The sequence below is a fragment of the Xiphophorus couchianus genome, chromosome 18, assembly GCF_001444195.1.
Source record: "Xiphophorus couchianus chromosome 18, X_couchianus-1.0, whole genome shotgun sequence".
NCBI classification, from domain to species: Eukaryota; Metazoa; Chordata; class Actinopteri; order Cyprinodontiformes; family Poeciliidae; genus Xiphophorus; species Xiphophorus couchianus.
In genome coordinates, this window is record NC_040245.1 from 25,382,532 (window position 1) to 25,489,438 (window position 106,907).

The 106,907-nt window shown below is 39.5% G+C and overlaps 5 protein-coding genes across 8 annotated transcripts; 3 read left to right on the forward strand and 2 right to left on the reverse strand.

The window, feature by feature from the left end:
• The first annotated feature begins 866 nt into the window (after nucleotides 1-866).
• Nucleotides 867-12,241, forward strand: LOC114133337 (X-linked retinitis pigmentosa GTPase regulator-like). Its single transcript, XM_027999157.1, has 16 exons — nucleotides 867-978; nucleotides 1,645-1,770; nucleotides 1,852-1,944; nucleotides 2,022-2,084; nucleotides 2,161-2,319; nucleotides 3,072-3,221; nucleotides 3,286-3,444; nucleotides 4,234-4,392; nucleotides 4,466-4,590; nucleotides 4,676-4,831; nucleotides 4,909-5,134; nucleotides 5,974-6,056; nucleotides 6,137-6,196; nucleotides 10,149-10,232; nucleotides 11,348-11,539; nucleotides 11,610-12,241. Exons 1-16 carry the CDS (start codon nucleotides 948-950, stop codon nucleotides 11,688-11,690), a joined length of 1,947 nt encoding a protein of 648 aa, XP_027854958.1. The 5' UTR covers nucleotides 867-947; the 3' UTR covers nucleotides 11,691-12,241.
• Nucleotides 12,242-16,441: 4,200 nt separating this feature from the next.
• On the forward strand, nucleotides 16,442-82,227 carry esamb (endothelial cell adhesion molecule b). Its single transcript, XM_028044673.1, has 7 exons — nucleotides 16,442-16,868; nucleotides 69,167-69,312; nucleotides 71,234-71,435; nucleotides 71,828-71,983; nucleotides 78,996-79,118; nucleotides 79,226-79,355; nucleotides 79,841-82,227. Exons 1-7 carry the CDS (start codon nucleotides 16,814-16,816, stop codon nucleotides 80,316-80,318), a joined length of 1,290 nt encoding a protein of 429 aa, XP_027900474.1. The 5' UTR covers nucleotides 16,442-16,813; the 3' UTR covers nucleotides 80,319-82,227.
• Nucleotides 82,228-83,200: 973 nt separating this feature from the next.
• On the reverse strand, nucleotides 83,201-89,421 carry acad8 (acyl-CoA dehydrogenase family, member 8). The gene is made up of 11 exons (XM_028044674.1): nucleotides 89,282-89,421; nucleotides 88,677-88,777; nucleotides 88,001-88,170; nucleotides 87,748-87,857; nucleotides 87,534-87,610; nucleotides 86,775-86,912; nucleotides 86,537-86,672; nucleotides 85,443-85,540; nucleotides 85,176-85,328; nucleotides 84,022-84,124; nucleotides 83,201-83,939 (listed from the first exon to the last, which is right to left on the reverse strand). The coding sequence occupies exons 1-11, from the start codon at nucleotides 89,397-89,399 to the stop codon at nucleotides 83,884-83,886; spliced, it is 1,260 nt and encodes a 419-aa protein (XP_027900475.1). The 5' UTR covers nucleotides 89,400-89,421; the 3' UTR covers nucleotides 83,201-83,883.
• Nucleotides 89,422-89,579: 158 nt separating this feature from the next.
• On the forward strand, nucleotides 89,580-97,047 carry thyn1 (thymocyte nuclear protein 1). Of its 4 annotated transcripts, none has more exons than XM_028044680.1 (8): nucleotides 89,580-89,707; nucleotides 91,027-91,146; nucleotides 91,379-91,548; nucleotides 91,653-91,721; nucleotides 91,821-91,913; nucleotides 92,972-93,067; nucleotides 93,154-93,304; nucleotides 93,382-97,047. In XM_028044680.1, the coding sequence occupies exons 2-8, from the start codon at nucleotides 91,098-91,100 to the stop codon at nucleotides 93,426-93,428; spliced, it is 675 nt and encodes a 224-aa protein (XP_027900481.1). In that variant the 5' UTR covers nucleotides 89,580-89,707; nucleotides 91,027-91,097; the 3' UTR covers nucleotides 93,429-97,047. The 4 variants fall into 4 exon arrangements, with proteins under 4 accessions (XP_027900481.1, XP_027900482.1, XP_027900479.1 ...); XM_028044681.1 differs by having other exon boundaries at nucleotides 89,584-89,707; nucleotides 91,030-91,146; XM_028044678.1 differs by lacking the exon at nucleotides 89,580-89,707 and adding an exon at nucleotides 90,289-90,445.
• A 363-nt stretch (nucleotides 97,048-97,410) lies between these two features.
• vps26b (VPS26, retromer complex component B) lies at nucleotides 97,411-106,695 on the reverse strand. Its single transcript, XM_028044676.1, has 6 exons — nucleotides 105,927-106,695; nucleotides 102,899-103,055; nucleotides 102,589-102,753; nucleotides 101,550-101,725; nucleotides 101,330-101,472; nucleotides 97,411-97,743 (listed from the first exon to the last, which is right to left on the reverse strand). The coding sequence occupies exons 1-6, from the start codon at nucleotides 106,147-106,149 to the stop codon at nucleotides 97,606-97,608; spliced, it is 1,002 nt and encodes a 333-aa protein (XP_027900477.1). The 5' UTR covers nucleotides 106,150-106,695; the 3' UTR covers nucleotides 97,411-97,605.
• Between the last annotated feature and the right edge of the window lie 212 nt (nucleotides 106,696-106,907).

A 106,907-nucleotide genomic window follows, 5' to 3' on the forward strand; every position in this document is an offset into this window, starting at 1 on the left:
AGTCCGTTTTGAACCAGATACTAACAATCAAGTGGTAACTAAATCTATGAAATAACAATTGCAACTCAAATCGATAGTTATATTAAATTATAATATCCCAAATAATAAATCCTGAGCAAAACCTGGTTAAACCCAAAACAAATTCTCAACACACCGTTCAAGCCCCGGTTCCGCTTCGACCGTGTGTACCACTGACGGGCAGCCCGGGATGGCATGGCGCTGATCGGCCTGGAGAAGCTCAGGTGTGGCCTGACCTGTTCACCTGCAGCGACCACTGGGGGATGTACTGCACCTTCCCTGCGAGGCACAAATTAAACACTTTTATTTGTTCGTTTTCATTTTTTAAAAAAAAGATAATTTCTTAAAGAAGCTCAGTTTTCTGTGAGTTCAAGAATGTAAATGTTCAACAGGACACGGTTTGATAACTGGAGCCTCCTTTCTCTGTCTATCAGCAGCAGGAGGAGTGAGTGTTCTGTTCATCCAGAGTTTTGTAACTTAAGCTGAGTGGAAGGGAAATTGTGGTAAAAACGGGCGCACAAGCAATAAGTAATGACATCACCAGAATATATTAACGAGACACTTCTATTTCTTATAAACAGCAGAAATCTTCTAAGTGACAGAGTTTCAGTTTTTCAAACACCGCAAGCCAAAATGATCAGAATTGACCAAAATAAATTATTGAAATAGATCTATATTATCTACACGTTTTGCTTTTTAAACCAGATTACTAAAATATATGATCCATTAAATGATGTTGTGATTTACTGACCTGTAGCAGTGGAACAAATTGGGCAGAAATTTTGAACTTTTAAAATGTGCGCTGCTCCTTTAAGAGATCAAAGCCAGCGCCTCGTATCCTAGGAGAAGTTTTGTTTACTTCCGGGTTGTCGCTGCAGAGAACACCAACGCCCTGAACACCGAGCAAAGCGGATTAAAGTCCTGCAGAGATGGCAGAGGAGGCAGAAGACGAAATACCCGGTAAATACATATAAGCATTGTTATATTACGGAGGCTGGAATATTAGCCTAGCATGCTGTTAGCTGGTAACATCCGGGTAATTAGCTGTGTCAAAACCCCACACCAGCTTCTATATTAGCCCATAGGCTAAAGAAGACAGACATTAAAGTTGGTAATTTCTCCGCCAATAACTTTTTCTGCTACGGGTTTTGTTCTTATCGGGTTCATTTACAACTCAGTTTTAAAATATGAAAACTTGGGCTCCTTGGTGATGGTCCTGAGCTAGGAGATCAATTTAAATACAACATACTGTATTGATTCTAAAAGGAAAATGAAATGTCGTTGGAACTCTTAAGAATATTTTTAATTAATGTAAACGCTATTAGTTGAACTCCACCAGTTTGAACCAGTTTAAATGCTGAGAACAAGAGCTGGAAAGTTTTCCTAATGCAAACACTGGAGAGCATCCGTATTTTACTCAAATGTCATCCAGCCATCCGTCCGTCCGTCGAGATGAAGTGTAAAGAGCAAATGAATCTCCTTCCTGGTTGTTTTTCTTCTTTCATTCTTCTTAATTTGATCTGGTTTTCTGTTTTGTTTTGTTTTTGTGTTTTTTGGGGGGGGGGGGGGGGGGGGGTTTGTGGTTTTTGGGGGGGGGGGTTCTCCGTGTTTCTGTGTTTTCTGCAGAGTCTGGGGCAGTTTTCACGTTTGGAAAGAGTAAGTTTGCTGACGACATGCCCAGTGTGTTCTGGCTGAAGAACGACGTTCCTGAGAGGATCGCCTGTGGAGATGAGCACAGTGCCTTGGTCACAGGTAGACGCTTTTCTTTTTGCTTTTCTTGTAGAATTGCTGCTGGTTGATCCTGAGCTGCTGCTGCTGCTGCTTCCTCCTCAGGAAACGGGAAGCTCTTCATGTTCGGCAGCAACAACTGGGGCCAGCTGGGCCTGGGCTCCAAGCAGACGGTACAGAAGCCCACCTGTGTCAAAGGTAAGTGGGGTCTCCAGGTGAAGGCCTCTGACAGGAAGTGAGACAGGAAATGACCTGCTCTCTCCTCATTTTTCCAGCTCTGAAGGGTGAGAAGGTCCGGCTGGTGGCGTGCGGACGGAACCACACTTTGATCAGCACCGGTTGGTTCCTGACCCCAACCACAGCCCTGATCTGGGGTCAGAGTTCAGCTGCTTCACTTTGGGTGTGTGTCTGCAGAGCAGGGACACGTGTTCGCCTGCGGCGGGAACGGCGAAGGCCAGCTGGGACTCGGCGACTGCGAGGAGCGGACCGCCTTCCAGAGGATCGGCTTCTTCCAGGCGCACGGACCGATCAAGATGCTGGCTGCCGGGTCCAACACCTCCGCCGCCCTGACAGGTGAGACAGCATGACAGGTGATGTGTGGGTTTCCCTCAATACCTCACCTTCCATAGTCAGCATTTTACTAATTCTTTAAAGTTTGTTATAAATTTACTCAGCTCACATATTTTCTGATATGTTTTAAATTAGAAAACACCTCATTTAAAAATTATATTTTTAAATTAAACTGAAAAAAATGTTTTAACTGTATGTTGGATTTCTTGTTTTTAATCAAGAGATATTACATATTTAAAAGGTTTAAATTAACTTTAAAACTGAAGCCTGTCCTTTTAAAAAGTTTGACAATACCATAATAATACATTTTAAAGGCTCCATTTCTAAATTTTAACACTTCTTACTTTTAAAAAAAAATAATTTTAGTGATAAAATTTAGAAACAGTAGATTTTAAATTTTTAAAAATATACCTTGAACATTTTTTTTAAAATAAATATTTAAATAATTTTGTTTTATATATTTATGGTATATTTATTTCTTTTAATTATTGAAACACAATATTACCCAAATTAGCATTTTCAAAATTAGTGGGAAAATTTTGAGTTTCTTTTCAACATTCATCTTGTTAATATTTACTTTTTTATCACACTTAGAGTAAATATTTTATAATTAAAAGTGTCTGTTAAGTCCTTATTTTTGAACGATTTCTCTGTAAATTAAGCCAGCCGGTGTTTGCTGCGTGAAGATGGTTGTTCATTGGCTGTCCTGTAGCGACGTCGCCATGGTGACGACATGACCCTGATGTTGTTAACAGAGGGCGGGAAGCTGTTCATGTGGGGCGAGAACTCTGAGGGTCAGATTGGGCTGGGGAAGCGGAGCCAGGCGACCCGGCCGCTGGAGGTCAGCGTGGGCCGGCCGGTCAGCTGGGTGTCCTGCGGGTACTACCACTCCGCTCTGGTGACAGGTGAGACTCACCTGGTGACTCGTCTCACCTGGAGGAGACCGGCTAATGTGTGCGTGTTTGGCAGCGGACGGAGCGCTGTTCACCTTCGGGGAGCGGGACAGCGGGAAGCTGGGGCTGCGGCCGGAGCGGCTGGCCAGACACCGGGTCCCGCAGCGGGTGGAGAGCATCACGGAGCCGGTGCTGCAGGTGGCCTGTGGCGGCAGCCACACGGTGGCGCTAACAGGTTAGCCATCACACACCGACTGGTGAAGAATAAGAGCTTTAGAGACGAACCTGCACGAAAACACAAAGAAAATGAGCAAAAACTAGAAATAATAATTTAATTTCATTTTATAGCATTTCTATTAATTAATGGTTAATAATTTTATATATTTTTTTAGGACAGCTGTCTTGCATTTTGTTTTTATTATTAATAACCTTTAAATTCTATTTATTTAATGTAAAATTTATTCTGCGACAGACTGGCGACCTGTCCAGGGTGAACCCCGCCTCTTGCCCGAAACGTTCGCTGCAGATAGACACCAGCCCCCATCCCGACCCCACTAGGGGTAGAAAATGGATGGATGAATAAAATTTATGTTAAAAATATTTTTTTTAACATAAAAATATTTTTTAAAATAAATTTGCCTTCCATTTTATTATAACTTTTTTTAATTAATGAAAAGCACTAATACTTTACATTTTTTAAAAATTGATTAATTAATAAGAATAATTAAGCTTTACATTTAGTTTTAAATAAAGAAATGTAATCCATAAAATATTTATGTTTTACATTTTATTTTCATGTTATTAATTCTTAACAGATTTTTAATTAAAATATTAAAATACCTATTTATTTATTTTATTATCTGTTAATAAAATATACGTTTTTTTTAGATATTTAATCTTGTTTTATTACAATTTTAATTATTTTTCTTTTCAGTTAAATAATCAGACAATTTTTTTGTCAGAGCTTTGCAGCATGTTTTACTGCTGTGTAATAACCAGCAGAGTGTGTGCCCTTTGACCCCAGACGGCAGCGGCGTCTACTCGTTTGGCCTGGGTCAGTTCGGCCAGCTGGGCCTTGGGACATTTGTGTTCGAGTCGCAGCTGCCACGCCCCGTCCAGCGCTTCCAGGCGGGCCGGCCAACCCGGGTGACCTGCGGGGAGAGCCACACTGCCATTCTCACAGGTGACCTCGGACCTTCGACCTCTGACTGGGTTGGGCTCCCAAACCCACTCTGACCCCGCGGCTCTCTCCCCAGACACGGGGCTGCTGTACTCGTTTGGCGACGGCCGACACGGGAAGCTGGGCCTGGGCGACCAGAACTTCACCAACCATTTCCACCCAGCCGTGGTTCCCCGCTTCCTGCCGCTCGCCGTCCAGGCCGTGAGTCGCTGCCGTCAGGCCATTAGGCTGCTGTCAGACCGCTATCAGGCCGTCAGCCCTGATCCATCTGCTCCTTCCTGTCCAGGCGGCGTGCGGAGGTTGCCACATGGTGGTTCTGGCCCGGCCCAGAGGACCCGGCTGCTCCGCCATCACGCTGGAGGACGCCGCATTCGATTTCCTGGGGGAACCGACCGCCACACTGCAGCGCAGCCTCTCCGCCCGGGTCCGCCGCAGGGAACGGGTCGGTTCTGGTGCTGGGGAAGGTCCAAACCGTTCCAGAACCAGCGTGGGCTGATGGAACCTTCCCATGTCCTGCAGGAGCGATCTCCAGAGCAGTTTGGACCCGCGGCCCACTCGCTGCCCGCCAGAACCTCGGGCGTCCTGCAGATGGCACTTCCTGCCTCGGGCCAACCGGACCAGAACCAACTGAACAAGAACCATGGGCCGGTTCTGCTGGCTCTGTCCGAACTGGACCAGAACCAGCTGAGCCACAGGCCGGTTCTTAACGGGACCCAGCACTTCGGCACAGACGGCGTTCATCAGGGTACCGACTTTAGTCAAGCAATATATTATCATTAATATCATTAATCAATACATTTAGTGATTGGTTTCATGGAATCAGATTTTGTCTTTTTAAAAATCATTTCATCCTTTTTAATTTTAGTTTCATGAACGAACCGACTCACCAACTTTTAAAAAGAGAATTACATTTTTTTTTTTTATCCCTTTTTGGTTTATTTTTGCCTAACTCATTTCAGTGTTTTAACTTTCTTTGCTTTTATTTTAATACATTTTTTAAAAGTAAGAATTTTTCTAAATGTGTTTCACAAAGTTTAAAATAAAATAAATATTAGTATTCTTCAATCAATTGTTTATTTTTTTATTTTTTCTGCTTCTATATTTCTTGTAACTGTACGTGTTATATTCAGTTATTATTTTTAAATTAAACTTAATGTATTTTAAAAAAATGTTGGCATTCACCTAAAATATAAATTTTATTTCTGTTTTTTAATCCCCCGTTTTTCAGTGAAGTATTTTAGCTATTTTGCATATATTTGAATGAATTTAGAAGTTATTGTGAAGTTATTCATTTATTTTTTTTCTCTTAACAGTTATAATTTCTAAACACAAAATTCTAGTGTATCTAAATATTTTAAAATAAGCAATAGTCAATGTTAATAATTATAATCTTATATTTTAGTTTTTCATTTTAATTATTTCAATTAAAACCCTTTTTTTTATTTAGCTATAATTTTAAATATCTGCATGTGGATGCACCATATATCACTGGCTATTTGTACATTTCTTTTATTAATCCAGGCTTGTCTGCAGTAGTGTACATTAAATGAGGCTCATTGTGTTTTATGGTGTGCTGCTCCTCAGGGCAGACAGGGGGCGATGTGGAGAGCCTGACAGACTGCGACAGCGTGAGAGGACTGGGAGAAACCACTGACTTCCTGAACCTGGTGAGAAATCTCTGGGTTCTCCAGATGTGGAGCAACGTCACCTTCATCATCCTCATCCTCGTGTCTGTTCTTACTGTCAGACTCATGTGATGAAGATGGATCCCAGCGACAAAACACTCAGCCTGTCTCCACTGTTGAAGGTAAGCTAGCTGCAGAAAGCAAGTTAGCTTCAGAAGGTGAGATAACTAAAGTACGTTAGCTGCAGACAGTAAGCTAGCTGCTAAAGGTAAGCTAGCTTGACTGGTTTCCATCGTCAGGGTTTCCCTCAGTGTATGATAAGTCTGGCAGACCACCAGGCTTTATTTGTGCCCCCACCAGGCTAAGCATTGCTTATTGTTTAAAATGTTTGCATTTTTTAAGACTTTGTTGTTGGTGTTCAGGTATTCACCTTCCAATCTTTTAATAACACGTAATTCTCAAGTGATATTTTCAAATTTCCTGCCAACTTTAAACATTTTTTAACTCAAAAACATGACGGGCCGCTGGATGAATGATTGTCCTAGCATCTAACCACCGGGCTTAGCAAGTTTCCTGGGGGAAAACCTTGACCATGTTAGCCCAGTTTGGTTCTGTTTTCTGCATGCTCTCCTCTAACGTTCTCCTCTTTCCGTCTTCATGCTGTCTGTGCTGGACAGAGGAAGGGTAAGCATGCTCAGCCAATCAGAGAGCAGAGAAAGGACAGGACGTTCTTGGTTAGCCGGGCGTTACAGGACCAGAGGAGGACCAGTCAGAACCAACAGAACCTCTTGTCATTGGATCAGAGCAGGTCGGCTCATAAGAACAAAGCAGTGAGACAGGCCAGGTCCAAAACCCAGCTGACTGGGACAAAACCAGCTGCAGACTGGAACAAGCATCCAGAAACCAGAAGGAATGGTTCTAAGTCCAGTCCAGCTAGACTAGAGTCTAAAACTGGTTGGCTGACCATAGAGAGCTGTCAGCCAAACGTTTCCCGCTCCAAACAAAACCCAGATTCATCCAAAAGATCCAAAAACGAGCGAAACAGGAAGAAAGCTGCAACCCAGAGGAAGTGCTCAGGTGGGGGTGCGCTGGCCGGCGCTGCCACCCTGGCAGCAGGGGGCGCTGTTGTAGTCCAACAGCTGGCCTCCAAGAGGCGGGGCAGTGATCCAAAACCAGGAAGTGACCCGGAAAAGCCTGAATCTCGGTCTGCTGGGGTCAGCCGCAAGTCGGCCGTCAGCATCAACGTCATTCCTGCATCAGAAAGTCCACAGCAGGAGGAAGACGAGGAGAAGGAGGAAGACGAGGAGGAAAGGTGGAGAACCAGCTCAGAGGAGGAAGAGGAGACTGGATCTGCTGCAACCGGGCAGGAGGAGGAAAAGGTAGCGGAGGAGGAGGAGGAGGAGGACACAGACAGTGAGACTCTTCAACCAGGACATCAGACTGAGGAAGATGAGAGTGCTGCTGAAGAAGAGGAGGAGGAAGAAGAGGAGGAAACCAGTGGAGCCACAGAGAGTGAAAATGAGACAGAAGAAAAAGGAAACAAAGGAGGAAATATGGAGGAGGAGGAAGAGGAAGTGTCGAGTCAGGAGACTCAGAACAAAGGAGCACTGACTGATGAAGAGGAGCAAAGCAGTTTAAAAAGTGAGGAAGAGGAGGATGACAGCGACACTTTGAAGTCATCACAGGAAACAGAGGGGAGTGAGGAAGATGCAAGAAACAAGAGAAATGATGAGGATGAGGAGACAGAGGAGGAGACAGAGACTGAAGAGAATCCTGAAGAAGAAAGTGAAGAAGAGGAAGAAAGTGAGGAAAATGAGGAGGAAGAAGAGGAAGAAAGTGAAGAAAATGAGGAGGAAGAACAGGAAGAAAGTGAAGAAAATGAGGAGGAAGAACAGGAAGAAAGTGAGGAAAATGAGGAAGAAAGTGAGGAGGAGGAGAAAAGTGATGGTGATGAAGACGAGAATGAAAGGGAAGAGGAGGAAGAGGAGGATGTCGTGAAGAAGAGGAAAGCTTCATTGAGGAAGCAGCAAAGCAGCAAATCTGCAGCTGGAGGAAGACGAGGAAGAGGAGTTCTGGGATGAAGTTTTACCTGCAATAACATCAGTCAGAACCTGGTCTCCATGGAAACCGGAGGGCTTGCTCCTCCTCTGGAGCGCCGCGGTGTCAGAACCCGTTTCCTCTCAGGTTCAACCCTGAGTAGGGTATAACAGAGAACTGATAGAGTAGGGGAGTAGAAACAGGCTTTATTTTCCCTTTTAGGGTAAATTCAGGTAGAAACAGCCATAATCTGCTCCCATTAAAACCAGCAAGATTTTAGTTTTTTATTATCTATCTGCTTGTGTTTGAATTTTAGCTCTGGTTGAATGGAAAGTTCTGTTTGCTAAAAGCTTTTGGAAGATTCTTAAAAACATCTTTGGTTTTCGTACGTAGGTCCATAATGTTTGCTCTTAAATTCAGTTCATGGTTTACATCATTACGTACGTATTTCTAGAACTTTATAGTTACTTTCTAGAAGTTACGCATTACACACGTTACTTGGCCAAACTTTAAGAACATTTTGTAAAACCTATTTTATAAAATGTTCAGGATATTTTCTAAAACTTTCCAGGTGTGAGTCACCTGTTTTGGTAACTTGTAAATTCTGAGAAAGTTCAAGGCAGCTTTATTTCAAGTTTTCATCTCGATGGTTTACCAGTTAAAGAAAACTGGATTATTTTTCATAAACATGTCTGTGATTTCTGTGTTTTCGACCTTTAAAGTCACATTTCACAACTCGATGTTTAAGTTGGGATATTTGTTTTGTTTTGTTTTGCTTTTCTTTATATGTGGTTTGTTTGTGACCTTATTTGACTTCCATATGCTCTTGTGTTTTATTGCGTTTTCTGCTTTTTAATAACTTGCTTTGCCTTTACTCGCTGTGCCTTTTGCTTCCATGCTCATGTTTCTCTCATAATGTCGTTCTGTTCAGTTCAACATTTAAGGCATGCTGCTTTGCTCTTTTGCTGTTTTGTTTTTTTTATCTTTCATTATTCCTGTTTTGCTTTTCACTTTTCTTGTATCTGGACTCATGATGTCCGACTTCTTGTTCTTCTCTGTTTTGTTTGGAATAAATTGCTGCGTTCTCATGTTTTTAACATGTTTTAATGATTAATAAATCAAAGATGTAAGCAGGACTGATCAACAGCTCCGTTCATATTCATGATGGTGAAGGCAGGACGGAAAAGCCTCCGTAGCAACCGGTTAGCATGTTTATGGCGGCTAGTGGTTGCCATGGAAATCGGGTGTGCCTACAGCACCACTCTGATTGGATCAGGCGTTCAGCTGACTGAGACGGACAGAAAGTTTTCTAGAGGCTGAACAAAATCAGGATGTGTGTCACGTCATATTTATGCCCCAGGGGAAAAAACTAATCACTTATTACGTAAAGGTTCCTACATCATGTAATATAATAATGTTTTAACAGTATTAGGGACGACTTCTGTTATCATGTTCACTTTGTTTCTGTTTTTAGCTCACAGTAAATTCACTTAGTGATAATATTAGTGGTTCTAAACAGTTTTTCTGTGGTGCTCCATGAAGGCTACAAAATAAAACTTTCTGATGTGTAAAAAGTTTGGGGTTTTGACTGAAAAAGCAAGTGAGCCAGAACGGGATCCTTCTGGTGAACCGAGACTAAAACCAATTAGTTCAAGCTCTGATTAAATCCAAGTTTTAGATAAGTTTATGAAAAGTAAGACTTGTTGTTGTTCTGATGACTTAAAGAGACTCCAGGCTGTCGGATCAACCCAGAAACAAACCAGTTTCACCAGATGTTCTCCTGATTCCAGACTTTTCCGTATCAGAAAGCCATTATTAGTGAGTTGAAGCACCACAGGGAGGTGCTGTAGAGCTCCTAATGTTTTCACTGCCAGAGGAGAGGATTCACAATCAGGTTGGACCACTTTTCTTCCTCCAGCGACCCAGTTTGTGTGCTGGTTGCCCCACCTTTACCCCCAGCTGTGTGTTTCCTCTGCTTGTGTAGCTGTAGGTTGAGTTTGCTAATTCCCTCTGCTAGCAGGGCGCTAGCGATTTCCAGCAGCTCCTTTTAAAAAACTAATTAAATCAAATGTGTAATTTGTGTTTTATGGCCGTCAGGATGCGGTGGAGACCGCTGAGGAAGACGAGGACAGAGCTGGTGATGAAGAGGAGACTGGGACATCTTCGTCAGCAGAGAGTCCAGTAAATATAAGACATAAAATTTTATATTTCTCATTATGTTTCTAGAACATAATGAGATTGGAGTGGTACCCTCAGAAATAGCTAAATAAAGCTTTAATCAGTGTTTAGGGTGCAGCAAATGGGTGAGTGTGTCTGCAGGGAGAGGATGGAAGATGGACAGATGGTTGTGCTCTTTATGTATCTGTATCGTTTCCCAGACTGTAGCGGTTCAAGCAGTTTGGGCCCTGGATGGGTGGGGTCAGTGGCAGTACAACTGGCCTTCCTTTGCCGTCTGCCAGTACATATTAGCTCCAGGTTTGGTAACTCACTCCCAACAATCCACTGGGCAGTTTTCACCACTCTGGCCATTACTTTTGTGTCCTGGACTATGCAGTTGCCACACCACACAGTCATACTGAGGCAGAGGAGGCTTCGATCACGGCTCTGTAGAAGTTCTTGAGCAGCTGAGCAGGGAGTCCAGCCCTTCTTAGTTTCCTGAGGAAGAAGAGTCTTTGTTGGGTCTTCCTCATCAGAATAGAGGTGTTCAGCAACCAGGTCGGGTCCAAAGTGATGTGGACGCCCATGAATTTGATGTTGTCCACACACTCCGTCTCCTCCCCTTGAATTGTAACAGGTGTGTGCACTTTCGTCCTGGGCCTCCTTTAGTCCACTATGACCTCCTTGGTCTTGCTGGTGTTGAGCACCAGGTTGTTCGGTGAACAACCACTGTATCTCCTCTCTGTACAGGGTCTCATCATTGTTTATCAGACCCACTACGGTGGTATCATCTGCAAGCTTTAGAACCCTGTTTGATGAGAGGATGGCTACACAGTCAATGGTGAACAGAACAAAAAGAACTGGACTAAGCACACAGCCCTGCGGTGTGCCTGTATTGAGGATCAGGGTGGATGAAGTTCGCTCCCCTATTCTCACCACCTGAGGTCGGTTGGTGAGAAAGTCTCTGATCCAAAGGCACATTGATGTTCAGAGTCCCAGGCTTCACTATCAGCTTCTCTGGGATGATTGTATTGAATGATGAACTGAAGTATGAACTGAACTAAATATGGCGCTGTGTGTCAGCGTGTGACCAGCGAGCGATTCCGACCTCTAACCCATAGCTTCTCTGGTCCCTGAAGCTGAACGCAGAGCCAGCTTCACACCCAATTGGCAGGGAGCCTGGAGGAGCCACGCCCCCTGAATGCTCTTCACCTGGAGGAGCCGAGGTCAGAGGTCACAGCCCCGCAGCAGAGCAGTCAGGAAGTGAAGCCAAAGCAGCCAATGGGGAAGCGGAGCTCCTCTCCGACAGTCGATCAGGCTCCAGCAGGAAGGTAAGATGGTATGACATCATCACTGTGACCTGCAGAGCGGTGGACAGACTGTCCCTGTGCCTGTCCCCAGCTGGCCGTTTTCAGACAGCTGTCCTCGTCCAGGTCCAGACAGGTGGACTCGACGCGCTCTGGAGCCTGCAGCCTGCTGTAGGGAACCATCAAACATCTGGGCCGGGTCAGCGGCGCCACCGGCAGGACAGGAGCAGAACTGCAGCTCAGCTTGGTGACTTCCTGACACTCCAGAACCATCAGAACCTTGCAGAACCACCAAACCCTTACAGAACATCCAGAACTTTCCAGAACGACCAGAGCCTTACAGAACATCCAGAACCTTCCAGAACCCCCAGAACCTTACAGAACCCCCAGAACCAATGTTCTGACAGTTAGGTCCACACTCTGACAGGGTTCTATTCTGTGGAAGGTTCTGACCCGGTTCTGTTGAACCGGACCTGCTGCTCCTCTCTCTGTAGGAAACATTTCTGCTAATCTCAGGATCATTTCAGCCTCTAATAACTGTTCAGATTAGGATTAAATCGGCCTTCAACTCACTGTTTAAAGGAATGTTCCCCCTAAAACAGAAAAACATCCTGACCAGAATCAAGCGTTATAAAGTTCAAACCAAAACAAGAGACAAGTCCCAAAAACAAATTATAAGGAAATGAAATAAAACATGAAATACTTGCAAATATTGGAGAACATTTATTAAAAATAAAAAAAAATTGACAAAAACAAGTGAAAAATAAAATAACACAAGTACGCAAAAATTAGGGGGGGAGACAAGAATACAACAAAATAATGTGTAATTCTATTATGTCCTGTTAATTTATTAGTACAGAGACGGAGAGACGCGTGGTACCAGGTAATCCCTGGACAGCTTGATTAAATCAGGATGATTTAACAGATCATGACTTGGTGCAAACCGAGTTTAGTTATTAATTACAAATAAAGTCATTATTCATTCAGCATCTCACTAAAACCAAGCAAACCAAACTATAGAACAGACTGTTCATTAAAACACTTCTGTACTCTAATTAATAATGAATTCATTTAACAGCAGCAATATATTTACCAAATATGCAGACATTTTATAACTGGAACTTGTTATTACACAAACTATTCCAGTAATTGGTCGCGCAAAAGAGGAAGCATTTTATTTAAAGCAGTCGTATGGTTAGGGATGCTGCACTCACCTCCAGGGGGCGCCTTTGTGACTCTAGTTTATCTTACAGGCAGAGCAGCATTGTCATGAAGAATTTGATAAACTGAACCAACGTTTGCATAAAATATCTGATTTATTATATTTGGAGAGAATATGACAGTGATATCGTCTAGATGTCATGAATCTCTAATTGATGATCCAACAGGTTTTAAAACTGTTAGCTTGCCTGCGACCAGTGAGTCATACAAGATAAAGAAACATATGTGCCTTAGGTTAGCTAAGCTAAATGTTAAAGACTTTCAAAGCTTCTTGACATGATTTTTAAAGGTTAAAGTTGGACACAAAGTCACACTTAAGGTGGTAATATATTGGTCTTGACCAAGCTTAAAAAATACTGGAAATTCCTGACAGAATTCGTTCAGCTCTTAAAGCTATCCTATTCGAACAACGTCATTCATTCTTCTTGTGAAGCCGTAGCTAAAGCACGCTAGTGCTATCAACATCTATCAACCGGATAAAATATGGAATATTCCTTTAAACCTGGAAATCAGATGGAGCAGCTTTTTGCTTTACTGTTCAACTGAAATGTGTGATGTTTTCCTCTCAGCAGCTGTGTGTGTGATTATTTATTTACCCAATCTTGAAGCACATTTTGCACTTTCTTTGGACCCAGTTTTATATCCTGACATGTTTTAATCTATTTTTTTTTTTATATCAGATGTTTTATTAACAGTAAAAAGTTTTGATATGAAGCTGAATGCGTTTGTTTTTACTCCTCAGAACAACATTAATATTTTCCTGCCTATCTGCTCCATGATGCGTTGGAATATTTCTGGTGCACGCTTCATGCCAAAGGGTTGCCTCGGCCATCTGAACCTCCCAATAGGGGTGTTGAATGTTGACAGGAAAGAGGATTATTCATCCAACTCCATCTGCAGGAAGCCTGACTTTACGTCTAATACAGAGAACGCTTTTGCATTGGGTATAGTGGATACAGCTTTTTCGATTGTGCGCCTTGGGTAATGTTCCCGTTTGATGGCACGGTTCAGGTCACTTGGATCTGTGAGTAATGTTTAAGGTAGACAGGAAATTTGAAAATATCACTTTATAATTACGTGTTATTAAAAGATTGGAAGGTTAAAAATGCAAACATTTTAAAAAGACTTAAATAAATAAGCAATGCTTAGCCTGGTGGGGGCACAAATAAAGCCCGGTGGCCCGCCAGACTTATAATACACTGGGGGAAACAATATGTCTCAATCAGCATCCATCAGTATTCTGGTGGGGGAAACTGAGAGCGCCTCATGCAGTACTTTGTCATACCAGTAGGTGGCTCTAAACAATCAATGTATATAAATTAAAAATCTATAAAAACTATAAATATAATTTTTGGGGGTGAAATTCAGTCATCTTTTTTTAATCGCTGTTAGTTATGCATATTCTGAGTTTGCCTTTGTGACAACAACCATAGAACTCGGTTGGTTGGTTGACTTTAGTAATGTAGCCATCATTTACCATCGCGTTGAGCTTATTCACTAACTTTGTTCTGAGAGCTACTGGTTGTCGGTGCACAGGTTGCACCACTGGTTTTGCTTCACGGTTGATCTTTATTGTATATCTGCCTGCCAGTGTTGCTGTAGTGTGTGCAAGTTCAGGAACGTCTTCCAGACCAGGATGAAACTGGCTTTATTCTGCGATTTGAGTAAGTTCTCAGCACCGTTTTGGAACTTTTTAGCTCCCCCCGCCATGTGGTTCAGTGACTGATAACAGTTTAGAGTCAGAGTATAGTCAGAGTATTGCATTTTGCACTTGCATCAATACTAAACTGCATTTTGTGAGACATGATATAAATGTGCACCAGCCATGCTACAACATAATACATTGCAGATGTGTGATTGTCTTATCGCTAAGGAAAGAAGCGAGTCTTTATCGTCATTTACTCTCGTGTTTCTGTTTACCATGTATCCATGCATCTGTAGCCAGTGTATTAAACTGAATGTAGAAGGTGACCTGATTAGTCATCGTACTGATCCACGAACACTTCTGAACAAGATTAAACTTTGAGGTAGCACTTAGGTTATTTTTAATGCATGAGGGATCACTTTGATGTAAAGCCATCCATCCATTTCCTATACCTGCTTTAACCCTGCTGGTTTGGAGAGGGGTTTGGGGGCGGAGGGTGACTAATGCCCATCTGGAGGTGTAATTTCTCTAGATCCAGGAGACACTGCAGCCCATCACAGTACAACACGGAGACAGAAAATTAGCCACTCCCAACTGAGGACAGCTTGTTAGTAATTAACCCACCATGTCTGATTTTGAGAACATGGGAGAATGTTGTGGTACCTGGTGAGAATCCACACAGAGAGAACATGCAAACGTCACACTGAAATGTCTAATCTGGGATTCAAACCTAGAGCCTTCTTGCTGTGATCCAACAGCTGCCACCACTACAGGAAATAAGCGCCTTAAAAATGAAATGTGGTTTAAATGAAATAAGTTAAGAAGCATATTAATAAAAGTAGAAAGGATCTATGAATTGAGTTAGCAGTGAAGATGAATAAGAAACGAATTGTTTCCAGTCATTTGCTCTTCATGCTAGCATTCGTAAGGCTAACCAAAACAGGAAATAGACTTTATTTTCTCTAAATAATTAGAAATATCACAAACTTTAAAAACAGAAGCCCCTGTGTTGAATGTGGGACTTCACTCTTACACCATTGATTCTACGTCCTCAGCCTGTATTGAACATGGAGAGCCATTTGAACCACCTTATTCCAGGCTAGTAGAGCTCGGGGTACTGTATCAGCTACAAAACATTTTATGGTTTCAATTAAGTAGAAATCTGAGAGGAGTAACAGAAAATAAAGAACAGAGAAAAAATCATACTTTTAAGAGATTTGCACACAGACAAAGAAGACTTTAACTCAAGAAGCAAAACAGAAAACACCTGCCTGCTCAGCATACAGTTAAGGACGTTGCACTGTGTAATTTAGTGGTTGACCATGCAACACGACGGTTTTGAGCTCAAAGTTATAAACAGGTGACCACAGGTGGTAGGAAAATGCCTTCTAACAATTTCTAATGAGTTTGACGCTTATTTTGCTCTAAAATGGTAATATTTAGCTTATTGCCAATTTAGAAAAAATGCACAAAATCCATGTAAACATGTTATCAAAGTATTCCTTTTTATTTTAATATAAGGGTAAACTGTCTAAATCCGGTTCTAGTTTTGAACAAAGTAAAGAATAAAGGAAAAATAAAAATATCTAAAGGTCAGTGTGTGACGATATATGGAGCTTAAATAAAAAGTATCATAGTGGCGATACTGGCCCTGTATTTACTTGGTATCGGATCGATACCATAATATGCAGTATTGCGAACCTCTAATAGACGGAGCAGCTTTGTGTACTCAAAGTAATACCATTACGTAGTTCATTAAATTCAGAAGGAAGAAAGTGGCCTACTTCAGCCTAAACACCATTTTCAGGTGCTTCAGTATGTTTAGGTATCAAACTACAAAGTATTTCCATAGAAAGTTTAAGACGTTTTATGTTATGTTGTTGTGTAAAATGGAAAAAAAATGGTGGCATTTGTAAAGTCCAAGTTGTCCTTGAGAGGTTACTTCTTACAAAACATCAAACAAAAAGGTAAGAAATAAAAGAGCAAAGTAAGTTTTACGACCAACAGGCAGAGATGAAATTTCCCGCTGCCAGGGGGCGACACTGAGCAGCTCAGGTGGGGGGGGTGAATAAGCTCCCACAGTTTACAGTTGGAGCAGGACAAGAAGGAGCCGGGCTCACTCCAGGGACAAAGCACCAGAAGTAAAGCTGTTTCAATCCGAACCGGGAGCGGCGGGGGGAGGACGAGCCAAGTCAAAATACCTTGTTGCGGTTAAAGCGGCGAACGGAGCACTCTGCCATGCCAGCCGCTGTCTGCAGGCGGGATGGCAGGAGGAGCCGGAGCTTGACTTGCAGACGTCGCCCTGCTGGTTCGCTCAGCGGACAGTTAATTGTCACCTGGAGGCAGCTATAAGCGGCAGCTCGGGGCAGCGCGGCGGCTTTCTGGAGTCCGCTTTCAGAGGAGCCGCAGGAGCAGCTGGTGGATGTTGCGCCATGGAGATGAAGAGGAAACTTCGAGCCATGCTGATGCTGATATGGATCTTCCCAGGTAGGCCAATTAATTCATCTGGCTCCCATTAAGCGTGTATTATTATTATTATTAGTTTTTTGAAAGTGAGATGACTTAAGTGAGAAAGTAAAAAAAAAAAAAAAAAAAATCTTCTTGAAGAAGCTTCATAGAAAAAAAACAAAGCTGTTTTTTTTTCCCCTTTTAACTCCTCACAGCAAATACGTTTTAATGTTTAATTGTAAAAAAAGATTAAAGTTAGTTAAGATGCGCCTCCACAACTGGAGCTCCTCGCTTTGGTTTTTCGGCGGATTTAAAGGCGCCATACGGTGATGTGTAATTTTAGCTGACACAGGCATGTTGACAATAACCAACACATTCTCACTCCAATAACACAGCTGAGTGATGCAACGTGGAGCTTAACCGCGAAACGAAAACCACGTTTTTATAGAGGAGAGAGGAAAAGCACATCTTGCCTCCTCTTACGATGATGACATCACAAGAGGCACAAGAACTGGCATGCACCGCATGGGCGACCGGGACTTATGACGGATTTTGGCATCGATTCTAACGCATTGGTGTTGCACATGAGCCGCCAGGGGTTCAGCCTCTGCTTGCCTTCCAGTTAAGAGTCTGACTCTGATGACCTTTAAGCCATGAAGGATACGGAGTGAAGTTTAACCAAGCCGTGACAATGTCAGCGATTGCCTTCGGAGTTTGAAATTTGTTTGTTTGTGTGAAACATTAACACTCTTGTGATCGTTTTGCACGTTTTACGCTTTCTAGACACCTTGTGCTAATTTCGACAATGAAAGCAGACGAACGCGCCGACTTGTGATGTCGAAGCTGTAGATGTAAAAAATTATATTTGGCTTATTTTTCCTTTCGAAGAAGAACTAGTTCAGTGCGATTGGATGGTGGCACGTCTGATTCATCATTTCGACGTCTGTTGCTGTTTTTGTTGGATCACAATTTGTCGTTTATAAAGTGGTAAATCGTTGCCTTTTTTTTCCCCCATCCAAAATTGATGACTTAACCCACTCTGCTGCTCAGCGGAGGTCCTACACATTCCCTTTCTTTTAAAAGCAGACTGCCAAAGCTTTCATCAGCAACTTATGTATCAAAACGTGGAAAAATTGTTGTCATTCACACAGTGTGACGTATAAATAACTCTTAAACTCTTTCCATGTAGATGTTTATCAACTTAAAAGTCTTCCATGCCCAGGTTTAGCGCAGCAGTTTGGAGTATTTTTTCTGCTTAGATTGTAACTTTGTAGCTGATTTTCAGTCAAGTTCTACCCGATTTTTAATGCTTGTGCCAAATTCTTCCAGTCAAATCCTGTCAGGATTTCTGCCTCACCTCTGGTATCTAAATCAAGTTAATCTGCTCACCTCACAGCATTCACACGGCGTTTCTCCGTTTCTCTGCTTCTTTTTAAATGTTTCCATCTGATTAGGGGGGAGTTTGTATCGCCTTACATAGTTATGAGAGAGCAGCTGCTCAGCATGCAGTCTGAACCCGCTTTCCTGTAGCTTACCTTCCCTTTGTGACTATTGAAGAGTGGCATTTTTTTTTTTTTTTTTTGCAGAGCCATATCTAGCTTTGAAGCCATTCCACTGTTGACTTTTAATAACGAAACAAAATTGATTCAGGAATGAATCAATATTTTCCTATGCTCTAAAACAAAGCAATAGAAATTTAATTAGGCCCGAGTAGCGAAAGGTCTATTGTAATTGAAATGTTTATTATAATTCTCTGCCAAACAGAAACGCCCTTTTGAAGGCCTAAACATATGCGAAAGCTCACTGATTTTTACCCAAAATCACCCTCCACATGAAATTGCAGTTTTCTTGGGGGTTTTTTAAACTGAAATTAAAAATGGCCGTGGCTAAACGACTCTACAGCGCCTCCTTACGTGAGATAGGCCAACTGGTAAACTGTACAAAGCTGAAATTTGGTATTTATAACCCTCCAAAACAAACACACAAAAAAACATCTCTTGGAGGTATGCCCTAAACCCAACAGGAAGTAAGCCATTTTAGGTCAAAGGGTAATTTTTGTGGGGGTTGTTGACAAACTATAACAAACTCCTTCAGGGATTTTGAGCCATCAGCTACATACTTGGTCAATATACTCTTAAGACATTGGAGATGAAAAGTTATCAAAAGCTTGCGTTCTCTGCCAAAAAAAGAAAAAAAAATTTGAGTTGAATTACAAACTCCAGGTGCCCAACTCAAAAAAATTAGCCAAAGTTTCCATAAATTCATGCAGCGTTTGTACATCTGAAGTTTTTTTTTTATTTTTGTTGTAATTTAGAGTACATGAGAACAGAAATGAAAGAAGAAGTTGATCACAGCTCTCACCAGATTCATGTGCGTTTGGAAACTTAATTTTCTTAAATTTTTCCTTGATTAAACAATTTAAAACAAGTAACAAAAATATATATAAAAAAACCCCCAGACATTTTCATGTGCTATAATGATTCCAGATGGATCTAAAGTGAGTTTGAATGATTTTACAGAGTGGGCCGGGCGAATAACTTTAGCACTCAATTTAGTGATTCCCAACTGACTTTTATTAGTCGTTTGTTTCCTTTCTCCTGCTCCCTCTAGGAACATATCTGGAGTCAAATGCAGGGAAACGAGCTTCCCAATTCATGAAATAAGGTCTATGTAATTTTTATTGCCATGAATTCCACTGTGGCACAGCCTGCTTGTTTCTGTGTGTGTTTTACCAGAGGTTCCCTTTTAAGCTTGCAGCAGAGTGCTTCATTTTAAGAGGGCATAATGTTGTTGCACGGTTGAATGCTCGAATGAATTTCAAAGAAGTCCAACATTGTTCGCTTTTGTGCTCTCTTTTGAGGGTTAATGTCCCCTGTGAGGGTGAAAAAGAACGTAAAATCTGCAGTGTGGACCTTAAGGAGCAAGAAGTCATTAAAAACGTCTGGATAGGAAGTCCCAGCTGTCAAATTAAGGAGGCTTACTTAATGGTATTGGTCATAAATCCAGCATAAAGCATTGGCTTATGAGTACTGGGGCTTGTGTGCATGAATAGCAATGAGTTTAAAAAATAAAACTAATCTTATGGAATAACCAGACAATAAGAACCACAGGTCCACCCCGCCCCCTCTTTCTCTTTTTTTAAGCTTTCAGAATCATCCAAGCTCTGCTCCTAAAAGCTCCTCTGACTTGGACAGTCTTGTCCCTGTCAACTGCACAGTTTCCGAACAGATGTCGCCTTCCTCTCAGAGCAGAAATCAAACTGTTTTCTTGACTGTTTCAGGAGTTGCTCGGTTCACGGTGCCCGTCCAATCAAAGAGCAGCACCGGAGCACACTTAAAGGAGTAACATTTAAACCATTTTCAGGTCACTTTCATACAACGCCCTGCAAATGGGTTTTTTTTTATACCCATGGATCTTTTTCACGTTTTGTCACCTTACAACCACAAACTCCAACGTATTATATTGATATTTTATGTGACAGACAACAACACAAAGCCGTACGTAATTGTGAAGTAGCTTAAAAATGATCCATAGTACAAGAGATCTTTGGTAAACGGTTCCCACTAACTCCCTCCTTCTGTCTTTTTAATCATACTTCGGAAATTCTATATAATGCAGATACTAAACATTTGCTTGTAATCCTCTTATTTCTGGCCAAGAAATGCATATTACTGAGATGGACAGCACCGCAGGCCCCTACGGTTGATATGTGGATTTCACAAATCTCTGACATTGTTTTAGTTGAAAAGTTGACTCATGATCTTCATCAAAAGTCAGACAAATTCTGGAGGATCTGGGACCCAGTACAATCTTTCTTACAGAGACTGTAATCTTTATTTATCTTATTAAATTACTTGGTTTTTTTTTTATTTCTTTACATTTAATATATCGTTCACTTGGCTGTCTGGGAGTTTTGACTACTTAGAATGTTGCCTGGGAATGTCTGTCTGTACTTTGTGTATGTGGGCTGTATGTATGTTTTTTTTGTTTTTTTTTTCTTTAACTTTTTTCCATGTTGATACTGCTGTGCTCCTTGTTTATTTGGGGTGGGTTGTTTTTGTTTACTTTTGTTGATGTTTACATATAGTAAAAAAACCAATAAACAAATATTAAAAAAAAAAAAAAAAAGATCCATAGTCTCAAAGGAGTGGTTTGCATATGGATTCCGCCGTCCCTACGTTTATGCTGTACAGAAACACTTCCTGTTAATTATAGCTTCATGTCTTGTGAACAGGCACATCTAGAGCCAAAAGCGTTTGACCTTTTCTTTTTTTGCAAAAAGTAGTTCACCGTGTAAAAACTCATTTTCTTCCTGCTGGAAAGTGAAGCCATTTCCAAACCTGCCCTACTATTTAGCTTACTGATGGGAAATTATTGTATTAAAAAATTACGTGGGAAGGTTTTAGGTGTATCAATACTTTTGGAATACTCTGTAACTTCTAAGAAGTTTGAGTTTTTCCTCAGGCTAGAAAAGCCACAGTTGGAGGTTGTGGCTTTATTAATAGCGGGCGTCGGCATTGAACTTGCTGTGGCGTGGCATTACATCTGACTTGCTTTGATTTGTGCTAAGTGGAATGAAATGAATAAACTCAGCTTGCAGCTCAGTGGAGAAACTGTTTCTGATGATCAAATGGCCTTCTTAATTGGGACGATGGATGTTGTTTTTGCCGTGTGCAAGCCTGTCAGAAACATGCCTGTCTGAAAAAGGATCCAACGGAGGAAAGGCAACCCGGCTTGTATCGATGAAACCCGGCAACCTGTTGGCTTTACGTTACATAATTACCAAGTGAAATAAATTTGAGTTGCTCATTAGGACTGCTCATTAACTGCAGAACAGTAAAATTCAGAAGCGTTTGCTGATGCCGAAAGACAGCCGCCCACCTGACGGCTCAGATCGACTTGAGGTCACTGACAAGGTGAAAAGATAACGTTTTTGCTTGGCCCGGCTATTAAAAGTACCGCCCTGTCCTCAGCTGATTGTGCTCACTGAACGCTGGTTTGTGATGAGCCACTTGGCCGTGGCGTAAGCTGATGTTTGCGAGCCAGCTGTATCCTCCCCCACCCCCCTTCCAGAGAGTAACTCTTAGAGCTTATGGTAATTCTGATTCTGATTAGCTAAACAAGAAATTAGTCGGTCATGGTCCAGACGTTGAACAAACAGCGTTCCCTGTAGGCTGCTGCATGAAAATTAACTATCAGTACAAGGCTTTGGCAGGCCTCAGCATCTACCAGAGGACGGAAATCAGAATTTCAGCCCTAAATCTCTTTACTCCCATGGAAATAAACAGTTTCTGGGCTGGTTGACATTGATGTGTGAAAGGATATTTGTGGTTAAACAGTATGAGTTGTTAGCAGAGACTAGATGGTGTACATTTCTCTTTATATTGCTTTGTGTGGATTATTATTATTATTATTTTTTTTGCATAGACAGGAAAAAACTAGTACATTCAATATGCTGTACGTCTCCAGTATGTGGGGAGAAAATATTCATGGACATTGCTGTGTAGTTTTCTGGGCTTGAACTTGCATGCATCTGAAAGTCTCCTACGCTTTACTGAACACAATGATGTCAATTTTGGAGTTTACAAGGCGTAACTGATTTCTATCATGAAATCCCTTCTCCCTTAAATTGCTTTTTATACCAACCACACACCAATTCTAGGAGGAGATAGTCCTTCCTCTCCACTGCCGTGATGAGATTGCAATGTGAAAGCTCAGACAGAGTTCAGAAGACAGTGTTTGTGTGCTTTCTAAATCTTCCTTATTGGCAAGATTTCAGTGGCCTGCCTCTCTAATGAAGGCATGAGAGAGAGAGAGTATTGCTATGATTGTGTTGGGTTTTAACGCTTCATCTCTCCGGCACCTGTTAATTCCTTCAGTTTGCAACCATAAATTCTAGACGAGTTAAAATGCATCACCTACAACTGCTTTTCATGTAGCATTTAGACAGGAACGGGTTATCAGTATCAGGGTTTTAATGTTTCTACCTAAGTTTCAATGAGTTATGAATCCATTCTTCCATCCACCCATTCTAATTGGATCATCGGGTGATATGGCAGCAAGAATGTAGCAGACTGTAAATATCTCCAAAAAGAGATGAAGACTGTGGAGAAGATCATAAAAATGGTATGAATGGTTGATGGTTTGTACTTAAATATCCTGGCCATTGCCTATGCAATTCCACTTGATTCAAATATCACTCCACAGCTCCGTCTGGGCTTTTTCCCATTGAAATTGATTCCTCTGGTAGCGAAATCAGCAAACAAAGAGATAAGATGTCAAGTTTCTGCGCTGTTTTGGAATTGTAGTGTGTCTGTAGTTTTAACAATGGCAGTAGAGGAAGCAAAACAAAGCTGTGCTGGTCATTAACAGCCATTTTGTTTGGCTTGCCACTTGTCTCTTCACAATGGGGGCTGGTTGTTTACAGCGTGGACAATTTTGGGAAGGCTTCATAGCGTCCAGCTTCAGCATTACAAACGGCACGGGCAAACGTCAGCAAATGGGTGAAATTTAAAGCTTCAACAAAGTCCACGCTTCCAGGAAGCGATGGTTTCTCAACAGCCAAGAGTCCAGACCCTCTGGATGAAGCAAATGGCATAAAACAAGGCTAGTACTTGTATAACGCTTTATCAAGTCCAAGGGACACCAAAGTGTTTCACACTACATTCAGTCATTCACCTGTTCACGCACACATTCACCCGCTGACGATGATGAGTTACTGGATTGTAGCCACAACTGCCCTGGGGCAGACTGACAGAAGCAAGGTTGCCTTGCACCGGCACCGCTGGGTCCTCTGAGCACCACCATTAGGCAAGGTGGGTGAAGTTTCTTGGACATAACAACTGATGCGGAAGGGGCGGGGGTTCGAACTGGTGACCCACTGGTTACAGGACGAACTTCTACTATTGTCGCTCAATAAGTACTCTATCGTCCTATCTGCCAAACATCTGCTACCATGGAGATTTTAGGAGAACTGCCTCCATCCTGAATGGCGCCACTCTCCCCCAACAGAGACTCCTCAGACTTCAACCCTCAAACTACAGGTGCAGACATGAAGGATCTCAAAGCTAGAGAACCCTTTTGTTCCCCAAGACCCCAGACTCCTCAGGCGCTTTATATTTGATTTGATAATCATACACTTCTACCTTATGAAACAGTACTCACACATCTGGACTCCTATTTATTTGCATTGCTCATTGGGTAGCCCAATTTGCACTGTGTTTGGACACCTACTTTAATTTATGGAATTCTTAGTATTGCTATTTTTATTTGTCTTAATAGTGTTATATCATTATACAAGTTATCAACTGGTATTCTTGTTGGCAGCAAACAAGAAATGTTGTTATGGAGGGAAACTATAACATAAATACATACATTTTTAATCTTTGAAACGGCTGTCATGAAAGGTTGAGTCAAGTTGTTGTGTTACAGAGCTCCGTAGTTTAACACAATTGTGTCTACTTCTGACTTAATAAAAAAAATTAACTGACACTGAAAAAGCTAGCTTAGTTTGGCACAACTTTCATATTCGGAGTGCTGCTGTTAGCACAACTTGTTACTGCTCAAGTAGGGTGAATTCACTAATCATCTCATGAACTTTATGGACATTATGATGATAAAGGAAAAAGATAAGCTTCAAACTGATTTGTGCCAATAGACAAACCAAATCCATTATCCTAACTTTATTAAAAACACAAACAAATAACAACAAAACCCCCCAAAAAACCTCTTTATCTTCCAATTTAATAGGATTAGGCATACTTGCGGTTCAGATTAGGATTTCCAGATAAGTGGAGAATTGGACAACCGTTTCAGATACAGGGGATATAGTGAGAGTTGGATTTAGGCAACTGCATCCTAATTTTCAAACGCATCATAAGCTGAAAGTCTATTGAAACCAAGACTGAAATTGAAAGAATAATATGTGCGTTTCATAATTCACCTGTTTGTACAGCAAAAAATAATAAGTGCAACCTTCAAGCCTACAGTATAGTAGTGTGCTCTTTGTTGGCATTTTTCTTATTTGTTGTTGTGATACTTTGCTTCTATTCATTTGTGATAGACAAAGTAAGCATTATTCTTTGATATGATATGAAATATTAGATACATATTTGTTCACTTATGGTATCTGGAATATGACAACTTGGGCGCCACCTCTTAAGCCTCCACTCCATGACTTGCGATGGACAAATGTGTAAGAGTGACAGGAGTGTGCTACATGTAGAGCTACTATCTTTCGTATTTGGGTATTTGAAAGTCCCCATAAATAAGAATTTTGAATGTAATGGGTCATAAATGAGATAAAGTGTCTGTTTATGGTAAAAAGACTCTCTTCTGTCAACTCGTATCAGCAACACCACTCTGCCTCAGCAGCGTGCGGGGTGGTAAAATAGGTCTTAACCCCATGGGACTCTTTAAGGTACTTATGTTTAATTGGGGGATAACACAGTGCGCCGTTACCATCCTTAAAGGGAGTTTGAACGATTGCTGTGTTCAGCGATCACCAGATAACTTTTAATGTGAGGTCAGGCTTTTTTTCCCCCAGTGGGATCATTCTCTGACAGAGCTTTTTTTTTAAATTATTATTTAGAAAACACAAAACGTTTTTCTTTTGTTTTACTAACAATTTTAAAATGTTAGGAAAAATTAATGGTGGATATTTCAGCTCATAGTGTTGACTACAGGCTTCTGCTAGTGGAAAATGTATTAAAACAAGAATAAATACTTAATTTCTATACACATACTTTTAGAGATACATCTGTAAAGCTGTAATAAGCTGGTCAAAATATATTTTTTTCTACATTACCTGCATCAAAACTAAGACATTTATTCTTAGCTTATGGGAATATACATTTCAACAAATCTGACAATGCTTTTATTCATAAAATGGGGACAACATTGTAGTTCCTTCATTTTTCATCAACCTGGTACACATTTTTTCCTCTTATGTATTACCTTCCTTTTAAAACAGAATTGTTTTCTGGAATTTTGGAATGAAGGAGGAACATCTTTAAGAAACCGGTGTAACTTTCTGCTGTAATCGCAATGACATCTTCCCATATTGCTCAAAGCTAAAGTAGTCTTGGTATATGTAAATCTATGAATTTGAAAAAAAGTAAGAAAAACATCTGTGAGCAGTTCTGTGGTATTATTCTGGCATATAGCAAACGGAAATATTTGTGTTATCTTAACTGATCTAAAGCAGGAAACATGATTTAATTTTGAGACGGTTGGAAAAAATAAGGTTATGTGTCTCTTTATAAATTATTTTATACATTATTTGGTTTCAACTACCACATTTCTCAGCATTTTCTTTAAACCCGGTTGTTTTCTGTGAAGCAGCATAAACATGTATGGAAAAAAAATACATTCAAATTGCCTGGAAGATATGATGATTTAGTATTTTAGCGCTATGTTTCTTTCAAGAAATGAACTGATTTACTCCGATTTGGGGGAAAAAAGCACTCACTTTACTGATAAATTCATTATTTTAGTTCTGTTTACCTGACAAATTGCTTTGGCTTTCTCCACTCCTGCCGGGAAATAAGCAGAAAACATCCTATTATCACTCTTCCCCTGATGCTGCACCTCTTCCGAATCCCGTCGTTCAGCTGAATTTCTGTACTTCTGTTGCAAACTGTTAAGTCACCACTGGTTTCAGGCATGGTTGCGTATGTGATGCCAACACACACCTCGGTGTGTGTGTTCTGATGGCGGGGCCTAATTGACCGCCGTCTTCTCCGTGTGCCGTGAACTCGGGGAAGACCCCTGCGGAGCTGCGCAGAAAGAGCGGAGCCGGAGCTACGCAAAGAGTTCTGTCATGTATAACTGGGGCAAATTAATTGGCTTATGCTCACAGCAAAGATGACAGTGGAGAACAGACACATGCTCCAGCAGCTGCTGCTTGTTTGAATTCATCCTGACGTGGATGGATCAGAACATGGAGTTATCAGCGAGGACAGCTGCGGCGGAGGAAGCCGACAGGTGTTGATTGGATCTTTGCGTCCCGGCTCGCCGAGCTGACGTGACTTGAGACAGGCGATTGCTGATGGGTGTGGAAATATGTTAGCGCTGACAGATCCTTTAGCATTCTGGTACATAGTCAGCTGCAAGACTGCTCATTTTGAACTTCAGGTCAGAACACGCGAACGCCAAAGCTGAAAACTAGTGAAAACAATTAGATGTTTATTAAAAAACGAAATAGGACAAAAGTAAAAGTCACCAACTTTACTCTATTGTGTTGGGTTAGGTGATGTTACAATAACTACAGCTGTTGTGATAGACATGCGATTAATATCAATAGAAACTACAGTATATCCAATAGGATGTTGATAATTTCACTTTACTTTCATCCAGAACCACACAGCATTCTGGGGTATATAGGCAGAAGAAAGTTAATTAGCTAAACTTACTTGCTCGGGTTGTTGTTGCTAAGCTAACAACTACCTGGTAGCTTAGCAGCTTGTTGAACAGTAGCCCCCAACATACTCAGGCAAACGCCACTCCTCGGTGGTCTGCCCGTACTCCAGGCGGACTCAGTGTACACGTCCTACGGCCCTACACACTTTTACGACCGTGTACGCATACCCAGTGACGTACTGACTCGCACAAGAAACCGCTCGGCTTCCCTGCAATCACATCAAACAGTTTGGTATGCGACGCTAAGCTGAAAATGTGGAGTCAGGGCAACTCACTCTCTGTGCCACGCCAGCAGCTAGCTAGATCATCAAACGTGCTAGCATCCATTCAGATTTGGAAATGAAAGAGTTTGTTACATGAAATGTAGACAGTCGGTGCACTCCACTATGACATTTCAACTGTCCACTGACAGTATTCACAGAGTACACACAGTACGCCTCAGTACATGGAAGTGGTTGACTGCTTGAATATAAAAATACAACAGAGTGAATGAAGGGAGAAAACGAATACAACAACTTAAGAAGAAATTTTGAAATTTCTTCTAAAAGAAGAAATGCCACGGGTTTGGCAGTATTTTCGATATTTAAAACAAAAGAAAATGAATCAACAATTATCTATACATTGACTAATATGACAGGCATATATTATGTATTTCAGCCACATTGTCCAGCCTTACTATTGAGTTCCAGTTATTTATAAAATGAATAACCTTATGTTGTGGCTTGCATCCGCATTCTGCATACCAGCGATATGTTTGGCCTTTCCAGTAGACTTTCACTGTCCTCCATGCCTACAGTTGATGCATATCCTTAGGGACTGTGGTGCTGTCACTCACAAAGAGTAATGTGGAAAATGTGACGAAGGAAAAGAAATAAACGAGTCTGAGAAATGCGGGTTAAATAAAATCAATATTCATGAATTTTAAATGTTTCCCTGAGGTCATGCAGCCCAAATGTGAAGGCAGTCATGACCCTGCTATACAATATGTGCTTTTACCAGCAACATTCAATGTTACCTTGCACATTGTGAAGGTCAGAGGCAGCTTCCCACTATGCATCAGCTGCTTTACAGAATCCAAGAATACCCAGAAAACCTTTCAGATGTAAATTGGATACAATTTGAAGTCTTTTTCCTAAAGTCCAAGGGAATGTGTCTGAACAAGGCCCAACTCCCATCTCACTTCTGTTGCTGCACACTGCCAGTCAGCTGAAAATACAAAGTCAGGTGTTTGAAAAATAATTTAGGTTAATAATGTTTGAATTATGAAAGACTGAGATGGATCAAAAGGTTGCAGTTTCGGAACAGCAACGATTTTCTGTTTATTGAGATACAAGGCAAAGATTCCAGAGAAAACCACCACTAGTGGTGAAGATAGTCCGTTTACTTGTTCCCAGGTGCATTTGCAAAATGCATGGTGCATGTGTATGTTTTGTATATATATGTTAGGCTCACTCTGTAAGATGTTTGTGCACATTTATCTATATTTTGAAATGCTTATTTGTGGAGATTTTTAAATTTAGTCTGTAAATTCAACACTTAAATGCTCCCTACGTCCTTGAGCCAAAACAAAACATAATTTTGCTGTGCACACTGTAAGTGGATGTCTGAATGACAAAAGTCAAAGTCAGTGTAAGCTTCAAGTGGTTGTTCAGCTCTCACAACCAAAGACGGCCAACGAGAAACATCTAAGGCAGCATCTGAAAATGTTTCAGCAAATTGACGCACTTCCGCAAAAACGAGTTTCTGCTGCTTGGAAATGAACACCAAGCGTGTCTGTCTGGTGAATCCGCATAAAGTGTTTTTGTTCAACTTATGCTGTTTAAAAAAAAAAGTAGATTTGTTCAAGTTATAATATCTGAAAATCTCGCAGCAATATTTACTTTTATGACAAAGTGACCCTGCTTCACTTGCTTTGTAGCCCATGTTTTAACTTTTGACCCCTTGTGGGATTGAAATCAACACGCTAGCACTTGAAGTTCAACCATGTTAGTGCAATGCTATGACAGTGGGATAGCCCGGCCAATAGTCCAGCATTGCACATCATACTTATTTTTGTTTTTGCTTTTTTTTTGTGAAGGAATCCTACATACTATAGTTGATACTCCCTGATCACCCATTAAACAAGTAAACAGAATTGACAGTATCTTTCTTCTATTTCTTCTCTGTCATTCCTGTAGAAGCAGGAAGGGTTTATTTTTTAATTAGCTGCTTCTGTATTTCGACTTGGGTATATAAACACTAAATGATATATTGCAGCTTTCCTTTAGCTCAGTTTCCATATTTTTGGGGACCAAGTGAAAACACTTCTGACTTTAAATATAAATGACGCTTCAGGACATTTTGGCACATTAGCTTTTTGATACAGGAGGAAGAGTTTATTCTAAATTTGAATAAAAGAACATGGGAAATAATGCAACAAAGAAGCAAAAAGAGGGCAGACGATAAATAAAGTATAAATAAAGGAATGCAGGATTTTGGTTCGATGTTCGTTCCCCGTGCGCCTTAGTGGGTTTAAGACGATGGTATGAAAACTGTCTATAGTAGAAAAACATAAAAACATTGCTAAAGAAAATATTTCTGGCAGCAAAAACACACCTGGAGGTTAAAGTAGCTGTCCTCTTCATGTTTATGGACTGGAATGAGAATTTAAATAAATTATGTAGATAAAATAATAAGTAACAAATCAATATGTTAAATCATTTTACGAGAAATAGGAATGGATGTTTTTGGAGTCGGAATTAGAGCAGGTTTCTTCTTGCAAATGCTGCTTTCTGCTCATTTTTGAGGACAGATCTGCAAATTCTCACTTTAATTTTTCTCCCCAAGTACTTAACTCATAAGAGAGGAAAAAACATCTGCTGCAGATTCCTTTTATTCCCCCAAATAACAAGGTTATTTCCACTTACCGTTAACAGAACTTTACAGTACATTCCAGTCTTCATTGCTGTATTAATGTGTTAAAAGGTTTTATACATTGTGTAACCTTAGTCTCAATTAATCAGATTTTTATCCAACTCAAAATAGGTCAACAAACAGTATTTAAGCTTAAATAAAATTCATCCGCCTGCCGGATTTGAGTGTAAAGTAAACTTCTGATTTGGCCAAAATGTTCCTTTTGACCCGATGTAATATTTATATTTTAAAGTGACTCAGAGCCTCAAATTGAGTTTGATTGATCATTTTTCCATAGAGCTCCTTACCAAAGACCCTTAAGCGGAGCCAGTTGACACAGAAACAAAGATGGCAGAGCCGTACGAGAGCGAGACAGAGAAATGGTCCAAACGAAGTCCTCATGCAGTTTGTTTAGAAATATAAACACGCAAAATTCAATTTCTCATTCAAAAATGATTGGTGTGCTACAAATAGTGAGGATATGTTGACAGAAAAGCAGAGGAAATGACAGAGAAAAATTGTAACAATGCACAAAGACATGATGGCAATAAGAACGGTTTAATTTGAGTTAACGCACTTTGTGAAGAAAAGTCTAAACGTTCCTTCAAGTTCAACCGCAGACTGTACTTCTGCACCTCTGTCCATGGGGAATTAAGTTTTTCACGCAATTTATTCTTTTCATCTTTTATTGTTTTATTCAGCAACAGAACGGGTTCCGGTTTTGTTATGTCTTATAAAAGTCTAAGTGAGTAAACCACAATTTTCTGTTTATTCAGACAATATTTTGCTGATACAAAGTGTTAAAATGTAATGATTTTTTAAAAACTTCAGCATCTTGTGAAAAAAAAAATGGCCATTTATCTTAGGGAGAAGCGGTCGTCCCTCTTCAGACAAGAGAAAATTCACGTTTTTAAGAAAATGGCCACTCATCAATTGCCTGTCATTCAGTCAACTTCAATCGAAAACTTGCGTCCTTACTAAGAAGATTCAACATAACATTTAAAACGCATTTGTTTAATAACATGTAAATAAAAGACAGCATTTTCTTTTTCTATTTAGACAAATGTGTAAACACGTTTCCTTTTTGTTGTGCGAATCTCATGCTGTCCATTGCCTAATTGTTGATCTCCTCCCTATATATGTCGAAAGATCATTAAGGCATCCACACATCAGTGGTGGAAAAAAAAAAAGAGAGAGATCTTTTCTGCGTGGTTCATTAGGAGACCCTTTGCTTGGCTAGCAATGTCCACACTTTACTTTTACTCAGTGAGTGAATCTCACCTCATTAACTCCCACACCTCACTGCCACGTGTCAATACCAAGCACTCTTTGGGTCCGAGTTTGTTGAAACGTGGGACTGCAAAAAAGAAAACCCGTAGATTTTCAGTGCAGTGAGTCATAAAGAAGCACACAGACTGATGAGCGTGTGGGGAAGCCGAACAGGTGGCGCTTTACCGTCACCTCGGTGTCTGGGGTCGACTAATGATGTTGCCGCTGCTGTACAGTCTGGTTCCTCCATCGGGGGGGACATTTCAAACTCTGGACATAGATTAACAATTACATCTTTACTCCTCCATCTTCCTTTGGACGCGATACCTCTGCAGAATGCACTGCTCTGGTGGGAAAATAAAACCATCCTAACGTGGCAAGCTGTATACGCACAGCGGCAAGCTGTATATGCACAGCGGCAAGCTGTATATGCACAGCGGCAAGCTGTATACGCACAGCGGTCGACGGCGTCCTGCTGATTGCAGCCAATAAATGACTCGTCTCAGAGGAGTGTGTCATTAACGCGCCGGCCGTGGGTGAGGGTCACCGCGGTTTAGAACAGGTGCACTCTAATGAGGTGCATTCTATCTTTTTAAATGGGACCTTTTCCCTCTGGATGGAAAGCAGTTTCTGAACCAGGTGTACAAACACACGCAAATTATCATCCACCAAAACAATTGATTTGCCTCCAGGCTTTCACTGTTCGTGGCGGTTTCAGACAAAAGGAGGCCACTAATGCCGGCGTTCGTGGCTCAAGGAAATCGGAGCTGAGTAACCGGAATTAACTTTCACGCAGTTTCTGCAACGCGTCGAAATTCTTCAAACGGAGAAAACCGTAATTAGATCTTCTCTCTCTCTCTCTCTCGACGACCGCCTACGGTTGTTTCATCAGCGTTTTGAAATGTTTGCTTTTATCCGAAGAGCAAGATTAGTTTTTAGTAGTGAGAAGGCAAAAATGAAAAATACAAAACTGCTCCCCCATGAAAGTGGGGAATAAAATAGTTTTATTCTTGTTTGTGGTGCAGGTGGGAAATTGGTGGCTCGGTGGCAGCAGATGAGTTTTCCCACTAAGACGCTTGAAGATTACAGTTTTGTTGGGGTTTTTTCCCCCCTGTTTTGTTGGATGGGCTTTCTGGATTTGTGATAGGTTGGTTTTCTTAAAAAAAAAAAAAGAAAGTTGAATGACAGCTTTGGAAAACTGGAGGAGCAAAGACGGAAATGATGCATCTAGGAAGCAGGGCGATTGTAGTCCGTGCGGTAGGGAGAGATTAGTATTCATTGAGGAGTCAGAGCCGTCCCTGCTCCTTTCTCCTGATGGCTGAATGTCTCGCCAGATGGAGGGGAGGGTTATTATAGGCAGATTAATGCTGTCATCTGGCTGAGGTGTAACCCTTGCAGGCTTCAGGCGCTGTTGTGTGAGGCTAAAAAGGGGCCTCAGGTCAATCCCGCAGTGAACTGGGAACTTGGACACGAATACCGCAGACATTCAATCTTAGATTAAAACTACATTGTCGCTGCGAGTCGCCGCGTCTCACCTGGTTCAAACGTCGCGCGGACGACATAAAGACGCTTAAGCGACTTTGGCAGCTCGAGGTTTGTGGTTCAGTGTGTCACGACTTACTGGGTCGTCCTAACGGGGCGGATTGAAATTTACCGCACCTTTGAACGAACGTCACTGACTTCGTTTTAGTCCAACAGACTGATTATTCAGTTCCACCGACTTAACTAGAGCCAATAAAATGGGTTTCCGTTAATGCTATCTGACGGACTCTTTGAAGTTTGCATTTGGAAAAAGATTGATGAAAATGCAGAATTTGTAAAAACTAAAGTGATAAATAAAGAAATAAAGCCTATTTATCCATCTGGCTCTATGTTTATTTTTAAGACAGCTGTGCTAATGTGACAACTTTTGTGATTAAAATTTCTTTATCACTATTAATGTGTTTGTTGTAACTGAGTGATCCATGGATTATTCTGATGGTTAATTGAAAATAAGCCTAGTTAAAAACAAATTCAGCTTTTTTAAAAATAAAATAACATTTTATTGTTTACAATGCAATATGATTCAAACATCACTTTTAGTCTCAAGTTTGAAATCTTTTTTTAAAGTGTGACAACAGACGGTAAAAGAAACATTTCACAAAATTTAAAAAGCAAACTTAAATTGAGGCACTAGTGAACAGTGCTTTTTTATATTTCACTTTACTTTGAGTCTCCAGATTGATTTTTGTGAAATAAATATTTCTAATTTAATTTTTTTTTCCCCACTTCATTACTGTTTTTGATTGGCAAGTACATGCGGTGTTGGCTAAAGTGTATTTCTTTGTACACGTACAACATGCCAGATTCTGTACTTTTTTGCAAAGAAAACAGAAACATCAGCTGTTATTAGCCACGAATGAACTCGATGGATGTGGTGGATGTTTCCTAGAGTTTAGATCTGAAGGCCAAAATTCAGAGAAAGAGCATCAAGAATAGATTTGTTGTACGCTGCAGTTCGTCCACGCAGCAACTACATAAACTGTGTTGCTTTTCTTTTGACATGGACTGATTTAGACTTATAACCATAGAACAACTCAGTGAAAAAAACAATTGGCTCGTATCGACTAGCAGGCATCGTTTGGCATTAAAATCGTAGTTGCTGAGAATCTTTTACACAAACATTCCTCCGGTGACGTCCACCGGCTCCTTCCCAGGGATGGAGAGCCGTTTCTAGGCCAGGTGGAGGAAAGTAATCCCTCAAACAAAACCTCGGTTGACCGCAGGGCCTCAGCTGGTCAGGCGGTTTAACCTCTAACGGGTGGCTCCAGGAGACATCCTTATCAGGAGAACACCTGAACCTGAGGAGAGGCAGCGGGGTTTACTCAGAGCCTCTTACCGATTAGTGAACTTTTCACTCTTAAGAGAGGAAGAAGCCGAGCCAGCCTGAAAAAGACAGTAATTTCACCCTTCAGCAACATCTCATGATTGTCTTGGCTGGACTCCAGTTAGAAATGAATTGGCACGACGACTTAAGTTTATTGTTTTAATCTTGTTGCGGCGATTAGCCTTTTAGAGTTAAAAAAGGGGGAAACTGTGTTGTTTTTTTGCTTTTTAGGGCAGTTATATTGTTGATAATTTATTGTGATTTCTAATAAGAATTGTGATTTATTGTTGTCACAATAACTTTCAGTCATTGATAGTAAATAGAAAACCAAAACTGACAATATCAGAAAGGTTATTTTTGCTGTTTTCTCCAGGTTCGTTCCACAAGAGCTTCAATAAATATTAGCAAATTCAAAAATAAGATTAAATGCAGTTGATAGAAATCAGACATTTTTTTCAAAAAATGTAACTGGTGTCCTGAAGAAGAGTGCTTCAAATGGGAATGATTTTCAAGAACACAGTCACGACTAGACAGAACATAATTTTATGTGTCATTGTTTTGGAAAAGGCGACTTTAAACCGACTTGAAATGTTTTGCATAGGACAATCCATACAGACTGGACTCATGCAAACATAAACATTCAGAGAAGACCAATTTAGCTGAGTAGAAACTGTTCTCTTTGCTTTACCCCGTTTTCCTATTGTCTCCATTACAGCAAATCCTCCTGAAACTAGCTTTGCCGTTTCCTTAATCCCTCCGATGTCGGCCTCTTCCTATCCCCACAGGTGTTCACTGCAGCTGTGACATCAACCTAGTCTGCGGATCAAATTTTCATTGGTTCTTCCAGTGCTGCCGAGTCCGTTTCCATTGGAAATAACCCCTTTATATTGGCGAGGCTGAAAATAGAAACAATGCCACGCAGAATAAATTGTTAAGCATGTTGACTGTAATCTCAGCGGGCCGGTGGAGGCTGCAAGGACCGACTCTTTGGAATGACTGAGGCTTGAACTCAGCCAGAATAATTACCTTATTGTCACCTCTGAGGCTGATCACCTGTGCTGTTAGTTTGGAATGAAAAAAAGTCAAGTGTGAAAAATGTACAAAATCAATAAAGTAAGTTTTTAAGCCTTCTTTGAACATTAAAGTGCTTTGTACAACTTTTTTAAAAACAGGATGTGAGAGCCACATATGGATGACGACGTTCCATTCAAGAGCATCACCACTGTGTGATTAATCGCCGACACACTGAGGCCGTCTGCCTTCTCGCCCGCAACCATTGTTTATTGAACTAGGGCTGAAACGATTAATCGGATTAATCGTGATGAATCGATTATTGAAATAAAGTAATTTAGTCATTGATTAATTTGGAACTGAAAAAAGACCAGTTGCTGAAAGAACGAGAATGGAAATTAAGCAAAAACTGTACAAAAGAATATAAACATGTTGACAGTTGAGATGAAAAATCGAATTTGTACATAAATATGATCTGCCCTGAACTCCTCAGGCGGCGTATTTAGCTTCACATGGTTCAAATTCTGTAAAATAAATAAATTAATTTTAAAAAGAAGTATAATTTTAAGCACCGTTTTGCCATCCAATTATTAAACAGTTGATAGAAAAAATGAATCAACATATTCATCCTACGCTGTATGGACGTTAAGTCGAGCAGAACGGGCTGAACTTTTCACATGTTGATGTTATAAGTACGTTTTAGCTGCTGGTCCATCCTTTGCTTCAAATAATCAAACACTAAAATAATGGTATGTTATTGCATGTTAGGTAATAAAATGTTTTCTTATTGAAAAGGGGATTGAGTTGTTTTCATCCTTTAGTCTATTTCTAGTATTAAATAAAATAGACTTAAGTGGTTAAACAAAAAATCAGCAGAATGTGCTATTTTTTTTATCCGATTAATCGCCAGAGTAATCAATTACTAAAATATTTATTAGTTGCAGCCATAAATTATATTATTAATATATTAGTTTGCGCAATGTTCCTATTGCACAAGCTGTTTGTAGTGCAGTAATTGTTTGCTACAATATTCCAATTGTTTTGAACTTTCACTTTGTTCACCGTATTTCCATGTTTAGCCTGTTGGACAGTGTCGACATGGTCCAAAATGCTTAAAGGTTTTGTGCTCTCATAGCTGCTTTGTGCTCACCCTTTCTCCACTGCGAACTACAAACCTGAAGACAAGTGAAAATAAAACCGTGCAGACATAATGAGAGAGACTGTGCTGTTTCCTTATGAGCCTGCATGGCGGCTTAAACTACAGAACAAGTTAAGAGATCACTCTGCAAATGAACAAATTCAGAAAACTGCTATTTGCAGAGCCGTGTGACATTTCTCCCCCCGCCCCTTTACCATTTCCCTCCGAATATACAATATTAATATGCAAATCATATTGTGTCAAATAGCAGTTCAAACAAGATGCATTCAGACTGAATAAAAATAGCTTTTCATCAGATGAATTTTCTCCGGTTTTGCCTCATATGATGAGAAAAGTTCACTCCGACTCTGAAACGTTACTGTGCCTCAATATTTGTTCGCTTGCAGCCGGCGTTGGTGTCTGGATTTATGCTGGTGGAGATGGAGTTCATTCCCCTGGCGACGAATATTTTAAACTGAACCAATTTTTTAAATGTCAGCTTCGCAGAGCGCCACAGGATTAATTTCCAAGTCAGTTATCTTCTGTTGTTCAGTTGAGGATATTAATTATCTTTTAGCCCTGTCTTGGGACAACCATCATTTTTGGCTTATTTACAAATTGTTTCCTGTAAGAAACCATAATGAGAATGCTGCTAGTTTTTTTGTTGTTTTTTTTGTATATCAGCACACATTTCAATCATGTATATGAGCCAGCAGGAACAGTTTTATTTTCAGTAACTGCTTAAGGTTTAATATTAATAGTTTAAACTTTTAAGTTAGGCATAGTTTATGCTTTGCATTAGATATAGCTATGACAGGGATGCAAATTTGAATATAGGCAGAGACGTTTATTCCACTAAAACTCTGCTTTCTCTTTTTGTTTGCATTCAAAAGTTTAAACTTTGCTTTGTCCGCTTTGAAAACGAGCAAATTTCTCCGAATGTTTCACTGCAGAACTTAGTTTTCCTCAGCAGTGTCCATTTCCTGCACACGTTCGCTCAGTGTACAGAAAACTGCAGCACGCCTGACTTTTACTCCCGCTCAATAAAATCGAGACACGACCCATTCTAAACATTAAATGAAGACAGATCAGCAATAAGTCCAATAAATGGATCGAACTAAAAAAAAAGAAATTCTAAGACAGTAATGGCGTAAACACTGGACATACTGGCTGTTGGACCTTTGCTGTGTGTTTTGTGAACCAACACTAAACCTGGCACAATAAATTTTGCTGGGTTCCAGAAGTTGTTGTGATAAACGATAGTATTGTTGTTTTGAGACCATTTTCAAAAACAATAATGCAAGAACACATTCTCAGAGATGAGTAAACTTTAAAACTCCAATTAACATTTATCACTGGAACTGGAAGACATTTTAAATATCCAAAATAAATAAACAAAACAACAAATAAAATCAATTATGAAGTCCCTGTAAACCAAATTGTCCTTCAAAAAGAAGGTCTAGTTGAGACCGAAGCAGCAAACTGAAGACTTTTATCAAATAGTTTTTGGAAGAAAGAGAGAAAACAAGGGACAAATGATAAATCATGCCAATGGAAATTGTTGTTTGTTTTCATTTACCGTCTGATTAATTGATTTATTGCTTATTGTGACTGCGAATGGTCAAATATAGTGGGTTTGAATTCTAAGCTGACACAACCTAAGTTAATTTTAATTTTTTATTTTATTTTATTTCAATAGAATAAAAATTTTGCATTTTGGATGTTTGAAAATGGCTATTTATCTTTAAGATGAAAAAAAACAAAGTCTTCATCTAAGGTCTGTATCCTAAAACTACCTTATTTCTGGATTTTTTAAATTTTTTTAACAAATACATAAAACGGCTTTCCAACTCATGGCTTGAAGAAATTCATACAGAATAACAGTGCTGAAAAACCCTTATACTCACAGTGTGCTGTGTTTTTGATATTACTAAAAGAAATTAAAAAGAACAGAACCTGTTCTGTCCTCACTCTCTCGTATCTCTGACACCAAAGCAGCAAAAGGGATTCAAGCATGAAATTGCATATATTACGACCTATACAACCTCACCTATATGATTTTCTTTTCCCCTCTTTTTATTTTTTTTTTAGGGGGAATTTGCTCGTTCCCATTTCAAGCCCAAGGGCTGGTCGGTCCCTTAAATTGATCTGGTGAGCACAGCAGCTTCTAAGAGACCTGCTCAGACCCGATAAGCTCCGGCACCTTCACCGGCGAGGCTCAGACATCAAATATGCTCCATTTCACACGAGAAGAAGTCACACAACTTCCCTCAGGTAGCAAATCTGACCCCGGAAAAAAAAAAAATGCCGAAATTATTCCGACACGCAGGAGAAAGGATTGAGCCTGGAGGAAGCGCGCTTCACTTTGGACAGAGGCTGCATTGAGACTGTCACCGACATGTTTGGCAACATTTTACTCACATCTAAATTTCTTGACGCGTCGTTCCTTTAGACACGTCTCACGTTATTGTGCTGGATCAAAAGGGAAAACTCCTTCCCTCACAAGCTGCACATCCCGGATCATTTCCCACTTAGATAATTTGACCCAAAACAACAACATCACTTAGAACAACTTGATTTATGCCTGCAAGTGAAAACCTTCAAAAACTAATGGAACATCTTCGGCTTAAATATCTGTTTTCCCCCCGTAAATAGACGTCTGGTTCTCCTCGGAGTGACTCTGTGCCCCCCTGCTGCGTCAACTATTTCTTCAGGTGAAAACATGTGGCGAGCCCACCTCCCCCTGTTGCCTCAGACATTTTGACAGGTTGACATGCTTTCCCAGTTATTTACTTTGGGCAAACAGCGAACAGAGTCATCTGAGTTGACTCACCCGTGTCATCAAAGCAGAAGTCAGAATGTTTCCATGTAAATAAGTAAAGCAGAAAGTAGGAAATGATGCTTCCTTTTCATTTGAAATACAAATAAATAAAAAAATTGTGCGGTTGAGATTTGACAGCAGAGCAGTGGATGAATCTATGTGACCAGTCATGATAAAACCAGGAACAAGTGTCTCTGGGGGCGTTTTGAGTTATTTACGGATTTGGAAACCAAATCAGCAGCAGGAAAAGGTGGAATTGCCCTTTTGCCATCTGCTGAATCTGAATCCTCAATCCGAAGCCGACTTCAGCTCTGTTTGATACTGCATATTTTTGCTTGTCACCAGATTTGATTACAGTAAAAACTGTGCCTGAAGAACACATGACAATGTATTGAATGTATGATACTTATGAATACTGTATGCCAACTGTTTTTCTTTATAGGTTTCCCTTTAAAGAAGAAAATACAAGTCGTAGGGGGACCAGCATAGGCAGAATGTTAACGCTAGGCTATCTGTGCTAATGGCCCACGGAGGAAAAAGGCAGTCGAATTGGCATGCTAGTTGTCAGCCTATCCAAGGCTAAGACTATGATATTCAAGGCTAATGCTAGCCTATTTGTGCTAATAGTCAGCAGAGGAAAAAGGCAATCCAGCTGTTGAGCAGCCCAGGCATGCTAGTCACCAGCCTTTTCCAAAGCTAACGCAAGTGAGTATCCTCCTTCTCATTTATCTCAGTTACTGGTGTCTGCCTGTCATTAATCACATCAGTAGCCCACTTCAGAATGGATACAGCCTCCTGCGACAAGAAAGTAGTCACTGCTAGGTGTGCGATAGTCTTAACCGCACCATAAAACGATGCCTAAATACACAATAGAGAGGTCAGCTGACCCAGGAATGCTTTGGGATTCTGTCGTAATAGGTGGTTATTTGTGTTCATAAAATATGAACCCTTCCTTTTGTTGTATTTATTGGGATACTAAATAAATATAACTCCAAATTACATAGAAAAATAACAGCTGTTGACGTGTGTACAGGGTATTGTAAGCTAGCAAAGCTTTAGAAAGCAAATGATTGGATCTCACTGAGACTCCTAACCATTGTTCAGGGTAAACCAGCAGGACTACAGACCAAATATGCATCAGATACATACCTGTATGAGAATAAAAATATATATCTGATACAAAGTCAAATACAATGCATACAGAAATGTGTGCTACTCTATATAAAAAGTGTAAACATGCTTTAGTTTAAACCAATGTATTAGAACAGCATCCTGCAGGATACACACTCAGGCTAAACAGTTTTGTCTAGAAACAGAGGACTGCAAATTAAGGAATATGAGAAAAATGTTAAATTATAAATTAGATTAAGCATACTTTTGTCTTAAAATGGTAAAAACAACATTGTGTTACTTCTTAAAGCATAGTACTTGTGTCATTTGTTACACATATTTGTGTTTTAATGTCTTGATTTATTTTCAGTTGAAAACGCTGCTTTGTATTTATAGACGACACGGTTTTGTTTTTCTTTTGGTTTATAAAAATTAATTGCTAACTAAAGATAGAAGTATATCCTTTTCTTTGTGTTTTTTTTTACCTACTTCGCTTCCAGCAATTACAAATGTAAACAGCCTTTGCCTCCATTTGGCGTAACAGTGTCGACTTACGACAAAGCGAAAAAATTAACAGCTTGTAACTCTATATGTCACAGCAATTAATGTAATTAATACCAAATAAAGAACAGTGTCGCTAAAACAAATACAGCTTTTCGGAGCTTACAAATACACATTTTGCATTCATAGAGCACTGTGAGGCCTGTTTTATCAATTTTTCCTTCACAAATCTTTTCTAGATTTGTGATATTTTAAGCATTATTTCATGCCTTATATGCTGTAATATAGACTTAAACTAATTACCCAACTGATGAACTTTTTAAAAATAAGTTACTAAGTCAATAGTACCTAAGTTAATAGTTTATTGATTATCAGTTTTACCTGTAATGATGAGGACTCCAGACACTTACAGGTTCAAATGTGAACTTGCGCTCATATTTGTATAAATGTCCCTTTTTCACATAGTGCCAGGTGGGTTTTATGCTTTTTTAAGTCAGTATGTATAATTTTAACTAAATCAGACACAAGGTATTTCACACTACAACAAAACAGAGCATAATGTTGTAGTAAAAGCATATACATCTGTACAAAGTTCAACAAATTTGTTGCAGATAAAGAAGCCAGAGACATTATCCGTTTTACTCATTTGTATCAAGCATCAAGAAGAAAAGCACTGAACGGCACAGCAGTGCTCTTCATGAGACTCGTGGCTGTAAGTCGAGATAAAGCTGTTGTCCAGAATAATTAGATTATTTTTAACCTTACGTTTCAGACAGCTAAAACTTCTTTTTCATATTTCTGTAAGTGTTTTTCTTGTAATTCGTCTGAGCCAAGACACTGCAATTCCCGTCTTATATTTAGTTTCTTTTGATTTTTTTCTTAATATACAGTACAGACCAAAAGTTTGGACACACCTTTCTAATTCAATGGGTTTTCTTTATTTTCATGACTACTTATAAGGCAAGAAATCCCACTTATTAACCTGACAGGGCAGGTTGACCTATGAAGTGAAAACCATTTCAGGTGACGACCTCTTGAAGCTCATCAAGAAAATGCAGAGTGTGTGCAAAGCAGTGATCACAGCAAAAGGTTGCTACTTTGAAGAAACTAGAATATAAGGGGTATTTTCAGTTGTTTTACACTTTTTTGTTTAGTGCATATTTCCACATGTGTTATTCATAGTTTTGATGCCTTCAGTGTGAATCTACAATGTCAATAGTCATGAAAATAAAGGAAACTCATTGAATTAAAAGGTGTGTCCAAACTTTTGGTCTGTATTTTAATCCAAAACCATCTGAACTGATAGATGACTCAAAGTATGAGATATCAACAGAGAAATCTTGCTGGGACGATACGTTTACAATGGCGGTGAGGTCTTTTTCTGCTTCCAAATCCGCAATGACCTGTTGAGTCATAGACGCAGGACTTCTCGCTGCGTGTCCTGCGGCGTTTGGCACACGGACAATGACAATGGACTTTACGGATCATTTGAGTGTTGGGAAGAGGATTGTTCAGCTGTAAACACGGATGCTCGATTGGATTGAGATCTGGCGGGATTTCTACGTCAAGTTGCTGCTATTCTTGCTCCGAGTCTATTTTTACGTCTTTTGTGTCGACTATTCAGAGTTGAGAGTTTTACAGCCATTGTCCAGAACCTAATTGGTTTAGGGTGAGAGTCAGGACAGCCGGTTTTGACCTTGAGAGTTTGTATGAGTCTAAAACCAGAAGCGTTTTCTTGGTATGGTGCAGAAAAAGAAAGTTACGCAGCTATTTTTGTATCTTTTGTGGACATGGACACTGGAACTTGACTATTTCTTTAAAAAAAAAAAAAAAAAAAAAAACTACTTAACATTTTGAGAGAGAGGAAATAAAGCTTTAAAATCGAGATGAAATGATTTCTGATTGCACAAAATCATTATTTCTGATCATTATCGTTATTTATATATATATATATATATATATATATATATATATATATATATATATATATATACAGTACAGACCAAACGTTTGAACACACCTTTTAATTCAATGAGTTTCCTTTATTTCATGACTATTGACATTGTAGATTCACACTGAAGGCATCAAAACTATGAATAACACATGTGGAAATATGCACTAAACAAAAAAGTGTGAAACAACTGAAAATACCCCTTATATTCTAGTTTCTTCAAAGTAGCAACCTTTTGCTGTGATTACTGCTTTGCACACACTCTGCATTTTCTTGATGAGCTTCAAGAGGTCGTCACCTGAAATGGTTTTCACTTCATAGGTCAACCTGCCCTGTCAGGGTAATAAGTGGGATTTCTTGCCTTATAAATAGTCATGAAAATAAAGAAAACCCATTTTAATTAGAAGGTGTGTCCAAACCTTTGGTCTGTACTATATATATATATATATATATATATATATATATATATATATATATATATATATATATATATATATATATATATATATGAAAACTAGGAGTGCACCAATTGTAGTTTTCTGGATGATTGCTGATTCTGATTTTGGCTGATACCAATTTCTTTTGTCTGAAATGTTGCAATAAACAGCAAGAAAGTTGCTGAGTTGGTAAAAGTGTAGTGTCTATTGTAAACGTACAGAAATGACCAGGTGGGCCGGTCTATCAGCCAAACATCTTTCACAGGAGAACAAAAGAGGACAGTTGTTGATTTTTAGACTTTTGCTGAGGTAGATGAGATCGGCTTCTCATGTACGTATCGGCCGATGACCCATTTCAAAAAATTAAGAAAACCGGCGCCGCTAAATAAAATGGCATTTCTCTAGTAAGTCTGAAGCTCAAACTATGCCACTTGGTGAATTTTGACTAAAACAGGCAAATATGTTTTTATCTGGAATTAAATTTATATACATATTTGGTACCGTTTTGATTTAATTACAGATCTGAATGTTTGTTTTCCTCAGAAAAATCTAGTTTTTCCGAGTCTGCATACTCCAGTTATTGATTAATTGATTACTAAATTCATCTACGATTATTTCAAGATTTGATTAACCACAATAGATCCAATTAATCATTTCAACCCTAGCTGCAAGTTATGATCTTTAAAGTTTATAGAAATAAATATACCACTGTATTCAGTCAATTGATATGGTTTCAACATTTATTGACCTTCACCTACATGAAGACTAGATCTCCAAGTTGCCATTTTTTTATGTGTCGTTTTAAGAAACATGAATTTAGTTGTGCTCTGTGTCAAACGTGATAATAATTGATACGTTGGTCCCCCCAGATCGGAACACGTCGGCAGATCGTCTCGGTTCTCAGCGTCCGCTCTGTCTGGCCGCCGTAATGCGATTGTCTCTTGATTCGAATGACAGTGGTCGTATTATGATGTCGTCATAAGCAAGCCGTTTGTCCACCCCTATTCTACCTCCCTGCTAAAGCCAGCCTGGGCTGATAATAGGATTTGGAGCGTGGAGAGGCAGCTTAGCGACCTGGCCTAAGAAACAGTGATCATTTATCTGCAAAGCTGTTGCAGATTGACACGACCGGTTAGGAGGTCCGAGAGCGGAGAGCGGGTGTGAGGCCGCCGGGGTCGGAGGGCAGGAGGAGCCACGCAAAGTCACACTACGAAATGCATCTAAACAAATTAGTTTGTGGATCCAAGAGCTAAAAACTACAACGGGAGTGGGATTAGTTCACCAAAGCCCCGCCACGCAAGCAGTTGCAGCTAAACGACACATAAAAGAAACGGAGCGGGTTCACTTCATGTGAAGACAAATGATTTGTTTACGTCTTCGTCACACCGACTGCAGCTTTCACCTCCATTAGCAGCCTCATTCATCGAAACTAATCAATGCTCTGAGCTGTGGCAGAATTAAAGGCTTAACTCTGCTGCCAAATGTCCACAAAGATCCACAGGAGGTGATTTAATACTCATTGTGAAGCATAAGGCTTTACATTTGTTGTTGTTGTACCAGGATTTTGGTATTACGCTGTCAATCAGGTATTTGGTGAATTGTTGTGATTTTTAAAGGAAAGGAGTCAAGTTCAGGGTTCTGGTGTACATATGTTCTTTTTGTGACCTGTAACCTGTACAAAGGTTTTCAGGAAATCTTAACCATCGACTGCTTTGGACCTTCATTCAGAATTTGGGCTTTTCTAATTTTCTTTCTGGCGACTAAAACACTTGCGAACTCAATCATGTAGAATTTATTTTAATACATTAAACATGATAAATACTGATGATTAAAAAGTGCCTCACTTAATCAAGATACTTGATTAAGTCAGTTTTGAAACCAACATTTCCTCATCTATGCTGGAAAGTTTATTCAGAACCTTTTTATTACTAAACTTGTGGCAAAATGAAAGATATGAACAGAAAATAGTGGCATTTAAAGAACAGAGTTGATCGAGGGGAATTTCCTGGAGTTTCTGATTTTATTTTTTTGACAGAAACACCAATATTTTGTCTAGATTGCGTAGGATTGACTCAGTATGGTTCTATAAAACAAGTATATGGTTTAATTAAATCTTTAATTGTGAGATTATTTTCCCACCTTAGGTAGGTTTTAGAGGCTGCACAGTGGCGCAGTTGGTAGCACTGTTGCCTTGCAGCAAGAAGGTCCTGGGTTCGATTCCCGGCCGGGGTCTTTCTGCATGGAGTTTGCATGTTCTCCCTGTGCATGCGTGGGTTCTCTCCGGGTACTCCGGCTTCCTCCCACAGTCCAAAAACATGACTGTTAGGTTAATTGGTCTATCTAAATTCTCCCTAGGTGTGTGTGTGTGTGAATGGTTGTTTGTCCTGTATGTCTTTGTGTTGCTGCCCTGCGACAGACTGGCGACCTGTCCAGGGTGAACCCCGCCTCCCGCCTGGAACGTAGCTGGAGATAGGCACCAGCAACCCTCCCGCCCCATTAGGGACAAGGGTGAACAGATAATGGATGGATGGATGGAGGTAGGTTTTAGGTACCTTAGGTAGGTACAACTAAAACCTACCTAAAACCTTAGCTAGGTTTTCTCTAAAATGATATCTGACCTAACACATACTGCAACAGTCTTCAGTAAACTCACTTTGATAAAGTGCTAGACTAACGTATTCTCTGTTGTGATATGACTCTTTGGTGAGTCGCCTCCTAACATATTTATGTGCTGATTAAGAAATGCCAGGAAAAAAAAAAAAGCTTTCTGGCTTTATAGACATTTTTTTTTTTTTTACTCTGAATACCTTAAGATTTATTGGCAGTCCCAAAGTTGACAAAACTGTATATTACATATTACAATATATAACAATAAACGGTATCTGGTGTTTTTGTATTTTGTGGTGCGAGATACTTCAAAATTGAATATCAGAGTCAAGCAAGTTCCTTTAAATTAAAGCAAAACTTGGTCAGTTGCAGCCACTTACTTGTCGACATGTTTCTTGACATCAAAAATGTCAATATAATTTCATCTTCAAGGTATTTTTGCTCATTTCTTTGCCATATGCAACAATTATTGTGTAGCTTATGCAAATTTACAAAACCAAAATAACAGTAAATGTACCATATTGTTCAATCTGAATCACTTCAAACATGCTCCGCCCCTTTCCTCTGGATTTAGACAAAAGGCAATTAGCAAACCTGCTACCTATTAGCGAAGAAGCTTTTTATCATTTAGCTCTGCATTAGAGAATGGTGAAGTGGCTAAAGAGGATTACACATAAATCTCTTTCATATACCTCACCATCACACAGCCAATCTCAAGGGAGCAACTGTTCTCCATCTAATCCCAGAACTGATGTAAGAAAAATAAATAAATTACAGATTTTAGTTTGATCATAAGTTGTGGACTCTAAGGAGGCCTTATAAGCCTCTCCCCAACCCTGAATCTGCCCTGTCAGGGCTTGTGGGGGCCATCAAATCCTTTTACACTTCGATATAATCCATGTTGATTACGGTCCTCTCACCTCGTATGTGTCAAAACAGAGACAGAAATGTTATCTTTATGTTGTGTAATCCATTTGTTTCTGTAACACTCACACTTGTTGAAGATTAGAAACGGAGAGTTTAAAGCCGTCCTACACGCTTTGTTGAGAGTTGCAATTTCTCCCTGTTGGGTTTTCGGATCTATTTATTACTCCGTGTCATCCTGCGATGGTGGGGAAAAAGGCATTTTTCATCACTTTCCGCTTAATCACCCAATCCGTCCTCGTCTCGCTCTCACAAGTGGTCAGCGGCCGGGAGCGGTGGGGCGCTCCTCTCCATTGTCCATTTAAAGGAACCGAACGGTTTCATCTGCCTTGAGGAGGAAGCTGCCACATTGCAAACACATTCAGAACTTTAATACGTTACATTTTTGTGACATTTTACAAAATTTATTTATTTTTTTGTTAATTGTACAAACTATACCACATTCTTTTCTTTCTTTATCAAAGGTAGGCTTTTTCTTTTAGGAAATTAACAGCTTCTTTACAATATGCTGAAAAGTAAACAAAAACAAAACAACACATATCTAACAGCTTTGGTTCCAACATGAGAAAAGTTGTGCTACGGAAAATCAGACGGTCACGACTAGTAACTGCTTGAGCTTTTTTTCCGCTAAAAGGGGAGTTTCCCTCTCCTCTGTTGCCACAAGCATGCTCAGCGTGATGGATTGCTGCAAAATCATCGACTCCATGCAGTCAGCTTCCCGCTCTAAGCGCATGCTCTTTCAGGACGAGTGATTGCTCCAGTGAGTCAATGCAATTGGCTGGGATTCCTTGGATTAAAAGAAAACAAAAAGAACTTTTCTCAATTGACATAAAAAAGCTAGACATTTATTTCTAGGGCTGGATTGGAACATGTGTCATTGAAATTGAATATGATTGGTTTGAATTAACTCTATATTTTTGCATGTATGATTGTTGGATGGATGGACCTGACAGGTGTGATGAGATTACATTTGTTGTAAATTGATGCTCTAGAAATGAACTGAATTTAACAGTACTAGAAAGTGCTGCAAGTAACTTTTAAAAAAACTATAATTTACAAAATATCCAATACAAATCAAGTTCAATTATGGCTTTTTTTTAGACTGCATTGCATAAGGTAAAGGAAAATAATAGAAAAACCTGAAAAGCATGACCTTTGTTTCTTTTCTTTTTTTAAAATTTGTCATGTTGTAGAAATTGGTTTTTACATTGTCAATTATTTTGTTTAAAAAAAAAAATCATATTTTATTGATCATGATTTGTACAAGCAATAAAAAAGGTATACCTTATGAAAAACTGCCCGAGGTTGTAACAGAAAAAAAAAAAGAAGAAAAACCGTAACATGTTTTCCCAGTAGATGTAAAGGTTAAAAAGTCTCATTACAAAGCAGCCTAATTAGAAGGCCTTCCCGTCTCAACTAATTGGGAAATGGAGCGGGAGGCAACTACAGTCTTCCGGCAACACAAGGAGTTGGCCGGTCGTCCTTCAACTCCAAGGCCACGAGCCTGAACACCTCATGTCTGCACCACATCCTTCAACACGACATCGAACCTTTACTAGCTGCGGGGCTGCTCTCCTATTACTGACCCTGCACTTACACCTGGCTGTGAAGAGAAAATGTCCCCACAGGGATCAATAAAGTGTCACATTAGCGCAGTAATGCACGGGCGAGGGAGAGAAGCGAGACAGAAATTGCCTACACAAATCACCGCGCCACATCAGTCACGCTGTGATTTGCGGGCGCGTCAAACGGCCGCGCGACGAGTCCTCTCAGTGTGCACTGCCGACCGACTGCGGCTGCTGATGTACGCAGCTGCAGCTCGCTGTGGAGCGAAACTGTGTAGTCCAACTGCAACTCAAACACGCTAATGAGGAGTTTTATGAGTTTGATCAAAGTTAAAAAGTAGATTGAATGTTGGAGGCTCTTGACAAGGACATCCCCAGGATTTTCATCTCTTTAACCACGAGTGTCAAACTTATTATCATTTTGGGCCAAATCAAAACTGACTGTAGCAGAATTTGGCCTGTCACCATAAATTTTGCTGGACGATAAATTGACCCGGTAATTATTGCAATAAACAATAATGTTGCTGTTTTGAGACCACCTTCAAGCAATACATTGATAATGGCACCGCACTTTTTGTGAGTTTTTGGTAACAAGAGAGAGAAAAGAGAAAAACAATCAATTAAGCAAATGAAAATCATTGAGTTTCTTTTAATTCATCAAGCGATTGATTTATTGTCTATTGTGACAGGCATTTAGGCCTGGCATTATGACAGCAAAAATAACACACATGGCGTTAAGCTTCTTTATCTACATTAGTTTCTAGATAACAATGACATTCATCAGTTTCTCTTTTGTGGCTTCTTTGACAGCAATTTTACCCAATAAGTGTCTGCAGGTCAGCCTCAAAGTTTGCTCCAACTTAAATATCCTGAGGGAGTTACTTTAATGTCCTGACAGAGCGTCTCCTGAGACATGATGGATCAGCCGTTTCTAAAGATGTGTCTGACTGCAGCAGCCATGTATTAATGTGTTTCTGCAGTGAAGCTAAAATCTTACAGTGCTTGGCAAAAACTTTAGCACTCTGAACTTTTTCACATTTTGTCACAAAGTCTACACACTACAACACATTTGATTGAGGTTTTATGTGTGACATCTTCACACAGCAGTGGATTATTTTGAAGGTTAGAGAAAATTATAGGAGGCTATGAGTCTCTTTTTACATTCTATGTGAATAATTGAGGAGTTGTAGTTTGCATTTTATTCAGGCTCGACTTCACTTTAATCTCAAAATGTTGACGATTCTTATATTTACGACTTTATTTGTGTTATTTTGACTTTATTCTCATACGACGTTATTATAACTGTTCTTGTAATTTCCTCATTTTTCTCAGTATGATCCTCATACTCCGTCGTAAAAACTAAAGTAAAGAAGCTTTTCTTTCAGAAAAAGTTTCCTCTTATTTAACCAAACCCTTTCTTCAGGGGGCACAATAATTGCTGGAACATTATTTGTTACTGTATGTATTTCCTTGCCGAGGATCTCAGACTGTGTTCAGGTTGTCGGCCAGCGCTCTCAGCTGCCTCCGTTTCATCTTTGGCTCAGTCCCGCCGCTGTGCTGTAGGTGGACATGTGGGTGGGTGGGCCCGGGGGGTCAGCGGGGTTCATCTGTATCTGTCAGACAGCTGGAGATAATGAATAGTAGGATGAAGGCCAACAGAAACATCACTACTAATCATCTGAGCCCACATCTGAGGCTGCCACGTCCAGCAGCTCGGATGCAGCCAGGTTTTTCAGAACTTGCCTCCATGAGACGCTCAGCCAGCTTTTCAAAGGTAATTTATTCCTCTACACACACATATCACAGTTTTATTCTTTTTGCTAGTTTGCTCCTTCCAATTCTTATCCTATGTGCATTTGAAGTGTTTTGCGCCTGCCATGCGCTGAATGCATGGTAACATGGCCAGCTATTATTAGACCTTTTCTAAAATATTGATTCTGTAATGGCTTGTGCACCTGGAGATCTTAATAATTGATCATCTCATTTCTCTGCTTAAGGTGAATAGGAACATTGAGGTCTAACCTAAGGTGACTATCAACATCTTGGATTTATTATTTACACAGTAAAACGTTTGGTGCTCACTGATTACAGTTTTTTCTCAAAATAATTGAACGACTGTTCGGTTGTTTTATTGCTGCTCTTTAAAATGGTGTAGTTCTTAAGCTTTTCAAAACTGGCACATTTCAGGAGTATTACTCATTATTTTTCTGCACAAATAACCTTAATTGCTGGTGGCAAGTCTTCTGAGAGAAAAGTGAAAATTACAAGAGTGTCACATAAATATGCTAAATGCTATTAACATAGGATGGTTAATAATAAAAGGTGCCAAATGAAGGCTTTTGGGCACAAGCAAGAAGACAGCTGGTTTTATAAAAGAGAGGCATTCATCCACAAATTCACTCTGATTGTTTAAGTTAATATTCTTACAGCAAAAGCATTGAACCTGCGATACCGTATCTAAATGCAGAGGATGCTTTTGATGGTGTTAATAACTGGAAATTCTTAGTTGCAGCCTTGCATGAATTTGGTTTTGCGAACTGATTAAAAATATTATAGAGCTTCTCAACAGCATGCATCAGGTCAAATATCCATCCATCAACCATCAACCATCAGCCACAGGGATCAGGCAAACTACAGATATTAAAGGTATGAAATGCAGGGACATAGAACGTGCATTAATGAGCATGATGCTGTTATTGCTCTATAAAAAGAAGAACATAGTTAAGCTCCATTTTTGAACCTACTACTAAATTTAGAATGTATTTCTATAATTTTGCTTCTGGATCAAACTTTACAAATAATATTGCTGTAGATAACACAATAGAAAGCAACGTGACATTTTACAGTAATGTGAATGATTGATTTTCGGTTTAAAATGTAAGTATTTGAATCATCCCATATATTATTACGAGTTTAAAATACTATTAAATAGTTTTCACACAACATTGTCATTCTGTTTGAGTATCATACACATTTAGCATCAAAAGCTACTGTGATTAAAGTATGTTATTGTGCTTTATGGTGTTGGTTATACATTAATAATAACATCATGGCAATTCTCAAAAAAAATAAAATAAACTGTGATTCTGTTTGGGCTTCTTGATAATCATTTATTTCAGTCTCTCCAATTCTTTCATTTTTTTAAAAAAGTGCAGCTACAAACAGACACGGTTACTTTATCAAAGCTATTAAAATCAGTTCATCTTGCCTACAGCATAATTAATGAACTATACAAATAAAATATCTGTTTGGAAACCAGTTAATTCGGCTATTTTTTTTTCTTGCGTAACATTATCAGCTAAATTCAATAAAACTAACATGATTAAAAAAGGGCCGGCCTATCGGGTTGTAAAATGATGCCTAATTAGTCTTTGACTCTTTTTAAATCAAAATCGGAATTCAAATGACATTCTCATCCTGCGACTCCCGCGATTAACTCGGAAGGCGTCGGTGGATGTTTACAGATCATTAGCTGCGACCTGTAATTCCTCTCCAGCGATGGCTCAGTGGTGGTCCGAAATCAGATCACTCAGCTTCTTAATTACAGTCTCTACATTAAACCCTCCCCGCGTCCCAGAAGGCACCGAAGTGGACGGCCGCGTCCGGACGGGCTCTGACCCCTCACTCTGTCACTCTTGTCGGCGCGGCTTGCCTCGTGTTGGGAACACAAGACCGATCCGGAAGATAACAAAGCCGTGCCCATCCCGCCTGCCACACTAAGGCTTTATAAATATCTCCTTCAAAGAGCCAAGATGTTGGGAGGAATGCGCTGTGCTTTTTGGCTCTGTTGTGGTGTAGCATGGCAGACCCATTTAAGACCTCAGTTGGCTTTTCATTTTGAGCTGCTACGACCCGGGAGCCAGCTGGAAGAGCGGATGGAAACGTCTCGATGGGACTTGTGATGGACAGCTCCTGGTTTACTAGTCTGACTCAGACTGACCAACTTATCAAACTACCAGAAGAAGTCACGACTGCAGTCATGCCCAGGCACTTTCTAACTCTGCCTGGACATACCGTTGCATAATTTGAGCCTTGCTTTTTTTGTATTCTCAACTTGATGTTACAGCACAACGCAACCTTTCTTTATATGCAAATTTTGTGATAAATTACTAATTTTCTGCATCGGTATTAGTTCTGGAGATGCCCTGATTTAGTCCAAAGAATCAGATCTAGTTCCTTATAGCTACATTTTTAGATCTAAATACCTTAGTTCCCAACTTTTTTCAGCTCCCAGTCCCTGTTGTTGGTTTACTGTAATTGTGTGTCTCCACTCCCTTGGTGTTAGAAATGCTGGAATGACCTTTTCCATTGCCAGGTTATTAAAATCATGGCCTATTTTGTAGAGATGCAGCAAGAAATCCGAATATTTCAGCTGGAACAGCCTCAAAACCGCTAACGAGTCGGGGAACGTACTGTAAGTCCGATTGCGTCACACTGACAACAGTGTTTAGTGTGGAGGTTGATAGTGAGTGAATTAATGTTTGCTTTTTCAGTATCAATAAGGTGATTTTGGAAATGTCTGAAGAAGGAATTTTAAAGAAAAAATGTTTTTCCTATGAAATGTCTAGATATGCCTGGTGTTAATTCAGGCTGCAAGAGAGCTTGATGTTCAGCAGATGACAGGAAGTCTGAACGGAGTTCAGCAAGGTGCTGTGTTTTATCCTTTAACTTCCACCCTCTGTCACAGAACATGCTGTAATTGAAATGTTGGCAGTCTTTTTGAGTCAAGGTTAGCACCTCTGAATGTTGTAAAATTGCTAAAATTGCATATTAAAGACAGAGTAGGAAGGGCCTCCTGCTTTACATGCTGTGTAATGTTGCCTCTGCTTATATAAATAATTAATCACCACGAGTGTTTCCCCCAGAAAACCTGCTAAGCCCAGTGGTAGAGGTGCATGGGCAGTCAACCAGCGGCCTACGTTGTTTTTGTCTTTAAGAACTGTTCAAAGTTGACAAGAGACTTGAAAATATGACTAGGTAATTCTGCATTATTGGAAGACAGTCTTCAAAAAAGGCAGACCCTGAATAATACAATTAAAATAAACACTTCAGTTCCTTACAGCAAGACAATAACTCGAAAATGGTTTGAAGGCAACAAGGTGGATGTTCTGGATTGCAGTCATAGCAAATATTTATATTAATTATTTATCACTGAGGGCACCATTGCAATTTTGCTATATTCCAGTAACATAGTGACGAATAAAAATCTTGTGTCTTGTGAAAAGAATTTTCGTAAACAATGAGTCTATACAAGAGAAAGACATTAGGAGGACTGAGAACACAAGAGCCTGGCAATAACAGAGGGAGAATCCAGAGATGTGTGGTTAAAAATAGAGAGCTTCAATACCAGGACAACAATTAGAGTGAGGAACAGGTAAGTGCAATTACCTGAATGTGCTGCTGCTGCTGCTGCTGCTGCTGCTGCTGTGTGGGGAACATAAACTGAGGCAACAAAGGGAGGTTGAGTAGGCAGAAAAACAGAAGATCACAAAATATAAGTGGGCACCAAATAATTAACACAAACAAAATAAATAACTCACAACACAGATAAAACTACAAGCCAACACATTAGGACAAATTATTTTGTCTGTCTACATCGACTCAAATCCTCCTCCCATAGCATCCTCCTTTCTCCGCTGCTCTGTTAAAGTCTTTGGTGCATTTCCATTTGCTCAGAGATCATTGTGTTTGGACGTACCGGATGTCAGGAAGCCATAGAAGCCAACCAACCCTTCATGTTTCAGTGCTTAATCACGTTTTACAATAAAAACCATAAGGAGAGTCCAGAGCACCAACCAAGTGGCTTGTAAAAAGGCTTAAAGGTTTGAGAACCCTCGTAAGCCCATGTTGTATAGAAAGGGAAAGAGTGATCAGGGGTCATGACCCAAGATGTCTAGTCCTTGTAATTAAATCTTTTTGAAATTAGAGATATAAACAGATCTGACCGATAGCAATTAGATTACTTCTTGTGTTTGTATTTGCTTGGTTCTTAGGATGTACTGAGCATCGTTTGCCTCAAGCATTAAAATCTGAATCAACAATACAGACTTATCCTCTGAAAACAGCCTGTTTAATCAGAAACTAAAGTGTCAGCGGGAAGTCAGGGTTTCCTTGCTTTTCAAAGTGCTTGTCATAAGAAGGACAATATTTTATTTAATTCGCACTTTTCCTGCCCTTTATAAAACAAGTGTGACAAGTGCCAGGCTGTCATAGTAATTAAAATCAAATGAATCTTTCTTGCTTTGCGAAATAAAGCTGTAACCCAAGGGCAAACCAGGAAAAAAATGACTGGAGTGTGGATTTATCATGTGCTTTTGTAGAGGGTTAAAGAAAGGTAAGGGTTTACAGTGTGTTTCTGTGTGTTGGTGGTAAAAATGTGCGATTAGCTGAGCTCAGCTTTCAACTAGAAACAACATATTTCAACTAGATGGCTCTGTTTTTAAGTAGGTATAGTTCTGAAGCTTTATTTGACCGCTCACAATCGGAAAAGGTCACTCTGTGGACTCTTCAGGCGTGTTTTAACATTTTCTTGGGAAAAACTACAGCATGTTACCCTATTTGTTGCCATGCAACCAATTCCAAAGCCTACGATGCTCAGATATACTGTAAATGTGGAGAAAAGGTTTTAGCCAGGCAAGTTTCAGCATCAAAGCGATTCTTTGGGATGATTTTGAGGATATTAAATTGATGCGCAGCATTAGGCTGCAGACTGTTAAGTATCATAGTTGAAAGAATCCAAGGTAGACAAGTGGCTGCTGTACATTTCCATTTGGAGACTACTGAACAGCCATGAGAGTGAGGTAATGTAATCAAAGTGGCGTCACCGCAATCAAACGGTGGAACATCCCTAAATATGATTTACATGTTCACCCAAACAGTTTTAGCACAGAATAAAGACAGTTATGTAAAATGATTATGACAGCAGTTATACAAATATTCAATGATTGGGCACACTGATCAAATCATAACATTACGATCAGGGCTAACCTAATAGTGTGGGCTGTGTTGCCTGCTTGTCCAGGCAACACAGCCCTGATCCGTCAATGTATGGACTCTGTTTGACTCCTGAGGTGTATGGCGTGGTATGAAAAGGTGCAAAAAGTTTGAGACTTGTATGTTGACTGAGCTGAGATCCATGGAGGACAAGTCAACACCACAGCCTAACTGTTGTGTTCATCAACCCAGTTGAAGGATAGAATATACATGATCTGCAAAAGACACAAACACAACAAATTACAACGCATTGTGCATTCTGACACGTTTCAGAACCATCGTTTACATATCAGTACTTTGTCGCATGATGCTATATAGGAAAGTCTTCACCTACCAAGTACATCAATAAACTTTGATCAGGCATTAATATGTTCACTTTTTATATCTACTGACATGTGCGGACCTGGAACACCACAATATTTGATAATATTGTGATCCGGCATTGTAACCATCACAGTTTTCCTCTTTCCAAATTTGCTCCGCTCATAAAACTTTTTCTGCTTGTATCATATTTACTTTGAGGACAAATTATTCACCTTCTGCCAAATGTATCCTAACTTCTATGGAGTATTATTCACTTTCTGTGTCAGTGGGCAAACTGTTCCCAGTAATCAATTTAAAAAAACTTGCTGAGCTCTAAATGAAAAGACAAATTCTTGAGAGGCAAATGCATTGATGCAACACCAAAAGCGAAGCGTTGACGTAACATTAAGGCCCCGTCCACACAGAGACAAGACAAGGTGTATCCACAAAGGTTGTCTGTGCCATGCGTCCAGTTTCAAAAACGACCATTTTTTGAAACTGGATTCCAAAGTGGAAAAATTTCTGAACTCCGGTTAAAGTTTTCGGCGTGTCCATGTGAGCCACATCTTTTATAAAATGATGATAGAGCTCCATGGCCCTCACTTTCACATATAGAAATGGTAGTTGATAGTTTTTATGTTGTTCTGTGGGAATGCTACAATACTTGCTACAGAGTTTTCTGTGGTGCCCCTGCTTGTTTATACCCATTTGTTTTTACATTATTTCAGTATATATTTATGCAAAAAAGATGTTGTCTAGCTGCTGAAATCAAATGACCTGTCTTTTTTTGTTTGTTTTTTCTTATAGAATAAGATAAGAACCCACTGAAGTATCACTTTGTTCTAGCTCTGGAACTGCTTTAGTTTAAAAAAAGACAAAAAACAATGAGCCCTTGGCATTTCTTTTACTGGGTACTTATCTTAAATAATTTCACATTTGGTATTCAATGTAAATGTACAACTGCAGTAAAGCTCAAGGTAAAATTGTGTGATTTTTTTTACAGTGAGTGCCAGAAGGTGTTTGAGAGTTTGCAAATAATCAGAGAGCCATCAAAAGTTTAGAGGGATTAAAAACTGTAATGAGATAACGCTCCGCAAATGATTTAAAATAGCTGGAGAGATTACACTAATGTAATCCAATTTAAAGGCGCCTTTCCCAAATATTTATTATTCAAGCACCATCTGTTTAAAGGCTGCCGGGTCAGTCCAATGTGCAGTTCTACACCAACAAGGCAATTTTGTTGCCCTACATTTCTGTCTGCCCTGTCTGAAACTCAACAAATAACCCATTTTCTTTCTGGCTTGTTGATGTTTACCCTCGTTTAACATCTGGAAAAAGGACTTTCCGACTTAAATTCCTTTTTGAAGTCTACTGAAGGTCATCCTGAAATCCAGACCAGTTTGACTAATGAGAGTATTTAATGAGCCGAAGGATTTTTATGCTTAAATATTTCATGATTGTGTTGTTCTTCCTTTCTTTGCGAGGCGTTTATGGGGTCATTTTAAGACTTTGCTAGCGCCACTCTGACACAAATCCCAGCTCAGCGTACATAAAACATGCAGAGTGGAGCACAAACGAACACTTTCATCCACAGCAGAAATGATCTCCTCTCTAATTAGTCATGCAGAATCGGGTTGGAGGATAACAGATTGTATAAATCCGTAAGCTGCACAAAGTGATAAGATGTTGATTATACTGAGAAACATGAATCTGGAGAATATTTATAGGATTTGCTGAAAAGTAATGTATTGTTGCCTTCTTTTGTTCACTGCTCACTTAGATTTGAACAGAAATGTATTGAAATGTAACCAATGCAGGGTGAAGTATTTGCGTCACTTGAATGTGACTAAATAAAACTTCTATGGTTGCTTTAGGGCTTTTAAATGCAGAGTGAATCATTTTGAAGACCAAATTAATTTTGAAGACAGGTTAATTTATAAAAATTATTTTTTTTCAATGGATGTGTTCATGTGTCAAAATTATGTGTCTTTGCCTCAAATACAAGAGTTTAAATGTTGTGTTATATTGCAATAAGCATATTGTTGGAAAGGAGGCTTTGACTGATTGCTGAACTTTGAATTTAGGAAGTGTGGGAACAGTTGACCAGGTCAAAGTTTAGCTCATTTCCAGTGTAAGTTGGACTCTGTTTGGTCTTTATTTAGGTTAGATCCTGTTTGTGATGTTCATTGACAGGATTGAAAGGCCTTGCCAGGGAGAAAATGTGTCTTAATTTTGGAATCTCTGGATTTCATCTTTGCGTTTTTTGTGGAGGATGTGGTTCCGTGAACAATCCTTCAGGATTCCAGGGAAAGGTTTGCGGCCGAGTGTGAAGAGACAAGGTTGAGAGTCAGCATTTTATTCTCTGAATCCATGACTCAACTGGAGAAGGTGGACTGCTCCCTTCTGGTTGTGGAGATCTGTCTTTGCCTCACGTTCAAGAGTTGAAGTGTTGTGTTTATTTTGTGGGTTATGGTTTGGGCCTTGTCTGCTGTAATGCTCTGGTCTGTTGTGGTGAAGAAGAAGCTGTGCCAAAAACTGAAGTTCTCCTTTCACCATTTCTTCCACGCTGACTCTCAACTGTGGTCATAAGATATGTTTGATGATTGAAATGATTGCGACTGTAAATACAAGCGACTGGAATGAGTTTCCTGTTCTCGGTGTCCGGACACACAGCTTGAGACGGGGTGACTACCGCCGTCATTTGGGGTGCATTTAAATACAACATTTACGGGTTGTGAGCACAATTAGCCAAAATAAAAAGTTGCTTAAGGAGGTGACACCATTTGCAGGGATCATTTTTAACTGATTTAGTTTATTGATTGAATAATTATAACAATAACAAGTGCACATATATTTATATTTCACTAGTGTCACTGACCATATAAAAAAAAATATGGACCTGAAAATGTTACAGTAGGCTTTGCGTACAGTTGTGTGTGTGAAGTTTTTTAGATGCACGAAGCATGGACAAGAGCGAAGCAGTTTTGGCAGCGCTCCGTAACATGAGCGTGTGGGATTTGGCTTGGGAAGAATTAGCTTGTTGAGAAGAAATCTGAAGAGAAGGAGGTCAGCAATCAATTGTAGTCTACAATAGGACTAAGACAACATATGGGTCCATTACAGCGGCTTGGTACGTATACATGGCATGCAAAGCTCCCATCCATGAGCTCTGCAGAGAATTACTGTCTGAGTTTGTCCTTGACCTCAGCACAAAATAGACTCCAAAATAAAGGATTGAAAAATGCAAAGCTTGTGTAAAACATCAACCACGCCGAATACAAAACAATATGTGCAGAAGGTGAGAACCTGTAGTGCAGAGCGTCTCTGAGAAGTAATGTACCGAATCTGTGTGCATCTTCCTCCGGGATCTTTCTAGAACTCTTTTTAGTCGCATCTTTTTTCTTTTCCTCAGTTGTTAGATAAAATGTAAATTTGGAGTTTAGTATCATGAAAAACAACTACTTTACTCTAAAAGCTGTAATACGTTTTAGACTTAGACGACACAATTTTCTATGTTGTTTGCCATTTTATGTGAATATCCCAGTTGCTTAGCAGTATCTTCTATAATATAAGCTAAAACAAGGCAATTTATTGTTTAAAAAAAAAGTTCATCTTTAATTTTGTTTATGATGGTGTTAGTGTTACTTTGTATTAATGTCAATTAAGGCATCAAGATGGGGCAACCAGAAAATACCTGTCCCTGCATGACTTCAATCGGTATCAGGGACAACAAATACGCTAATTCAAAACGTCCCCAACTGTTTTGTGTCCTACAAATAAATGGTGGTAACCAGAGATTTAATCCATCCTGAGAGGAAAGTACAGGCACTCAGACATTTGTGAATCACTAATTAAAGATTTCTGTAAAATCTAAAATAAAAATAAAAAAAGTCACAGCGGTAACAACCAATGAGCAGTAAAATTATTTCCACCATGAACAGAACAGCTGTTTGTTCTGCTGAGAAAACATGACTGCAGATAACAGAGTTTATGCACAATTCATGATGCACAACAGTGCTGTTTTCACTCTAACGACAGCAACGCTTTTGGGTGATCCTTTCAGAACAGGCTGGTTTGCATGCACATTTTCAAAAGAAGAAAAAAAACCTGCAGTGGTTTCATTCACATAAAAAGCATGTCTTGTCTTACAAAGCCAATTACGTAAACACCCAAGAGGAAATAGAAGCATAGTTCTTTAAGTTTTATGCATTTTTTTTTTTTACTTTTAAGACTTAATTTCTGCAAAATTGACAGCTTGTGAGCAATCAGAGTAGGTTTGGTTCAAATGGGCAATGGCTCGCCAAGCTTTTCAGGCTTGTGGATTCAGTCTCACGTCTCAGCTCTCTGGTCCTGACCTAAGGAAAGGGTCATTTAACTTGTCATGAAATAAAACTGAAATGGGATTTTGCTCACATTTCACTTCAGTTCTGTTGTACAACTCAATTCATTCAAAGTCAGTTTGATCAATATACACAATGAAACCAACTGAATAAGTTTCATCCAGTTAACCCAAGAAAAGACAGTTAAAGGTAATGGAATGTGATACATAAACAAAAATATATTGGAACTTGCAACAAGAAACTGAGTGAATTTATCTCATTTAGTGTTTCTCCATCCAAACTAAAAGTTCTTGAGTGCCGAGTTGATGAAATTTACCTGTTTTTTTATTAGCTTGGCATTTTCTCAGCTACCTGTGTCATTATTTTGTGTTGTATTTCTTGCTGCCTCTTGGTCAGGAGTCCTTTGAAAAAGAGCTTTTTAATCTCACTGGGTTTTTTATCCTGACTGAATAAAATAAAATAAAAAATAAATAAATATATATATATATCAAAGCAACAAAGAGCAGTACAAAAGTAGTTTGTTATCCATGTAGCCATTCTAGTTTGTGTAATTATACATTTTCCCCATTTTATTTGGCCTTGTAACTAACGGAGTTAACATGCTAACAGTTGTAGCATAAGTCAATGGAGTTTACAATAGTAAAAATTAGCATGGCGGCTAACGGACCCACGAGGTCGATATAAACTAACCAGTGCAACACACTCAGTCTAAGCAAGGAAACTATCGTCAATCAGGGGAGGGCAATCCTGGTCCTCGAGGGTCGGTGTCCTGCAACTCTTAGACCTCTCCCTGGTCCAACACGCTTGAATCCAACAGCTGAATCACCTCCTAAGTGCAGTCCAGTTCTCCAGAGTCCTGCTAATGACCTTATTATTTGACTCAGGTGTGTTGAAGTAGAGATGCATCTAAAAGTTGCAGGAGACTGGCCCTGGAGGCCTGGAGTTGCCCACCCCTGAGTCAATCCTTTGCCCGGCTGGCTGTTCCATCAATACTCAATCTCCCCTCAGGGTTTACCTCAAGCTTTTAGCATAAAACACTAAATAATGTCATGTACTGTTAAAGCATACAAGAATGTCATGTACTGACACAGAACCTTACCATGAGGTTAGCAAAGCTGCTAGCAGGCAAAATGCAAATTGAGGGCAGGACAACCAATGTGATTGGCTGACGTTACTGATTTTGTGCACCAGCAAAAAAACATATATTTATGTCTTGAATTTGGAAAAAAAAAAAGATTTTATTTATCACTAAAGAAGGGTTCGGTGACTGCGCATATGAAACTGATGGGTTCGGTACCTCATAAAAGGTTAAGAACCACTGGTCTATTGGATGTTAAACTCTGTAAGAAACATATTGATAATTTTTTATATTCTTTTAACATGTTTTTAATCCATTAATTTCAGATTTTAACAATTAGATTCATGAATTCTAAACGTTAGTTTTTAATCACACACTTATGAAATTAATGTGTTTTTTTTAATGTATTTTTTAAAACACTTTTAATCCCTTCATGACAGATTTTCTAATGTGGGTTACATTTGCGCAAGACTTCTTCATTGTCCATCATTTTGACAGACAAAAAAACCATTCCAACACTTTGACCTGGATCCAGATTGACGTGCTGTTTGGTCAAGGAAATGGTTTTTTTTCTCCAATTCTGCTTAAAAGTAAAGCGTGGATCTTTCTCAAATTTCAAGTTTGTAATTATTCTGTGGCTATAAAAAGAGCACATACTTCTAGCTTTTTGTACATCTTCACCAGCAGTCAAATACGGCAGCCGCTAAAACATTCAAAAACAAAATCACGCATGCAAGTTGATTATTCCTGGAAAGCGATGTAGATGCATGAAAACCGATGAGTAATCAGCGTCTCTTATTGCCGTTCTTAATTAGTGTTGTCAGTTCATTTCCAGGGAGACGGCTGCTTGTGTCAGTGGGAGAACGGACCAGTACGGGTGCAAATAGAGAGTCGGTCTGAACCTCAGCCAAAGCTTTAGCTTCACAGAGCGACTCACATGAGGGAAAGACGGGTGGAAGCAGAGATTACTGTGGGAGATAGAGTGCGGCTGGTTAAAGAGGATCAGTTTATCTTCACTGAGGCCTACATGACTCCCTGAGGGCTTTGAGAGAGAGGCTGACTTTTTTATTATTATTATTATTATTATTATTATTATTCATTTGATCATAACAGTGTAGCAGTATTTAGCTTGGATGTGAATTGTGTGGATTTCTTTTGGAAACTAGACACAATTTTCTCACAGGATGCGTTTGAAATTTTTATTTTTATTTTTTATTTTTATAGAACTCCCATAAATGTCATCCATTTGTTTGTGACTCTTAATTCCTGACATTTACTCTTTGGCTGATGTTTGTTTTTTCTATTCCATAACCAGATGAAGCACTTGTCATGGTAATCTGCCTCCCCCTGCAGGTAACACGGGGTACTGCAGCAAATCCACATTGGGTTTTGTGAGGTGACGTGCGTAACACGCTTGACTTTTGATTATTCTTTCAAGTTTTGTCCCTGTTGACCAAAATGCTTCTGCAGTCCAGAATCTCCTGCAGCAAAAGTAAGAAAAAAAAGTGTTTATTCTGAAGAAAGGAATCCTATTAGCACATGTAAAGCGTGGCTAGACTAAATTGCAGCCCGCAGCTAAGAATAATTAGGCCAGAGCTGAAGGAGGCTGCAGAGTATCACATCATCATCCTCTCTATTAGCATCTCTGGATTTTTTTTTATTTCAATTGTACCTTTGAAGGATTTAAGTTCACTTTAATTCCATATCCGCATCTTTAATTCCGGTTTCTGCACACACACACACACACACACACACACACACACACACTCAACACACCTCACATTTGCAACCCAGATAGAGAGAGAAAGAGAGAGAGAGAGCGCTCCGGATTAGTGAAGATTTTTCTTCATTTAATAAACAATTGGGTGACACAGTTGTGGGGATAAACCTAAAAGATCCACAAGAACCGCGTGGAACGAGGCCGGGCATTATCCTGCTTCATCAGTGGTGTACATGTGTGCATCCTGCTGGTTTCCCGCTGCAGGTATACGCGTGCCGCGCCTTCTACATTGACGTAAAGATAACAATCTGACCCCTAACGATTGAGCGTCGCCTACGAAATACATATTGATCAACCAGGCGTCACATCCGAAATGCGATGACATCCTCAGGGTTGCCGTGACAGCTCGTCAGTTTGCGTTTTTGGTTCAGCGGGAAGGTCAGTCGGAGGGGAAAGCGAAATCAGAGCACCGTCAGGATTTGTGTTAAAAAAAAACAACAACCTGAAAATAGATGATTGGTCTGGACCCCGGGCGGCTGTACATTATCCATCAACATCAGGCTGACAACGGCGCCATGATAAAGATGTTAATCTCGTGCATACATGACTTGTCGATGGCTTCATTTCTCGACAGCTCTGACACGAGCAAACTGAAAATGATCCTTGAGACCAGACAAGGGGAAGATGTTTGCATTTGGATCTCCCGGTTTAGATTGATGATGAAAGTGCCACAGGCTGTTGTTAATGCCCTCCTTTGTTTTCAATAGGTTCCATTTAAGTTTCAAAGAGCTGCTTGGCAATAAAAATAAAAAAAACCTTGAAAAGATGTAAAACAGTATCACTTGATACTTGCAACTACAAAACACAGCGTGATATCCATCCATCCATCCATTTTCTGTTCACCCTTGTCCCCAATGGGGTCGGGAGGGGTGCCGGTGCCTATCTCCAGCTACGTTCCAGGCGGGAGGCGGGGTACACCCTGGACAGGTCGCCAGTCTGTCGCAGCACAGCGTGATAGACTAACCCAAAGTAGCCCGTCATTGGGAAGTCGAATAAAAAGGTTCTGGTCTTTTGCAAATTCTCTCTATCAGTTTTACACATTTAGACAGCAAATATTGTGGCCATTCTTTTTTCTTTTTTTTGCAAAATAGCTCAAGTTCAGTCAGAATGGATGGAGAGTGTCTGTAAACATGAATGCTTCTATCTAAACTGTTTGATTGTAGCTCTGGCTGTTCGTTGACGGTCATTGTCTTGTTGGAAGGTGAACCTCTGCCTCAGTTTCAAATCTTTTGCGGACTCTAACAGGCTTCACATCAACCCAGCTTCCCTGGTAAACTAGAGCACTCCTCCATACTCTTCCCATCGATTGCACCGAACTACATTAGGGGTTGAAAGGTTGGAAGTGCTTTAGACGTCTCCGTAACTTTACCCCTGACCTGTCTGCTGTTTTCCTTTGTCAACAATTTAGCAATGTTTTAATGTTGCACTGACTCTTAGTAAGAGCAGTGGTATCAAACTCCGTCCCTCGAGGGCTAGTATCATGCACATTCTGCACGTGGTTGCCTTTCTATTACAAATGTGCGCAAAACTATATGAATATTCCGCTAATGCCGAAAACCCCCCCACAATTTTGCAATTGCGGTGTTTTCATTAAATAAGAAACGCAATTAAAATCAGACGTGAATAAGTTTGTTTACGCGACAAGTCATTAGAAAACATGCCACACTGTGATCCTCTAACTACTTCCTGTCATCTGCTTATTTGTTGTTTGCGCGGGTGGAAACATCCGGTCGTGGACCATGTGACTCGTGTGACGCAAAAAAACAAAGTGTTTCTTTTGCAAAATTGGTTTTGCAAAATAAATCAGTTTTGATACGGCCAAGAAAAAAACTACCTCATCCCATCGCCAAAACTTTTTATTGAAAAGGAAGAAATTTTTCGAAATTGTTTCCATTAAGCGAATTTCTTTTAGAAATGCCAAATTGCGCATTGATACGGTCAATGGAAATGCAGCTTGTGTCTCTAATACTGGAGCCAGTTGTGCTGAAGCACAGAGAAATGTAAAAGTTGCAGAACTCCAGCCATTGAAGACCCTTGGAGTTTGACACCACCGATTTAGAGGTAGCAGAGTGAAGGAGTCAGAGTACAATTGGACGACACACTTTTCCATTTCCTTTATTAGTTAAAACAGATATTTACAACTTTGGTTAATATCCCTTCCACATTGCAATTATGCTCCATTTTGTGTTGGTCCATCTGTCACACAAAATCATAAGGAAATACATAGATGTTTATGGTTGGAATATAAAAAAGAGGTGAAAGAGGGATATAAAAGTTTTTTAGTGCTTTTAAGACTAAAAAAAGTTCTTAACTTTTTTAAAGAACTTTAAGAAAGATCTGTATTTTTTTTATGTCAGCTGTGAGACTGACTTAATAAGTTGTTTGAATTTAAAGTTCAAGTATTTTCAACATGGAAACATAGACACTTATCTGGTAACAAGGATGCAGGTGATGCGGATTGCTGCAATACAAAATACTGATGATGCAAAAGAAATTGCACATTAAGTGAAAACAGCACATAAACAGCACATACATTGTGCAGATATGTAGTGAGTGGTTGTTGCTGTTTTGAGGAGAGACTAGTCTGGCCATTACCTTCCCACGCAATTCTGTATTTTTTTTATTTTTTTTATTTCCAATTGCATTCTTGAACATCCTCCTACATATTTCTGCTCACTTCTGTGTGGAACCATCAGCCATTATGGTCTGCGCTCTCATTTTGATGCAGGTCCCAAAGGTCAGAACTGCGGTGGGCAAAAAGGCTTTCAAATTTTCTGCCCCTGTCACCTGCAGTAATACGCAGAAGGATTTAAAGTTATCATCTCTTATTACCTTGTGGAAATTCAAATCAATTTTAAAGGACAAGAGACATCAGCTTACTTGGCTTCCATGACTGCCCTTATGTTTCAGAACGTGATGTCTCGTGGTTACGTGTTGCGTGTGTCCGTTCGTATATTTTGGATTTGTTGTATGTTTTATGCTGCTGGCTTGGCCTATGGGCACTCTTGGAAAATATGTTTTTAAATTAATGAAGTTGTTTCCACAGTTAACTAAAGGATGCATTATTGGAATTGAGATTACCCTCATTTTCCGATTGCTCGATATTATCTGAAATCGACTTTTTAAGCTTTATATCATGTCATAATGTTATTCCCTCATCAGAAACAATCTGTAGTGTTGCTCAGTTCTTTCATGAACGTTTGAAAAAATCATTGAGTCTCCCGTGACAACCATCCGGGGGTGCCTAAACGCTCGCTCTCCTTTTACAATAAACAATGTTTTAAAGAGTCTGTTTTATTTTTACTTTGAAATGTGAAGAGAATTCAATTTTGATTCCTTTAGTTAACTTAATGATGTGAATACACCTTACAAAGTAATTTAAACTATGAAAAAAAATATTTGGAAAGATTTATTTTTGAACTTTTGTCCTTAAACCCTTTTCTAAAATCCCATTAGCAATGCATTAATAATGCAATAATGTTCTCTATCAAATTTGGAGACTTTTTTTCTTTTTAAGCTTTATTTTGTAACAGCATCTCTAATCCCTTTTTCCTGACTGGTTAAGTTCCATTAGTGATGTAGAATCTACTTTTTCATAATATAATAATGAAATAGGTAGGCTTTTATTTTGCTAAGCAGTATAAGCCTTATTTTGAAAGGCCAAAATAATACTCTTATCATGCTCCATTAGGATATTGAACCCGATTTTTTTGTGATGTTATCTATGAAACATGGAGGCTTTAATTTTGAAGAATTTCTGTCAGATTTCCTATGAGAGACAAACATAATCCCGTTTTTTTAGTTCAACATTCTTCAACCAAACTGGTGAAGCTGTTTTTCATATGTGGACCCTTTCCATCTTTCAATTTCAGTGGCACAGGGCTTGACATAACTTGACAAAAAAGTTGGCGGTCGTTCTTTTTATTTTCTCTCTGTCAAATTTGCAATTATTTCTGGGTTATTTTGAGTTTCTGAAATAATCTTTTTTTTTTTTATGGTACGAGTGAGGCGAGAGGCAAAATACAAAATCTCCCGCAAAACTATATTAGAAAATGGTTCAACCTGGTTTTTTGTTCTTACGTTCTGTTACCCAAACAATATCTGTATTTTCCACCTGCGAGCCTCCGCCCACAGTCCTCCCGTCTCTTCTCATTCTGAAAAAGAAAGAAGGCGTGTCCAGCTGGGCAGATGCGTCCATCTCAGCAGGCGGTCTGGTCCGCTCGCTCTCTTTTCATCTCTTGTTCGCCCATGATCCCGTCTGAGCACATGAGGCACACATTTCTCCGTTTTCCTCTCGGCAGCCGGGGGACTTTTGAGGGGCAGCTGGAGCTCTGCTCTCACTTTTTCGTTGTAGTTTCTGAATCAAGCATCAAACTGGAGACGCAGGTAGAAATCGGCTGCTGGGATCAGCTGATCCAGCTTCAGCTGTCTGGTTCTGGTGACTGGGCGCCTTGTGAGTCTGAAAGTTTCCTCTCGCATCTTTTTTTCCTTTCGAACTTTCAGCATTATTTTGTCAGTTTTGTTTTAGCTCAGCTTTGCCAGTCGCATAAACTTTATGGACACATGTTTTCTTCTTTCTGTAACAGGTTGATTTTTCATGTAAGATTGTCTTTTTCAGATTGAAATTGAATAAATGAGCTTTTTTAAAAAAACATCTGTTCATCTGAGATGATACACGTGCAGTTCTCATGTCGTTTTGCAAAATTATACACGTGTCGAAGATTTTATAAACGTATTCACTAATTAAATCATTTCCTCAATCAAACTTTTTCTTTTATTCTTCCATTGTTTGTATGCGCTTTTTATCCATATTAATCAAAAAATAAAGTTGGTCTAAGATTCATTTTACGCACAAGACAGCATACTCATCAGTTTTATGTAAAATTATTTCACGACATTTTGCCTGGAGGCAACTTTGTGTATGTCTTTACCATAGTTTTACAATCATTACACACACAAAAAAGGAAGAACATATGAAGGGATCTAATTGGTTTTAATGAATGCAGAAATGCAACAATTATTCCCATTTCGACTAAAATAACACGACAAGCATAATATCTATGGTTGTTTTTTGTATAATAGCATAATTGTTATTTTCATGGCGATACCTAGACTAAGGTGAAAACATAAATACTTGTTGAACTCACAATAAATTATTATGGTCTATACCATTCAAAGCTGTGGAGACACTGGTACCGATTCCCTTTATTAAATTGTGCATATATATATATATACATATATATATATATATATATATATATATATATATATATATATATATATTTTTTTTTTTTTTTTTTTTTTTTTAATGACTGTAAATATGTATATACTGTAGATTGCCTGTTTAAAAGCAGTTTTCAAGTAGCCTAAATGCGCTTAACAACAAGCTGATAATAGTTTATTAAAAAGTTGAATCATCTGTGTAAGCAGCCTGCCTGCTCAGCAGACATGCTGCTCCTAGCAGGTCAATGTCTGTTGACAGCGTCAGCTTAATACCAGTGAAAAGTGGAGCCCTTTTAGTTTCCCCATTCTGTATTTTGGTGTTTTTATCATATTCCAAACAGCTTTATTTGTCATTTTTTTGTCAGTGAAGCAAAAGTTTACTGGCCTTCATTCAGCTTGCTTACCAGCAGCGCACAGCAACAAGTAGGTATTGAGTGACTCAATGCCTGCTGCAGCTGGTTAGCACTAATTACTTATGTTTAATCATAAGATGCATCAAATTTTCAGTGCGTTTGACTTCCTGTGATTAGTGTGTCCCGTGATTGATTTGCTTTAGTTGTGATACCTGAGTATTCATGTTCCTGGAGGTAGTAGAAAGTTTTTTTTGTTGTTGTTGAAATGCTTTAATTACTATCATGTTGAATAACTGAGTAAATGCTGTAGACTCTGAAATCATTCATCCTGCTTTCATGTAAGTCATGCCAGTCATCACAGGTTTCCAAAGCAATATCAATAAGAAGAAAATGTATGGAAATATAATGATTCTAAAAATTATGAGGCCAAAAATGAAGAAAAATACTCAAATGTGAACTGATTTTATCTTCGCAGATGTGGAAAGAAAAACAAAGAATTGTCCAGTGGAGTTTTTATTATTATTTATCTTCATATTCAAAGGTTTTGTGTTTGCAAAACCAAACCAGGCATTTATTTATTTACTTATTTATATTTTCAAATCACAGGAAAACTATGTCAAATATTGCAGGAAAGAATTAGATTTATTACTGTGACGTTACAGAGCGTAGCTCCGTGGTTACAATCATGTTTGTCTCTTAGACCTGCACAATTAACACCTTATTAACCCCGTGTACGATCCTGTGTTATTTACCCAGGTGACACCCGAAAGGTGGAGATGCCCAGCAGAGAGATGGAGGTGGTGAAGGGCCAGCTGGTGGTGTTACAGGCCTGGTACAGCCCCAGCTCCGACATCTCCCAAAACACCGTCATTTGGCACTTTACAGGGAACGATTCCAAGCAGGTAAGAAGCATAATGCTGGGAAAGTGGAAGCATCTACTACATATCAAATCCCTTAACTACAAAAATACAGATTTTGTTCAGGAGTGCACAGTTGTAGCTGACTTAGATCTAGTGCTTGGACTTTGAAACTTGGCTTTAAAGGATCAAATTTGAGGAAAATATGCAAAATTTCCTCAGAAATTTAAGTCAAATATTTCCGTGGAAACAGTTACTTTATTTCAATTTTACATTCCAAAAGAGTTGACAACAAACTTGTTTAGATGTAAGATCAGTCCTTGTAAACTGTAGAGTTTAATCTCCAAAGTTAGCGTCTGAGTTTTTTGCATCAATAAATTCCATCGTGACCTTTTTCCCTCTGGGTGTTTCCTGCGTTTTTCGAGCTGCGTTGTGGATTTGTGAAACTGCCGCCGCCCTCATCTGTCCCATGACCCTGTTCAAACCTCTATTGGTACAAAATGAACAGTCACTATTAAAGAATTACCATAAACTGATGCTTTGTTCTGGCTGGTCCTCTTGAGTACTATAGCAGAGTTCATTGAACTTAAAATCCCGGGACGAAAATACAACCTAATAGATTTGTTAGGATACAGTTATTATCATGTGTCAGATGGAAATGTGCTCTTTTTTTAGCGCCTGAGATCTGCTCACCTTTAAATCAAAAGGCTAACAAAACAGATTATTTTTATATTGCCACTTTTGTCTCTTACTGCAGAACTCAGGAGAATATCTAACTTTACAGCTAATGATAATTCACAGTTAAAGGTAGGAGCTAAGGATAAATGTCAATAACGGCACCTACTCTTTCTGCTGCGCACTTCCATCCTGCAGATGCATAGCTGCGCACGCGATTAACATAATCTAAACAATTTCAGCGTGTGATGCCTGTGAGCTTATCTCAGACGGAAAATCAGCCTAAATTTCAACATCCTCCATCTGCAGACATCAGGATTATCTTCATGTCAGGATGTCCGCTCCTGTTGTTAATCTGCACTTCTTTACGAGGCTGCCGCCGGCGGTGTGCTTTACAGGAATACATAAAGTTCATGGCCTTTGAAAATTTTGCACGTTTTTAGTTTATTTATTGGGGATTCCATATAATAGAGCAACACAAAACGGCAGCATGAGGTGGGAGAGTTCAAAGAGCATGAAAAACTTTGTAAGGCATTACAAAATTGTGTAATTGTAAGAAAACATTTAACTGTTTTTTTGTTACAAACCTGAGTTTGTACATGTCTGTTCCTACTTTTAGGGAAAAACGCAGCCTTGTTCATGTATATCTGTGTAAATCACAGCCAGAGCAAAAGCTGCGTGGCATTTACTAAGACCAGAGCCGTTTCATATCCTCCAGTTTTTACGTTCAAATGAATTGTCTAAATCATCTTTAGAATCATTTTGCTTCAGAATAAATATATAAATATCACTTTTAAAGAACTTACAGATTGTAATGTAGTATTTACACTCCTAGGTCAATAAGCATGTTCTAATTGATTAAATCTAACCCTCGGCTTGATTTATTAAACCTTTTTTTTCTGAGATTCCACAAAATTTATTACTGTTGTTGTATATTTGTATAAAGAATATGCAATATTATACCGTTGGATTGATTTCTTCTGCCTTTTGTTCCCAACACAAAAGATCTGCAACATCACTTATTTGTTTAGAAACAACTTTGTAACTCTGTAAGACGTCTGCAACCAGATACAAAAACAGGCGCAAACTGCTGCCCACTGTTGGGACTTGAGATGAAGTATTGCTCCTTGGTGCATATGTGCAATCTGCTTTGTGAATCCGATGCTGAAATCCAGAAAAAGATTGGAGCAGAACAGCTGCGAAAAGTGGAAAAGATTGCTCTTCCGCGTGAACAAGTGTTTCCTTTCTCCAGCGATTAACATCCCAATACCGATCTACTCTCTCTGCGCAGGTGATCAACTTTAGTTCAGGGAAAGTTGGGCACGGACAAAACGAGTTCACCAAGAGAGTGGGCTTCAGCGTGACCATGCCCTCCGCCAACCTGTCCATCTACATCAACAACACGCAGGAGAGCGACTCGGGCCTCTACTTCTGCCACGTCATCGTCCCCGGAGGGCGCGGCATTTCCGGAGAGCTGCGGTTGAACGTCAAAGGTAACGAAACCTTTGACAACGCTCGAATATGTGGAGTCTTTATAACTTCAGGTCAAGTAACCACATTTTGAGGGATTTTGGACTGAGGCAGTCCGCTAAAGGAAAACATAAGAAACCAAACTCATCTGCTGTTAAGGGATTCGGTAAGCTCTGAGAGAATTATGTCATCCTCCAGAAGCAGATAGAAACAAGAGCGAGAGACGGAGGCGGGAGAAGGTGGGGGGAATCTAATATCTACTTATTTTTATGCAATCTGGCCACTGCCCTAAGAAATCTCTACATCACCCGCAGTGGATTAAAACAAATCTGCATGTTCAGGAAAGGGTCATGGATGTATTTTCTCATCTAACATGTGTCAATATGCCGTAATAACCGCATATGTCTGCGTCCAGTCCCGCCCTCGCCGCCCCTGTGCAGCATGACAGGGAACCCGGTGGTGAAGGGCAACGTGACTCTGAGCTGCCAGTCCAGCCAGGGAAAACCCGCCCCTCACTACAAGTGGACCAAGGCCGCGCCCACGTCCGAGGTCTTTTTCTCCCCAATGCAAAGTGAGTACGTCTGAATGGAAGTCTACTCAAACACTCTGTGCACCTACATTTAAAATAAACAGGACTAAAGTGTACAAAATGTCTTTCTTGAAAGGATCTCGTTGACTCCAGCTTTCCGACTTTCTGCGTGTTATTGTTTACATCAGAACATTTTGGAGGGCAAAAAGACTCTCCTTTCACTTTCCATCCAAAGCGGGCAGTCCAACAACTCTGTTAGCAAAATGAAACCTGGAGACGTCGCTGTTATTAATTTAGTGCGGTACGCCACAGCAAAGAGAAAACAACACATAAAAAACAATTGTTTTTAAAACAGCTCAAAACGGCTCGTGTTTTTCCTGTTTCTCGCTCTCCGTGTCAGCTATGCTACACACGGACCTGCAGCCATAGCAACTGACTGACAACAGCTCCACCAGTGTGTCAGGTGGACAACACCTAAAAAATAACACTCAGACATTTCCCACACAAAGAACAAAACATTCAGTCTGTTACAGTTTTATGTTTTCAGGCTCGATGTTTATTTTGCGATTATTAATAAGTGATCGTCTAAACATAGCAGAGGTTGATTAGCTAATTTAAACACCTGCTCTACTGATGATTTGTCAGAGAGCGTGTGGGTCGCCTTTTTTTTTAAATTAAACTGAGCCAAAACACACTGAATTCTGCAGCACATGTGCATTCTAAGGTTATCAAAGTCAAGCTAGCATAGCTGACCTCTTTAGTAGCAAAGTGCCTGTTACTGTATTTGTAATTATAAGTAGCTCATGGAGGAATTTGTACATTTTGCAAATTCAACTGGCGACTTGTGCTATACAGTTTCATCATAAGTAGTAGTAATACCCCTTAAATATTGTTTGTTTCACACAACCACAAACATTAATGTGTTTCATTGGGATTTGATATGACAAAGAAAAATGTGGAACGCATATTCAACGTGCTTTATTTCAAAACTCCTAAATGAACTCCAGTTTTGAGTTATTTTTAAACAGAGACCACCAGTCAGTGTAAATCCAGCGGTTCTGTGAAAGTGTTAAAGGTTTGTTTGAGAACACTTAAGAATAAATTACACAATGAAAACCATGGAACAAAGCATCATTTTTATGCTTTTCACTTACAAGAAAATAAAATAGGCCCCAAAGGTTAACGCTTAGGTAATGCGGTGTTCACTGACCCAGGAAAACGTTGGATTTTTCTGGCCAGTTAAGCCTAAACATTGGCATATTCCGGTCACAAGTGATTTTGTTTGAGAGATTTTGTTTGTGTTGATTTGAAATTACTGTGTTCCTATTTAAGTTTTACTCAGCATGTTGCATAGTTAAAAAAAATGGATCTATTCCGAATAAGTAATTTCACAGCCACGCTGTTGTGCGCAGTCTTTCACTGACATATCTTAATTTTTTACAAAGAATTGAGTTAGTTTTAACATAATTACATTCAAAAGACACAATTTCACACTGCACATACAGACTAATAAAAATAGTATTTTGCCAATTCGTCACATTCTTACTATTTCCACACACCTTCTGTCTTAGTTCAGGCTTCGCAATGAAGGAAGGTTGCCTCAAGTTAATAAGATGTAAGCAGACCGGGGAAAAATGATTGGAGAAATTCTCTGAGGTCTCTGAAATATTAACAGCGTGCCATTTGTGGCAGGCATTACTATTTTTCATAAATCATGTACAGAATCAGCTGCAAAATAATTAAAACCTCATGTCTCTCCCGGCAGACATATGGAAGCAGGATGTTACTTTTTCTTCACTCTGTACTGGATGTCTAATCAAATTATAGAAACACCAAAAGGGGCGCTGTTCTGTTGAGCCAATTACCTTGAAAACAGTCCTTTGTACCCACTTTCTCTTTCTTAAAAACAGTTTGTTAAAGTTTTACTGATGCTTGACCCAAAGCGTTAGCTTAAATGCTAAAAATCACCTCACAAAGGAATCAACTTCTGTAGAGGTAAGGTACACCTCAGGGACACTTTCTCGATTTTCCACTGCGAGCTGCGGCGTGAAATCCTCTTTTTTTTTTCTTTTTTTTTTGAGGATGGAAGCGCACGGAAATAATGCATGCCACATGCATTATTTCACAGGTTTTACGGATGCTTGTTTTCAGACGATGCCGCAGAGACGAACACCATCTGCTTCCGAACAACGGGACTAAGGCTGATTGATTGCGTATTGACTTAACCGCTTTGATCCCTTGGCCTTCATCTCTTTATTGCTGAAAAGTCCCCAGACTCGTAAGAGGGAAACTACTCCCTCTGATTGTCCATTAACCCAGGTTTTAGCGGGCTGCACACACAGACGCATCACATTGTCAACGCTCAACTTTATCTGTGCTGATGCTAACTTGTCTGAGCTCTTTTTTTCCCCCAGCATTCTCTGTCTGTTGACTCTCTCATGTTCATGATTTCCTGAAATCTATAGGTTGCTTGATCGCCCCCTCCCTCCTTCCTATCACTTTGCTCCACTTCTTCCTCATCGCCATCGTCTCATTCACGCTCGCTCTTTCTCTCTCTGTGTTTACCATCTCTCCTCCTGCATAAAATCCCAGAATGGAGAGCCTGCCCCCAGCCCATGCTTGTCCTTGGGTTCATGGGTAAGGCTTTTCAATCATACATTCTCCCTCCCACCGTCCACCTAAAAAGTAAATAAATAAAAAATAATCCTCACTATTCTGAGGAGTTGTAGTTTCTCGCCTGTACCTGCCATTTGTTGGAACGTCAGAAAAAGATTTAAAGGGAAGGAACAACCCATAAAATCAAAAAATTAGGGCATTGATTTTTATTTTTTTCCCCCAATTGACTTGAAAATATCCAGAAACCAAATTTGAAGATGTGCAGTTACTCTTATTTGCTTAAAAAGGGTGACAATAGTCCTTTAAATCTTTACACCATGCATGTCTTGTTAGTTTCTGTTGCTTTTGCTGTCATCTATTCAAGTAGAGCATATTTACATGTAGAGTGTACATTATATTTTCAGACAAAATACTCAAATACTGGCAGAATCCAAAAGGTTCTCAGTTTGATTTGAGCTGCATGTGCTCTAGTAACCGTTACCTCACTCTTCAGTCAGTGTTGTGTGGATCCAGTTGCATTACAAGCTCCATTTCTTCCCAATCTGACACAGCGTGCCATCAATAAGTTGCCTCAAAGTCTGTCTCTTATATTGTTTTCCTGACATGTTAGCTTTTGAGCCGTGACAGGCCAGTTCAGGTTCACCATTAACACTTAAAATTGTCTGCACACTGTTTGTTTTGTTGTTGCTGAACATATGTGCGAGTGATTTCTTGTACTCCTTTACTGTCCTCTGTATTCTCAGTTAAAATGGTCTTTATATGTATAAATAGAAGCAATGCAGATGTATTTTGGTTATCTGAAGTTGGATGTATGATGGGACATTTTTTCCATGTTCTGCTTTTGTCCACAAAGCTTGGGAAAGAAGAGAATAAGTGAATTTAAAAATGTAACGGTATTTCTGTGGAGCATGTGATTTGTATGCGGCCGTCTTGTTTTGTGTGTTTTGGATGTGGAGTGTCTTAAAGCCCATCTGGGCTGGACACCGTAAGTACATGACTGGTAGGGCGCATTCACACCAGGCCCGTTTAGTCCGTTTTTACTAAACTCTAGTTCCTTTCTAGAAAGTCAGGATCATTTGCGGACCAAAAGAGTTAACTCTGGTCCGCCTAACACCAAGGTCTCTGTTAGATTAGTGTGAACTAATGCAATTGTGAATGCCTGGGACCACTCCAAAAGCAGGAAGCGAAATATAGCACAGGGCATTCTGGGTAAATACAACCTAAACAAAACGCAAGAGTCTAGCGGGAAAAATGGTTAGTTGTCTCTTACAGAAGACAAAAGAGAAAACCTTCAACCACAAAAATCTGATGGCACTTCTTGGGGGTTTTTTTACATTTCATGAAGAAGCAGGTTGCGCTTTCTGTCTTCTTCAGAGGTGTTTGTGTCACTTCCTACAGTAGTTACTGTTGCAGTGCCACCGCAGGCGAGGAGGGGGAACAGGTTTTCCTAAAGGGGTTGGTTTATTTGACACAGGGCAATATCAGGTGTGAAATAAATCGATTAATCAAGGCCCAGGTTTGAGAAAAGCCATTCCAAACAGCTGCCAACAGGCCCAGGTCTGGTTGTTCAAGCAACTTCGCCCCCAACAGCAGACCTTAAGACGATTAAAGAAGTCTCCAAAATTCCTAAATTGTGCAGATTTTATCCGATTGTGCAGAAGAAAGCCATTGTTCGCTTAGGAAAAAAATGAAAATAACAAACAGAAATGCGGCATTCCTGGAGAAGAGCCGTACACACACAGTTCAGCATGGAGGTGGACTGGCCACTGTTTGGGACTGATTTGCTCCAGCCGGACCTGAACTGCTTACTGCCGTTTAAAAAAATCTTCCTCTCTTCTCCAACGATATCTTGATTTTGTCACCTGATATAACCCACCAAAATTATGCTTCTCCCATAAGTTGCAGAGTTGGAAAATCCCACAATCCCCAAACACTGGAAAGGATTAAGCCGCAAATTAGCAAACATGAAAATCCATCTTGTGTTTTCATGTTGTGCTGGATAAACCCCACTGGTGTGCCCCAGTTGTTTCCAGGTATATTAAGAGTTACACAGGAAGTGCACTCACTGCCATTAACTGTCGTGGTGAATCGCAGTGATGGCAGGGATTCTCGTCTCAATGTGAAGCAGATCCCCCCCGCGTGCATCGTCTTGAACTCGCTCCAGGTTCTGAGTCAGCTGACGTATCGCTAATCTGGCATCATCGGGTTCATTTCTTCGCAGCTGATTTTCAAGATGGAGGCATGAGATAATCCGACCGAGGCTGATGCAGGGGGACGCATGCACAGCTGTTCCTATTTGGGATTCACTTGGATTTTGTCATGTCCTTGACAAGAGAGGCAGGAAACAGTGAAAAGATTATCCGTTCGCTCCGTGAATGAGACACTGAAAGGGAGTGTCTTTTGGCTTAGACGAAGAACACTTTTATGTCATTTTAAGATTGTTATGTTGAACCATAATCTGATATCAAAAGCTGCAAGTGCAGCTTCTAATTTGCTAGTTTTGTTTATTGTTAGCATGCAGAGCTGAAAGGCAATAGGGATTTCTTTGTTTTTGAAAACCCATTTTTAAAAAATACATTTTTCTCCTGACTTTAAACGTCATCTGCAAGTAAAAAAAAAAAAAAAAGAAAGAAAATTATTAAACTATTTTAAAGCATTTTTTTTCTCTTTGTGGGACGTTTTTTTCCACAGAAGAAAAAAAAAATGAAAAGAATTTTGCACCAAAATTGAAGAACCTATAAACAACAAACATGGCTTTGAAGGTGTACATATGTGCAGTTTTAAGTTGACACATCTGTGACTGCATACACAAAACAGACAAGGGTGCATTTGCAACGTTAGTGCGAGGGAACGTAAAAGAAAATCTAGAACTGCAAGCAGTTATGAACGGGCTTCAGGGGCAATTTTTACTCAATAACACGTGTCATCTCTTTCATATTGCTACAAAAAAAAAAAAACACATTGGATGAAGGCATGTTGCAGTACGACGAGCGAGATTGGATTTCAGGGGATTTGAAGTGGAAAGTCCCTCGTGAGGCTTGTTTGTTTGTTTTTTTTTCCTGCAGCCCGTGTTTGTAGCTTACAATTTTAAAACCAGATGTGCAAAGAGGAACAGATTGTGTAACAGATGCAAACATACTCAGCGATGTGTCGTGACTTCTGTGTGAGAAATTATTAAAACGCCCGGAGTTGCCGACCAATAGGCCTGCCGCTGATCTGATGTAAATGCAAACGTGGTGTTGACCAAGCAAGGGCAGCAGGAAAAAAAAACGGGACAAATTCTTTAATAATGACAGCTACCGTCATTGGCTGGGCTGCATGATGTCAGGCAAAAATGAAATTATTTGTAATATTGCTGAAATTTGCTATGAGAATATTGAGTATGATTTACCCAAATTTTACTGTCACCTTTCTTCATCATAACACAACTCATCAGTCACTAAACACATGCAGCCACTGTGAGCATTGGATTGGACAGTTGGAGTCCTTTTTATTTACTAAATATATATTAACAATATGCAAAGTGTACGTCCCTAACGAGCAACAGGGGAAACAATTTATAATGCTCAGCAAAAAGTTTTAGAAGACCTGCAGATATGGTGTTTGATGATTGGACTCAGTTTTATGTAGGAGGGTAACAGGAAGAGGTGGCGAATGCAAATGCATGCCACACTTTTAAGATTATTGTTAAAGAATCCTGAAACGTTCCTTTGTGTTGCCGTATGAGTGTCGACCTCTGCAGCTCCTACAGAGTTGACTTCTTTTTTAAAATGTTCCTTAAAAAAACGATTGTTATGTGAAATTGACTTCTTTGATTCTTTCATGCATGTTTGAAGAATCCTTGAATCTCCCGTGGAAACCGTTGCTCTCACAAATTAAATCCTAACCCTGGTTCCCCCAGACTAGTGGCAGATGCAATTAGCAAACGCCTGGTGGAACTGCGTATCTTCTGCGCATAAAATGCAAACTACTCCTCGATCCAACGTTCCTAAGAACGGTTGGAAACTGCATAACGACAAACATCGTGATGACGTGCTGCAGGAAGTGTTAGAAAGAGCAGGAGCTTCTTAAAGAGACAGAGATCCAATCTCAGTGTCAAACTGCGCAGTCGAATTTCTTCTAAGTTATGTTTCATATATAGAGCCATAACAACTAAAGGTAACATAGTTACTTGATTGTGCTATAAAATGGCATTATATATGTCTGAAAAATAGATAACACCGGCTCATCACAAGCATCTTTGGATTTACAGAGAAGCTGTACTTGTACTGAAAGTAAACACTGTTTACAAAAAGCTGACTGTGTTTGCTACAGCCACAAATTAGCTTGTGCGGTCTTCACTCACTGTTCTCCTCCAAAGTCCCCTGACTTGCCTTAACGTTCGCAGTAAATGTTTCTGAATATGTGTCCGTCTCTTAACCATGCGGTTGTGTTGCAGATGAGAGACACGGCACCCTCAGGCTGAGCAACCTCACCAAAGGCATGTCGGGGAAGTACATCTGCCGAGCCAGCAACACGGCCGGCTCCGACAGCTGCTCCATTAACCTGGAGGTCATCACCCGTACGTACCCTCGCTCTTCCTCCCCCCTCAGAGAATCTGCTGGTACTTCATCACACACCACAGCTGCGACGCTGACTCTAATGCTGCTTGTGGTTTTTGTTTTACAGCTTCCAACGGTGGAATGATCGCTGCAGCGACTCTGGGGTCCGTGGTGGGGCTGGTCGCCATGGTGCTCATCCTCATATTCATACTGAAGAGGAGGCAAGACACGGAGGAGGAGATGGCCAACGAGATCAAGTGAGGGTTTGACTATGATCGCTTTGTTATCTACACTAAGGAATCAAAATTGTCGCAGATTTGTTCAATAGAATCATAAACCGCAGGTATAGCCTAAAGGGAGACTGTATGTTGGATGTATTTTTGTTCATTCTCATACAACAAGGCAGCAAAACAGTAATAGGAAGGTTTCCCTCAGTGTATTATAAGCCTGGCGGGCCACCAGGCTTTATTTGTGCCCCCACCAGGCTAAGAATTGCTTATTTTTTTTCCAAGTGTTTCTAAAATGTTTGCATTTTTTAAGACTATCTAGTTGGGTTAGGGTTAGTCCTGACAGTATAACATGAGACAAATAATCTGTGAAAAAAAAATCTGGTTCCTCTCTCTGTGAGAGCAGGTGGGTGCGGGGCTTGGTGGCTCAGAACCCGTTGAGAACTGCAGGAACGCAAAAAAAACAAAAAAACAACTCTGCCTCTTGAATGTTTTCCTGTCTTTCTCTAACACAGGGAGGACGCTCAGGCGCCAAAGCGAGTGTCGTGGGCCAAGAGCAACACCGGCTCAGACATCGTGTCAAAAAACGGCACCCTGTCCTCCATAGCCACCAGCCCCCGCTCGCAGGACCTCCACCAGCCCAAATTCCCGTACCCGTATTCCCCCATTTCGGCATCGGACACGGGCTCGGTGATCAACGCCTACCAGCTGCGACCCGGGACGGCCTGCAGCCTGCAGGGGCTCCCCGGTTACAACATGGGAGGCGGCACCCCTGTGCGCAAACACAAGAGGCCACCCAGCGCGAACGGAGGGCCCCCGCAGATCGCCAGGGGCCCCGTGGTTGGCACCCTGCTGAAAAGAACTGAGGGGCCTCAGCCTCAGGTTCCTGGCCCGGTCGCCGCGTCGCCGCACATCAGCTCCTCCACTCTGACGCGCATGGGGGCCATTGCCGTCATGGTGCCGGCCCAGAGCCAAGCGGGCTCCCTGGTGTAGCCAGCAGAGGACAGATGGAGAGAACGCCTCGGGCTGCAGAACATTTCCTCATCCGAGGAGAAAATGTCCGACGAGGGACTTTATTTGCAAAAACTTTACCTTCAGGTTGTTGGAGGAATCAAACTCAGTGCAGCGTTCCTCGTCTCTCTATAGCATTTGTTCCGGATGCGGCATTCACGCTCAATACAGAGAAATATATATTTATTTTTACACGCCTCGTAATGGAATCCAACCGTTGAGATAGGCTGGTTAGCATTTTGTCTCGATATAAAAACACTGAAAAGTATCCTAAAGGGTTTTGCAGCTGATGGAAAATGAAAATGTTTTGACTACATTTCTAAGCTTTGTATAATAACCTTATAATGGACATATTTATGTCCCTTTCTCCCTGCCTGTGTAGGGATTAGTCTTCAGTTTACCAGGCGTTAGTTCTGAGCAAAAAAAAGGAAAGGAAAAACTCAAAGTTCAGGTGCAAGTATTTTACTTTCCTCAACTTGCTCACGTTGTGTTTGATTAAAATGTGTGCAGAAATATCAGAGTGATTCCGTGGTGTGGTACTGAGCGTTCATTTTTAAAGAGTACTTTACCTGTTACGGTAGCTTGAACGTAAACTAAGTGTTGAGTGTAACGTTGATGGTTTATAATTACGGTGCTTGATTTTTCATCAGCCACCGCAGACGTTTAGGCCGTTTGGGTTTTAACAAAGAAAACAGCTCGGCGGGTTCAGCCGGTTCTGGTTTTCTTGCAAATGCTGGAAATAATGTGGCTGATGCTGTGAAAGCTGCAATATGTAACTTTTATTATTAAAAGGTATATTGTTTTTTTATATATATATATTTGTTAAAACTGTCACCTTGTCACAACAGTATTATACATAACCATTTATCTGTAAAAAAAAAAAAATTTTTAAAAACGAAAAGAAATAGTTAATGCGAGCAATCCCGGTCAGAAACAACCAATCAGAGTTACTAGAAAGCCGTCAATCATGCTAATGTACTTGCTGCTAAATGTGCAGAAACTACTTACCGGTACAGAAAAGCTGTTTGTTCACAGTTATCTGTGGCTATGCTAACTAGCCTTAGCATTTACGGCAGACTGTTGTGGGTTAGCAGCTGTGCTAAGTGCTAACACCATCCTCCTGGCTCTGATTGGTTGTTTCTGACCAAGCAGTGAAACCACAGGGAGGAGTCCGAGAAGTGCAATTTTTTTTTTCCACAATCATCTTAATCATAATTCTTCTGAGCAAGAATTATGACCATACATACTGTCATGACACAGTGGCAATTTTAACAAATATGTAAAAACAGTTTCTTAATGTAAGTTACCTACTGCAGCTTTAAAAGGTTTCACATGTTATTTTGAATGCCGTTGTCATTTCTCACGTTTATTTTTTTGTTTTTAAATAAAATATTCTGGATTGTTTGACCACTAATGTGAGTTTTATACTTTGAACAATACAAAAAAAAAATAGACCAAAATGTGAATCAGGCACAATATATTTGTTTTGAGGAAGATTAGATGTTTTATTATGGAGTGCAAACACAACCTTTCCGCTGACCCCAGACTAGAAATCTGGATAAAAACACACTCAAAATTCACTTACATCAGATGGGACATGGAAGGCAACTTGGAACAAAAATGTGTTATTGACACCAACATTTGACTCTTTACAAACTAACATTTTAAAGACATCTAATTTTATAAAGCTATTTGTAGTAGCATAAATTTTACATTTTTTCAGTAACTAGTGAATGTAACTTTGCATTCTAAGCTTATAAACTGTGACAGTGATGTCGTCTTCAAACCTTTATCCCTCAGTTTAATTAGCCTTAAACTTCTGTCTACCATCTGGGCTGTTTATAGTTTGCTTTTCTCAGCCCAAACCTCAGCTTCACATCGTAAAAAAAAATTAAATAGGCATTAAGTCATGATTTTCAGCATGTGAAGGAATATTTACCGACTTATAAAATTCTTTTGTTTTGGTGTATTTGTCAAATGTTTCATATCATACTGTACTAATTTTAATATCAGAGAAATATAGCAGAGACAAACGCCTCCAAACCAACCACGCTCTACATGATAAAGTCATTTGTGCCTCATTTTTAAATCATCAACTGTGGTCCGCTGCATTTTGTAAATCTGAGTTCAATTTCATTTCCAACGCTCAGGCATGAGTACTGCCAGAAACTGTCTGACGATATGAAGTAGGCCGAAAACAATAAAAAAAAAAATACCCAAAAGCATTCTTCAACCTACAGAAGTACTATTACAATGAAAAACAAATTCACCTACACCCATCAGTCTGGAAAGAGATACAAAACATTTCAGTGAGCCGTCTCGTCCACAAATGGAGGACGAAAGAGAGGCGTGTCCAGCATAACCAAACTACTCTGCCTGCCAAAGTTAATCGACTCATCCAGGAGGTCACAGAGGTGGATTTGGTGGGTCTCAAGACTTTTTGTAAAAAGCAGTCTTCAATGAAGTGATGGGACAGAGATGGACGTTTTTGTAAAGTGTGTGTACCGTTACATCTGATATAAAAAGATGAAAACGTACTACACCTGCAAAACAATCGTTTAACATGTTTCTCTCTCTCTCCGGGTCTCCTGGGCTTAAATATGTTTCTATTGAGCATTTCAAAAGGTAAAGATGGGTTGTTTGTATAGAATGGAGATATTATGGTAACTTTAGCATATTAGTACAGAAAACAAAATCCTGTACACTGCAAAATTAAAAAATCTTACCAAGTACTTTTATTTAGTTTTCAAGTGCAAATATCTTAACACACCTAAAGTGAGACAAAACTAACTTACAAGTAACTTCTCTGGAAGTTATTGTAACTTGTTTTAAGTGAAGAATTTGTTAACTTTGATTTTTTTTTAAAAGTACCAGTAAGACTGGTGGATTTTTTACTTCTATCTTGTTATAAGTGAAATAATCTCCCAGTGAAACTAGAACTTGTTCTTATCAATTTTAAGGGATCGTTGACTTAGAAGAAGCTCTTTGAAGAAAAGTTACTTGTAAGTTAGTTTTGGCTTATTTTAATTGTACGAAGATATTTGCAAGACAAAACTACTTGGTAGGACTTTGTGTTTTTGCAGTGTAAGAGGAGTGTTCTGGAAATGAAACCTTGACCTTAAACTACCATTATATCTGTCTATTACGTTGCAAGAACTGAGCAGGAGACCAGTTGTTTTTTTTGGTTTTTTTTTTTTTTTACTTAGGCAGATAAATCAGAAAAACATTTATGTGGCCAATATTTTAGTTTTAATGAGCTATGATTGTAGACTTTGATACATGAAAACCTGTGCAGTTGCCGATAAGGTGCTGCACTTTGCACTAGAGGATAATCTTGATTTCCACTTTAAGAGCCCTGTCACAGCTCCTAACTCAGCAAATAATCTGACGCTTTACCTCAAAAATAACATCTCATTTACACCGACCTCTCTGATAATTTCTGTCAAAACTGGAAGAAGTGTGATCAGGACCGGCCACGCCGTCGCAATAAATCAAGACCACAACTACGCGGTCCACCGTTCGTCTGGACGGGGGAGGAACAGATTTATCACGACTCTGTGAGTAGGTTTCGAGAAATAATCATCCTCATCACCTCGTTGGTTCCTGCAGGAGACAATAAAAGATGTTGGCCCATAAATCAAACGGAGAGCTGCTGCGGAAGCAAAAGGAGAACAGGAACCCCCACCCTCAAGAATCTGATGGACTCGGATGTCCCGCACAAACTGCTGCACTGCGTAATCCTTTAGGTAACCGTAGCCACCGTGCATCTGGAGCGCCTGGTTGCAGACCTGCGGAATAAGAAGACGTGAGAATAGTTTGGAGAAAACTTTTTGGGACGCATTTCCAAACTAAACCGGTGGGATAATCCCGGTTGTGAATGATGACCAATCAGTTTCATCCGTCGATGGGAGAGTTTCGGAGTAAGAGGTTTACCAACACCAGGAGGGGATTCAGAATCCACTTCTGATATTAAATTTGCTTTTTGTCTGTTGTCCCACAAAATAAAAGCTGTTTAACTCAAATAAGAGGAGTTTGTGTTTGTTTTTTTAAAAGGTCCTACTGACCCAGATGTAGAAAGGTTTCTATAATGAAAAAAGTTGTTTAGCCGCCAGCAAAAACCCAGCATTACCATTTTCTAGTGAGTTTCCACTCAAAAGTTTCTCTTAGCATTTAGTTATTTTACTACCAGTTTTTTTTTTTTACTGAGATTTTATTTTTTAGGAGACAAACACAAAACTTGTACATGATTAAACATGTCACGATAAGCAATTAATCAATCCGATTATAAATTCAAATGAGCTCATTCATTCCCATTGTAATAATGAGTATTTTCTGAAGGGCAATTTTGTTTACAGAGACATTATAATTCATTTGATTTATTCTTTCCATTTATTGGTTTTGATTGTCTTGTATTTATATTGGATATATCTAAATATCCTAAATAAATGTTATGTACAAAATTAAGGTTTAGTGGTCTTCGAGAGGGAAAACATGCATTATTATTCCAATATCAATGTTTTTACTTGAAAATTGTCTCAAAACGACAATATTATCGCTTATTGTGATAATTACAGGGACAATTTATCGCCCAGCAAAATTTATCATCATGGCATTTATTATTTTTCTAACAAAAATCCCACCATGGACTTGTATTCAAACACCCTTACGTTGGATAGCTGTAAATAAAATTAGCAAACAGTCGGTCTTTGTGTGACTTGATCTCAATATAAAAACAGCTGCTCTGTGAATAAACGGAAAATCACCCTAAAGACCCCATCCCAACTTTAAAACATGGTGGTGGCAGCACCATGCCGTGGGAATTATTTCAGTCCGACTCACGTTGAAGCACTCGTCCGTAACGAAAAGCTTGGCCATGGAGCAGAGTGAAACGGCGTCGGCTCGGTCCTCCTGCAGCGCCGTGGCGGCCTCGCGCACCAGCAGGCGAGACGCCACCAGCTTGGTGGCCATTTCTGCCAGTTTGAACTGCAGAAACTACACGAGCGGTGGAGAAACAGACACATAGAAAAACAAAAAAACCCAACAAAAGTTGCATCTTATTGTTATTTTCGGGGTTCCTGCGCGTGTGCGAAGACCGAAGCTGCTTACTTGGTTGTTGGCGAGCGTTTCGCCAAACTGCTTCCGCACCAACAGGTGATCCTTCGCAAGCAGCACGGAGGCGTGCGCTGCTCCCAGGGAACAGGAAGCTGAAGATGGAGAATACGGAGTAAAAAAAAAAAAAACATCAAATAAAAAACAGCTTCAATGACTAAAGATTTTTGTCACTAATCCTGAATTTTTCTTTTTTTTTTTTTACATCTACAAAATCAAGTATATGCTAATCCAGAGAAAACAAGCCATTACTCATGCTTTCGACACCTCATGACTTCACTACAATATGCACATTATTGATGCAAAAACCTGCCTGCATTATCCTCCTTCTGGGCTGACGAGGAGACACTTCTGTATCTGTACCAGCTTTAGAGCTGCAGATACATTTAGAATGTCACAATGTTACTTTGTTTTTAAATCAAAAGAAAAAAACAAAAGCTATTAATGTGTAGGCCTGTCATATGAGCACATTTTGCTGGATGATAAATTGTCCCAGAAATTTATTGCGATAAACGATAATATTGTTGTTTTGAGACCATTTTCAAGTAATACAATGAAGCACATTCTCTATTTAACACTGGAACTGGAAGACATTTTAATTTTCCAAGACAAAGTAACAAAAACAACAGAAGCAAGAAAAAAAATGAATTATGAAGTGTCTATAAATAAAATGATTCTCAAAGCAACGGCTAGTTGAGACCAAAGCACCAGACTGAAGACTTTTGTCATCCAGTTTTTGGTAGAAAAAAAAGGGAGAGAAAAAAATAGCAAATTATGCTCATTCTCATTTATCAATTGATTTATTGGGGTGTCTCATTTTCTGTAAAGTGCCTTCAAATGACAATTGTTGTGAATTGATGCTATATGACTAAACTGAATTGAATGTGATGAGGGTTTTTCCTTTAAATGCACTAAAAATAATGGAATAAAATAGTTGCATTTTCTTTTATTTATTCTGTTTCAGCAGATATATGCACACTGACAAATTCTGACTCTACTCTCTGATCGTTGTATTGAATTTTGCACCGTATTCCACTTTTTCTTTTAGCTAAACATTTGGATATCCTAAACTGGTGTGACTTCCTCCTCACCGATATTAATCCTGCCTCCATTCAGGCCCTTCATCGCGATGTTGAAGCCCTGTCCTTCCTCGCCCAGCCGGTTGGTCGCCGGGACGGCACAGTCCTCGAATATCACGGCCCTGGTTGGCTGAGAGTTCCAGCCTACCTGGAGAGCAGCGCAGTCAGACCGGCCGGATCAAATCTGCCATCTAGCGGCTGACTGGAGCACTGCAACATTCAGTACATTTCAAGTCAAACAGCACTCTACCTTTCTCTCCTTCTTGCCAAAACTGAGGCCTGGTGTTCCCTTCTCCACCACCAAACATGAGATTCCTTTAGCCCCCTTGCCTCCCGTTCTGCACATCACAACATACACGTCGGTGTCTCCTCCCCCACTGATAAACGCCTGAGAGAGAGAGAGAGAAAAAAAAAAAAGAGTTTCAATCGCACCAAAGCCGTACAAACGACAAAAATCACTTTGCAAGGCTGCTCTGATCTGAGCTGTTACGCTGATATTTTATCACATTACAACCACAACTTAAAATCCCAGCAGTTAGTCCGAACACAAAGGAACACAAAGGAGCAAATAATCATGAAGTTTAAAGATGATACGTGGGGAATATGTCGGCCTGTCATAGTAAATTTGCTGGACTATAAATTGTCCCAGGAATTATTGCGATAAACGATAATATTGTTGTTTCGAGACCATTTTCAAAAAATATGTCGACAATGGCATAATAATGCAAGTTTGCCCTCTGAAAGACCAATAAACTTCAGTTTTGTACAGAACACTCAAAACTGGAACTGGAAGATTTTTTTAAATATCCAAAATGAAACACAACAACCAAAAACAATAAATAAAAAGGAAATAAAACCAATAAAGGATTATATTTTATCCTATTTATCCTTTTCCTTCCACATCTAAGTTACTCACTACTTTTTTGTGACGGCCTATTAAATAAAATCCTAATAAAATGCATTTAAGTCTGTGGGTATAATGTGACAAAATGCTGAAAACGTTACTTGCCTTGGAGCCATTTAAGACATAATGGTCCCCTTTCCGCTGAGCGGATGTGAGGAGTGAAGCGGCGTCGCTGCCACTGCCTGAAATAACATGTCTCAGTTTTATTCTCTAAGATCCTGAACGTCCGGCGCAAACAATTCAGGGTTCGTTCACAAACTTTATCCACACAATTTCCCTAATATCTTTGTCATTCTTGACGTGGTGCATGGAGGCTGACCTGGTTCAGTCAGACAGTAGGATGCAAACTTTTCCATGGAGCAGAGGTCAGGACAGAAGCTCTCCCTCTGCTCGTCATTCCCAAAGGTGTCAATCATCCAGGCACACATGCTGCAAGATGAGCAAGTTCATCCATAAAAGTTCAAACGACTGAGTTTTAGTTTTTATGTATATAAATGCATATATAAATCTAAATCTATAGAACATTTAACTGGTTACAAAACAATAATGTCAGATATTTGACACGGCCATACTTGTGGATGCTAATGTAAGCTGTGGTGCTAACACATCCTGTGGACAGGGCCTCAAAAATGATGGACGTGTCCAGACGAGAGAGGCCCGACCCCCCGACCTCCGGCCGAGTGTAGATCCCACCGAACCCTAACTGGGCCGCTTTCCGCATCGTCTCCACTGGGAAGACTTCCTGCGGGGGGAAGGGGAACAGAAAACACTTTCAGAAGGCAGATGCTGCGATATTTTATAAAGTTGAAAACAGATCCAGGAATGCAACTTATTACTAATTTAATTATTCCAAGCAAAAAAAACAACAAAAAAAAGAAATGCAAAAACCGTTCATATTCTCAGGATTTTAAAGGAAACTGTATCATATGCCATGGTGGAAATATAAAGATAAGCTTATTTTAGATGACATGCCAATTCTTTTTATTATAAAACAATTGTCTTCGTAGCAGCTGAAATGGTTTTAATTGGCAGTAAGTTCGAACTGCTCTTTTGTCATAGTGGAATGATTATACAACACACCACTTGTACTAATAATATTTACTACTAACTTAACGATTTAAATATAGCCCAGGGTCTGAATCCATTTTGTGTGCAATTTTGGCACACAAAATAGATTTCACTAGACAGAGCATGTAGTTTTCCAGGTTGTGAACTACCTGAACACCAAGAAAAACACTGCAACTGTACCTTTTGGTCCCACTCTGCCATGTGTGGAGCCATTTCATTGGCTGCAAAGTCAAAGGCCACTTTCTGAAACTCCTTCTGCTCGTCTGTGAGTCCATATGAAGCTGTCCACGGAGAGACACAGGGGTCAGAAATAATGTTAACTGTAAAACTGTTCATTTATTTATTTTACAATGCAATCTTAGTTCGGTTTAGATATTTTAAGACATATCTTAAAACTTTTCACCAGCACCGTTGTGGTTCTCTGTAGCTTTGTAAATAAAACCTGACTTGACGAGAGTTTGTTGAACTCAAAAAGCCGAATTATGCAAGTGGTGTTTTAAATCTGATGGTAGTCAAGAGGGGGAGCGGCTTTAAAGAGGGGCGTGTAGCCTCTTCTGCTTCGCCACTGGAGGCCCACAGAGACTAAACTAACCAATGACAGCCAGCTGAGAGATGACAGTGTGCGAAATGCATTCTCTTTTATTAAACTGGTTACTAAATATTGGCTTAAATGTTGGGAAGAAGTGGCGTTAGCCTGTTAGCTAACATACTAGCATTACAGATTTTATTTCCCAAGAGCTACAGTATAAATAAACTATCACAGCTGCCATTATTTATAAACTTACGGTCAATACACGAAGCTATTCCTCGTTTCTGAGAGTTTCTGTTAAACATCAAACGGTGGTTCCGACAGAAGTTGCATCCAAGCCGGGTTATTCTTGACAGAGGTCCGAGGGCGGCCATGTTTACCTCCACCGTTACAACACTGGGTGCGCTCCTTGACAGTCAGCCGGGGAATCAGCTGAGGTTATCGGATAACAAGGGAGGAGTTTTCTTTTTAAATGGATATCAGAGCTTTATTCTAGAACTTCTTCATGAAACATTTCTCGACCAAACTTTCTTGTTTTATTTCTGATCAGTGATCACGTTCAGCTTGCTTCCGTGTCATGCTGTCGCTGGTTTGAATGGAGGAAACGACTCCTACTTCTCGACTCCAGCTGCTTCCCCGAGTAACATTTCGAGCGCATGCACCGCTATGGTTTGGCTGCTGGGTAATGTATTTTTTCTTAAGGCCTCCCATGCCATACCACACTGTGATAAACTACATAAACTACTGCTTCCTGTATTTTAATGTCAAGTTACTTTTTATGATGGACTGTTGTAAATCATAATCATAATAATAATAATAATAATAATAATAATAATAATAATAATAATAATAATAATAATAAAATACTCGGAAATAAAAGCAAACAAATTTTGTCCCAGAAGGACTAAATAACCAACAAGATTATGTTGCATTTGACATACCTCGGAAAATTGGGCTCCAAATCATCTTTCCGAGTGGATTAGTTATTCTCATTTTTTTAAGCTGTCAGTAGTGCTTCGCTGGCTGACGATAGTGTGCCTAATTTCATCAATAGTAATAGGAATCAGATATACTCGCCAGGTTTTTCAAGTGGCAAAAAAGCCCCCCACAAAAAATATACAACCGAATCTTATTTATAGAAAATCGCCAGACTTTGTGCAAACACTGCACAAAACACAGACAGCATTTAAAACACATAGGTGTCAATGAGTCGCACAAAGTGTATTAATTAGCTCAGTAGAATAGGTTATACAAGCTGTTGTATGAGGCAAGCTGTAAGAAAGTAAAAGTTTAAAACGCCGTTTTTCGCTTGACACTGAATGCAACATTAGCCAAATAGCTAGCGTGAGAAAATGCATTTTGTTGACGTCACGCGCTGTGGGCTTTTCGCGGGATTTGAAGGCCTGTCTGACTCAGGAAGGTATGACATTAGGCTTTACATTATTTATCCATACATTACACTGGCTTTTTAGTTTATTTTTTTTAACTTAACGCATGTCATTAGGAGCACATAGTTCTCAATTCACGGCCTGGGTCGCGGTGTTTCACGTGAATGACGTAAACATTTATTTATTATACAAAAACTGGAAAATAAACATGTTTCTTCCTGCGTTTTCTTTTTTTTTTATTAATCCCACAATTAAAATGTTAGTTGTTGTGGTTAGCTAGTTGTTGCTTCTAAACGTTTTGAACGAGCCTGGAAATTTTACACAGCATAAACTTGTAAGATTAATATTTTAAGGAGGGCACACTGTAAAAAGAAAAATGAAAAAATAGTGTTTAATATTACAGTGCTGTGATAAAGTATTCGTCCCATGATAGATTTCTACTGCCTTTACTTTCGCCACACTTAAATAAACGTTACAGGTAACCACCCTTCCCCCAGTTTGTGGTTGTTGCTTTTTTTTCTTCTTTTTTTTGCAATCAAATAAATACCCGTTATTTGTCTTTATATTTACCTGGACGCTAAAATTTGTTTGTTAAAAGTTTATATATCTCAAGCAGGGGATAAAAGCACTGAATAGTACACAGAGTCCCAAGATCCTCCAGTGGATCTTTGCAGACTGTGAAGGATGCCCCCAAAGAAAAAGCCCAGAGTGAGAAAAGCATCTGCAAATTCAGGTAAGCATTTAAATTCCCGTAGGATAAAACTTTTTATTAAATGTTATATGCATGTTTTATTTATTTAAAAAAATATATAACAAGGCTTTAGTTATTTATGCTTAGGTCATTTGTAAACCCATTAGTCAACGCTAATTTTGTCAAAGACTATGTTTGACAGCAACTAGAAAAAGAGATCTATTAAATACTCTTCTTGCTTTCTTATTTCTTAATGAGCAATTGAACATTGCAGGCAAAATCGTCGATGCCGAGAAAACCTCTACAGCTGGCGGGAAGAGGAAAGCTGCAGCTCCTGATGCAAAAACCGGGAAGGTTTCTGAATCTGCAGGCTCTCCCGTTTTCGCCCACTGGCTCATGAAGTCTGAGCCCGAGAGCCGCTTTGAAAACGGCGTCGACTTGAAGGTACAGAAAACAGGATCACCTTCTTCAGGAAACGAGAGGAATTATGGTCCTTGGTCCTGAGCGTTTCACAACCACGCATCATTTATTTATTTATTTTTTTTCAGTTTGGCATCGAGGATCTGAAGGCTCTGCCCGATCAGACCAGCTGCTGGGACGGCGTCCGCAACTACCAGGTGTGTCGAGTTGATCATTTAACTCTGCTTTTATTTTGTAAAAAAAAAAAAAAAAACCCAAAAAACTCTATGAGGAAAAGAGGAAATTCGTGTCTTCAGGCTCGTAACTTCATGAGGCAGATGAAAGTGGGGCAGCAGGCCTTCTTTTACCACAGCAACTGTAAGGAGCCGGGGATCGCAGGGGTCATGACAGTGAGTCACTCTTCTCCTGTTGAAGCATTAATAATAAAAAAAGTATTCAGACCCCTGGAATAGTTCTGTGATTTTTTTTTTCTCCTTTCTATAATTACAAAATTTAATGTATTTTATTAAGACCAACACAGAGTAGAGCACAATTATGAATGGAATCAAAAGTTATGCATGGTTTTGAGAATCTTTTACAACTATAAACCTGAAAAGCACCCTTAGCGGGGTATCAGCTCCTCCTTAAGCAACCTTAAATTTATTTATGGAAGTTGAAGGCCTTACAATGTCTGAAATTGACTAAAGAAAATGTTAGTTGTCCTTAAATAAACAAATCACAGATCTTAAATTGTGCTGTGGTGGGACTATTTAATCTCATATAAATATAATCTCAGTAGTATATATCTATAATCTCATATATATCTCATATATATGTAGGATTTTCCTCCCAGGACTTTTCTTTAAGGCAAAACTTTGACATCTTGACTCACTGAGTCTATGAGTCAAGGTTACCCGTAATACGCTGCTAATACTTGCTAGATATCGTAGCTAGCTAAATAGTTTACTTGCTAGCTCTTTTCCAGCTAGCAAGTAAACAAACAAGTCGTCAGCAACTAGCGTTCGAATCCCTAGCTAGCTTGCTAGCTAGCTAGAAAGCCATATGCCATTTTCATTATGTGAGAAGCACAATGCTGCTACCAAGAGCCATAAAAAGACCTTGGAAATTTCACAGTTTTGGTGCCCTGCATTTTTTTTGTACATCTCTCGTGATATGGGTCTTAAATTTAATTCGTAATGGTCTTCAAAGGGTCTTAAGAAGTCTTAAATTTGAGTTGGTGAAGCCTGCATGAGCCCTGCTTATACTCCTAAACAAAATCCAGTGCTGCCTATTAGTCAACTAAATTGTAAAATGCAGTGTTTTTAGATTTTTATTTATCAAATTTGGGAAACCCATGCATCATTTTTCCTCCACCTTACAATTATGGTGTATGATCAAGTTGGTATGACATATGAGTCCTTCTGGGAGGTACTATAGGTTTGACGCTCAGCTCTGTTTCCTGGATCAGATCGTGAAGGAAGCCTACGTGGACCACACTCAGTTTGACAAGAATGACGCTCACTACGATGCCAGCAGCACGCCGGACAACCCCAAGTGGAGCATGGTAAGTTAGGAACACGGTCCGTTCAGCGGTTGGTTAATAGTAAAGATTCCTCTTCGGAGCTGAGCTTTGGGTTCCCGGTTCCTCAGGTGGATGTTCAGTTTCAGAGAATGATGAAGCGTTTTGTTCCTCTGTGGGAGTTGAAGGAACACCACCTCCAGCACCGTGCCAACGGAGGACCTCTGAAGGAAGCGGCTCTGTTCACCAGGGCCCGGCTCTCCATTCAGCCTCTCACTCCAGGTCTGTACGAACCAGTCACTGTGGTTTTATGTCACAGTCCCAACCTGGTTCTAATTGCTTTTTTTTTTTTTCCGTAGAGGAATTTGACTTCATTTTGAGTCTGGAGGACAAAGAGCCACTGTGAAGGACTGGGTTCACGACACTGTGAAACCATTCACTATTTAGAATAATAAATTAGTTTGTTTTGACCAGAGATTTCTTCTGGGAGCTTGCTTTAGCAGGAATAAATTAAACTGTTGCATGTAAGAAGGATGCATTCACAACATACGGACAACATGACACCACACGCGCAAGTTCTGCTCGATGACTATCTTTGGTTTTAGCTGTCAAGTTGTCAACGTAACGCGTGAAATCTTAAATGTATGCGTGATATACGAAAGAAAAAACGACGCAGTGCTTTGCTACTGATTGTGAATACTATGACAGATAGATAAGGTCCAAGGGTATCACATTTCCCAGGTCAAGAACAGTTTTAATAAAAAAAATAGTGAGGTCAGTTATGCTAGCTTGACTCTGACAACCTTAGCATGTAGATGTGCTGTGGAATTTGGACGTTTGAACATTATATGTTTGACTTTCTTCTAAACACAAATTAGAATTTTGTTACCAACCAATACAAGAATCTTTTTATGTTGTTCATAAGGCGAAAATGAAAATTGTGCACAATGCTGATCTAAATTATGCGACTCGTGTTTGCATGACAGGAAGTGATGATGAAAAATGCAGCAACGACTTCACCGAGTTGAACGCGATTACATCAGGGAAGGCAACTCTCTCTTTCCTTTTCTTTTTTTTTGGTGAGTTATGCATTTTTAAAGAGAGAAAAAGGAGACACATCTGTGGAATTTATGGTTATTCTTTTATATTAAAAAAATGTGAAACACTTATTCTGCCTTTATCTTAGCAAAGAGATGCATTTCTGTTTTCTCAGGCAGAGACTCTAACTATGTATTATAATGTTGAAATAGAGATGGATTTTCCTCCTTGGATCTGCTACCCATCTAGGACGATTAAAGATATGGAAGTTCAGAACAATAAAACAAAAACCATGAGTTTAATTTGTAGTACAGTTATGTGTTGCGCTACCTGAGTGCTAACATTTGCAGATAGGAATTCCTCAAAGAGAGTTAGCAATTGTTAGCACTGGTGCCTTACAGGAAGAAGTCTCATCCAGAGACCTTGCCTCAGTTTTCTTTTTGTATGAGGGACATTCTTTTTGAAAGAGGCTAAATGCTAGCTTTTATTTTAGAGGCAGCATCTTTCTTTTACATCTGAGCTCGTGTACATTTGAATAAAATTGTGTTTTTAACTGGGGATCAGAGAGAGAGCCATAGTTCAGCTTTCTGTTGCGTGGCAGTACCTGATCTCATTTGAAAGAACGCCTGTCCTTGGGCACATCTGCCCCTCATCAGGCTTGGCACAGTTCGTAACGAGACAATTCAAAGCGGAGCTAAGTCTCTCTGGTGAGATGTTCTTTCGGAGCACAGCTCCTCCTCTACATTATCCAGCAGCCCCTTTTGTCTCCCTGCATTAAGATTTAATAACCTGAATGTCAGCGTGCAGATCAGCAGTAATACCAGCCGACGCTATGATAACGGCAACACGCCATTGTGGTGTTTTTGCGGTACGTCTGGAAATCCTTCCCCAAATCTGTTTAACAGAAACACAAGGCACCTTCATTTGACTACATACAGCAGCCGCACGGCCTTGGGCCTGACAAGCTGGCTGCATAAATATTCTATACCCTTGATGTGAGGCGTCATTTTCACTAACTGGTTTGCAAAGACATTTTAACCAGTTACACTAGTTGTAATACTCTGCTGCACAAGCTCAAAAAGACAAAGAAGCTGAGTTTGCCAACTAGTGCAACTTTTATTTTTTTTAAGGCCTGCTAGATGGACAAAGCAACACACAATGCAACAATATAGCAATTACCACAAGTCTAGTGTGATAGTTGGCATTCAGTGCCTTCACATAACTATCCATCCATTCATTGTCTATAACTGTTAGTCCTTGTCGGGTCTGAGGTCTAATTTTAGCTTTCATTGGGTGAGAAGTGGGGAACATGTTGTATGCTGTAACATATTACTAGTCTTGGATTAAAGTGGTTGACAAGCAGGCCCTAAAATCCAGTGATTTGGTGGATGAGCTTGTCAAAGCTTATTTTAACCACATTATTCAAGCCGTTGAACAAAATAAGCCCAACTAGTTAACTAGTGAAGATTTAGGAACATACTTACACATTGTCAATTTATATTAAAACGTCTATGTTGTAATTTTTAAGAAAAACACAGACTTGCTAACTGGCACACCTTGCTAGTGCAGCGTTGGACTTCCTTTCTCCTTTAAACGTTCTCCCCAAACCCTCAAGATGGGTGAGTGACAATCCCAGCAGAATTACAATTTTTGAAATTCTGCGACCAACCAGTCTTCCATGAACAACCAAACCAAGTTCAAAGTCACTTAAAACCAACGTCTTTCCCATTTCTGATGCTCCCAACTTAAGGAGGTCGATGGGTGTAACTAGTAAGTAGCCAGTGAGCATAACTCATCACAAAGCTAATTGGGACTATGTTAGCCTGGTAAAACAATGCCTTTGTTCTATGCTTTACTTTGTACAAAGGTCTGGACTCTAGGCTATTTGCTTGCTGAAGGTGTGAACTTTATTGGAGTTTTAAATTTTACCCAGTTGCTAAAGTTTGGCCGTGATGTAACACATCTATTTGACGCTATGAAGCTTACCAGAAATTACCTGCGCTGTAAACAACCATCCCTCACTGCGAAGATTAAAGATGGCTATTAATTCAATATTTGAAAGCGTAGCCAACCTGAACCGAATGGCTACGTTTCACTTCTACCTCTGCCAAACTACAACCACGGCAGACTACAATTCTGAAACGGCACAGAAAATTTGACGTCATTGCTCACAATTCCTCTTTCTGTCCGCTGAATGGCCTGGTGGAAATTCTACTGGGCAAATTGAGCTCAATGGGGAAAGACGAAGCACTGAATGGAGATGAGAATCGAGCAGAATCGTATGGCTAGGCTTTCGTGCTACTACATAGCTGGACACCAATCCACTAGTTAGCAAAGTGTTGGTGTCTAAACTGGTACAGAAGTGGTATTAGAAATGTAAAACTAGTGGAATTAGAAAGCGATGGCCATCAGTGGTATTTTTACAACCCGGAACTAATGTTTGTGTTGTCTCAAGCTTTGACTGCTACTTTCATTTTGCATTCAGAATTGTGCCGCATTAATAAATCCACTCAATTATGGACAAACACACAAGAGTTTTCCATTTGGCATCAATTTATTGGACGCTTGGGAATGAGGAGTAATCGATAAGCATTTTGCAAAAGATAGATAGTTCTACTGTAATTTTTCTCTGGTTAAAAGACTAAAATCATGTTAGAGGCAGGAAGATTTTCATTAGCTTAATACACATAGGCACAACTTTCAAGTCTCTAATGAGGAGGATACAGATGACTCCATACGGTCGGACCCTAATACAAACACTTCTCCGAAACACCACTGGAATGCTGAGGTAAAAGCACATGGACATGAGAAGGTCAATCTGTAGCTCTGTGTCCGGGTTAAATCAACCTATACAAGCTGGAACAGGTTAACAGGTTTGACTGGTCTTATTTACAGATTAAAAAAACAACACAAAAACAGAAAGTGGGATAATACTTCAAAGCTCTCGCCCAAACGGGTTCCAGTTTCTGATGCGTTTTGTGCAACAACAAAAAAAAAAGAAAAGAAAAAGGAAAACGTGTTCAACAAGATCAAGCAGTGCAAAGTCGATTCTCTTATTTTCTCTCTCCTTGTTAGACCTTATAGGAATTCATTCATTCAACGTGGAATGTCAGAGATTCACTTGGTAGAAAATTGGTATTTGACAAAGAAAAAGGGAAATCAATACATCCAAAAAGCATTAGAATGTAATGAAGAAAGTGTAAAAATGTAAGGAATTTTACGTGATCTTACACAGCAGACACTGCGACAGGTGATTAGTTTGATTCCTGTACAGAAAATAATAAGCATGTGTGAGGAAGGAGCCTGTAGCCACCCTGAACGACTCATGCAAACTGTTTTTTTCTTCTTCCTTTTTTAAAAGTTCACGCACGGTATTAGTGTGCATCGTGCTGTGTTTTTCCCCCCCCTCCTTCCTCCCTTTTATTTTATTTTTTTTTTAACCAGCACAGCCACGAGTAAAACAGCTGCCTCGCCAGATGTTTGCACAGTTGTCAGGTGATCACCCGTCCAGTGCAGATTTGCCGGCGAGCGGAAGGAGGGCGGAGCTACCCGCTCTCCTCCTTGGCGGCCTGCTCCAGGGCGCTCTCTGAAGCGGCCGAGCCCTCGAACCTCTGGGAGGCGATGGCGGCCTGATGGGACATGCTTTTCCTCACCACGTCTCCTTTTCTCCACAGTGTGATTTCCTGTTAGGGTGGAGATAACAAAAGGTGACTCTTTTTTTTAAATTTCTTTTTGCAGCCCTGCACAAGCAAACTTCAGTGGATTATTCACAATCTGAACAGACTGTTTCTCATATAAAGCTGAATGGAAGAAACTCCCCCCCCACACAAAAAAATCATTACTAAATTCTATTATTTTATCAGCTATAACAAATACTGAATGAATAAACAGAAAATGTGGGTTTTCTCACATTATTAAACTTTATTTAATAATGTGTAGTAAATAAATATAGTATTTATGAAATATAGGTATTTCATAAATATACGATGCTGAATAAAAAAATAAAAGTTTCTTACTTTTACCTACTCCTTTTCGAGCATGTTAAGATTATTGTGGTACAAAAATATGTCTTTTGCATTTCTTGTTCATGTGTATGATTTTATACTTCTATTGTGTTCAAAATAAAAATAGTAAAACAATACAAATAAAAGATGAAAAAATAAAATACGTGGAACACTTGATACCCCATGAGCAGAGATATTCATACAGTCTGTGGGACTCTTGAAAGGAAGGAATTAACTAACATCATCTTTCAAAATAAATAAGTCAGCCATTTTTATTAGAATCATGCTTTCCCCCCCCCCTCCATCAAGTTACATTTTTTCTCTCTTACGCCCTCTGCTTCTGTCCTCACATTTTCGCCTTTGAAGCGCACAAGTAATTTTTGTTGAGAAGTTGACGCTACTTCGTGCTACTAAGGAGAAACTTTAGCTTGTTGAGTGTTTATATTTCAAAACAGAACTATATAAAGAGCCTTTTGCAACCCACACCGGACTCTGGACTGTTTCTCTTTCCCATTCTGGTATGGCACCGCCATCTTCAACTGGCTCAGCTTAATGACTAGTGGCGCCCTCTTCTGGATGGAGGACAAACTACAACACTAAAGGGAGGCTTAAACGGGATGTTACTACTGTAGATAATTGATTGGCACTCATTTTAATCTGACAGCATTAAATCAACAATTAATGAAACAAAAGTCACATTTCAGTCTCATCTTTCCAAATCATCTTTGTTCATTTTGTGTAATTTTATTTTGTATTTTTGTTCCAAATAAATACTTCAGTCTACTTGACTAAAGAGGACGTTCTGCAACAAAACCCAGGTTTTTTTTTTTAACTACAGACTGAATGTAGAGAACATCCAGATCTATATGTTTTGTCAAAATATGAGCTAATCCTTTAAGATCTGACATAATTATATCCAACACTCTAGGTTCCAAGTATAGAAAGTACTTGACAATTTATCTGGTTACAGTGCAACACAGTGGTAAACATGTACTGCCACAGTTTTATTTTTAGTAAAATTATGGTGCTTTACTTTAGTCAAAAGAAGTCCAACATCTGTTTGGTCCAAATCCCATGATCTGAACCAGGGGTTTGCAACAAGCTTCCACAACTGTCACTAAAAGTACCTGTCATTTTTATGTAGGTCTATCTATTAATAATAGGCAAAAAAAAACTATGTGCAAATATCAACATCCCATATCAGAAAATGTTACCATCATCTTTAGAGTTTTCTATTTTTCAAACCTAAAGATAGGAATAAAATCACTTTTTTTTTTAAATAACCGACTTCTTGTAGTAGATATTTATGAAAAAAAATAATACATCATGCCACGTAATATTTGTGGTTCTAAAATGGCTTAACGTCACTGCATTGGGTTCAGAAATGCCTCTTTGGATAGTAAAGGTTGCAGACCCATGTTTTGGACTAAGGGATGCATAAATGAACTGCAACATTTAACACACCAGGAGATTAGTTTTCATATGGAATCTAAAAAAAAGCATCAGAAGCAGAGATTAATAGTGATCGCTGCTCGGTCAGCAGCCTAAATGACATCTTCCAAGAGCGGGGAAAACAACAACAACAAAAGTACTTTAATAAAACCACATTCAAAAACAGATTTCATTGAGAATATCCCTGCTTTACTTTCCTGGCCACATTTTCCACTGACCCACAGAGAGAGGGCTAACCTTTATTGTGATGCAGTTTCATGCATTATGTATCAGAACGCTGGCGGCCGTGATTTAAGTAAGAGCTGGAGCTTCCTCAGCAAAGACTGCACGGGGATGTCCGCTAAAAGCCGCAGACAGAGAGAAAGAGAGAGAGAACAAGAGAGAGAGAGAGAGAGCGCGAAGCTGCGACAGAAACATGCAGCAGCAGTTCTGTATCGACGTGTTGTGGTCTAACACCGTTCCTGTACGTTTTACTTTTGCAGTAGTCCAGACTCGCTGCTTAAATCTAAAGTTTCACCTATAAATAATGGCAGAGATTTCAAATGGAACATGAGCTTTCAAATGGAACATGAGCACAACTCTGGATGGATAAACAGATCAACACACCACACAAGGGATTAGGGATTAACAGATGGACGAATGGATGGATGGATGGGTCAAAAGATGAAAGAAGTGCGTGGAAGAATTGATGGATTATTAGAACAATTACACAATGGTACAAGAAAAAAAATGGAAATAATTTTCTATACTCCGGCACTGCAAAAAAAAAATTTTACCAAGCATTTTTGGTCTAGCAAGTATCTTATTACACTGCAAATAATAATCCTTTAATATAGATGAAAAAGTTCTAGTTCCAGAAGCAGATTATCAACACATTTTTCCCATGTCATAAGTGCAGTAATCTCACGGTGAAACTAGTACTTTTTTATACATTTTAAGGAATTATTGACCAAAAACAAAATCTGCTTTTACCCCAAAAAAGGTGAATTATTTAACATAATCGGGTCATCTACTAATCTAAAACTCTGAAAGTAACTCACTTCTGTGAAGGTTGACATTAAAATGAGGTTTGAGCCTGACTAGATTATCTCGTGTTAACAGAAAAGGTGTAAAAGATGATAGAAATGCCTCTTTTTACAGATTTCTTAAACATTTTGGCTCAAACTAATTTAAAATGAGAAGAAGAAAAACAAAATTCAAAATTTTAGTTTCCAAACCATTGTTTCATGCACTAAATGTGGAAAAAAGAAAGAAGACATTCTCTACTAAACCAAAAACGCTTGGTAAGATTTTGTGTTTTTGCCATGAATTTAGCACATTTATCCCAAACGGCGACCACGCCCTCCTGATCCCTGCGGCAGGTCCGCCTTTTACAACAACTAATGAGCCTCCAATGTAGCACTTAAACTGTTCTATCAGGCTCTGTTGTTGTTGCGCCTGCAGAGCGTAACCAGGGGCGTGCGAGCGCTACAGCAAACCAGCGGTTCATATCGATCCGTGTGAATGAAAGACTCGCTTTAGTTGACGCGAGTTGAAAAGTTAATGGACTGTGGGGCGATCAATTTTAGAATTCAATCTGTATCCGAGTGGCGGAACAAGCTGGATTGTTAAGGTCGGTGTTTCTTTATTTTATGCTCATTATTAAATGCGTTGTGCGCATCACCAAAAGCGAACGACGGTGAGCTCAGTGTGTTGGTGATCTGGTACTTCCTTTTTTTTTTGCCTTTTAATCTATAACTTGAGTGTAATTTTATTCTTTTTTTTTTTTTTTTTATAACCGAGGCCCTTCACTTTTGTTTTTTCCCCCCCATACCTGTTGTTTAAAGTAGCGTCTCTCCTCTTCATCGATCAATACCAGATTCAGGTAGTAGCGCACGGAGAACTTCTTGTTGATGTCTCGCATGGTCGGAGTCAGATCATAACCGGCCAGAAATAATCGGATAGGAATAGATTCACCTGAAAGATGAATCGCATTTAATCGCTTTTTTTTTGCTTGTTTGTTAGAGCTGTAACGCTAAATGAAAGACGCTCACCTCTAACCGGCGCTCCGTCCATGATCTCGTACTTTGCGATCGTGTCGTTTTCGTGGTAGACGCTCGGGCCGGTGCCGGTCGTCTCGCGTTTGATGATGTCGATCTCCATGTGTTTTATTTTAATCCTCACCAGGAGGAAATAGATTTTGCCCACAATCACATCCTTCAGATGGTATCTGTCACAAAACAAAAGATAGAAACCAAAAAAGAAGAAGAAAAAAAAAAACTTACTTCAGTAATGAATGAAGCTTATTTTAGTTTGATTTTTGGTCAAGGAACCTTTAAGCTGATACATGAATAACCCCTTTTTTTTCTTTTCTTTTACCTATGGATCGTTTTTTACCTATGAGGATTAACAAACAGGAAAAAGAAATTGTTTTTCAACTCTTTATATCCTTTGTGGTAAAATTTTAATGTTTTTCGTCTACACTTTGAAATCAGAAGTACACTCTGCTCTAGCACTACAAGCCCATAAAATATTTCCAACCATTTTTGTTGTTGTTGGCTTTGACAGTTTTTCCCTTGGTTCCTAAAACAGCTGGTTTCTACCTTTCTACCAGCAACACACTTAAAAGCATTATATTTCATATTCAACCATCGCTTCAAAAGTCTTCAGGAAAAAGACTTTTGAAGCGAGCACATCTTGCTCTGCTGAGGATCTTTACACAGGGTGGGGCTAGCAAGAGCTAATGTTAGCTTGCATCCTCTCTGTTTTGATATGCCTTGTTGATTAGTTAGCTCATGTTTTCTTATTCACATGAAGATTTTCAACAATATTCAGCTGTGTAAAAGTAATGCTGTTCTCCTGTTTGAGAGCCAATGCAACTCTAACTTATTTTTTCCCCATAATCAAGAAACGCTACAAAATGTTGTTTTTTTTTTTTTTTAATATGCCTGTGATCAGCAAGCAATAACATCAAAAGATTCAATGGGTGCAGATTTCTTTTTAGAACAAACATCAGCTTTTCTTCGCTAGTTGCTGATGTGAAACGAAATCACAACTGTCCATGGAGTAGTTTATAATCTCAACATGTCTTACTTAGATTTGTTATACTCAAACTCAATATGGAGGCAGTCTTCGATTCCAACTTCCATCTTGATGGAGGAGTTGAGTTCAGGGTAGGTGCTCAGTGTGTGGACCACAATGTCCAGCTCTTTATTTATGTCATTTAATCTTCTTATCACCGTGGCGCGAAGGAAGTACCTAAAAACGTAAACAGATTTTTTACATCCAATCTATAAATGTGGCATAAAGACAACATCGTCGGTTAAACGTGTTGCATGCCAAACGGGTTCAAATGTTACATCCTCTGTACCTGCACAGCAGCGGAGCGAATGATCAAACGCACCTTAGCTTGACGTTCTGGCCTGTGTAGGACTCGTAGGGTTTCTCGACATGTGTGAACTCAAAGTCGAAGGTCTGTGACTGCGTTATTTCACCGGGTCTCGCAAGATCCTTCACCAGGGAAACAAATTCATGATGGTTTCCTCTGTCGTAATACAGCTCTGGACAAACGTCGGGGGAGAAAGGTGACGTTAAAAATCCAAAAAATCCCAAAAACATAACAAGGCAATCTACACAAAATTACATTAAAAGTATAAATATGTCTATGAAAGCCAGTTACCCTGCACTTGAATGCTTTTTTTTAAACTGCTTGTTATTTCATGATAATGTGGAACATGATTACATACAAGTTTTAATTGATCATTAATTCCTTTGGTTAAAGAAACTTTGACAACTCTAGCTTTAATCTATATTTTTAAAAATATAATCATTTTGGAATATGGTACGATTTTTTTAACAGTAAACAAAACTTGCATTTAAATACAAGTAATAATTACTCAGCTGAAACCAAAACTACTTGGGACTTTGTATTGTACAGAATATATGAGAAATGGATTTGAATATAAAGTTAAGATTTTTTGGATGGTGAAGAATTAAATAATAATAATAATAATAATAATAATAATAATAATGAAATGCAAAAATCTTAAATATAATTAAACCAAGCTCAAATTACATTACGTCCAAGTACATTACTGGTACATTACTATCTATTTATCGGCACAGAGACAAACATTGCTGTCTCTTTCACTGAAAATATTAAAATAATACACTTTATTTTGCTACTAAATATTCATACAACTACAGCAGTGTTATCTATAGCATGTGGAGGATCACGTCAGCACAGGTCTTTCTGTTTCCTTGCAGCCATGATCCTCTGATACTTTCAGTTTGGAAGGCATTGAACACTTTGTTGTTGATTTCCGCCTGGAGATTTGGGACAAGCCTCCCAACCGTGATGCAACTCACATCACTGGTTATGATGAAGCACCATTCAGGTGTTTTGCGCCACAATATGTAGGACAAACCCCAGAAATAATCACTACCCACCTCCATGTACTACTTTCCAGTTTCACATTTAGGCTGCAAACTTCCTTCAGTTCAACTGGGAGCGTATAGAATGGGATAATTGCTTTTTTTTTTAATGCATTTGTTATATTTTATGTTTATACAGTCCATTTCAAAGGTAGTCATACCCCTAAGACAGCGGTGTCTAAAGTTTGACACAGGGCCCATTTGTGACCTTTGACATTATTTGGGTCACCCCCTCTTCACCACAAGTCAAAAATGGGTAAAAATGTAGCCAACAAGATAAAAAGCAATTAATGACCCAAAAAATGTGGAAATTGTCTGTTTTTTTTCTTTTAATAAGGCAACAGCCCAACAGCACTTTTATGTTTTCGATCACCAATTATATACAGACTTTATTTTAAAAATGGATTTATTGTTGAGCAGGTAAAGAGTCACAAAAATAATAATAATAATAATAATAATAATAATAATAATAATAATAATAATTTAGCATTTTTAATTTTATTAATTTTGTGGCACACAGTGAGTTTAACTTCTTGTTTTGACTCCCAAGACAAAATATTTGGACACTACTGCACTAAGACTTTTCCAGATTGCAACCACAAACTTCAATAAATTTTATGGAAATAGTAGTGCGCAACAGTAAAATTGTTTACACATGAAAAATCTGAGTTTGATTTGCACTTTAGGGTGGCACTAAATTAAATGCACTAATTGCCTTCAGAAGTGCCCAATTTGTAAATAGTGTTTATCTATGTGTAATGTGGTCTCAGTATAAATCCAGCTGTTCTGTGTAGTAATTATTTGTTTGATGAGGAACACTAGTGACCAAACAGCATCGTGATGACCAAAGATTTTGGTTGCAAAACAACATTTTATCTTGTAAAGAACTGTTCAATCAAATATCTAAACATTTACAGAGAGTGGGACAACTGCAAATTGTCAGGTCCCACACATGACCTTCCACCTTTACTGAAGAGCAGGGGAAGGAGAACAATAGTGACTCAGGCCTGAACCTTCAGAGTCACATAAAGATAGTTACAAAGTCAGCCTTCTATACCCTCAGTCCAGGATTAATGGACTAATGTCACCAAAACCAGGGAGATAGAGAACATTACTCCAGTTTTGAAGTCCTTAAACTGGCTCCATGTAAGAAGACCTGTTTAAGTTTACCAGTAACGATGCAGTAGGCTCGGCAACCGCACTGAGAATGTGGTCTGGTTCCGATCAGACCAAAATGTAACTTTTTGGCCAATGTACACAACACTGTGTGTCAAGGAAAGCTAACGCAGCACATCACGCCAAATATAAACTATGCAATGAAGTGGTGACAGCGCTGTGTTCTGTAGATGCTTTTCTACATTGGAGCTGGTCAGGGAGACAATAGACGGAGTTAACTACAAGGCAACCCCAAGAAAAAATATATTTTAAAAAGTTGGTTAGAGGCTGCCAAAGATGCGAGACTAGACAGGAGGTTAACCTTTCAGGACAGTGATCCTAAATATACAACCAGGGCTGCAATTAAGTGGTTTAGAATCATTACTCTGTGTTAGAATGACCAACACCTAAATCCAGACAAACATCTGTCACCTTGAAATTTTAAATTTGATGCTGTCCAATTAATCTGTCAGCGCTTGAACATTTTTTTTTTTTTTTGAAAGAATTCAACAATATTTCACTGGGTTGATTTGGAAAGCTCACAGATGCACACAAAGCTGGTCCATCAAATAAAACCAGAATACATTGAATTGAAGCTTGAGATTGTAATGTGAAGAAAGATCTGGAGAAAGAAACTCCCAAAAGTTGACACTGGATGTGCTTTTCTAGTAAACAAGCAGTGCAATAGGCAAGCTCTCCTAAACTACAAATCTTTGCATTTCACAAATATTCTTATGAAGTACACCCAGTGCTTTATGAAGAATAATGTTTAAATTCCAGATCAAAGGAATAACTTGCTTGTGATCATTTGTTGCATTATATGACTAATACTTCCCACCCACCTATTTGGCCGACAAATTCAATTTTGATGCCGTGATGCTCCAGCCTCTTCCCGGGGTTCTTCAGCGTCACATTCACCTTTCCACTGACCGTCTCCCCGTCGTAGAAAAGAAAGTATTTGTCTTTCTTCCCATCTTCGGTCTTGTGCTCGACCTTTTTTCTCGTCTCGGCGTCGTTGAGGACTACATCGATTTCTGCACTTTGTCCAAAACTAAAGAAACTCATGATAACGACCGGGACGCGCCGACTCTTATCTCATTAAAGTAGTTGTTATCGCAGCGCAGGGACTTGTTAGCAGGCTGAACCAAAACGACCCCGTTTTTCAACGATGTTTCGAAGCAGAAAACAAAACACACATGAAGGCCTGCAGGGTGAACAAGCCCACGTCCCCCTTTTTGAGCCCGAATAAAGCACTTAAGGCGTGAAGAAACGAAGAAATATTGTACAAACAGAAAAGTCTACTTTGGCTACAGGGCCATACTGACGACAAAACTAGCAATATGACGGTGAAAGCAGAACGCACATGAATATGTGTGTTAGCAAATTAGCCGTTTCCGTTTTTTCTCTTCTGCGTCGGACTCACTGCAACCATTTAACTTCAACCTTCAACCAACAGCCTAAGGTGGACTCGGTTATCGCAGCGTAATTTACTCTTACATGTTTGTGGCCTGACAGGTGAGACAGAGGATGTTGTCAAACGAGTAAAGATGTAACGTTAGCTCATGCTACTTGCGTCGCGTCGACTACTTCCGGGTAGAGGTTTTCAAAATAAAACCGGAAAGACGCAAATGCGGCGGTAGACCTTTAAAACTCGAACGCCACAAGCTGTAGCTCGATCGATAGTAGAAAATGCAATAGTTTTAGTTTCTAATAAACTGTATCCCGTTTTTTCATTAGTTGTAAAATCATGAATCATCATTAATAATAGAAATGAAATGACTGTTCAGCGACGTGCTAATATATCGGCGACTGAAGTTTTCAAA

Coding starts and splice junctions, on each gene's coding strand:
- LOC114133337 (XM_027999157.1), top strand. CDS start 948: ATGGCAGAGGAGGCAGAAGACGAAATACCCG. Junction 1,945..2,021: donor GAAGCCCACCTGTGTCAAAG/GTAAGTGGGGTC, acceptor TCATTTTTCCAG/CTCTGAAGGGTGAGAAGGTC. Junction 2,085..2,160: donor CCACACTTTGATCAGCACCG/GTTGGTTCCTGA, acceptor GTGTGTCTGCAG/AGCAGGGACACGTGTTCGCC.
- esamb (XM_028044673.1), top strand. CDS start 16,814: ATGGAGATGAAGAGGAAACTTCGAGCCATGCTGATGCTGATATGGATC. Junction 16,869..69,166: donor GCTGATATGGATCTTCCCAG/GTAGGCCAATTA, acceptor TTATTTACCCAG/GTGACACCCGAAAGGTGGAG. Junction 69,313..71,233: donor CAGGGAACGATTCCAAGCAG/GTAAGAAGCATA, acceptor CTCTCTGCGCAG/GTGATCAACTTTAGTTCAGG.
- thyn1 (XM_028044680.1), top strand. CDS start 91,098: ATGCCCCCAAAGAAAAAGCCCAGAGTGAGAAAAGCATCTGCAAATTCA. Junction 91,722..91,820: donor ACGGCGTCCGCAACTACCAG/GTGTGTCGAGTT, acceptor TCGTGTCTTCAG/GCTCGTAACTTCATGAGGCA. Junction 91,914..92,971: donor GGATCGCAGGGGTCATGACA/GTGAGTCACTCT, acceptor TTCCTGGATCAG/ATCGTGAAGGAAGCCTACGT.
- vps26b (XM_028044676.1), bottom strand. CDS start 106,149: ATGAGTTTCTTTAGTTTTGGACAAAGTGCAGAAATCGATGTAGTCCTC. Junction 102,754..102,898: donor GGCCAGAACGTCAAGCTAAG/GTGCGTTTGATC, acceptor TTACGTTTTTAG/GTACTTCCTTCGCGCCACGG. Junction 97,744..101,329: donor GACGCTACTTTAAACAACAG/GTATGGGGGGGA, acceptor CCACCCTAACAG/GAAATCACACTGTGGAGAAA.
- acad8 (XM_028044674.1), bottom strand. CDS start 89,399: ATGGCCGCCCTCGGACCTCTGTCAAGAATAACCCGGCTTGGATGCAAC. Junction 84,125..85,175: donor TTACGGACGAGTGCTTCAAC/GTGAGTCGGACT, acceptor CTTATTCCGCAG/GTCTGCAACCAGGCGCTCCA. Junction 83,940..84,021: donor AGTCCATCAGATTCTTGAGG/GTGGGGGTTCCT, acceptor TGTCTCCTGCAG/GAACCAACGAGGTGATGAGG.